This window comes from Pseudophryne corroboree, unplaced genomic scaffold, assembly GCF_028390025.1.
Source record: "Pseudophryne corroboree isolate aPseCor3 unplaced genomic scaffold, aPseCor3.hap2 scaffold_74, whole genome shotgun sequence".
Classification (NCBI taxonomy): Eukaryota; Metazoa; Chordata; class Amphibia; order Anura; family Myobatrachidae; genus Pseudophryne; species Pseudophryne corroboree.
Genome location: NW_026970320.1, coordinates 983,858 through 1,122,369, shown reverse-complemented (window position 1 = coordinate 1,122,369; position 138,512 = coordinate 983,858). Strand labels below are relative to the sequence as shown.

Below are 138,512 nucleotides of genomic sequence, written 5' to 3'. Positions count from 1 at the left end.
TGCACTGTTAGTGTGCCTTGAGGACCGTGGTTGGGAATGCCTGCTCTACAGTCTCGTGCCATGTGTCCCTGTCTATGACAAGAAAAACAAGTTACCACATTTGACTTACCCACAGGGTTTGGTGATTTATACAAAGGCTGCCTTGTGGTCAGGGCCTGTATACTTACGGCCATTAACTTATCACCTTGTGATTCCCTGTGTCTGGTGATATTCCGATCGTGATCCACAGCTGCCTCTCTCAAAGTAGCCACCGACAGACTTCGCCAACATGGTTGCGTGGTCTGTACCCTTGTCTTTAATGTCTCTTTTAAACCATCCATCAGTACAGATACTGCTACTTCTCGATGGTTTATGTTTGTTTTAATGTCCTCTATACCTGTGTATTTTGCCATATCTAGTAATGCCCTGTGAAAATATTCTGCAGCAGTTTCTGACTCTTTCTGTTTAATGGAGAAAATCTTGTTCCATTTAACTACTGCTGAAAAATACTCCTTTAATTGTAAATTTATTCTTTTTACATTATCTTTGTTGTACACATCTGTAAGAGGTACATCCTGATCCAATCCACAGTCAGCTAAAAATTGAGCTGCGTCGACATTGGAGGGTAAACATGCCCTCAGCAATATCTGCCAGTCTTTGTTATTGGGCTCTAAAGTGTTCCCTAGGTCTCTGATGTATTTCTGGCTGGCAACTAAATCTTTCCTAGGGTCAGGGAATTCGGACACTATGGTTCTTAATTCCATTCGGGAAAATGGGCTGTACATGGCAATGTTCCTAACAGGAGTGATTCCTGTTGTGTCAGTTTTCCCATTTGGCACTGCTATTACCCTAACAGGATTAAGTCTACTAACATCATTCTGTGTAGATTCTACAGCCTGTGGTGAAATGGTTTCAGCATAGTGTATGGTGCCGTACTTACCCGTAGATACGACCTCACCTGTCCCTCCGCTAGGGGCCTTTGTTACTAATCTTAAGGGTTGGGCCGTGCCTACTGTTGTTTCTGATATGGTGGCTGCTAGAGAGAGCGCTGATATTGTTGCCGATTCGTCCTCTTGATCACACTCCTGGGGAAAGTTCAAAACAGGGTACAACTTGCACGGGTTAGTACTTGCATTGGTTAACTTATTAACATTTACGCAGTTGCTAAGTGTTTGTTTGTTACACCCTAATGCGTCATTCTCCGCAACCAATTTCTCTCCCGATATGTATGGTGGCGGCGGGGCCGTGGCTATCAATTTCTTGACAGGATTAGATCCCGCCGCCAGAGCCAATCCTCTCTGTATTTCACCCTCCTGTTGCCATAACTGCAAATAATCATAATGTTGGATTCGTCTCTTTGTTGATTTAATGAGACATATCCTCCTCCTTAAATTTTGTAACACTTCTGGGCTAAAGCTACCTACTCTTGGGAATTTCTCCCCGTCATGCACAGTCATTCTCTCCCATTCATCACATAAAACCTCTGTGTGTGAACCATATTTTTCACACATTACGTACCTTGCCGACCCGACTGGTCGGTTTACTGAATCAACCCGAACCGAGGTTGATCGCCCCCTTCCTGAACAATTGGCCCCCATAACTTGCAGGCGTTGCTTTCACCACCTCTGACCTTCAATCAGGGTCTTCAGCGAACCCTTACAATAACCAAAATGTTCACGATAGGCTGACGGTGGCGGTTTACCGAGTACCCCACTCACTCGCCCACGCCGACCAATACGACCTACACACTGCCCTAGTGCTGGCGTACTCGACCCAGGGCCCCTATGAACCTTCGTTTACTGGAACATGTGAGTGTGTTCCGCAGAGCATTGACCCTTTCCAGTAACTGTTGGTTGTTGGACAATTCCTGAGTGACCAGCGAACTTCCCTTCAGAAAATAAAAAATTACACAAATCACGTCAGAATGTACAAATAGTTTTATAACCGGTTGCGTACACAAATGGTACTGGTCAGATTAACTAATGCACACAATTACGTGCGGTACAATCGTTCAGCACATAAGCAACTAATCTTATGTACTGAGCGACCAGTGGAATCGAAAATTTCGGCTGCGAATTCCTTCAGCCAGAGCTTTATTGGCCTATATGGGTTTTGCACCAACCCCCTGGGTTGTGCCCTTTTCTCTTATTTATAGCGGACTTCTTTGTCTGCTGTACCTGGACCTCCTGGTCTGTTCTGGACCTCCTGGTCTGTGCTACAGTATGACCTCCTGGTCTGCTATACTCTACTGCTCAAATTTTATATTTAACAAGGGATGCCTCCCTCGCCACCATGTACGACACTTACATGCATGTACCTCTGCGAGAACTCGACTTCTTGTGGTTCAACCTTGAAAATTGTATAAACTTATATATACAAAAACACTCACTCACCACATATATACTTTTGTTTCTATTTCTATTTCTGCGCAGACATTTTCTTTAAACCAGATGTGTTGTGAATTTGGAGAAGGATCTGTTAGTCTAAATTTCGGACACTAAAATAAACTTGCGCCATTTATCGCGTTCCCACCTTTTCGCCTGTTAAAATAACACTACCGTGTCATTTGAGTTACGTGAGCGTGCCCGGATGCTCCGTTTGCGTAATATACGCTGCGTGCGTCGGCCTTTGAGTTGCGTACGCGAGTCTCACCCTTTGTTAGAGACACGTGTACGCAAAGCAAATCTCCACCGTAACACAACTAACACGTTTATCAATGTAGATGATCCTCGATCGTCTACCACGCACCACACCAATCTCTCCTTGTACCTTTAGGTAGAGTTGCGTGTGTGCTTTTACACTTTATCCCTTAATATATTACTTTTACACTTTAACTATGAAATAGCGACAAATCTCTCTTAGCACGTTTTATCAATTATAAAATGGCAAACAGGAGAGTGATATGAAAATACACGAATGAAAAAGAAATGCAGATATGTGCGTGCGTACGCAAGACAGAAATAAACAGTTTTAAAAGACACTAGCTTTTGTTCTTACCTCCGGTTCCGGATTCCTTCAGCACCCTTTACTAAGCGAAGCAGACGCTTAGCCAAACAGCACTACGGGGAATATGATCTCCCGCCCTTTGCTGATGGATAATGTCTGCTGAAATTACCTAGCAGAGATATGTGAAGGACGGACGAGCCGCCAATTGATAAAGCTAAATATTTATCTTATTTAAAACCCTTTAAGAGGTCTAAGAACACTGTACGCTATTGACGTATGGAGTACCGTAAGGGTACGCACGTTGCATAACAATCGCTTAGCCGTAGTCGAGACGCTCAAGCGTCACGTTCGCTTACGGCCAAGAGATCACAGGCAGGCACGCTATTGGCTGCCGACTAACGTAATGATTCGCTATAGCGATGCGAACGCTCAGGACCACGAGGAGATCACCAGCGGCGCAAACGCTCACAATGTTAAACCCTTATAACTATACCATAAAACAGTGTATTATGCAGTAAACCTTGGTGTAGAGATAGAGTGTGGATGCAACACAGTGTAACCTTATTAACTAAAAAGCGTTCTGAGAATACTTAACACTATAAGAAATACACAGATACCGTGCTTAGGGTCTAACGCCTTATATGAATGTTATACTTGAAAAAAGAATAATACAATACAAGTCATACACTACAATATAACATAGACTAACTAACCAGATAACTACACAGTAAAATACAATACAATACAATTACGTTTTAAGGGAAAATGAGAGAAAAAGGAGAAGAGAGAGAGAGAGAGAGATATGGCCCATAATAACGAGAAAGACAATATGATTGCGGAGAAAACTTACGCACAAAGGGAACGATCGCATGCGCCTCTGGACATCCAGCTCCCGATTATCAGCAATGAGAACCGTTGAAGAGTGAGAGCTGGATGTGGTCGGCTTGTCTATTTATGCCTCACACACAATACAATTCAATGGTCCCTACAATCTCATTGTTCATTGGACACAGGAATTCAGGCTGATGGGCAGCCCAGGCTTGCTTCAGTCTGGGCTTGGCAGGTCTGGAAGCATGAGCTTGCATTGGGTATGCCTGACCTTGGGTACGCTTTACCTGGAGGATGAAAGGGCCAAGGGAAAGTACTTTTAGCCTTCTGCGTGGTAGGAGTCATACTAGGAAGGCAAGCTGTTTTAGCAGTAGCCAGATCAGCTACAATCTTATTGAGGTCTTCTCCAAAGAGAGTGTCTCCCTTGAAAGGAAGCACCTCCAGGGTTTTCTTGGAATCCATATCCACCGACCAGGATCTCAACCAGCTGTATAAAGTATTACCTTGGAACTGGCTCTCCACTCCCCATTATCTGGTTATCATGGCTTCCTCCGCCAGTGTCCAGACTCACTTGCTGAAGCTCGGCCACTTCTTCCTAGCAGCAGGCTCCTGGATCACTGGGCAGCAGAGGTGCTTGGGAGCCGGAAGGGGGCGGAGCAATCAGGCAGGCAGTTGCAGTGCTGCCCAGCTATCTGTGGTGTGAGAAGAAGCAGGGGCACCCCACCGCTGGCAGTGCTGCAGCGGCGAGGCTGCTGGGCTGGGTCTTGAAAAAGGTGGAAAGAAGGGTGTTACGGCATGGAATGTACAAACTGCGAGACCCTGCTGGTAGCGCCTTTGTCTATTTAGTAGGAAGGGCACGTAACAGCCGGGGGGCAATGGGGGAAGCCCCTTTAGGGCTGGAGCCCGGCGGCAACTGACTCCGTTGTCTCTGGCAGTTCCACCCCTGCACTAGAGGAATGGTCAAGAACATGGCAACATTTAATGCCAAAAAATGCAAAATCATACACGTCTCAAAAATGCAAAGGCTAACTATAAGATTAAGGGCATTATAATGGCAAGAGGAAAGCTATCTAAGTATTACTATTTCAGGTGAGCAATGTATCAAAGCAATAGGAAAGGCAAGTCAGATGCTTGTTTGCATAGGTTAAAGAACCAGTAGCAGAAAAAAGTAATACAGGTTGAGTATCCCATATCCAAATATTCCGAAATACGGAATATTCCGAAATACGGACTTTTTTGAGTGAGACTTTGTTTTTTGATGGCTCAGTGTACACAAACTTTGTTTAATACTCAAAGTTATTAAAAATATTGTATTAAATGAACTTCAGACTGTGTGTATAAGGTGTATATGAAACATAAATGAATTCTGTGAATGTACACACACTTTGTTTAATGCACAAAGTTATAAAAAATATTGGCTAAAATGACCTTCAGGCTGTGTGTATAAGGTGTATATGAAACATAAATGCATTCTGTGCTTAGATTTAGGTCCCATCACCATAATATCTCGTTATGGTATGCAATTATTCCAAAATACAGAAAAATACGATATCCAAAATTCCTCTGGTCCCAAGCATTTTGGATAAGGGATACTCAACCTGTAATGCCACTGTATAGGTCCTTGGTACAGCCACATTTAGAATCCTGTGTTCAGTTCCAGAAGCCATATCTCCAGAAGGCTGTAATTACATTAGGGCAACTAAAATGGTGCATGGCCTACATCACAAAACTTACCTGGAAATACTAAAAGATATTGATGTGTATAGTTTGGAGAAGGGAAGAGGGAACATACAGTAATAGAAACATTTAAATATATAGGGAGGAATGTAATAGGGTGTGAGAATCAGAAAGTGAGAGATTTTGTGTTTTTTTCCTGTTGTTTTTTTGTTTTTGTTTGATTGTTTGTTTTTTAAAGTGGCAATCCTTTACATGGCAAAACCAGGTTGATTTTTGCCATGTAAAGGATTGCCACCATGGGCATGTGTAGAAGGGGCACTGCTACTGTTGGCATTATGTGTGTAAGCTGCACTGATATGGTGGTTATGTGTATAAAGGGCACTGCGACTGTGGGTATTATTATTATTATTATTATTACATGCGGTGTAATGACAATAAGATAGTGCTACTGTGTGGCGTATATTGATTTGGGGTGCTATTGTGTGGCCATGCCCCTTCCTTGTGATACCACACCTTCTTTTTTTAAGGCGCCTTTATTAAGTATTGGAGAGAGGGCTTAAATTAATAGTTTGCAGGGAGGCGCCAAACACCCTAGCACCGGCCCTTTGGTAGGGGACAGGATTTGCTTCTGCTTGTGCACATATGTTATGATTGCCAGCCAACAGCACTGGTTTTGCCTATAACACTAACTATAAATATTTTGAATTGGTCCTGGACCACCAATCCAAGGCACCCCTGCAAGTGCCCTGAGGCACCCCAGGGTGCAGTTTGAGAACAACTGGTCTAGTGAGTACCCAGGATAATTATTGTAGCTGGTCTGCGGGTAACAGCTCTCAGATCCACTTCTAGAAAAAATGCAACAATGTAATTTGAGTGACAAACTGCAGAGATGAACCCTTTCTGTGACTGCTGCACAGGGATCACACAAACTCTATTCATAGGGCTGACTTCACTTAGGGGAGATGTTCTCGCCCGTATATACCGCACTTACGGTACCATTGGATTTACAGATATTTTCTTGCAATACACTATGGGGGTCATTCTGAGTTGATTGTTTGCTAGCAGTTTTTAGCAGCCTTAAAACGGTGGAGTTAACATATCTCACGTGGAAGGTGGTCATGTTATTAGCCTTGGCTTCGGCTAGGCGAGTGTCGGAATTAGCGGCTTTGTCACATAAAAGCCCATATTTGGTGTTCCATGTGGATAGAGCGGAATTGCGGACCCGTCCTCAATTCCTACCAAAAGTGGTCTCATCTTTTCATATGAACCAACCTATTGTGGTGCCTTTGGCTATGTGTGACTTGGAGGATTCCGAGTTACTTGATGTGGTCAGGGCTTTGAAAATTTACGTGGCCAGGACGGCTAGAGTCAGGAAAACTGAAGCGCTGTTTGTCCTGTATGCAACCAACAAGATTGGTGCCCCTGCTTCAAAGCAGGCTATTGCTCGCTGGATTTGTAACACGATTCAGCAAGCGCATTCTATGGCTGGATTGCAGTTACAGAAATCGGTCTAGGCCCATTCCACGAGGAAAGTGGGCTCTTCTTGGGCGGCTGCCCGAGGGGTCTCGGCACTACAGCTGTGTCGAGCTGCTACTTGGCCAGGTTCAAACACCTTTTCAAAATACTATAAGTTTGATACCCTGGCTGAGGAGGAACTCATGTTTGCTCAATCGGTGCTGCAGAGTCATCCGCACTCTCCCGCCCGTTTTGGAGCTTTGGTATAATCCCCATGGTCCTTACGGAGTCCCCAGCATCCTCTAGGACATTAGAGAAAATAAGATTTTAAACCTACCGGTAAATCTTTTTCTCGTAGTCCGTAGAGGATGCTGGGCGCCCGTCCCAAGTGCGGACTACTTCTGCAATACTTGTATATAGTTATTGCTTCAATAAGGGTTATGTTATAGTTGCATCGGTCCTGCACTGATGCTACAGTATGTTGTTTTTTCGTACTCATAACTGGGTAGTTTATCACAAGTTATACGGTGTGATTGGTGTGGCTGGTATGAATCTTGCCCTGGATTAACAAAATCCTTTCCTCATACTGTCAGTCTCCTCTGGGCACAGTTACTCTAACTGTGGCATAGAGGGGCATAGAGGGAGGAGCCAGTGCACACCCAGAACTAAAGTCTTTCTTAAAGTGCCCATGTCTCCTGCGGAGCCCGTCTATCCCCATGGTCCTTACGGAGTCCCCAGCATCCTCTACGGACTACGAGAAAAAGATTTACCGGTAGGTTTAAAATCTTATTTTCTACTTTATTCTTTTCTATCCTAGTTTATTACGACCAACTCTCATCCAAGGAGTTTGATATTCTACTACCTGCATGCAATTTAAATTGCTTAAATTGTTTATATGGTTGATTTGTCCTTCACAATCCATAATCTGCAACTTGGATGTACTTGTGTCATTGAAAATCTTATAATAAAAATGTTTATATATTGAAAAAAAAAGTTATAAGACATATGCATTCAATATTTGAAGAAACAAAATAAAATAAAGCTATGTATTGGGTTTCACTAACAAGCACATTGGAAGACTTGACTACTGTTAAAAGACATGCATTACATGGTATAGAGCCACAAACCACAATGTAGTAAAATAAAAACAAACTTACATGTGTATCAAACCTATGTGAGGCTTACATTGATAGTGCAAGATCAACACTCTATCAACTGTGCAAACTAGACTGCACATAAATGCCATAAAATTTATCTGAGATTTTAGTAAATAAGGCCCGTTGCTGTCCGGGTCACACAGCCATCACGGCCCGCCCCCATACGGTCCGGTCATGTCTGCGTTGTCCTGACTGTGCCCCCAAAATGGCGGCACAACGCCGCTGGCCCGACTCCTCCTGCCCAGTGACCGCCTCTGCCTGTCAATCAGACAGAGGCGCTCACTGGGCAGAGATGCTGATCGCATCTCTGGCATGTGCCGGTGCACTGTGGCACCAGCACACACGCACTTCAGACCTGATCTCCTGTTGTGTGAATATGCACAGCAGGGATCAGGTCTTAATTAGGCCCTATATACAGCTGTCAGTAAAGCAGGGATGTGCTGCTGCCAGTGAGGCAGGGATGTTCTGCTGTCAGTGAAGCAGTGATGTGCTGCTGTCAGTGAAGCAGTGATGTGCTGCTGTCAGTGAAGCAGTGATGTGCTGCTGTCAGCGAGGCAGTGATGTGCTGCTGTCAGCGAAGCAGGGATGTGCTGCTATAAGTGAGGCAGGGATGTGCTGCCGTCAATGAGGCAGGGATGTGCTGCCGTCAATGTTGCAGGGATGTGTTGCTGTCAACGTTGCAGGGATGTGCTGCTGTCAGTGAAGCAGGAATGTGCTGCTGCAGTGAGGCAGAGATATGCTGCCCACTATCTCCCTATCACCCCTGCCTGAGTCACACACTTTCCCTGTCACCCCTGCCTCAGTTACCCACTATCTCCCAGTCACCGCTGCCTCAGTCAACCACTATACCTGCGACCCCTGCCTCAGTCACCCACTATCCCTGTCACCCCTGCCTCAGTCACCCACTGTCACCCTATCACCCCTGCTTCAGTCACCCACTATCCCTGTCAACCCTGCCTCAGTCTCTTACTGTCCCTGTCACCCCTGCCACAGTCATCCACTATCTCCCTATCATCCCTGCCTTATTCATTTATTATCCCTGTCACCCACTTTCTTCCCATACTTACCCAACCCCTTCCTATCACCCCTCCCTCAGTAACCCACTATCTCCCTGTCACCCCTGCCTCAGTCACCCACTATCACTGTCACCCCTGCATCAGTCACCCACTATCTCCCAGTCACCCCGGCTTCAGTCACCTACTATCTCCCACTCATACATGCTTCAGTCACCCACTATCTCCCAGTCATCCCTGCCTCAGTCACCTACTGACACCAGTGCAGATATTTCTGCTGCAGCCTCTCCACTCTCCAGCGTGAACGTCCTGACGACTGAGGAAATCCGCTTTCCAGTTGAGGACTCCGGGAATGAACACTGCCGATATTGCTGGCAGATGACGTTCTACCCAACTGAGGATTTTTTTATACTTCCAGCTTTGCCATGCAGTTTCGAGTGCCGACTTGATGATTTGTGTACACTACCGTGGTGGCGTTGTCCGATTGTACTTGAACAGGCCTGTTCTGTACTAGAGGCAGGGCCAGTATCAATGAATTGAACACTGCCCGCAATTCCAGAATGTTTATCGGGAGGAGAGATTCCTCCCTGGTCCACCGATGGTGAAGGGTCGTCATCACGGCCATAACCTTGGTGAATTTCCGAGGTGCCGTGGCCAAACCAGAAGGCAGGACCTGAAATCCAAAAACTAACCAGGCACAACACTGCTTAGCTTCCAACATCAGATGAGATTGGACATATCCAGTGTGATGCGGCTGTAGATGATTTTTGCTGTTTCTAACTTCTACATCAATGAATAAGTTTCAAAATAGAATGCATCAAGAGAACGGTGTTGGTAGTATAAAACTACCTACAGCACCTGGTATTCCCAGGTGGTCTCACATCCAAGAACAAACCAGGCCTAAGATCAGGTGATATTGGGCATATACAGTGTGGTGTGGCTGTAGATGAACTTAGTGGTTTCTGTTAGAGTTCTTCTACTTCTAACTACTAGTACATAAATGAATAAGCGGCCGATTTATTAAACCTGGTGGAATGATAAAGTACCAGCCAATCAGCTCCTAATTGCCATGTCACAGGCTGGGTTTGAAAAATGACAGTTAGGAGCTGACTGGCTGGTACTTTATCACCTTGCACTTTATCAGTTCACCAGGCTTAATAGATCTGCCCCAATGTTTCAAAATGGAATGCATCAAGAGAACGGTGTTGGTATTGTAAAAATACACACAGCTCCTGGTATTTCCTGGTGGTCTCCCATCCAAGTACTAAAACCAAGACCAACACTGCTCAGCTTCCTTGATCAGGAGAGATTGGGCAAATCCAGTGTGCTGTGGCTGTAGATGAGCTGGTGGTTTCTGCTAGAGCTTTTCTACTTCTAACTTCTGGTACATAAAAGAATACGTGTAAAAATTAAATGTACCAAGAAAAGGGTGTTGGTAGTTTAAAAACACCTAAAGAATCTGATAATACATGGATGGGAGACTGCTTGGTAGTAACAAAGTCCAATACTGCTTTGCTTCAAAGATCAAATGAGATTGGGCATATCCAGTGTGGTGTGGCTTTAGATAAGCTTTGTGGTTTCTGTTAGAGCTCTTCTACTTCTAACTACTGGTACATTAATGAATATGTATAAGGTTGTAGTTTATCCAATATGCCTTTACTACCTTACCTTCCCCCCCCCCTCCCCTCCCCTCCTTATAGCTTCCTTTGTTCTCTCCTCCTCGTGTGTGCGTTATTTGTTTTCTCATACGTCCTAGAGGATGCAGGGATCACATTAAGAACCATGGGGTATAGACGGGATCCGCAGGAGACATGGGCACTTTAAGACTTTCAAAGGGTGTGAACTGTCTCCTCCCTCTATGCCCACTCCTCCAGACTCCAGTTTTAGAATTGTGCCCAGTGAGACTGGATGCACTACAGGGGAGCTCTACTGAGTTTCTCTGAAAAGACTTATGTTAGTTTTTCTTATTTTCAGGGAGGCTGCTGGCAACAGTCTCCCTGCTTCGTGGGACTTAGGGGAGAGAAGTATGACCAACTTCTAGTGAGTTCAATGGCTCTACTTCTGGCTGACAGGATACCATTAGCTCCTGAGGGTGCTGATCGCTGGGTACGCCTAGATGCCCACTCCCGTAGCCTGCCGTCACCCCCTTACAGAGCCAGAAGTCAGAAGACAGGCGAGTAGCAGAAGAACAGATGGCATTCTGAGGTACCACGCAGCGAGCGGAATGCTGTGCGCCATGCTCCCACACAAACACAGGCACTGCAGGGTGCAGGGCGTGGGGGGAGGGCACCCTGGGCAGCATAAATTCCTCACAAAAGGCTGGCAAAAGTGGACATTAGTGCCTGGGCACTGTCCTTACCCCACCAGCGTAATTAATTATTTGTTTCTGAGCGGGACAGAAGCGTGCCATTACAGCGGCGGGGCTTCTTCCTCACCTCACCAGCACATCTAAAGAGCGTTACAAGTCTATCACTATAGAGTTTATTATTTCCCAGACTGTGTACTTTTGACGCTGGGTTGTGAGCTGAAAAATCCCATCTGTCCCTCTGACATATTTACTGTAGGTCTATCCCCCATAAGCCGATGTGTCTGTGGGTACTTGGTACATGTGTGTCAACATGTCGGTGGCTGAATGTTTTTCCCAAGAGGAAACTATATTAGGAATGCAGACATATGATGGTGGCCCTGTTGGCACCACCAATAACTGACTGGGTGAAAGTTTCAGTAATATCAGAGTGAGGTTGGATAAATCTGTGTCCCAGACACAGACGTAGAGAAAAGATGTGATGTTCATGGCTATGCTTCTTTTCCCTCAGGCCCCGCAAAAATGTTATTTTGCCCAGTTACTACACACTGATACTGACTCGGATACTGATTCCTATGTCGACCATAATATTTCCTGATTAGATCCAATATTGGCAAGGAGCATTCAGTACATGATTGTGGATATTAAGGACATATTAACATCACTGAGGACCCTGCTGTTCCTGACAAAGGGGTCTATTTGTATGTATATATAGATATATAATGAAAGCTGATGTAACGTTCCTTCATCTCTGTTTGAGAAAGTCTGGGCCAGCTCGACAAGATGGTTTCAAATCCCCAAAAGGTTTCCGGTTGTTTATTTATTTCCTGCCGCGGACAGAATAAAGTGGGAGTCACCCCCTGTTCTGCACGGGGCCCTGTCACAAATCCAGCGGATCATATGCAGGAAGCTACATTATTTCTAGTTATGTAACCACGGGTACATTACTTAGACCTGCCATTACATGCGCATGGGTGAGTAGTAGTATTCAAGAATTGGTCGAATACCTTGTCATCCGATATAGATATCCTGGAGACATGGGATGCTCCTTACGTTGGATCATATCAAGGACACTGCAGCATACTTACGACTGCAAGGGATATAGGACTCTTGAGTTCACGGGCCAATTTCATGGCAGTCTCGGATAGGAGGGCATTGTGGATTCACCAAGGGAATGCTGATGCTGACTCCAAGAAGAAAGGGAGTCTCTTCCCTATGAAGGTGAAGCCTTGTTTGGCGACGGCCTAGTTATTTTGATCTCGGCAGCTCCCGCAGGTAAGTCAACCTTCTTGCCCTATGTTCCCTCTCAACGGATGAAGACGCATCATTATCTAACGCAGTCATTTTGGCCCAATAGATATGCAAGAAGTTAAGATTCCCATTTCTTTGCAGGTAGAGGAAGGAGAAGAGGGAAGAGGTCTATAGCCTCTTCAAGATCGCAGGAGCAGAGATCGTCCTCTGCTTCTGCCAAATCCACTGCATGACGCTGGGGCTCTCTTGCAGGAGCCCACACCAGTGGGGGCACGTCTAAAACACTTCAGTCAGTACTGGATTAATTTGGACCTGGACTCGTGGGTTTTACAAATAGTGTCCCAAGGGTACAAACTGGGGTTTCAAGACGTTCCCCCTCACCGATTGTTCAAATCGGCATTAGTCAGCAGGGAGAAGGCTTTTATTCAAGCCTCTTCGTGGTCCCGAAGCCGGACGGCTCAGTCAGACCAATCTTAAATCTGAAATCCCTCAATTTCTACCTAAAGAAATTCAATTTCAAGATGGAATCTCTCAGGGTAGGGATCTCCGGTCCGGAGGAAGGAGATTTCATGGTTTTGGTAGACATAAGGATGCCTACTTACATGTTCCCGTTTAGCCACTGCATCAAGCTACCTGAGGTTTGCAATTCAGGATTGTCATTACCAATTTCAGACATTGCCGTTTGGTCTGTCCACGGCTCCGAGGATTTTCACCAGGGTGATGGCGGAAATGATGGTTCTCCTTCGCAAGCAAGGAGTCACAATTATCCCGTACTTGGATGATCTCTTGATAAAGGCGAGATCCAGGGACCAGTTGTTGCAAAACATTGCACTCTCCCTGACAGTTCTTCAACAACATGGTTGGCTCCTAAACTTGCCAAAATCGCAGTTGGTCCCAATGACACGGTTGTTGTTTTTGGGAGTGATACTGGACACAGAAGAGGTTTTCTTCCAGTGGAAAGGCTATGGAGATCCAGAGTCTAGTCAAACAAATTCTGAAACCAGCAAGAGTGTTAATCCATCAATGCATTCGGTTGCTGGGCAAGATGGTTGCGGCCTACGAGGCCATTCAGTTTGGCAGGTTCCATGCTAGAGTGTTCCAGTGGGACCTGTTGGACAAGTGGTCCGGATCCCACCTACACATGCACCGGAGGATAATCCTGTCTTCCAAGACCAGAATATCACTCCATTGGCGGCTGCACAGTTCTCACCTCCTAGAGGGGCGATGGTTCGGGATCCAGGACTGGATCCTAGGGACCACGGATGCAACCCTCCGAGGCTGGGAAGCAGTCACACAGGGTGAAAACATCCAAGGAAGATGGTCAAGTCGGGAAAGTTGTCTCCACATAAATGTTCTGGAGTTAAGGGCCATTTAATAACTGCAGACACAGTACGCACTGGGACGGGTGCCCAGCATCCTCTACGGACTAAGAGAAAAGGATTTACCGGTAGGTATTAAAATCCGATTTTCTCTAACGTCCTAGAGGATGCTGGGGACTCCGTAAGGACCATGGGGATAGACGGGCTCCACAGGAGACATGGGCACTTTAAGAAAGACTTTAGTTCTGGGTGTGCAGTGGCTCCTCCCTCTATGCCCCTCCTCCATACCTCAGTTTGATACTGTGCCCAGTGGAAACTGGGTGCTTTTCAGGAGCTCTCCTGAGCTTTCTGACAGAAAGTATTTTGTTAGGTTTTTAATTTTCAGGGAGCACTGCTGGCAACAGACTCCCTGCATCGAGGGACTGAGGGGAGAGAAGCAGCCCTACTCTCTGAGTTGCAAGGCCCTGCTTCTTAGGCTACTGGACACCATTAGCTCCAGAAGGGCATGGCGGCCTTTTGCGGCGCTTGGATGACCCCTAGTTCGCATTAAACACCCCCACCCTCCTTCGGTGTGGGGCTCATGTTGGCCATGCCCCAGCCCCTGAAGCATTCAAGCTGATTTCTTGCAGCAGCTGGGCACTGTAACAGCTCCAGAGCTGCTCTGTAAGGCAACTAAAAGGGTGTGGGCCCTGCAGCACTACCTGTAGTTCGCATTGTGCGTTGGAAGGCACAAAGTACGCAGACGGGAGAAGTCAGGATAGTGCGCAAGGGCATAGAAGGGAGCGGCTCAAGAAAAGAGAAGTGGAAACAGACAGCAAACTAGGCTGGAGAGAGACCTGAGACAAAGAGATCTGAATTCTACGAGAGCCGACCAGGGGAAACACAAATTATGCAGTCAACTTTCCCACATTTGGGGAAATCGCAGGAGCAGCACACCCAGAGTGCAATGGATGAGCCTTGCCCTGGGAGAAGCACCTTCATGATCATCCAAGCGCCGCAAAAGGCCGCCATGCCCTGCATACCCCTTTTCTATTTTCATATGCAGATGAGGGTTCCAGCCAACTTTGGCCCACTGCTTGGCTGACATCACCGTATGCAAATCCATCTTCTGCAGACCTTCCCTGAGGAATGCTTGCACTAGTTGATGCATTTGGTTTGTTGTTTGGGGGTGCTTCAGTATTAGGCAGCATTCTGCCCTCCCATGTTCATCTGAAAATATGTGTTCTCCCTGCAGTTGTTGTCCCCAGATGAGAGTTCCCTTGTGCTGCCTCAGTTGAATCTCCTTTACTTGACAAGGGAGGCATTTTGGATTTTTTCTTTGGGTACCCTTACACCTGATGGTCTGAATGAGAGCATCGAACTTAACAACATTGGCAGTCTCTGAAGATTTTATCTATTGATTTACCTAATATATTATTTATTGAATATCCATTTATTGTATGTTTAATAAATAAACAAAATTATTAGAAGTAGCTATTTTGGGAACAGCTTTCCTCTTAGGATGAAACTGTATAATCCTGTTGTGTGTGTTCCTTTAAAGTTCTTTAGTAAAATCCACTAGTAATGATGAACATCAGATTTCTTCCTCCATCCTCTTTTTACACTTTCTCTTGGTTCTATATATATATATTTTTATTTTTATTTTTTTCCCCTCCTTCTCCCAAAAGGCCCCCCTCCCTTCCCCCCCCCTCCCTGTTTTAAATTTTAAAATCTTTAAATCTTTAAATCTTCGAATCCTTAAATTGTCTGTTTAATATTTATTTTTTATTCAATTCTTTTTGTTGTTTAAGCAGCAATGTAATTATTCCAGGGGTTAAAATAATGAAATATAGAAATAATATTAACAAAAATTAAAGGTAAAAATGAATTGATAGAATGATCCCATTAAAAGTAAATAAATAATATGGATGTTAAGCTGAGCCGGTTGGATTCTAACATGGGACTCGCTGCATAGAGTGCAGGTGATGTTTCCCCTGCGCCACAAGAGCAGCTTTAGTAGTGGCCTGGATTTATGTTACCCTAAAAGGTTTTATATAAGTAAATGGGGATCCTTAGTGCTGAGTCTCTGAATTATGTATATGTGATTATAGATATGAGGTATTGATTGAAAGATTAGAGGTTAATCTGTATATAGATTATATATTTTCTGTTATTTTTTAAACCACCTTGTTGCTTATTTTATTATTATTTTTAATCACCATGTTGCTTATTTTTATATTATGAAATGCCTTTATATGTGCAATTGCTATTAGAAAGTTGTTCCATATATGAGTCATTACATGTATGCATCCAATTAGTATATGTATGTATCCAATCAACTAATTAGTAATGCTATTGGTCCGGTGCATTTTAAAAAGAGCCTGCTAGGCTGCTGATGTATCCTCTGACGAAACCGCTCTTGGATAACAGCGGAGAAACGCGTAAGAAAGGTGACTACCGGACACTCTGATTGCTGAGATATAAGCCCGTTCATGAACGAGGTACATCACGGCGGACGTCTGATGCAAAGACAGCGGTGAAGGGGAAAAAGCAATTTGAGAGCGAGCAAAAGGAGGTCTCTACCCCACGGCAGGGAGGAATATCCCGACCGCAAGTGCCAATAAGATCCAGCCACGGTTAACGGGGGTCGTAGCATACCGCTGTGTTTCACCAACCATCACAGCGCTCTCCCCCTGTTTTCTTTCATTACTCACGTGAATTACATATGAACTTTAACTGCAGTAAATAAGAGGCGTTGGTTACAACTGTTGCTGTTCATCCACAAGAAGGAATTTAATGTATCAATTACAATTGGAAAGTAACGATTAAATTACAACAGCTGTATCCAGGAGGATTTTTTGGACACTTTAATAGACATTCCGTTGTCATCAAGGGCAATATGAAATAGATACTGATTACATTTAGATATGGATAGTGGTGCCTATATATGTTGACTCCATTGTATTTTATTGAATGTAGGTTTCTTCTGTCTATATATATTTTTTAAAAATAAAGAGCTTGTATATTTTATTTTTTGCGCTCCCTTGATAACAAGTGTGATTATCTTTAAAATTTGGTTTATTATTGGTAGAACAGTACTACCTATGGGAGCAGCATTTTATAATATATGGTGAAAATTAATAGATGTATAAAGATGAAATAAGCAACAAATTGGTGAAATAGATACGTTTTGATAGGAGCGCTGGGTTCTATATATATATATTGACATTTGGTTATATATATGTATAGACTTTATAAATTCTTGACAGAGATGTGCCTGAGCAGCGGCCCTCCCCAGCCCTATCCCAAATCATACTTATTTTGCATAGGAGATACCATGGTCATGAAGATTGTTCTCCCAGGGTGAGGCTCATTCATTGCATTCTGGGTATGCTGATCCCTGTGATTTCCCCAAATGTGGGAAACTGGACTGCATTATTTGTGGTAGTGAGGGACTGTGTTTGTGCTTTCCTCTGGTCAGCTCTGGTAAAAGTCAGATTTCTTTGTCTCAGATCTTCCTCTAGCCTTGTTCTTCTTTCGAGAGTTCCCTTGTGCTGCCTCTGTTGGATCTCCTTCACTTGACAGGGGGGTGCCCGAGCAGCGACCCTCCCCAGCTCTAACCCAACTCCTACTTACCTGCCAGGTGAGATACTATGATCATGAAGGTGCTTCTCCCAGGGTAAGGCTCACCCATTGCACTCTGGGTGTGCTGCTCCTGCGGTTTTCCCAAATGTTGGACACTTGACTGCATAATTTGTGTTTCCCCTGGTCGGCTCTCGTATAATTCAGATCTCTTTGTCTCAGGTCTCTCTCCAGCCTAGTTTGCTGTCTGTTTCCACTTCTCTTTTCTTGAGCCGCTCCCTTCTATGCCCTTGCGCACTATCCTGACTTCTCCCGTCTGCTTACTTTGTGCCTTCCAATGCACAATGCAAACTACAGGTAGTGTTGCAGGGCCCATGCCCTTTTACTTGCCTTACAGAGCAGCTCTGGAGCTGTTACAGTGCCCAGCTGCTGCAAGAAATCAGCTTGAATGCTTCAGGGGTTGGGGCATAGCCAACATGAGCCCCACACCGAAGGAGGGTGGAGGTGTTTAATGCGAACTAGGGGTCATCCAAGCGCCGCAAAAGGCCGCCATGCCCTGCACGCCCCTTTTCTCTTTTCATATGCAGACGAGGGTTGAAGCCAACTTTGACCCACTGCTTGGATGACATCACCATATGCAAATCCATCTGCTGCATGCCTTCCCCCGGGAATGCTTGCACTAGTTGTTGCATTTGGTTTGTTGTTTGGGGGTGCTTCAGTATTAGGCAGCCTTCTGCCCTACCATGTTCATCTGAAAATATGTGTTCTCCCTGCAGTTGTTGTCCCCAGATGAGAGTTCCCTTGTGCTGCCTCAGTTGAATCTCCTTTACTTGACAGAGATGTGCCTGAGCAGCGGCCCTCCCCAGCCCTATCCCAAATCATACTTATTTTGCATAGGAGATACCATTTTCATGAAGATTGTTCTCCCAGGGTGAGGTTCATTCATTGCATTCTGGGTATGCTGACCCCTGTGATTTCCCCAAATGTGGGAAACTCGACTGCATTATTTGTGGTAGTGGGGGACTGTGTTTGTGCTTTCCTCTGGTCAGCTCTGGTAAAAGTCAGATTTATTTGTCTCAGATCTTCCTCTAGCCTTGTTCTTCTTTCGAGAGTTTCCTTGTGCTGCCTCAGTTGGATCTCCTTCACTTGACAGGGGGGGCCCGAGCAGCGACCCTCCCCAGCTCTATCCCAAATCCTACTTACCTGCCAGGTGAGATACTATGATCATGAAGGTGCGTCTCCCAGGGCAAGGCTCACCCATTGCACTCTGGGTGTGCTGCTCCTGCGATTTCCCCAAATGTGGGAAACTTGACTGCATAATTTGTGTTTCCCCTGGTCGGCTTTCGTATAATTCAGATCTCTTTGTCTCAGGTCTCTCTCCAGCCTAGTTTGCTGTCTATTTCCACTTCTCTTTTCTTGAGCCGCTCCCTTCTATGCCCTTGCGCACTATCCTGACTTCTCCCGTCTGCTTACTTTGTGCCTTCCAACGCACAAAGGCTTGAATGGCCTTTTGCTGCTCCTCCATCCTCTGAAGCATATAGAGGGTTGAATTCCACCTCGTTACCACCTCTTGCTTCAGAGGATGGCAGGGCAGGTTCAGGAATGTTTGGTGGTGCTCCAGTCTTCGGCACGCGGTGGCTGAATGCAGAAAGTGGCCCGCAATTCTTCGGGCCACCGACAGCATCTCTTGCACGCCCCTGTCGTTTTTTTAAATAATTCTGCACCACCAAATTCAATGTATGTGCAAAACATGGGACGTGCTGGAATTTGCCCAGATGTAATGCACGCACCATATTGGTGGCATTGTCCGATGTCACAAATCCCCAGGAAAGTCCAATTGGGGTAAGCCATTCTGCGATGATGTTCCTCAGTTTCCGTAAGAGGTTGTCAGCTGTGTGCCTCTTATGGAAAGCGGTGATACAAAGCGTAGTCTGCCTAGGAACGAGTTGACATTTGCGAGATGCTGCTACTGGGGCCGCCGCTGCTGTTCTTGCTGCGGGAGGCAATACATCTACCCAGTGGGCTGTCACAGTCATATAGTCCTGAGTCTGCCCTGCTCCACTTAACCACGGACATGTGGACTAGTGGACCTTGGGTACAACTGCATTTTTTAGGACACTGGTGACTCTTTTTCTGAGGTCTGTGTACATTTTCGGTATCGCCTGCCTAGAGAAATGGAACCTAGATGGCATTTGGTACCGGGGACACAGTACCTCAATCAAGTCTCTAGTTGCCTCTGAATTAACGATGGATACCGGAACCACGTTTCTCACCACCCAGGCTGACAAGACCTGAGTTATCCGCTTTGCAGCAGGATGACTGCTGTGATATTTCATCTTCCTCGCAAAGGACTGTTGGACAGTCAATTGCCTACTGGAAGTAGTACAAGTGGTCTTCCAACTTCCCCTCTGGGATGACGATCGACTCCCAGCAGCAACAACAGCAGCGCCAGCAGCAGTAGGCGTTACACTCAAGGATGCATCGGAGGAATCCCAGGCAGGAGAGGATTCGTCAGACTTGCCAGTGACATGGCCTGCAGGACTATTGGCTTTCCTGTCTAAGGAGGAAATTGACACTAAGGGAGTTGGTGGTGTGGTTTGCAGGAGCTTGGTTACAAGAGGAAGGGATTTAGTGGTCAGTGGACTGCTTCCGCTGTCATCCAAAGTTTTTGAACTTGTCACTGACTTATGATTAATGCGCTGCAGGTGACGTATAAGTGAGGATGTTCTGAGGTGGTTAACGTCCTTACCCCTACTTATTACAGCTTGACAAAGGCAACACACGGCTTGACACCTGTTGTCCGCATTTATGTACAGGATGCATACCTTCATGTCCCCATTTATCCATCTCATCAGGCGTACCTCAGATTTGCGGTACAGGACTGTCATTGCCAATTTCAGACGTTGCTGTTTGGTCTCTCCACGGCCCAGAGAATTTTCACCAAGGTAATGGCGGAAATGATGGTTCTCCTGCGTAAGCAAGGTGTCACAATTATCCCGTACTTGAGCGATCTCATAAAAGCGAGATCAAGAGAGCAGTTGCTGAACAGCGTATCACTTTCACTGAAAGTGTTACAGCAACACGGCTGGATTTTCAATATCCCAAAGTCGCAGTTGGTTTCTACGACTCATCTGTCTTTCTTGGGCATGATTCTGGACACAGACCAGAAGAGAGTTTATCTCCCGATAGGAAAGGCCAAGGAACTCATGACTCTTGTCAGGAACCTATTGAAACCAAAACTTGTGTCAGTGCATCACTGCACTTGAGTCCTGGGAAAGATGGTGGCATCATACGAAGCCATTCCATTCGGCAGGTTCCATGCGAGGACTTTCCAATGGGACCTACTGGACAAGTGGTCTGGGTCACATTTACAGATGCATTGGTTGATCACCCTGTCCCCCAGGGTCAGGGTATCACTCCTGTGGTGGCTGCAGAGTGCTCACCTTCTCGAGTGACGCAGATTCGGCATTCAGGACTGGATCCTGGTGACCACAGAGGCAAGCCTCCAAGGTTGGGGAGCAGTCACACAGGGAAGAAATATCCAAGGTCTTTGGTCAAGTCAAGAGACTTGTCTTCACATCAACATCCTGAAACTAGAGGCCATATACAATGCTCCGTCATGCGGAGACCTTACTTCGGGACCAACCGGTTCTGATCCAGTCAGACAACGTCACCGCAGTGGCTCATGTAAACCGCCAAGGCGGCACAAGGAGCAGAGTGGCGATGGCACAAGCCACAAGAATTCTTCGCTGGGTGGAGAATCACGCAAGCGCACTGTCAGCAGTGTTCATTCTGGGAGTGGACAACTGGGAAGCAGACTTCCTCAGCAGACACGACCTACATCCGGGAGAGTGGGGACTTCATCAGGAAGTCTTTGCACAGATTACAAGTCGGTGGGAACTGCCACAGATAGACATGATGGCGTCCCGGCTCAACAAAAAGCTACAGAGGTATTGCGCAAGGTCAAGAGACCCTCAGGCAGTAGCTGTAGACACCCTAGTGACACCGTGGGTGTTCCGGCCGGTCTATGTATTTCCTCCTCTTCCTCTCATATCCAAGGTGTTAAGGATAATAAGACAAAGAGGAGTGAGAACTATCCTCATTGTTCCAGATTGGCCACGGAGGACCTGGTATCCGGATCTGCAGGAAATGCTCACAGAAGATCCGTGGCCTCTTCCTCTAAGACAGGACCTGTTGCATCAGGGGCCCTGTCTGTTCCAAGACTTACCGCAGCTGCATTTGACGGCATGGCGGTTGAATGCCGGATCCTAGCAGTGAAAGGCACTCCGGTTGAGGTCATCCCTACGCTGATAAAGACTAGGAAGGATGTAACGTCAAAACATTACACCGTATATGGCGAAATTATATTTCTTGGTGTGAGGCCAGGAATGCTCCTACGGAAGAATTCCATCTGGGCCGTTTCCTTCACTTCCTACAAACTGGAGTGAATTTGGGCCTAAAATTAGGCTCTATTAAGGTCCAGATTTCGGCCTTATCCATTTTCTTTCAAAAAGAATTGGTTTCTCTTCCAGAAGTTCAGACTTTTGTAAAAGGAGTGCTGCATATTCAGCCTCCTTTTGTGCCTCCGGTGGCACCTTGGGACCTTAACGTGGTGTTAAGTTTTCTAAAATCACACTGGTTTGAACCACTTAAAACGGTGGAGTTAAAATATCTCACATGGAAGGTGGTCATGTTATTAGCCTTGGCTTCGGCTAGGCGAGTGTCGGAATTAGCGGCTTTGTCACATAAAAGCCCATATTTGGTGTACCATGTGGATAGAGCAGAATTGCGGACCCGTCCTCAATTCCTACCAAAAGTGGTCTCATCTTTTCATATGAACCAACCTATTGTGGTGCCTTTGGCTACGCGTGACTTGGAGGATTCCGAGTTACTTGATGTGGTCAGGGCTTTGAAAATTTACGTGGCCAGGACGGCTAGAGTCAGGAAAACTGAAGCGCTGTTTGTCCTGTATGCAACCAACAAGATTGGTGCCCCTGCTTCAAAGCAGGCTATTGCTCGCCGGATTTGTAACACGATTCATCAAGCGCATTCTATGGCTGGATTGCAGTTACCGAAATCGGTCTAGGCCCATTCCACGAGGAAAGTGGGCTCTTCTTGGGCGGCTGCCCGAGGGGTCTCGGCACTACAGCTGTGTCGAGCTGCTACTTGGTCAGGTTCAAACACCTTTTCAAAATACTATAAGTTTGATACCCTGGCTGAGGAGGAACTCATGTTTGCTCAATCGGTGCTGCAGAGTCATCCGCACTCTCCCGCCCGTTTTGGAGCTTTGGTATAATCCCCATGGTCCTTACGGAGTCCCCAGCATCCTCTAGGACGTTAGAGAAAATAAGATTTTAAACCTACCGGTAAATCTTTTTCTCGTAGTTCGTAGAGGATGCTGGGCGCCCGTCCCAAGTGCGGACTACTTCTGCAATACTTGTATATATATAGTTATTGCTTCAATAAGGGTTATGTTATAGTTGCATCGGTCCTGCACTGATGCTACAGTATGTTGTTTTTTCGTACTCATAACTGGGTAGTTTATCACAAGTTATACGGTGTGATTGGTGTGGCTGGTATGAATCTTGCCCTGGATTAACAAAATCCTTTCCTCATACTGTCAGTCTCCTCTGGGCACAGTTTCTCTAACTGTGGCATAGAGGGGCATAGAGGGAGGAGCCAGTGCACACCCAGAACTAAAGTCTTTCTTAAAGTGCCCATGTCTCCTGCGGAGCCCGTCTATCCCCATGGTCCTTACGGAGTCCCCAGCATCCTCTACGGACTACGAGAAAAAGATTTACCGGTAGGTTTAAAATCTTATTTTCTACTTTATTATTTTCTATCCTAGTTTATTACGACCAACTTTCATCCAAGGAGTTTGATATTCTACTACCTGCGTGCAATTTAAATTGCTTAAATTGTTTATATGGTTGATTTGTCCTTCACAATCCATAATCTGCAACTTGGATGTACTTGTGTCATTGAAAATCTTATAATAAAAATGTTTATATATTGAAAAAAAAAGTTATAAGACATATGCCTACCTACTAAATGGGGTAAAATTAGGGGATTCTGTACTGGAAAAGGACTTAGGTGTCCTCATAGATAGCAAGCTAAGCAGTAGTACCCAAAGTAGGACTGCAGCAAAGAAGGCTAATAAGATATTAGCATGCATAAAACGGGGTATTGATGCTAGGGACGAGAGTATTATACTCCCGTTATATAAATCACTAGTGAGGCCACACCTTGAATACTGTGTACAGTTCTGGGCACCGTACTACAAAAAGGATATCCTGGAGCTTGAAAAGGTACAGAGGAGGGCGACCAAACTAATTAAGTGCATGGAGATGATGGAATACAAGGAAAGGCTTGAAAGACTAGGCATGTTTACATTGGAAAAGCGGAGACTAAGAGGGGATATGATCAACATCTACAAATATGTAAGGGGACAATACACAGAGCTTGCGCTGGACCTGTTTCTGGTTAGATCAACACAGAGGACTCGTGGACACTCGCTCAGTTTTTGTAAGATGTTTCTTCCATCAACCAACGAAGAAACACATTGGTACTTTCCCATGATGAGTGAGTGCTTCAGGATCTCTTGCACTTACATGTGCAGCAGAGTACAGCAATGGAAGCATGCTGGGCCCATAACCCAGAGGTAGGCAGATTGAAACTATCCTTTGCTATATGCATTTTTTTTGTTAATTAAAGTAATCCAAAACTGGGATTGATATTTTGGCTCTTTTATTTTTACTTAAAGTACAATAACTTTTACCATTTTAATTTGTTTTGATAGTATATTGACAGTATTGTTTTCTTTCAAAAATCCACTTAATTTTCTTTACCCTATTATTAAAATGGTAATTGACAAAAACAAACTACATTGTCACCAGAAGAGCAATACAAAATGTACAAGTGATATATTAAAATCATCTTTCCAGCTTGAATTTCAATGATGCATTGGGGCAACGATTTTGTGAGAAACATCTTCCCCCTTAAATAAAGATTTTCTTAATTCCTTACCTGTGTGCTAATTAGATATCACCTTGTTTTCACATTAAACAGACTTCCACATGAGAAAGCAGCAAGGATGCATTGGCGTTAATGTTTCCTGGTGTCAACCTGTATTATTTCAGTAGACATTGAAATGAGGATGCATCTTGCTGCCTTTCCAATGAAGCAAGTTTAATTTAGTAATAGGTGAAAAACCATCCCTACAAAGGTGTTAATCAGAGACTTGGTTTTGTGGACACTTTTCAGAGAACAAATTTGTTAGCATAAAAATAAAGCCAGAAAATGAAGAGCTGTTTAATCACTCAATTGTATTTTTTTGCCAGCATATTTTTTTTATCTGCAACCCACTGCTAAATTGTGCTTCCTAGCTGTTTTTTTATAAAATCACTGAATCAAATCTAACTCTGATTACATCAGAGAAGGCCAGGTACCCTACACAATAAGAGGGGGTTTGAAATTCTGACTTGTCTACTTAAATATCACCAAAATCTGATCACAAGGTCAATTACATTCCTGGGTGGGATTGAACCACCAACCTTTTGGTTAATAGCCTTACACACTAACCAATTGCACCACAGAGACACTTTGCAAAAGTATATACTGACAAAGGCTAATAAGCATTCATCTAGAACGTTTCCTAGAAAAACTTTAAAAAGTCAATAATCTGGAGAGTTTTTGTAAGATGTTTCTTCCATCAACCAACGAAGAAACACATTGGTACTTTCCCATGATGAGTGAGTGCTTCAGGATCTCTTGCACTTACATGTGCAGCAGAGTACTGCAATGGAAGCATGCTGGGCCCATAACCCAGAGGTAGGCAGATTGAAACTATCCTTTGCTATATGCATTTTTTTTGTTAATTAAAGTAATCCAAAACTGGGATTGATATTTTTGCTCTTTTATTTTTACTTAAAGTACAATAACTTTTACCATTTTAATTTGTTTTAATAGTATATTGACAGTATTGTTTTCTTTCAAAAATCCACTTAATTTTCTTTACCCTATTATTAAAATGGTAATTGACAAAAACAAACTACATTGTCACCAGAAGAGCAATACAAAATGTACAAGTGATATATTAAAATCATCTTTCCAGCTTGAATTTCAATGATGCATTGGGGCAACGATTTTGTGAGAAACATCTTCACCCTTAAATAAAGATTTTCTTAATTCCTTACCTGTGTGCTAATTAGATATCACCTTGTTTTCACATTAAACAGACTTCCACATGAGAAAGCAGCAAGGATGCAGTGGCGTTAATGTTTCCTGGTGTCAACCTGTATTATTTCAGTAGACATTGAAATGAGGATGCATCTTGCTGCCTTTCCAATGAAGCAAGTTTAATTTAGTAATAGGTGAAAAACCATCCCTACAAAGGTGTTAATCAGAGACTTGGCTTTGTGGACACTTTTCAGAGAACAAATTTGTTAGCATAAAAATAAAGCCAGAAAATGAAGAGCTGTTTAATCACTCAATTGGATTTTTTTGCCAGCATATTTCTTTTTCTCTGCAACCCACTGCTAAATTGTGCTTCCTAGCTGATTTTACAAAATCACTGAATCAAATCTAACTCTGATTACATCAGAGAAGGCCAGGTACCCTAAACCATAACAGGGGGTTTGAAATTTTGACTTGTCTACTTAAAGATCACCAAAATCTGATCACAAGGTCAATTACGTTCCTGGGTGTGATTGAACCACCAACCTTTTGGTTAGTAGCCGTATACACTAACTGATTGCGCCACAGAGACACTTTGCAGAAGTAGTTACTGACAAAGGCTAATAAGCATTCATCTAAAACGTTTCCTAGAAAAACTTTAAAAAGTCAATAATCTGGAGAGTTTTTGTAAGATGTTTCTTCCATCAACCAACGAAGAAACACATTGGTACTTTCCCATGATGAGTGAGTGCTTCAGGATCTCTTGCACTTACATGTGCAGCAGAGTACAGCAATGGAAGCATGCTGGGCCCATAACCCAGAGGTAGGCAGATTGAAACTATCCTCTGCTATATGCATTTTTTTTTGTTAATTAAAGTAATCCAAAACTGGGATTGATATTTTGGCTCTTTTATTTTTACTTAAAGTACAATAACTTTTACCATTTTTATTTGTTTTAATAGTATATTGACAGTATTGTTTTCTTTCAAAAATCAACTTAATTTTCTTTACCCTATTATTAAAATGGTAATTGACAAAAACAAACTACATTGTCACCAGAAGAGCAATACAAAATGTACAAGTGATATATTAAAATCATCTTTCCAGCTTGAATTTCAATGATGCATTGGGGCAACGATTTTGTGAGAAACATCTTCACCCTTAAATAAAGATTTTCTTAATTCCTTACTTGTGTGCTAATTAGATTTCACCTTGTTTTCACATTAAACAGACTTCCACATGAGAAAGCAGCAAGGATGCAGTGGCGTTAATGTTTCCTGGTGTCAACTTGTATTATTTCAGTAGACATTGAAATGAGGATGCATCTTGCTGCCTTTCCAATGAAGCAAGTTTAATTTAGTAATATGTGAAAAACCATCCCTACAAAGGTGTTAATCAGAGACTTGGCTTTGTGGACACTTTTCAGAGAACAAATTTGTTAGCATAAAAATAAAGCCAGAAATGAAGAGCTGTTTAATCACTCAATTGGATTTTTTTGCCAGCATATTTCTTTTTCTCTGCAACCCACTGCTAAATTGTGCTTCCTAGCTGTTTTTATAAAATCACTGAATCAAATCTAACTCTGATTACATCAGAGAAGGCTAGGTACCCTACACAATAAGAGGGGGTTTGAAATTTTGACTTGTCTACTTAAATATCACCAAAATCTGATCACAAGGTCAATTACGTCCCTGGGTAGGATTTAACCACCAACCTTTTGGTTAATAGCCGTACACACTAACCAATTGCGCCACAGAGACACTTTGCAAAAAGTACATACTGACAAAGGCTAATAAGCATTCATCTAGAACGTTTCCTAGAAAAACTTTAAAAAGTCAATAATCTGGAGAGTTTTTGTAAGATGTTTCTTCCATCAACCAACGAAGAAACACATTGGTACTTTCCCATGATGAGTGAGTGCTTCAGGATCTCTTGCACTTACATGTGCAGCAGAGTACTGCAATGGAAGCATGCTGGGCCCATAACCCAGAGGTAGGCAGATTGAAACTATCCTTTGCTATATGCATTTTTTTTGTTAATTAAAGTAATCCAAAACTGGGATGGATATTTTTGCTCTTTTATTTTTACTTAAAGTACAATAACTTTTACCATTTTAATTTGTTTTAATAGTATATTGACAGTATTGTTTTCTTTCAAAAATCCACTTAATTTTCTTTACCCTATTATTAAAATGGTAATTGACAAAAACAAACTACATTGTCACCAGAAGAGCAATACAAAATGTACAAGTGATATATTAAAATCATCTTTCCAGCTTGAATTTCAATGATGCATTGGGGCAACGATTTTGTGAGAAACATCTTCACCCTTAAATAAAGATTTTCTTAATTCCTTACCTGTGTGCTAATTAGATATCACCTTGTTTTCACATTAAACAGACTTCCACATGAGAAAGCAGCAAGGATGCAGTGGCGTTAATGTTTCCTGGTGTCAACCTGTATTATTTCAGTAGACATTGAAATGAGGATGCATCTTGCTGCCTTTCCAATGAAGCAAGTTTAATTTAGTAATAGGTGAAAAACCATCCTTACAAAGGTGTTAATCAGAGACTTGGCTTTGTGGACACTTTTCAGAGAACAAATTTGTTAGCATAAAAATAAAGCCAGAAAATGAAGAGCTGTTTAATCACTCAATTGGATTTTTCTGCCAGCATATTTTTTTTCTCTGCAACCTACTGCTAAATTGTGCTTCCTAGCTGTTTTTATAAAGTCACTGAATCAAATCTAACTCTGATTACATCAGGGAAGGCCAGGTACCCACACCATTACAGGGCGTTTGAAATTTTGACTTGTCTACTTAAATATCACCAAAATCCAATCACAAGGTCAATTACATCCCTGGGTGGGATTGAACCACCAACCTTTTGGTTAATAGCCGAACACACTAACCGATTGCGCCACAGAGACACTTTGCAAAAAGTACATACTGACAAAGGCTAATAAGCATTCATCTAGAACGTTTCCTAGAAAAACTTTAAAAAGTCAATAATCTGGAGAGTTTTTGCAAGATGTTTCTTCCATCAACCAACGAAGAAACACATTGGTACTTTCCCATGATGAGTGAGTGCTTCAGGATCTCTTGCACTTACATGTGCAGCAGAGTACTGCAATGGAAGCATGCTGGGCCGATAACCCAGAGGTAGGCAGATTGAAACTATCCTCTGCTATATGCATTTTTTTTTAATTAAAGTAATCCAAAATTGGGATTGATATTTTAGCTCTTTTAATTTTACTTAAAGTACAATAACTTTTACCATTTTAATTTGTTTAATAGTATATTGACAGTATTGTTTTCTTTCAAAAATCCACTTAATTTTCTTTACCCTATTATTAAAATGGTAATTGACAAAAACAAACTACATTGTCACCAGAAGAGCAATACAAAATGTACAAGTGATATATTAAAATCATCTTTCCAGCTTGAATTTCAATGATGCATTGGGGCAACGATTTTGTGAGAAACATCTTCACCCTTAAATAAAGATTTTCTTAATTCCTTACCTGTGTGCTAATTAGATATCACCTTGTTTTCACATTAAACAGACTTCCACATGAGAAAGCAGCAAGGATGCAGTGGCGTTAATGTTTCCTGGTGTCAACCTGTATTATTTCAGTAGATATTGAAATGACGATGCATCTTGCTGCCTTTCCAATGAAGCAAGTTTAATTTAGTAATAGGTGAAAAACCATCCCTACAAAGGTGTTAATCAGATACTTGGCTTTGTGGACACTTTTCAGAGAACAAATTTGTTAGCATACTTCATTGGTTGATGGAAGAAACATCTTACAAAAACTCTCCAGATTATTGACTTTTTAAAGTTTTTCTAGGAAACGTTCTTGATGAATGCTTATTAGCCTTTGTCAGTATAGACTTTTTGCAAAGTGTCTCTGTGGTGCAATTGGTTAGTGTGTAAGGCTATTAACCAAAAGGTTGGTGGTTCAATCCCACCCAGGAACGTAATTGACCTTGTGATCAGATTTTGGTGATATTTAAGTAGACAAGTCAAAATTTCAAACCCCCTCTTATTGTGTAGGGTACCTGGCCTTCTCTGATGTAATCAGAGTTAGATTTGATTCAGTGATTTTATAAAAAAAAGCTAGGAAGCACAATTTAGCAGTGGGTTGCAGAGAAAAAAAATATGCTGGCAAAAAAAATCCAATTGAGTGATTAAACAGCTCTTCATTTTCTGGCTTTATTTTTATGCTAACAAATTTGTTCTCTGAAAAGTGTCCACAAAGCCAAGTCTCTGATTAACAGGGAGATAGTGGGCTGCATATCTCTGCCTCACTGCAGCAGCACATTCCTGCTTCAATGACAGCAGCACATCCCTACCTCACTTATAGCAGCACATCCCTGCCTCGCTGACAGCAGCACATCCCTGCCTCGCTGACAGCAGCACATCCCTGCCTCGCTGACAGCAGCACATCCCTGCTTCGCTGACAGCAGCACATCCCTGCTTCGCTGACAGCAGCACATCCCTGCCTCGCTGACAGCAGCACATCCCTGTCTCGCTGACAGCAGCACAGCACTGCTTCGCTGACAGCAGCACATCACTGCTTCACTACCAGCAGCACATCCCTGCCTCACTGGCAGCAGCACATCCCTGCCTTACTGACAGCTGTATATAGGGCCTAATTCAGACCTGATCCTTGCTGTGCATATTCACACAACAGGAGATCAGGTCTGAAGTGCGTGTGTGCTGGTGCCGCAGTGCACCGGCACATGCCAGAGATGCGATCAGCATCTCTGCCCAAGTGAGCGCCTCTGCCTGATTGACAGGCAGAGGCGGTCACTGGGCAGGAGGAGTCGGGCCAGCGGCGTTGTGCCGCCATTTTGGGGGCACAGTCAGGACAACGCAGACATGACCGGACCGTATGGGGGCGGGCCGTGACGGCTGCGTGACCCGGACAGCAACGGGCCTTATTTACTAAAATCTCAGATAAATTTTATGGCATTTATGTGCAGTCTAGTTTGCACAGTTGATAGAGTGTTGATCTTGCACTATCAATGTAAGCCTCACATAGGTTTGATACACATGTAAGTTTGTTTTTATTTTACTACATTGTGGTTTGTGGCTCTATACCATGTAATGCATGTCTTTTAACAGTAGTCAAGTCTTCCAATGTGCTTGTTAGTGAAACCCAATAGATAGCTTTATTTTATTTTGTTTCTTCAAATATTGAATGCATATGTCTTATAACTTTTTTTTTTTTCAATATACAGGTTGAGTATCTGTATATACATTTTTATTATAAGATTTTCAATGACACAAGTACATCCAAGTTGCAGATTATGGATTGTGAAGGACAAATCAACCATATAAACAATTTAAGCAATTTAAATTGCATGCAGGTAGTAGAATATCAAACTCCTTGGATGAGAGTTGGTCGTAATAAACTAGCATAGAAAAGAATAAAGTAGAAAATAAGATTTTAAACCTACCGGTAAATCTTTTTCTCGTAGTCCGTAGAGGATGCTGGGGACTCCGTAAGGACCATGGGGATAGACGGGCTCCACAGGAGACATGGGCACTTTAAGAAAGACTTTAGTTCTGGGTGTGCACTGGCTCCTCCCTCTATGCCACAGTTAGAGAAACTGTGCCCAGAGGAGACGGACAGTATGAGGAAAGGATTTTGTTAATCCAGGGCAAGATTCATACCAGCCACACCAATCACACCGTATAACTTGTGATAAACTACCCAGTTATCAGTATGAAAAAACAACATAGCATCAGTGCAGGACCGATGCAACTATAACATAACCCTTATTGAAGCAATAACTATATACAAGTATTGCAGAAGTAGTCCGCACTTGGGACGGGCGCCCAGCATCCTCTACGGACTACGAGAAAAAGATTTACCAGTAGGTTTAAAATCTTATTTTCTCTAACGTCCTAGAGGATGCTGGGGACTCCGTAAGGACCATGGGGATTATACCAATGCTCCAAAACGGGCGGGAGAGTGCGGATGACTCTGCAGCACCGATTGAGCAAACATGAGTTCCTTCTCAGCCAGGGTATCAAACTTATAGTATTTTGCAAAGGTGTGTGAACCCGACCAAGTAGCAGCTTGACACAGCTGTAGTGCCGAGACCCCTCGGGCAGCCGCCCAAGAAGAGCCCACTTTCCTCGTGGAATGGGCCTTGACCGATTTCAGTAACTGCAATCCAGCCATAGAATGCGCTTGCTGAATCGTGTTACAAATCCGGCGAGCAATAGCCTGCTTTGAAGCAGGGGCACCAATCTTGTTGGTTGCATACAGTTTTTCCTGACTCTAGCCGTCCTGGCCACGTAAATTTTCAAAGCCCTAACCACATCAAGTAACTCGGAATCCTCCAAGTCACGCGTAGCCACAGGCACCACAATAGGTTGGTTCATATGAAAAGATGAGACCACTTTTGGTAGGAATTGAGGACGGGTCTGCAATTCCGCTCTATCCACATGGAATACCAAATATGGGCTTTTATGTGACAAAGCCGCTAATTCCGACACTCGCCTAGCCGAAGCCAAGGCTAATAAAATGACCACCTTCCATGTGAGATATTTTAACTCCACTGTTTTAAGTGGTTCAAACCAGTGTAATTTTAGAAAACTTAACACCACGTTAAGGTCCCAAGGTGCCACCGGAGGCACAAAAGGAGGCTGAATATGCAGCACTCCTTTTACAAAAGTCTGAACTTCTGGAAGAGAAGTCAATTCTTTTTGAAAGAAAATGGATAAGGCCGAAATCTGGACCTTAATAGAGCCTAATTTTAGGCCCAAATTCACTCCAGTTTGTAGGAAGTGAAGGAAACGGCCCAGATGGAATTCTTCCGTAGGAGCATTCCTGGCCTCACACCAAGAAACATAATTTCGCCATATACGGTGTAATGTTTTAACGTTACATCCTTCCTAGCCTTTATCAGCGTAGGGATGACCTCAACCGGAATGCTAGGATCCGGCATTCAACCGCCATGCCGTCAAACGCAGCCGCGGTAAGTCTTGGAACAGACAGGGCCCCTGATGCAACAGGTCCTGTCTTAGAGGGAGAGGCCACAGATCTTCTGTGAGCATTTCCTGCAGATCCGGATACCAGGTCCTCCGTGGCCAATCTGGAACAATGAGGATTGTTCTCACTCCTCTTTGTCTTATTATCCTCAACACCTTGGGTATGAGAGGAAGAGGAGGAAATACATAGACCGACCGGAACACCCACGGTGTCACTAGGGCGTCTACAGCTACTGCCTGAGGGTCTCTTGACCTTGCGCAATACCTCTGTAGCTTTTTGTTGAGCCGGGACGCCATCATGTCTATCTGTGGCAGTTCCCACCGACTTGTAATCTGTGCAAAGACTTCCTGATGAAGTCCCCACTCTCCCGGATGTAGGTCGTGTCTGCTGAGGATGTCTGCTTCCCAGTTGTCAACTCCCGGAATGAACACTGCTGACAGTGCGCTTGCGTGATTCTCCACCCAGCGAAGAATTCTGGTGGCTTGTGCCATCGCCACTCTGCTTCTTGTGCCGCCTTGGCGGTTTACATGAGCCACTGCGGTGACGTTGTCTGACTGGATCAGAACCGGTTGGTCGCAAAGTAAGGTCTCCGCTTGACGTAGGGCATTGTATATGGCCCTTAGTTCCAGGATGTTGATGTGAAGACAAGTCTCTTGACTTGACCAAAGACCTTGGAAATTTCTTCCCTGTGTGACTGCTCCCCAACCTTGGAGGCTTGCGTCTGTGGTCACCAGGATCCAGCCCTGAATGCTGAATCTGCGTCCCTCGAGAAGGTGAGCACTCTGCAGCCACAAGAGTGATACCCTGACCCTGGGGGACAGGGTGATCAACCAATGCATCTGTAAATGTGACCCGGACCACTTGTCCAGTAGGTCCCATTGGAAAGTCCTTGCATGGAACCTGCCGAATGGAATGGCCTCGTATGATGCCACCATCTTTCCCAGGACTCGAGTGCAGTGATGCACTGACACCTGTTTTGGTTTCAATAGGTTCCTGACAAGAGACATGAGTTCCTGGGCCTTTTCTATCAGGAGATAAACCCTCTTCTGGTCTGTGTCCAGAATCATGCCCAAGAAAGACAGACGAGTAGTAGGAATCAACTGCGACTTCGGGATATTGAGAATCCAGCCGTGTTGCTGTAACACTTTCAGTGAAAGTGATACGCTGTTCAGCAACTGCTCTCTTGATCTCGCTTTTATGAGATCGCCCAAGTACGGGATAATTGTGACACCTTGCTTGCACAGGAGCACCATCATTTCCGCCATTACCTTGGTGAAAATTCTCAGGGCCATGGAGAGACCAAACAGCAACGTCTGAAATTGGCAATGACAGTCCTGTACCGCAAATCTGAGTTACGCCTGATGAGGTGGATAAATGGGGACATGAAGGTATGCATCCTGTACACAAATGCGGACAACAGGTGTCAAGCCGTGTGTTGCCTTTGTCAAGCTGTAATAAGTAGGGATAAGGACGTTAACCACCTCGGAACATCCTCCCTTATACGTCACCTGCAGCGCATTCATCATAAGTCAGTGACAAGTTCAAAAACTTTGGATGACAGCAGAAGCAGTCCACTAACCACTAAATCCCTTCCTCTTGTAACCAAGCTCCTGCAAACCACACCACCAACTCCCTCAGTGTCAATTTCCTCCTTAGACAGGAGAGCCAATAGTCCTGCAGGCCATGTCACTGGCAAGTCTGACGAGTCCTCTCCTGCCTGGGATTCCTCCGATGCATCCTTGAGTGTAACGCCTACTGCTGCTGGCGCTGCTGTTGTTGCTGCTGGGAGTCGATCGTCATCCCAGAGGGGAAGTCGGAAGACCACTTGTACTTCTTCCAGTAAGCAATTGACTGTCCAACAGTCCTTTGCGAGGAAGATGAAATATCACAGCAGTCATCCTGCTGCAAAGCGGATAACTCAGGTCTGGGTGGTGAGAAACGTGGTTCCGGTATCCATCGTTAATTTAGAGGCAACTAGAGACTTGATTGAGGTACTGTGTCCCCGGTACCAAATACCCTCTAGGTTCCATTTCTCTAGGCAGGCGATACCGAAAATGTACACAGACCTCAGAAAAAGAGTCACCAGTGTCCTAAAAAATGCAGTTGTACCCAATGTCCACTTGTCTGTGGTTAAGTGGAGCAGGGCAGACTCAGGACTATATGACTGTGACAGCCCACTGGGTAGATGTATTGCCTCCCGCAGCAAGAACAGCAGCGGCGGCACCAGTAGCAGCATCTCGCAATTGCCAACTCGTTCCTAGGCAGGCTACGCTTTGTATCACCGCTTTCCATAAGAGGCACACAGCTGACAACCTCTTACGGAAACTGAGGAACATCATCGCAGAATGGCTTACCCCAATTGAACTCTCCTGGGGATTTGTGACACCGGACAACGCCACCAATATTGTGCGTGCATTACATCTTGGCAAATTCCAGCACGTCCCATGTTTTGCACATACATTGAACTTGGTGGTGCAGAATTATTTAAAAAACGACAGGGGCGTGCAAGAGATGCTGTCGGTGGCCCGAAGAATTGCGGGCCACTTTCTGCCTTCAGCCACCGCATGCCGAAGACTGGAGCACCACCAAACATTCCTGAACCTGCCCTGCCATCATCTGAAGCAAGAGGTGGTAACGAGGTGGAATTCAACCCTCTATATGCTTCAGAGGATGGAGGAGCAGCAAAAGGCCATTCAAGCCTATACATCTGCCCACGATATAGGCAAAGGAGGGGGAATGCACCTGACTCAAGCGCAGTGGAGAATGATTTCAACGTTGTGCAAGGTTCTGCAACCCTTTGAACTTTCCACACGTGAAGTCAGTTCAGACACTGCCAGCCTGAGTCAGGTCATTCCCCTCATCAGGCTTTTGCAGAAGAAGCTGGAGACATTGAAGGAGGAGCTAAAACAGAGCGATTCAACTAGGCATGTGGGACTTGTGGATGGAGCCCTTAATTCGCTTAACCAGGATTCAATCTGTTGAAATCAGAGCACTACATTTTGGCCGCCGTGCTCGATCCTAGATTTAAAACCTACATTGTATCTCTCTTTCCGGCAGACACAAGTCTGCAGAGGTTCAAAGACCTGCTGGTGAGAAAATTGTCAAGTCAAGCGGAACGTGACCCGTCAACAGCTCCTCCTTCACATTCTCCCGCAACTGGGGGTGCGAGGAAAAGGCTAAGAATTCCGAGCCCACCCGCTGGCGGTGATGCAGGGCAGTCTGGAGTGAGTGCTGACATCTGGTCCAGACTGAAGGACCTGGCAACGATTACTGACATGTCGTCTACTGTCACTGCATATGATTCTGTCACCTTTGAAAGAATGGTGGAGAAAAAGAGGCAATTTGGAGGCCCTTGCACAAACTGGCTTTATTCTACCTAAGTTGCCCTCCCTCCAGTGTGTACTCCGAAAGAGTGTTTAGTGCTGCCGCTCACCTTGTCAGCAATCGGTGTACAAGGTTACTTCCAGAAAATGTGGAGAAGATGATGATCATCAAAATTAATTATAATCAATTCCTCCGTGGAGACATTCACCAGCAATTGCCTCCAGAAAGTACACAGGGATCTGAGATGGTGGATTCCAGTGGGGACGAATTAATAATCTGTGAGGAGGGGGATGTACACAGTGAAAGGGGTGAGGAATCGGAGGATGAGGAGGTGGACATCTTGCCTCTGTAGAGCCAGTTTGTGCAAGGAGAGATTGATTGATTGATTCTTTTTTGGTGGGGGCCCAAACCAACCAGTCATTTCAGTCAGTCGTGTGGCAGACCCTGTCGCTGAAATGATGGGTTCGTCAATGTTTTTCTTTTCAATCTAAGCCCCTGCAGTTTTCTGTAAGCATCTGCTTCGCTATGATGATCAACAAGTCACAAGGGAAAACACTCAGGGCTGGAGGCGTAGATCTTAGGACCAGCTGCTACAAGCATGGCAGAGGTGTCACTATCACTGGTGACACCCAGAGAGGCGGCGAGGGAGATTGTAATGCAGTGCACGCAGATAAGCAGCGCAATGGTAAAAAGGAGGCATGGTCTCATAGGTAGGGGCGTGGCCTGAATCACCATTTTGTTGCTCCGGGTATCCCGGGGGTTGGGGGCTGTACCCGGGGACTAGTGTGTGAGTGGTGCTGGCTCCTGCACAGTGACAGAAACTGGGTGTTGCACGTAATGTCACAGTGAAACACCCATATTCTGTCACTGAAGAAGAGCCGGCACTTTGGTGTCACCCCACTTGGCGGGTGACACTCGGGTGTGTGCCGCAACCCCGTTGTGATGCCACTGACCCATGGGAAGCTTTACGTGGCTTACCCATGTGTTAGTAGCCCCAAGCATCTTTTGTGTTAGTCCCTGAAGAAAAACTTCAAATATTGTTTACAATTTTGTAATCAATGGCCTAATTCAGTAAGGATTGCAAATTCTGCTAAGTAACAGAATTTGCAATCCTTTGGTTCGCATGCTGGGGCCACCCATCACAGGGCATGGCCACCCAGCATGCCGCCTCCCTTCTTGACCACGCTGAAATTGCAGTCTCAGTGCAGTTCAGCGTGATCATAAAAAATGGGTTAGCCTCCTGTTGGTGCAGACTGTACGTGTGCGCAGGAAGCCGCCACCATTTTTGTGATCGCAACGGCTGCATGTGATGTCATGCAGCCGCTCTGACCACGCCTCCTGTTTCTCCGTTGAAGCCCTGCCCCCGCACCGCTCCATCTTCGACTTTGAAATGGAGTGTTGCTGACCACCCCCCCCCCCCGCACCGATTGACAGTCACAGAAAATGCAGGCGCATGCGTATGCTCTTAGCAATTTTTGCAGTTGGATTGCTTATTGTGATTGCAATCCAACCTGAATCAGGCTCTATTACCTATCACAATGCACTGCAGGTAGTACAAAATGGGGTTAATATAGGAGAAAAAACCCCAGAGCTGTGCTCCTTAACTGTCCCTGGTGGCTAGTGGAGCGGCTGCCCAGTAATCAGTGTCCACGCCAGTGCGCACACGGCCCGCCCCCTACAGCCACGCTGGATCACGGTATAGTGTGGGCACAGAAGCCCCTTACCTCCCTTTCATCAGCGGCCTCGTGATCCCGGAGGGCGGTGTGTGTGTGACTGACCTTAGGAAGAAACCGGAGCCTCCGCTGCAGTGACCCAGCAACCAGGGCGCGGGAGTATACTGCGCCGCTGGGAGTGATGGAGCTGCAGTAAAGATGTCTATTAGACCTAGCCTGCTGCAGCCCTTGTACATTCTTATAAAAAAAGTTCTTCTTTTCTTGTCAAAATTAATAGCTAAGTATAGGCTGCCTGAGGCAGCCCCCTGTTAAGTGTCCTGCTACTGAAGGCACCAACTACAAACTGAGCTCCATGTTCATGGAAGCGAGGTTATAGAGCAGGGGGCGCTGAGCATCTTGGGAACAGTCAAAAGCTTTGAGCCTGTTGGTGCCTCAGATCAAGATCCTACTCTACACCCCAATGTGAATCCTTGTGGAGTCCAGTGTACCCCACAGAAGAAATGAATGTGTCACACCCATTGGCAGCAACATTAGAATAGCTGCTGATGGGCACAATTGAGAAAGGAAGGGGGGAAAACATTTGAATCCAGCACATATATGTAATTTGAATATGTAATTTGTACCTTCCTACTTTAAAATGTAATGGATGAACCTCACCCTGTGAGAACTATCTTCATGATCAAGAGATCTCATATGCAAGATAAGTATGTGTTGGCAGAGGCGCTCACTGGGCAGAGATGCTGATCGCATCTCTGGCATGTGCCGGTGCACTGCGGCACCAGCACACACACACACACTTCAGACCTGATCTCCTGTTGTGTGAATATGCACAGCAGAGATCAGGTCTGAATTAGGCCCTATATACAGCTGTCAGTAAGGCAGGGATCTGCTGCTGCCAGTGAGGCAGGGATGTGCTGCTGTCAGTGAAGCAGTGATCTGCTGCTGCCAGTGAGGCAGGGATCTGCTGCTGCCAGTGAGGCAGGGATGTGCTGCTATAAGTGAGGCAGGTATGTGCTGCTGTCAATGAGGCAGGGATGTACTGCTGTCAGTGAAGCAGGGATGTGCTGCTGTCAGCGAGGCAGTGATCTGCTGCCCACTATCTCCCTATCACCCCTGCCTGAGTCACACACTTTCCCTGTTACCCCTGCCCCAGTTACCCACTATCTCCCAGTCACCGCTGCCTCAGTTAACCACTATACCTGCGACCCCTGCCTCAGTCACCCACTGTACCAGTCACCCCTGCTTTAGTCACCCACTATCTCTGTCACCCCTGCCTCAGTCAACCACTATCTCCATATCACCCCTACCTCAGTCACCCACTATCCCTGTCACCTCTGCCTCAGTCACCCACTGTCACCCTATCACCCCTGCCTCAGTCACCCACTATCCCTGTCACCCCTGCCTCAGTCTCCTACTGTCCCTGTCACCCCTGCCACAGTCATCCACTATATCCCTATCACCCCTGCCTTAGTCACTGACTATCTCCCAGTCACCCCGGCCTCAGTCACCCACTATCTCCCAGTCATACATGCTTCAGTCACCCACTATCTCCCAGTCATCCCTGCCTCAGTCACCTACTGACACCAGTGCAGACATTTCTGCTGCGGCCTCTCCACTCTCCAGCGTGAACGTACTGACGACTGAGGAAATCCGCTTCCCAGTTGAGGACTCCGGGAATGAACACTGCCGATATTGCTGGCAGATGACGTTCTACCCAACTGAGGATTTTTGATACTTCCAGCTTTGCCATGCAATTTCGAGTGCCGCCTTGATGATTTGTGTACACTACCGTGGTGTCGTTGTCCGATTGTACTTGAACAGGCCTGTTCTGTACTAGAGGCAGGGCCAGTGTCAATGAATTGAACACTGCCCGCAATTCCAGAATGTTTATCGGGAGGAGAGATTCCTCCCTGGTCCACCGATGGTGAAGGGTCGTCATCACGGCCATGACCTTGGTGAATTTCCAAGGTGCCGTGGCCAAACCAGAAGGCAGGACCTGAAATCCAAAAACTAACCAGGCACAACACTGCTTAGCTTCCAACATCAGATGAGATTGGACATATCCAGTGTGATGCGGCTGTAGATGATTTTTGCTGTTTCTAACTTCTACTTCTAACTACTGGTACATCAATGAATAAGTTTCAAAATATAATGCATCAAGAGAACGGTGTTGGTAGTATAAAACTACCTACAGCACCTGGTATTCCCAGGTGGTCTCACATCCAAGAACAAACCAGGCCTAAAATCAGGTGATATTGGGCATATACAGTGTGGTGTGGCTGTAGATGAGCTTAGTGGTTTCTGTTAGAGTTCTTCTACTTCTAACTACTCGTACATAAATGAGTAAGCAGCCGATTTATTAAACCTGGTGAAATGATAATTTGCATGGTGATAAAGTACCAGCCAATCAGCTCCTAATTGCCATGTCACAGGCTGGGTTTGAAAAATGACAGTTAGGAGCTGACTAGCTGGTACTTTATCACCTTGCACTTTATCAGTTCACCAGGCTTAATAGATCTGCCCCAATGTTTCAAAATGGAATGCATCAAGAGAACGGTGTTGGTAGTATAAAACTACCTACAGCACCTGGTATTCCCAGGTGGTCTCACATCCAAGAACAAACCAGGCCTAAAATCAGGTGATATTGGGCATATACAGTGTGGTGTGGCTGTAGATGAGCTTAGTGGTTTCTGTTAGAGTTCTTCTACTTCTAACTACTCGTACATAAATGAGTAAGCAGCCGATTTATTAAACCTGGTGAAATGATAATTTGCATGGTGATAAAGTACCAGCCAATCAGCTCCTAATTGCCATGTCACAGGCTGGGTTTGAAAAATGACAGTTAGGAGCTGACTGGCTGGTACTTTATCACCTTGCACTTTATCAGTTCACCAGGCTTAATAGATCTGCCCCAATGTTTCAAAATGGAATGCATCAAGAGAACGGTGTTAGTATTGTAAAAATACACACAGCTCCTGGTATTTCCTTGTGGTCTCCCATCCAAGTACTAAAACCAGGACCAACACTGCTCAGCTTCCATGATCAGGAGAGATTGGGCAAATCCAGTGTGCTGTGGCTGTAGATGAGCTGGTGGTTTCTGTTACAGCTCTTCTACTTCTAACTTCTGGTACATAAAAGAATACATGTAAAAATTAAATGTACCAAGAAAATGGTGTTGGTAGTTTAAAAACACCTGACTTCTCCCGTCTGCTTACTTTGTGCCTTCCAACGCACAATGCAAACTACAGGTAGTGCTGCAGGGCCCACACCCTTTTACTTGCCTTAAAGAGCAGCTCTGGAGCTGTTACAGTGCCCAGCTGCTGCAAGAAATCAGCTTGAATGCTTCAGGGGCTGGGGCATGGCCAACATGAGCCCTACACCGAAGGAGGGTGGGGGTGTTTAATGCGAACTAGGGGTCATCCAAGCGCCGCAAAAGGCCGCCATGCCCTGCATACCCCTTTTCTCTTTTCATATGCAGATGAGGGTTCCAGCCAACTTTGGCCCACTGCTTGGATGACATCACTGTATGCAATCCGTCTTCTGCAGACCTTCCCCCAGGAATGCTTGTACTAGTTGTTGCATTTGGTTTGTTGTTTGGGGGTGCATCAGTATTAGGCAGCCTTCTGCCCTCCCATGTTCATCTGAAAATATGTGTTCTCCCTGCAGTTGTTGTCCCCAGATGAGAGTTCCCTTGTGCTGCCTCAGTTGAATCTCCTTTACTTGACAGAGATGTGCCTGAGCAGCGGCCCTCCCCAGACCTATCCCAAATCATACTTATTTTGCATAGGAGATACCATGGTCATGAAGATTGATCTCCCAGGGTGAGGTTCATTCATTGCATTCTGGGTATGCTGACCCCTATGATTTCCCCAAATGTGGGAAACTCGACTGCATTATTTGTGGTAGTGGGGGACTGTGTTTGTGCTTTCCTTTGGTCAGCTCTGGTAAAAGTCAGATTTCTTTGTCTCAGATCTTCCTCTAGCCTTGTTCTTCTTTCGAGAGTTCCCTTGTGCTGCCTCAGTTGGATCTCCTTCACTTGACAGGGGGGTGCATGTAGGGAGTTATTCGAGGAGATAAGCTGCAGACCTAGGTGAACCCCCTCACAATTCACCTGGTCAAAGCGTTTCCCGACTTGTTCGGACAATTACGAGCAAAATGTCCCTTACCCCCACAGTACAGACAAAGACCAGAATTTTGCCTTCTGGCTCTTTCTTCAGGAGACAGCCGGGAGAGACCCATCTGCATGGTCTCCTCTACGTCTTCAGGAATGGAATATACACACGGACTTGACCTTACAGGTGCTCCTTTTTCAGCCCTCCGCTCTCTGAGACGACGATCAATCTTAATAGAAAGCTCCATGAGTTTATCGAGAGTCTCAGGAGCGGGGTACTGAAGGAGACTGTCTTTTATAGACTCTGATAAGCCGAGGCGAAACTGACTGCGCAGGGCTGGGTCATTCCAGCCACAGTCGTTCGACCAACGGCGAAACTCCATACAATAAACCTCTGCAGGATTTCTACCCTGTCTGAGAGCGCGCAACTGACTTTCAGCGGACGCCTCTCTATCAGGGTCATCATACAAAAGCCCTAAAGACTAAAAAAAAGCGTCAACTGACAACAATGCCGGATCCTCTGCTCTTAAACCAAATGCCCAGGTCTGAGGATCCCCCTGGAGCAAAGAAATAATAAACCCGACCCGCTGAGATTCAGTACCCGAGGAAGTCGGTCTTAAACGAAAATAAAGTTTACAGGATTCTTTAAAATTAAAAAACTCTTTTCTATCACCAGAAAAACGGTCAGGCAAATGCATCTTTGGTTCAGGGACTACCCTTGGGGAAGCTCGCAAAAGATCTTCCTGCGACTTCACCCGAAGAGAAAGATCCTGAACCATCTGAGTAAGTTCTTGAATCTGGCTGACTAAGAGCTGACCAGGATTTGGCCCTAAACCTGTTGGATTCATGAGGCCGATAAACTCTCACAAAACTGAATGAGAAAAAATTAAACCAGAGGTGACCAGAGGAAAGCACAAACACTGGAGAGTTTTTGTAAGATGTTTCTTCCATCAACCAATGAAGAAACACATTGGTACTTTCCCATGATGAGTGAGTGCTTCAGGATCTCTTGCACTTACATGTGCAGCAGAGTACTGCAATGGAAGCAGATTGTAGGCAGATTGAAACTATCCTCTGCTATATGCATTTTTTTTGTTAATTAAAGTAATCCACAACTGGGATTGATATTTTAGCTCTTTTATTTTTACTTAAAGTACAATAACTTTTACCATTTTAATTTGTTTTAATAGTATATTGACAGTATTGTTTTCTTTCAAAAATCCACTTAATAGTATCTCACCTGGCAGGTAAGTAGGAGTTAGGCTAGAGCTGGGGAGGGTCGCTGCTCGGGCACCCCCCTGTCAAGTGAAGGAGATCCAACTGAGGCAGCACAAGGGAACTCTCGAAAGAAGAACAAGGCTAGAGGAAGATCTGAGACAAAGAAATCTGACTTTTACCAGAGCTGACCAGAGGAAAGCACAAACACAGTCCCCCACTACCACAAATAATGCAGTCGAGTTTCCCACATTTGGGGAAATCACAGGGGTCAGCATACCCAGAATGCAATGAATGAACCTCATCCTGGGAGAACAATCTTCATGACCATGGTATCTCCTATGCAAAATAAGTATGATTTGGGATAGGGCTGGGGAGGGCCGCTGCTCAGGCACATCTCTGTCAAGTAAAGGAGATTCAACTGAGGCAGCACAAGGGAACTTTCATCTGGGGACAACAATTGCAGGGAGAACACATATTTTCAGATGAACATGGGAGGGCAGAAGGCTGCCTAATACTGAAGAACCCCCAAACAACAAACCAAATGCAACAACTAGTACAAGCATTCCTGGGGGAAGGTCTGCAGAAGACGGATTTGCATACGGTGATGTCATCCAAGCAGTGGGCCAAAGTTGGCTGGAACCCTCGTCTGCATATGAAAAGAGAAGAGGGGTGTGCAGGGCATGGCGGCCTTTTGCGGCGCTTGGATGACCCCTAGTTCGCATTAAACACCTCCACCCTCCTTCGGTGTGGGGCTCATGTTGGCTATGCCCCAGCCCCTGAAGCATTCAAGCTGATTTCTTGCAGCAGCTGGGCACTGTAACAGCTCCAGAGCTGCTCTGTAAGGCAAATTAAAGGGTGTGGGACCTGCAGCACTACCTGTAGTTCGCATTGTGCGTTGGAAGGCACAAAGTAAGCAGACGGGAGAAGTCAGGATAGTGCGCAAGGGCATAGAAGGGAGCGGCTCAATAAAAGAGAAGTGGAAACAGACAGCAAACTAGGCTGGAGAGAGACCTGAGACAAAGAGATCTGAATTATACTAGAGCCGACCAGAGGAAACACAAATTATGCAGTCAAGTGTCCCACATTTGGGGAAATCAGAGAAGCAGCACACCCAGAGTGCAATGGGTGAGCCTTGCCCTGGGAGAAGCACCTTCCTGATCATAGTATCTCACCTGGCAGGTAAGTAGGAGATGGGCTAGAGCTGGGGAGGGTCGCTGCTCGGGCACCCCCCTGTCAAGTGAAGGAGATCCAACTGAGGCAGCACAAGGGAACTTTCGAGAGTTCCCTTGTGCTGCCTCAGTTGGATCTCCTTCACTTGACAGGGGGGTGCCCGAGCAGCTACCCTCCCCAGCTCTAGCCCATCTCCTACTTACCTGCCAGGTGAGATACTATGATCAGGAAGGTGCTTCTCCCAGGGCAAGGCTCACCCATTGCACTCTGGGTGTGCTGCTTCTCTGATTTCCCCAAATGTGGGACACTTGACTGCATAATTTGTGTTTCCTCTGGTCGGCTCTAGTATAATTCAGATCTCTTTGTCTCAGGTCTCTCTCCAGCCTAGTTTGCTGTCTGTTTCCACTTCTCTTTTATTGAGCCGCTCCCTTCTATGCCCTTGCGCACTATCCTGACTTCTCCCGTCTGCTTACTTTGTGCCTTCCAACGCACAATGCGAACTACAGGTAGTGCTGCAGGTCCCACACCCTTTAATTTGCCTTACAGAGCAGCTCTGGAGCTGTTACAGTGCCCAGCTGCTGCAAGAAATCAGCTTGAATGCTTCAGGGGCTGGGGCATAGCCAACATGAGCCCCACACCGAAGGAGGGTGGAAATGTTTAATGCGAACTAGGGGTCATCCAAGCGCCGCAAAAGGCCGCCATGCCCTGCACACCCCTCTTCTCTTTTCATATGCAGACGAGGGTTCCAGCCAACTTTGGCCCACTGCTTGGATGACATCACCGTATGCAAATCCGTCTTCTGCAGACCTTCCCCCAGGAATGCTTGTACTAGTTGTTGCATTTGGTTTGTTGTTTGGGGGTTCTTCAGTATTAGGCAGCCTTCTGCCCTCCCATGTTCATCTGAAAATATGTGTTCTCCCTGCAGTTGTTGTCCCCAGATGAAAGTTCCCTTGTGCTGCCTCAGTTGAATCTCCTTTACTTGACAGAGATGTGCCTGAGCAGCGGCCCTCCCCAGCCCTATCTCAAATCATACTTATTTTGCATAGGAGATACCATGGTCATGAAGATTGTTCTCCCAGGGTGAGGTTCATTCATTGCATTCTGGGTATGCTGACCCCTGTGATTTCCCCAAATGTGGGAAACTCGACTGCATTATTTGTGGTAGTGGGGGACTGTGTTTGTGCTTTCCTCTGGTCAGCTCTGGTAAAAGTCAGATTTCTTTGTCTCAGATCTTCCTCTAGCCTTGTTCTTCTTTCGAGAGTTCCCTTGTGCTGCCTCAGTTGGATCTCCTTCACTTGACAGGGGGGTGCCCGAGCAGCGACCCTCCCCAGCTCTAGCCTAACTCCTACTTACCTGCCAGGTGAGATACTATTAAGTGGATTTTTGAAAGAAAACAATACTGTCAATATACTATTAAAACAAATTAAAATGGTAAAAGTTATTGTACTTTAAGTAAAAATAAAAGAGCTAAAATATCAATCCCAGTTGTGGATTACTTTAATTAACAAAAAAAATGCATATAGCAGAGGATAGTTTCAATCTGCCTACAATCTGCTTCCATTGCAGTACTCTGCTGCACATGTAAGTGCAAGAGATCCTGAAGCACTCACTCATCATGGGAAAGTACCAATGTGTTTCTTCGTTGGTTGATGGAAGAAACATCTTACAAAAACTCTCCAGTGTTTGTGCTTTCCTCTGGTCACCTCTGGTTTAATTTTTTCTCATTCAGTTTTGTGAGAGTTTATCGGCCTCATGAATCCAACAGGTTTAGGGCCAAATCCTGGTCAGCTCTTAGTCAGCCAGATTCAAGAACTTACTCAGATGGTTCAGGATCTTTCTCTTCGGGTGAAGTCGCAGGAAGATCTTTTGCGAGCTTCCCCAAGGGTAGTCCCTGAACCAAAGATGCATTTGCCTGACCGTTTTTCTGGTGATAGAAAAGAGTTTTTTAATTTTAAAGAATCCTGTAAACTTTATTTTCGTTTAAGACCGACTTCCTCGGGTACTGAATCTCAGCGGGTCGGGTTTATTATTTCTTTGCTCCAGGGGGATCCTCAGACCTGGGCATTTGGTTTAAGAGCAGAGGATCCGGCATTGTTGTCAGTTGACGCTTTTTTTTAGTCTTTAGGGCTTTTGTATGATGACCCTGAAAGAGAGGCGTCCGCTGAAAGTCAGTTGCGCGCTCTCAGACAGGGTAGAAATCCTGCAGAGGTTTATTGTACGGAGTTTCGCCGTTGGTCGAACGACTGTGGCTGGAATGACCCAGCCCTGCGCAGTCAGTTTCGCCTCGGCTTATCAGAGTCTATAAAAGACAGTCTCCTTCAGTACCCCGCTCCTGAGACTCTCGATAAACTCATGGAGCTTTCTATTAAGATTGATCGTCGTCTCAGAGAGCGGAGGGCTGAAAAAGGAGCACCTGTAAGGTCAAGTCCGTGTGTATATTCCATTCCTGAAGACGTAGAGGAGACCATGCAGATGGGTCTCTCCCGGCTGTCTCCTGAAGAAAGAGCCAGAAGGCAAAATTCTGGTCTTTGTCTGTACTGTGGGGGTAAGGGACATTTTGCTCGTAATTGTCCGAACAAGTCGGGAAACGCTTTGACCAGGTGAATTGTGAGGGGGTTCACCTAGGTCTGCAGCTTATCTCCTCGAATAACTCCCTACATGCACCCCCCTGTCAAGTGAAGGAGATCCAACTGAGGCAGCACAAGGGAACTCTCGAAAGAAGAACAAGGCTAGAGGAAGATCTGAGACAAAGAAATCTGACTTTTACCAGAGCTGACCAAAGGAAAGCACAAACACAGTCCCCCACTACCACAAATAATGCAGTCGAGTTTCCCACATTTGGGGAAATCATAGGGGTCAGCATACCCAGAATGCAATGAATGAACCTCACCCTGGGAGATCAATCTTCATGACCATGGTATCTCCTATGCAAAATAAGTATGATTTGGGATAGGGCTGGGGAGGGCCGCTGCTCAGGCACATCTCTGTCAAGTAAAGGAGATTCAACTGAGGCAGCACAAGGGAACTCTCATCTGGGGACAACAACTGCAGGGAGAACACATATTTTCAGATGAACATGGGAGGGCAGAAGGCTGCCTAATACTGATGCACCCCCAAACAACAAACCAAATGCAACAACTAGTACAAGCATTCCTGGGGGAAGGTCTGCAGAAGACGGATTGCATACAGTGATGTCATCCAAGCAGTGGGCCAAAGTTGGCTGGAACCCTCATCTGCATATGAAAAGAGAAAAGGGGTATGCAGGGCATGGCGGCCTTTTGCGGCGCTTGGATGACCCCTAGTTCGCATTAAACACCCCCACCCTCCTTCGGTGTAGGGCTCATGTTGGCCATGCCCCAGCCCCTGAAGCATTCAAGCTGATTTCTTGCAGCAGCTGGGCACTGTAACAGCTCCAGAGCTGCTCTTTAAGGCAAGTAAAAGGGTGTGGGCCCTGCAGCACTACCTGTAGTTTGCATTGTGCGTTGGAAGGCACAAAGTAAGCAGACGGGAGAAGTCAGGTGTTTTTAAACTACCAACACCATTTTCTTGGTACATTTAATTTTTACATGTATTCTTTTATGTACCAGAAGTTAGAAGTAGAAGAGCTGTAACAGAAACCACCAGCTCATCTACAGCCACAGCACACTGGATTTGCCCAATCTCTCCTGATCATGGAAGCTGAGCAGTGTTGGTCCTGGTTTTAGTACTTGGATGGGAGACCACAAGGAAATACCAGGAGCTGTGTGTATTTTTACAATACTAACACCGTTCTCTTGATGCATTCCATTTTGAAACATTGGGGCAGATCTATTAAGCCTGGTGAACTGATAAAGTGCAAGGTGATAAAGTACCAGCCAGTCAGCTCCTAACTGTCATTTTTCAAACCCAGCCTGTGACATGGCAATTAGGAGCTGATTGGCTGGTACTTTATCACCATGCAAATTATCATTTCACCAGGTTTAATAAATCGGCTGCTTACTCATTTATGTACGAGTAGTTAGAAGTAGAAGAACTCTAACAGAAACCACTAAGCTCATCTACAGCCACACCACACTGTATATGCCCAATATCACCTGATTTTAGGCCTGGTTTGTTCTTGGATGTGAGACCACCTGGGAATACCAGGTGCTGTAGGTAGTTTTATACTACCAACACCGTTCTCTTGATGCATTCCATTTTGAAACATTGGGGCAGATCTGTTAAGCCTGGTGAACTGATAAAGTGCAAGGTGATAAAGTACCAGCTAGTCAGCTCCTAACTGTCATTTTTCAAACCCAGCCTGTGACATGGCAATTAGGAGCTGATAGGCTGGTACTTTATCACCATGCAAATTATCATTTCACCAGGTTTAATAAATCGGCTGCTTACTCATTTATGTACGAGTAGTTAGAAGTAGAAGAACTCTAACAGAAACCACTAAGCTCATCTACAGCCACACCACACTGTATATGCCCAATATCACCTGATTTTAGGCCTGGTTTGTTCTTGGATGTGAGACCACCTGGGAATACCAGGTGCTGTAGGTAGTTTTATACTACCAACACCGTTCTCTTGATGCATTATATTTTGAAACTTATTCATTGATGTACCAGTAGTTAGAAGTAGAAGTTAGAAACAGCAAAAATCATCTACAGCCGCATCACACTGGATATGTCCAATCTCATCTGATGTTGGAAGCTAAGCAGTGTTGTGCCTGGTTAGTTTTTGGATTTCAGGTCCTGCCTTCTGGTTTGGCCACGGCACCTCGGAAATTCACCAAGGTCATGGCCGTGATGACGACCCTTCACCATCGGTGGACCAGGGAGGAATCTCTCCTCCCGAAAAACATTCTGGAATTGCGGGCAGTGTTCAATTCATTGACACTGGCCCTGCCTCTAGTACAGAACAGGCCTGTTCAAGTACAATCGGACAACGACACCACGGTAGTGTACACAAATCATCAAGGCGGCACTCGAAATTGCATGGCAAAGCTGGAAGTATCAAAAATCCTCAGTTGGGTAGAACGTCATCTGCCAGCAATATCGGCAGTGTTCATTCCCGGAGTCCTCAACTGGGAAGCGGATTTCCTCAGTCGTCAGTACGTTCACGCTGGAGAGTGGAGAGGCCGCAGCAGAAATGTCTGCACTGGTGTCAGTAGGTGACTGAGGCAGGGATGACTGGGAGATAGTGGGTGACTGAAGCATGTATGACTGGGAGATAGTGGGTGACTGAGGCCGGGGTGACTGGGAGATAGTCAGTGACTAAGGCAGGGGTGATAGGGATATAGTGGATGACTGTGGCAGGGGTGACAGGGACAGTAGGAGACTGAGGCAGGGGTGACAGGGATAGTGGGTGACTGAGGCAGGGGTGATAGGGTGACAGTGGGTGACTGAGGCAGAGGTGACAGGGATAGTGGGTGACTGAGGTAGGGGTGATATGGAGATAGTGGTTGACTGAGGCAGGGGTGACAGAGATAGTGGGTGACTAAAGCAGGGGTGACTGGTATAGTGGGTGACTGAGGCAGGGGTCGCAGGTATAGTGGTTAACTGAGGCAGCGGTGACTGGGAGATAGTGGGTAACTGGGGCAGGGGTAACAGGGAAAGTGTGTGACTCAGGCAGGGGTGATAGGGAGATAGTGGGCAGCAGATCACTGCCTCGCTGACAGCAGCACATCCCTGCTTCACTGACAGCAGCACATCCCTGCCTCATTGACAGCAGCACATACCTGCCTCACTTATAGCAGCACATCCCTGCCTCACTGGCAGCAGCAGATCCCTGCCTCACTGGCAGCAGCAGATCACTGCTTCACTGACAGCAGCACATCCCTGCCTCACTGGCAGCAGCAGATCCCTGCCTTACTGACAGCTGTATATAGGGCCTAATTCAGACCTGATCTCTGCTGTGCATATTCACACAACAGGAGATCAGGTCTGAAGTGTGTGTGTGTGTGTGTGTGCTGGTGCCGCAGTGCACCGGCACATGCCAGAGATGCGATCAGCATCTCTGCCCAGTGAGCGCCTCTGCCAACACATACTTATCTTGCATATGAGATCTCTTGATCATGAAGATAGTTCTCACAGGGTGAGGTTCATCCATTACATTTTAAAGTAGGAAGGTACAAATTACATATTCAAATTACATATATGTGCTGGATTCAAATGTTTTCCCCCCTTCCTTTCTCAATTGTGCCCATCAGCAGCTATTCTAATGTTGCTGCCAATGGGTGTGACACATTCATTTCTTCTGTGGGGTACACTGGACTCCACAAGGATTCACATTGGGGTGTAGAGTAGGATCTTGATCTGAGGCACCAACAGGCTCAAAGCTTTTGACTGTTCCCAAGATGCTCAGCGCCCCCTGCTCTATAACCTCGCTTCCATGAACATGGAGCTCAGTTTGTAGTTGGTGCCTTCAGTAGCAGGACACTTAACAGGGGGCTGCCTCAGGCAGCCTATACTTAGCTATTAATTTTGACAAGAAAAGAAGAACTTTTTTTTTATAAGAATGTACAAGGGCTGCAGCAGGCTAGGTCTAATAGACATCTTTACTGCAGCTCCATCACTCCCAGCGGCGCAGTATACTCCCGCGCCCTGGTTGCTGGGTCACTGCAGCGGAGGCTCCGGTTTCTTCCTAAGGTCAGTCACACACACACCGCCCTCCGGGATCACGAGGCCGCTGATGAAAGGGAGGTAAGGGGCTTCTGTGCCCACACTATACCGTGATCCAGCGTGGCTGTAGGGGGCGAGCCGTGTGCGCACTGGCGTGGACACTGATTACTGGGCAGCCGCTCCACTAGCCACCAGGGACAGTTAAGGAGCACAGCTCTGGGGTTTTTTCTCCTATATTAACCCCATTTTGTACTACCTGCAGTGCATTGTGATAGGTAATAGAGCCTGATTCAGGTTGGATTGCAATCACAATAAGCAATCCAACTGCAAAAATTGCTAAGAGCATACGCATGCGCCTGCATTTTCTGTGACTGTCAATCGGTGCGGGGGGGGGGGGGTCAGCAACACTCCATTTCAAAGTCGGAGATGGAGCGGTGCGGGGGCAGGGCTTCAACGGAGAAACAGGAGGCGTGGTCAGAGCGGCTGCATGACATCACATGCAGCCGTTGCGATTACAAAAATGGTGGCGGCTTCCTGCGCACACGTACAGTCTGCACCAACAGGAGGCTAACCCATTTTTTATGATCACGCTGAACTGCACTGAGACTGCAATTTCAGCGTGGTCAAGAAGGGAGGCGGCATGCTGGGCGGCCATGCCCTGTGATGGGTGGCCCCAGCATGCGAACCAAAGGATTGCAAATTCTGTTACTTAGCAGAATTTGCAATCCTTACTGAATTAGGCCATTGATTACAAAATTGTAAACAATATTTGAAGTTTTTCTTCAGGGACTAACACAAAAGATGCTTGGGGCTACTAACACATGGGTAAGCCACGTAAAGCTTCCCATGGGTCAGTGGCATCACAACGGGGTTGCGGCACACACCCGAGTGTCACCCGCCAAGTGGGGTGACACCAAAGTGCCGGCTCTTCTTCAGTGACAGAATATGGGTGTTTCACTGTGACATTACGTGCAACACCCAGTTTCTGTCACTGTGCAGGAGCCAGCACCACTCACACACTAGTCCCCGGGTACAGCCCCCAACCCCCGGGATACCCGGAGCAACAAAATGGTGATTCAGGCCACGCCCCTACCTATGAGACCATGCCTCCTTTTTACCATTGCGCTGCTTATCTGCGCGCACTGCATTACAATCTCCCTCGCCGCCTCTCTGGGTGTCACCAGTGATAGTGACACCTCTGCCATGCTTGTAGCAGCTGGTCCTAAGATCTACGCCTCCAGCCCTGAGTGTTTTCCCTTGTGACTTGTTGATCATCATAGCGAAGCAGATGCTTACAGAAAACTGCAGGGGCTTAGATTGAAAAGAAAAACATTGACGAACCCATCATTTCAGCGACAGGGTCTGCCACACGACTGACTGAAATGACTGGTTGGTTTGGGCCCCCACCAAAAAAGAATCAATCAATCAATCTCTCCTTGCACAAACTGGCTCTACAGAGGCAAGATGTCCACCTCCTCATCCTCCTATTCCTCACCCCTTTCACTGTGTACATCCCCCTCCTCACAGATTATTAATTCGTCCCCACTGGAATCCACCATCTCAGATCCCTGTGTACTTTCTGGAGGCAATTGCTGGTGAATGTCTCCACGGAGGAATTGATTATAATTAATTTTGATGATCATCATCTTCTCCACATTTTCTGGAAGTAACCTTGTACACCGATTGCTGACAAGGTGAGCGGCAGCACTAAACACTCTTTCGGAGTACACACTGGAGGGAGGGCAACTTAGGTAGAATAAAGCCAGTTTGTGCAAGGGCCTCCAAATTGCCTCTTTTTCTCCACCATTCTTTCAAAGGTGACAGAATCATATGCAGTGACAGTAGACGACATGTCAGTAATCGTTGCCAGGTCCTTCAGTCTGGACCAGATGTCAGCACTCACTCCAGACTGCCCTGCATCACCGCCAGCGGGTGGGCTCGGAATTCTTAGCCTTTTCCTCGCACCCCCAGTTGCGGGAGAATGTGAAGGAGGAGCTGTTGACGGGTCACGTTCCGCTTGACTTGACAATTTTCTCACCAGCAGGTCTTTGAACCTCTGCAGACTTGTGTCTGCCGGAAAGAGAGATACAATGTAGGTTTTAAATCTAGGATCGAGCACGGCGGCCAAAATGTAGTGCTCTGATTTCAACAGATTGAATCCTGGTTAAGCGAATTAAGGGCTCCATCCACAAGTCCCACATGCCTAGTTGAATCGCTCTGTTTTAGCTCCTCCTTCAATGTCTCCAGCTTCTTCTGCAAAAGCCTGATGAGGGGAATGACCTGACTCAGGCTGGCAGTGTCTGAACTGACTTCACGTGTGGAAAGTTCAAAGGGTTGCAGAACCTTGCACAACGTTGAAATCATTCTCCACTGCGCTTGAGTCAGGTGCATTCCCCCTCCTTTGCCTATATCGTGGGCAGATGTATAGGCTTGAATGGCCTTTTGCTGCTCCTCCATCCTCTGAAGCATATAGAGGGTTGAATTCCACCTCGTTACCACCTCTTGCTTCAGATGATGGCAGGGCAGGTTCAGGAATGTTTGGTGGTGCTCCAGTCTTCGGCATGCGGTGGCTGAAGGCAGAAAGTGGCCCGCAATTCTTCGGGCCACCGACAGCATCTCTTGCACGCCCCTGTCGTTTTTTAAATAATTCTGCACCACCAAGTTCAATGTATGTGCAAAACATGGGACGTGCTGGAATTTGCCAAGATGTAATGCACGCACAATATTGGTGGCGTTGTCCGGTGTCACAAATCCCCAGGAGAGTTCAATTGGGGTAAGCCATTCTGCGATGATGTTCCTCAGTTTCCGTAAGAGGTTGTCAGCTGTGTGCCTCTTATGGAAAGCGGTGATACAAAGCGTAGCCTGCCTAGGAACGAGTTGGCAATTGCGAGATGCTGCTACTGGTGCCGCCGCTGCTGTTCTTGCTGCGGGAGGCAATACATCTACCCAGTGGGCTGTCACAGTCATATAGTCCTGAGTCTGCCCTGCTCCACTTAACCACAGACAAGTGGACATTGGGTACAACTGCATTTTTTAGGACACTGGTGACTCTTTTTCTGAGGTCTGTGTACATTTTCGGTATCGCCTGCCTAGAGAAATGGAACCTAGAGGGTATTTGGTACCGGGGACACAGTACCTCAATCAAGTCTCTAGTTGCCTCTAAATTAACGATGGATACCGGAACCACGTTTCTCACCACCCAGACCTGAGTTATCCGCTTTGCAGCAGGATGACTGCTGTGATATTTCATCTTCCTCGCAAAGGACTGTTGGACAGTCAATTGCTTACTGGAAGAAGTACAAGTGGTCTTCCGACTTCCCCTCTGGGATGACGATCGACTCCCAGCAGCAACAACAGCAGCGCCAGCAGCAGTAGGCGTTACACTCAAGGATGCATCGGAGGAATCCCAGGCAGGAGAGGACTCGTCAGACTTGCCAGTGACATGGCCTGCAGGACTATTGGCTCTCCTGTCTAAGGAGGAAATTGACACTGAGGGAGTTGGTGGTGTGGTTTGCAGGAGCTTGGTTACAAGAGGAAGGGATTTAGTGGTTAGTGGACTGCTTCTGCTGTCATCCAAAGTTTTTGAACTTGTCACTGACTTATGATGAATGCGCTGCAGGTGACGTATAAGGGAGGATGTTCCGAGGTGGTTAACGTCCTTATCCCTACTTATTACAGCTTGACAAAGGCAACACACGGCTTGACACCTGTTGTCCGCATTTGTGTACAGGATGCATACCTTCATGTCCCCATTTATCCACCTCATCAGGCGTAACTCAGATTTGCGGTACAGGACTGTCATTGCCAATTTCAGACGTTGCTGTTTGGTCTCTCCATGGCCCTGAGAATTTTCACCAAGGTAATGGCGGAAATGATGGTGCTCCTGTGCAAGCAAGGTGTCACAATTATCCCGTACTTGGGCGATCTCATAAAAGCGAGATCAAGAGAGCAGTTGCTGAACAGCGTATCACTTTCACTGAAAGTGTTACAGCAACACGGCTGGATTCTCAATATCCCGAAGTCGCAGTTGATTCCTACTACTCGTCTGTCTTTCTTGGGCATGATTCTGGACACAGACCAGAAGAGGGTTTATCTCCTGATAGAAAAGGCCCAGGAACTCATGTCTCTTGTCAGGAACCTATTGAAACCAAAACAGGTGTCAGTGCATCACTGCACTCGAGTCCTGGGAAAGATGGTGGCATCATACGAGGCCATTCCATTCGGCAGGTTCCATGCAAGGACTTTCCAATGGGACCTACTGGACAAGTGGTCCGGGTCACATTTACAGATGCATTGGTTGATCACCCTGTCCCCCAGGGTCAGGGTATCACTCTTGTGGCTGCAGAGTGCTCACCTTCTCGAGGGACGCAGATTCAGCATTCAGGGCTGGATCCTGGTGACCACAGACGCAAGCCTCCAAGGTTGGGGAGCAGTCACACAGGGAAGAAATTTCCAAGGTCTTTGGTCAAGTCAAGAGACTTGTCTTCACATCAACATCCTGGAACTAAGGGCCATATACAATGCCCTACGTCAAGCGGAGACCTTACTTTGCGACCAACCGGTTCTGATCCAGTCAGACAACGTCACCGCAGTGGCTCATGTAAACCGCCAAGGCGGCACAAGAAGCAGAGTGGCGATGGCACAAGCCACCAGAATTCTTCGCTGGGTGGAGAATCACGCAAGCGCACTGTCAGCAGTGTTCATTCCGGGAGTGGACAACTGGGAAGCAGACATCCTCAGCAGACACGACCTACATCCGGGAGAGTGGGGACTTCATCAGGAAGTCTTTGCACAGATTACAAGTCGGTGGGAACTGCCACAGATAGACATGATGGCGTCCCGGCTCAACAAAAAGCTACAGAGGTATTGCGCAAGGTCAAGAGACCCTCAGGCAGTAGCTGTAGACGCCCTAGTGACACCGTGGGTGTTCCGGTCGGTCTATGTATTTCCTCCTCTTCCTCTCATACCCAAGGTGTTGAGGATAATAAGACAAAGAGGAGTGAGAACAATCCTCATTGTTCCAGATTGGCCACGGAGGACCTGGTATCCGGATCTGCAGGAAATGCTCACAGAAGATCTGTGGCCTCTCCCTCTAAGACAGGACCTGTTGCATCAGGGGCCCTGTCTGTTCCAAGACTTACCGCGGCTGCGTTTGACGGCATGGCGGTTGAATGCCGGATCCTAGCATTCCGGTTGAGGTCATCCCTACGCTGATAAAGGCTAGGAAGGATGTAACGTTAAAACATTACACCGTATATGGCGAAATTATGTTTCTTGGTGTGAGGCCAGGAATGCTCCTACGGAAGAATTCCATCTGGGCCGTTTCCTTCACTTCCTACAAACTGGAGTGAATTTGGGCCTAAAATTAGGCTCTATTAAGGTCCAGATTTCGGCCTTATCCATTTTCTTTCAAAAAGAATTGGCTTCTCTTCCAGAAGTTCAGACTTTTGTAAAAGGAGTGCTGCATATTCAGCCTCCTTTTGTGCCTCCGGTGGCACCTTGGGACCTTAACGTGGTGTTAAGTTTTCTAAAATTACACTGGTTTGAACCACTTAAAACAGTGGAGTTAAAATATCTCACATGGAAGGTGGTCATGTTATTAGCCTTGGCTTCGGCTAGGCGAGTGTCGGAATTAGCGGCTTTGTCACATAAAAGCCCATATTTGGTATTCCATGTGGATAGAGCGGAATTGCAGACCCGTCCTCAATTCCTACCAAAAGTGGTCTCATCTTTTCATATGAACCAACCTATTGTGGTGCCTGTGGCTACGCGTGACTTGGAGGATTCCGAGTTACTTGATGTGGTTAGGGCTTTGAAAATTTACGTGGCCAGGACGGCTAGAGTCAGGAAAACTGAAGCGCTGTTTGTCCTGTATGCAACCAACAAGATTGGTGCCCCTGCTTCAAAGCAGGCTATTGCTCGCCGGATTTGTAACACGATTCAGCAAGCGCATTCTATGGCTGGATTGCAGTTACTGAAATCGGCCAAGGCCCATTCCACGAGGAAAGTGGGCTCTTCTTGGGCGGCTGCCCGAGGGGTCTCGGCACTACAGCTGTGTCAAGCTGCTACTTGGTCGGGTTCACACACCTTTGCAAAATACTATAAGTTTGATACCCTGGCTGAGAAGGAACTCATGTTTGCTCAATCGGTGCTGCAGAGTCATCCGCACTCTCCCGCCCGTTTTGGAGCATTGGTATAATCCCCATGGTCCTTACGGAGTCCCCAGCATCCTCTAGGACGTTAGAGAAAATAAGATTTTAAACCTACTGGTAAATCTTTTTCTCGTAGTCCGTAGAGGATGCTGGGCGCCCGTCCCAAGTGCGGACTACTTCTGCAATACTTGTATATAGTTATTGCTTCAATAAGGGTTATGTTATAGTTGCATCGGTCCTGCACTGATGCTATGTTGTTTTTTCATACTGATAACTGGGTAGTTTATCACAAGTTATACGGTGTGATTGGTGTGGCTGGTATGAATCTTGCCCTGGATTAACAAAATCCTTTCCTCATACTGTCCGTCTCCTCTGGGCACAGTTTCTCTAACTGTGGCATAGAGGGAGGAGCCAGTGCACACCCAGAACTAAAGTCTTTCTTAAAGTGCCCATGTCTCCTGTGGAGCCCGTCTATCCCCATGGTCCTTACGGAGTCCCCAGCATCCTCTACGGACTACGAGAAAAAGATTTACCGGTAGGTTTAAAATCTTATTTTCTACTTTATTCTTTTCTATGCTAGTTTATTACGACCAACTCTCATCCAAGGAGTTTGATATTCTACTACCTGCATGCAATTTAAATTGCTTAAATTGTTTATATGGTTGATTTGTCCTTCACAATCCATAATCTGCAACTTGGATGTACTTGTGTCATTGAAAATCTTATAATAAAAATGTATATACAGATACTCAACCTGTATATTGAAAAAAAAAAAAGTTATAAGACATATGCATTCAATATTTGAAGAAACAAAATAAAATAAAGCTATCTATTGGGTTTCACTAACAAGCACATTGGAAGACTTGACTACTGTTAAAAGACATGCATTACATGGTATAGAGCCACAAACCACAATGTAGTAAAATAAAAACAAACTTACATGTGTATCAAACCTATGTGAGGCTTACATTGATAGTGCAAGATCAACACTCTATCAACTGTGCAAACTAGACTGCACATAAATGCCATAAAATTTATCTGAGATTTTAGTAAATAAGGCCCGTTGCTGTCCGGGTCACGCAGCCGTCACGGCCCGCCCCCATACGGTCCGGTCATGTCTGCGTTGTCCTGACTGTGCCCCCAAAATGGCGGCACAACGCCGCTGGCCCGACTCCTCCTGCCCAGTGACCGCCTCTGCCTGTCAATCAGGCAGAGGCGCTCACTTGGGCAGAGATGCTGATCGCATCTCTGGCATGTGCCGGTGCACTGCGGCACCAGCACACACGCACTTCAGACCTGATCTCCTGTTGTGTGAATATGCACAGCAGGGATCAGGTCTGAATTAGGCCCTATATACAGCTGTCAGTAAGGCAGGGATGTGCTGCTGCCAGTGAGGCAGGGATGTGCTGCTGGTAGTGAAGCAGTGATGTGCTGCTGTCAGCGAAGCAGTGCTGTGCTGCTGTCAGCGAGACAGGGATGTGCTGCTGTCAGCGAGGCAGGGATGTGCTGCTGTCAGCGAAGCAGGGATGTGCTGCTGTCAGCGAAGCAGGGATGTGCTGCTGTCAGCGAAGCAGGGATGTGCTGCTGTCAGCGAGGCAGGGATGTGCTGCTGTCAGCGAGGCAGGGATGTGCTGCTGTCAGCGAGGCAGGGATGTGCTGCTATAAGTGAGGTAGGGATGTGCTGCTGTCATTGAAGCAGGAATGTGCTGCTGCAGTGAGGCAGAGATATGCAGCCCACTATCTCCCTGTTAATCAGAGACTTGGCTTTGTGGACACTTTTCAGAGAACAAATTTGTTAGCATAAAAATAAAGCCAGAAAATGAAGAGCTGTTTAATCACTCAATTGGATTTTTTTTGCCAGCATATTTTTTTTCTCTGCAACCCACTGCTAAATTGTGCTTCCTAGCTTTTTTTTATAAAATCACTGAATCAAATCTAACTCTGATTACATCAGAGAAGGCCAGGTACCCTACACAATAAGAGGGGGTTTGAAATTTTGACTTGTCTACTTAAATATCACCAAAATCTGATCACAAGGTCAATTACGTTCCTGGGTGGGATTGAACCACCAACCTTTTGGTTAATAGCCTTACACACTAACCAATTGCACCACAGAGACACTTTGCAAAAAGTACATACTGACAAAGGCTAATAAGCATTCATCAAGAACGTTTCCTAGAAAAACTTTAAAAAGTCAATAATCTGGAGAGTTTTTGTAAGATGTTTCTTCCATCAACCAATGAAGTATGCTAACAAATTTGTTCTCTGAAAAGTGTCCACAAAGCCAAGTATCTGATTAACACCTTTGTAGGGATGGTTTTTCACCTATTACTAAATTAAACTTGCTTCATTGGAAAGGCAGCAAGATGCATCGTCATTTCAATATCTACTGAAATAATACAGGTTGACACCAGGAAACATTAACGCCACTGCATCCTTGCTGCTTTCTCATGTGGAAGTCTGTTTAATGTGAAAACAAGGTGATATCTAATTAGCACACAGGTAAGGAATTAAGAAAATCTTTATTTAAGGGTGAAGATGTTTCTCACAAAATCGTTGCCCCAATGCATCATTGAAATTCAACCTGGAAAGATGATTTTAATATATCACTTGTACATTTTGTATTGCTCTTCTGGTGACAATGTAGTTTGTTTTTGTCAATTACCATTTTAATAATAGGGTAAAGAAAATTAAGTGGATTTTTGAAAGAAAACAATACTGTCAATATACTATTAAACAAATTAAAATGGTAAAAGTTATTGTACTTTAAGTAAAATTAAAAGAGCTAAAATATCAATCCCAATTTTGGATTACTTTAATTAAAAAAAAATGCATATAGCAGAGGATAGTTTCAATCTGCCTACCTCTGGGTTATCGGCCCAGCATGCTTCCATTACAGTACTCTGCTGCACATGTAAGTGCAAGAGATCCTGAAGCACTCACTCATCATGGGAAAGTACCAATGTGTTTCTTCGTTGGTTGATGGAAGAAACATCTTACAAAAACTCTCCAGATTATTGACTTTTTAAAGTTTTTCTAGGAAACGTTCTAGATGAATGCTTATTAGCCTTTGTCAGTATGTACTTTTTGCAAAGTGTCTCTGTGGCGCAATCGGTTAGTGTGTTCGGCTATTAACCAAAAGGTTGGTGGTTCAATCCCACCCAGGGATGTAATTGACCTTGTGATCGGATTTTGGTGATATTTAAGTAGACAAGTCAAAATTTCAAACGCCCTGTTATGGTGTGGGTACCTTGCCTTCCCTGATGTAATCAGAGTTAGATTTGATTCAGTGATTTTATAAAAACAGCTAGGAAGCACAATTTAGCAGTGGGTTGCAGAGAAAAAAAATATGCTGGCAGAAAAATCCAATTGAGTGATTAAACAGCTCTTCATTTTCTGGCTTTATTTTTATGCTAACAAATTTGTTCTCTGAAAAGTGTCCACAAAGCCAAGTCTCTGATTAACACCTTTGTAAGGATGGTTTTTCACCTATTACTAAATTAAACTTGCTTCATTGGAAAGGCAGCAAGATGCATCCTCATTTCAATGTCTACTGAAATAATACAGGTTGACACCAGGAAACATTAACGCCACTGCATCCTTGCTGCTTTCTCATGTGGAAGTCTGTTTAATGTGAAAACAAGGTGATATCTAATTAGCACACAGGTAAGGAATTAAGAAAATCTTTATTTAAGGGTGAAGATGTTTCTCACAAAATCGTTGCCCCAATGCATCATTGAAATTCAACCTGGAAAGATGATTTTAATATATCACTTGTACATTTTGTATTGCTCTTCTGGTGACAATGTAGTTTGTTTTTGTCAATTACCATTTTAATAATAGGGTAAAGAAAATTAAGTGGATTTTTGAAAGAAAACAATACTGTCAATATACTATTAAACAAATTAAAATGGTAAAAGTTATTGTACTTTAAGTAAAATTAAAAGAGCTAAAATATCAATCCCAATTTTGGATTACTTTAATTAAAAAAAAATGCATATAGCAGAGGATAGTTTCAATCTGCCTACCTCTGGGTTATCGGCCCAGCATGCTTCCATTGCAGTACTCTGCTGCACATGTAAGTGCAAGAGATCCTGAAGCACTCACTCATCATGGGAAAGTACCAATGTGTTTCTTCGTTGGTTGATGGAAGAAACATCTTACAAAAACTCTCCAGATTATTGACTTTTTAAAGTTTTTCTAGGAAACGTTCTAGATGAATGCTTATTAGCCTTTGTCAGTATGTACTTTTTGCAAAGTGTCTCTGTGGCGCAATCGGTTAGTGTGTTCGGCTATTAACCAAAAGGTTGGTGGTTCAATCCCACCCAGGGATGTAATTGACCTTGTGATCGGATTTTGGTGATATTTAAGTAGACAAGTCAAAATTTCAAACGCCCTGTTATGGTGTGGGTACCTGGCCTTCCCTGATGTAATCAGAGTTAGATTTGATTCAGTGATTTTATAAAAACAGCTAGGAAGCACAATTTAGCAGTAGGTTGCAGAGAAAAAAAATATGCTGGCAGAAAAATCCAATTGAGTGATTAAACAGCTCTTCATTTTCTGGCTTTATTTTTATGCTAACAAATTTGTTCTCTGAAAAGTGTCCACAAAGCCAAGTCTCTGATTAACACCTTTGTAAGGATATTTTTTCACCTATTACTAAATTAAACTTGCTTCATTGGAAAGGCAGCAAGATGCATCCTCATTTCAATGTCTACTGAAATAATACAGGTTGACACCAGGAAACATTAACGCCACTGCATCCTTGCTGCTTTCTCATGTGGAAGTCTGTTTAATGTGAAAACAAGGTGATATCTAATTAGCACACAGGTAAGGAATTAAGAAAATCTTTATTTAAGGGTGAAGATGTTTCTCACAAAATCGTTGCCCCAATGCATCATTGAAATTCAACCTGGAAAGATGATTTTAATATATCACTTGTACATTTTGTATTGCTCTTCTGGTGACAATGTAGTTTGTTTTTGTCAATTACCATTTTAATAATAGGGTAAAGAAAATTAAGTGGATTTTTGAAAGAAAACAATACTGTCAATATACTATTAAAACAAATTAAAATGGTAAAAGTTATTGTACTTTAAGTAAAAATAAAAGAGCAAAAATATCCATCCCAGTTTTGGATTACTTTAATTAACAAAAAAAATGCATATAGCAAAGGATAGTTTCAATCTGCCTACCTCTGGGTTATGGGCCCAGCATGCTTCCATTGCTGTACTCTGCTGCACATGTAAGTGCAAGAGTTCCTGAAGCACTCACTCATCATGGGAAAGTACCAATGTGTTTCTTCGTTGGTTGATGGAAGAAACATCTTACAAAAACTCTCCAGATTATTGACTTTTTAAAGTTTTTCTAGGAAACGTTCTAGATGAATGCTTATTAGCCTTTGTCAGTATGTACTTTTTGCAAAGTGTCTCTGTGGCGCAATTGGTTAGTGTGTACGGCTATTAACCAAAAGGTTGGTGGTTAAATCCTACCTAGGGACGTAATTGACCTTGTGATCAGATTTTGGTGATATTTAAGTAGACAAGTCAAAATTTCAAACCCCCTCTTATTGTGTAGGGTACCTAGCCTTCTCTGATGTAATCAGAGTTAGATTTGATTCAGTGATTTTATAAAAACAGCTAGGAAGCACAATTTAGCAGTGGGTTGCAGAGAAAAAGAAATATGCTGGCAAAAAAATCCAATTGAGTGATTAAACAGCTCTTCATTTCTGGCTTTATTTTTATGCTAACAAATTTGTTCTCTGAAAAGTGTCCACAAAGCCAAGTCTCTGATTAACACCTTTGTAGGGATGGTTTTTCACATATTACTAAATTAAACTTGCTTCATTGGAAAGGCAGCAAGATGCATCCTCATTTCAATGTCTACTGAAATAATACAAGTTGACACCAGGAAACATTAACGCCACTGCATCCTTGCTGCTTTCTCATGTGGAAGTCTGTTTAATGTGAAAACAAGGTGAAATCTAATTAGCACACAAGTAAGGAATTAAGAAAATCTTTATTTAAGGGTGAAGATGTTTCTCACAAAATCGTTGCCCCAATGCATCATTGAAATTCAAGCTGGAAAGATGATTTTAATATATCACTTGTACATTTTGTATTGCTCTTCTGGTGACAATGTAGTTTGTTTTTGTCAATTACCATTTTAATAATAGGGTAAAGAAAATTAAGTGGATTTTTGAAAGAAAACAATACTGTCAATATACTATTAAAACAAATTAAAATGGTAAAAGTTATTGTACTTTAAGTAAAAATAAAAGAGCCAAATTATCAATCCCAGTTTTGGATTACTTTAATTAACAAAAAAAAATGCATATAGCAAAGGATAGTTTCAATCTGCCTACCTCTGGGTTATGGGCCCAGCATGCTTCCATTGCTGTACTCTGCTGCACATGTAAGTGCAAGAGATCCTGAAGCACTCACTCATCATGGGAAAGTACCAATGTGTTTCTTCGTTGGTTGATGGAAGAAACATCTTACAAAAACTCTCCAGATTATTGACTTTTTAAAGTTTTTCTAGGAAACGTTTTAGATGAATGCTTATTAGCCTTTGTCAGTAATTACTTCTGCAAAGTGTCTCTGTGGCGCAATCAGTTAGTGTGTACGGCTACTAACCAAAAGGTTGGTGGTTCAATCACACCCAGGAACGTAATTGACCTTGTGATCAGATTTTGGTGATCTTTAAGTAGACAAGTCAAAATTTCAAACCCCCTGTTATGGTTTAGGGTACCTGGCCTTCTCTGATGTAATCAGAGTTAGATTTGATTCAGTGATTTTATAAAAACAGCTAGGAAGCACAATTTAGCAGTGGGTTGCAGAGAAAAAGAAATATGCTGGCAAAAAAATCCAATTGAGTGATTAAACAGCTCTTCATTTTCTGGCTTTATTTTTATGCTAACAAATTTGTTCTCTGAAAAGTGTCCACAAAGCCAAGTCTCTGATTAACACCTTTGTAGGGATGGTTTTTCACCTATTACTAAATTAAACTTGCTTCATTGGAAAGGCAGCAAGATGCATCCTCATTTCAATGTCTACTGAAATAATACAGGTTGACACCAGGAAACATTAACGCCACTGCATCCTTGCTGCTTTCTCATGTGGAAGTCTGTTTAATGTGAAAACAAGGTGATATCTAATTAGCACACAGGTAAGGAATTAAGAAAATCTTTATTTAAGGGTGAAGATGTTTCTCACAAAATCGTTGCCCCAATGCATCATTGAAATTCAAGCTGGAAAGATGATTTTAATATATCACTTGTACATTTTGTATTGCTCTTCTGGTGACAATGTAGTTTGTTTTTGTCAATTACCATTTTAATAATAGGGTAAAGAAAATTAAGTGGATTTTTGAAAGAAAACAATACTGTCAATATACTATTAAAACAAATTAAAATGGTAAAAGTTATTGTACTTTAAGTAAAAATAAAAGAGCAAAAATATCAATCCCAGTTTTGGATTACTTTAATTAACAAAAAAAATGCATATAGCAAAGGATAGTTTCAATCTGCCTACCTCTGGGTTATGGGCCCAGCATGCTTCCATTGCAGTACTCTGCTGCACATGTAAGTGCAAGAGATCCTGAAGCACTCACTCATCATGGGAAAGTACCAATGTGTTTCTTCGTTGGTTGATGGAAGAAACATCTTACAAAAACTCTCCAGATTATTGACTTTTTAAAGTTTTTCTAGGAAACGTTCTAGATGAATGCTTATTAGCCTTTGTCAGTATGTACTTTTGCAAAGTGTCTCTGTGGCGCAATTGGTTAGTGTGTAAGGCTATTAACCAAAAGGTTGGTGGTTCAATCCCACCCAGGAATGTAATTGACCTTGTGATCAGATTTTGGTGATATTTAAGTAGACAAGTCAAAATTTCAAACCCCCTCTTATTGTGTAGGGTACCTGGCCTTCTCTGATGTAATCAGAGTTAGATTTGATTCAGTGATTTTATAAAAAAACAGCTAGGAAGCACAATTTAGCAGTGGGTTGCAGATAAAAAAAATATGCTGGCAAAAAAATACAATTGAGTGATTAAACAGCTCTTCATTTTCTGGCTTTATTTTTATGCTAACAAATTTGTTCTCTGAAAAGTGTCCACAAAACCAAGTCTCTGATTAACACCTTTGTAGGGATGGTTTTTCACCTATTACTAAATTAAACTTGCTTCATTGGAAAGGCAGCAAGATGCATCCTCATTTCAATGTCTACTGAAATAATACAGGTTGACACCAGGAAACATTAACGCCACTGCATCCTTGCTGCTTTCTCATGTGGAAGTCTGTTTAATGTGAAAACAAGGTGATATCTAATTAGCACACAGGTAAGGAATTAAGAAAATCTTTATTTAAGGGTGAAGATGTTTCTCACAAAATCGTTGCCCCAATGCATCATTGAAATTCAACCTGGAAAGATGATTTTAATATATCACTTGTACATTTTGTATTGCTCTTCTGGTGACAATGTAGTTTGTTTTTGTCAATTACCATTTTAATAATAGGGTAAAGAAAATTAAGTGGATTTTTGAAAGAAAACAATACTGTCAATATACTATTAAACAAATTAAAATGGTAAAAGTTATTGTACTTTAAGTAAAATTAAAAGAGCTAAAATATCAATCCCAATTTTGGATTACTTTAATTAAAAAAAAATGCATATAGCAGAGGATAGTTTCAATCTGCCTACCTCTGGGTTATCGGCCCAGCATGCTTCCATTGAAGTACTCTGCTGCACATGTAAGTGCAAGAGATCCTGAAGCACTCACTCATCATGGGAAAGTACCAATGTGTTTCTTCGTTGGTTGATGGAAGAAACATCTTACAAAAACTCTCCAGATTATTGACTTTTTAAAGTTTTCTAGGAAACGTTCTAGATGAATGCTTATTAGCCTTTGTCAGTATGTACTTTTTGCAAAGTGTCTCTGTGGCGCAATCGGTTAGTGTGTTCGGCTATTAACCAAAAGGTTGGTGGTTCAATCCCACCCAGGGATGTAATTGACCTTGTGATCGGATTTTGGTGATATTTAAGTAGACAAGTCAAAATTTCAAACGCCCTGTTATGGTGTGGGTACCTGGCCTTCCCTGATGTAATCAGAGTTAGATTTGATTCAGTGATTTTATAAAAACAGCTAGGAAGCACAATTTAGCAGTAGGTTGCAGAGAAAAAAAATATGCTGGCAGAAAAATCCAATTGAGTGATTAAACAGCTCTTCATTTTCTGGCTTTATTTTTATGCTAACAAATTTGTTCTCTGAAAAGTGTCCACAAAGCCAAGTCTCTGATTAACACCTTTGTAAGGATATTTTTTCACCTATTACTAAATTAAACTTGCTTCATTGGAAAGGCAGCAAGATGCATCCTCATTTCAATGTCTACTGAAATAATACAGGTTGACACCAGGAAACATTAACGCCACTGCATCCTTGCTGCTTTCTCATGTGGAAGTCTGTTTAATGTGAAAACAAGGTGATATCTAATTAGCACACAGGTAAGGAATTAAGAAAATCTTTATTTAAGGGTGAAGATGTTTCTCACAAAATCGTTGCCCCAATGCATCATTGAAATTCAACCTGGAAAGATGATTTTAATATATCACTTGTACATTTTGTATTGCTCTTCTGGTGACAATGTAGTTTGTTTTTGTCAATTACCATTTTAATAATAGGGTAAAGAAAATTAAGTGGATTTTTGAAAGAAAACAATACTGTCAATATACTATTAAAACAAATTAAAATGGTAAAAGTTATTGTACTTTAAGTAAAAATAAAAGAGCAAAAATATCCATCCCAGTTTTGGATTACTTTAATTAACAAAAAAAATGCATATAGCAAAGGATAGTTTCAATCTGCCTACCTCTGGGTTATGGGCCCAGCATGCTTCCATTGCAGTACTCTGCTGCACATGTAAGTGCAAGAGTTCCTGAAGCACTCACTCATCATGGGAAAGTACCAATGTGTTTCTTCGTTGGTTGATGGAAGAAACATCTTACAAAAACTCTCCAGATTATTGACTTTTTAAAGTTTTTCTAGGAAACGTTCTAGATGAATGCTTATTAGCCTTTGTCAGTATGTACTTTTTGCAAAGTGTCTCTGTGGCGCAATTGGTTAGTGTGTACGGCTATTAACCAAAAGGTTGGTGGTTAAATCCTACCTAGGGACGTAATTGACCTTGTGATCAGATTTTGGTGATATTTAAGTAGACAAGTCAAAATTTCAAACCCCCTCTTATTGTGTAGGGTACCTAGCCTTCTCTGATGTAATCAGAGTTAGATTTGATTCAGTGATTTTATAAAAACAGCTAGAAAGCACAATTTAGCAGTGGGTTGCAGAGAAAAAGAAATATGCTGGCAAAAAAATCCAATTGAGTGATTAAACAGCTCTTCATTTCTGGCTTTATTTTTATGCTAACAAATTTGTTCTCTGAAAAGTGTCCACAAAGCCAAGTCTCTGATTAACACCTTTGTAGGGATGGTTTTTCACATATTACTAAATTAAACTTGCTTCATTGGAAAGGCAGCAAGATGCATCCTCATTTCAATGTCTACTGAAATAATACAAGTTGACACCAGGAAACATTAACGCCACTGCATCCTTGCTGCTTTCTCATGTGGAAGTCTGTTTAATGTGAAAACAAGGTGAAATCTAATTAGCACACAAGTAAGGAATTAAGAAAATCTTTATTTAAGGGTGAAGATGTTTCTCACAAAATCGTTGCCCCAATGCATCATTGAAATTCAAGCTGGAAAGATGATTTTAATATATCACTTGTACATTTTGTATTGCTCTTCTGGTGACAATGTAGTTTGTTTTTGTCAATTACCATTTTAATAATAGGGTAAAGAAAATTAAGTGGATTTTTGAAAGAAAACAATACTGTCAATATACTATTAAAACAAATTAAAATGGTAAAAGTTATTGTACTTTAAGTAAAAATAAAAGAGCCAAAATATCAATCCCAGTTTTGGATTACTTTAATTAACAAAAAAAAATGCATATAGCAAAGGATAGTTTCAATCTGCCTACCTCTGGGTTATGGGCCCAGCATGCTTCCATTGCTGTACTCTGCTGCACATGTAAGTGCAAGAGATCCTGAAGCACTCACTCATCATGGGAAAGTACCAATGTGTTTCTTCGTTGGTTGATGGAAGAAACATCTTACAAAAACTCTCCAGATTATTGACTTTTTAAAGTTTTTCTAGGAAACGTTTTAGATGAATGCTTATTAGCCTTTGTCAGTAACTACTTCTGCAAAGTGTCTCTGTGGCGCAATCAGTTAGTGTGTACGGCTACTAACCAAAAGGTTGGTGGTTCAATCACACCCAGGAACGTAATTGACCTTGTGATCAGATTTTGGTGATCTTTAAGTAGACAAGTCAAAATTTCAAACCCCCTGTTATGGTTTAGGGTACCTGGCCTTCTCTGATGTAATCAGAGTTAGATTTGATTCAGTGATTTTATAAAAACAGCTAGGAAGCACAATTTAGCAGTGGGTTGCAGAGAAAAAGAAATATGCTGGCAAAAAAATCCAATTGAGTGATTAAACAGCTCTTCATTTTCTGGCTTTATTTTTATGCTAACAAATTTGTTCTCTGAAAAGTGTCCACAAAGCCAAGTCTCTGATTAACACCTTTGTAGGGATGGTTTTTCACCTATTACTAAATTAAACTTGCTTCATTGGAAAGGCAGCAAGATGCATCCTTATTTCAATGTCTACTGAAATAATACAGGTTGACACCAGGAAACATTAACGCCACTGCATCCTTGCTGCTTTCTCATGTGGAAGTCTGTTTAATGTGAAAACAAGGTGATATCTAATTAGCACACAGGTAAGGAATTAAGAAAATCTTTATTTAAGGGTGAAGATGTTTCTCACAAAATCGTTGCCCCAATGCATCATTGAAATTCAAGCTGGAAAGATGATTTTAATATATCACTTGTACATTTTGTATTGCTCTTCTGGTGACAATGTAGTTTGTTTTTGTCAATTACCATTTTAATAATAGGGTAAAGAAAATTAAGTGGATTTTTGAAAGAAAACAATACTGTCAATATACTATTAAAACAAATTAAAATGGTAAAAGTTATTGTACTTTAAGTAAAAATAAAAGAGCAAAAATATCAATCCCAGTTTTGGATTACTTTAATTAACAAAAAAAATGCATATAGCAAAGGATAGTTTCAATCTGCCTACCTCTCGGTTATGGGCCCAGCATGCTTCCATTGCAGTACTCTGCTGCACATGTAAGTGCAAGAGATCCTGAAGTACTCACTCATCATGGGAAAGTACCAATGTGTTTCTTCGTTGGTTGATGGAAGAAACATCTTACAAAAACTCTCCAGATTATTGACTTTTTAAAGTTTTTCTAGGAAACGTTCTAGATGAATGCTTATTAGCCTTTGTCAGTATGTACTTTTGCAAAGTGTCTCTGTGGCGCAATTGGTTAGTGTGTAAGGCTATTAACCAAAAGGTTGGTGGTTCAATCCGACCCAGGAATGTAATTGACCTTGTGATCAGATTTTGGTGATATTTAAGTAGACAAGTCAAAATTTCAAACCCCCTCTTATTGTGTAGGGTACCTGGCCTTCTCTGATGTAATCAGAGATAGATTTGATTCAGTGATTTTATAAAAAAACAGCTAGGAAGCACAATTTAGCAGTGGGTTGCAGATAAAAAAAATATGCTGGCAAAAAAATACAATTGAGTGATTAAACAGCTCTTCATTTTCTGGCTTTATTTTTATGCTAACAAATTTGTTCTCTGAAAAGTGTCCACAAAACCAAGTCTCTGATTAACACCTTTGTAGGGATGGTTTTTCACCTATTACTAAATTAAACTTGCTTCATTGGAAAGGCAGCAAGATGCATCCTCATTTCAATGTCTACTGAAATAATACAGGTTGACACCAGGAAACATTAACGCCACTGCATCCTTGCTGCTTTCTCATGTGGAAGTCTGTTTAATGTGAAAACAAGGTGATATCTAATTAGCACACAGGTAAGGAATTAAGAAAATCTTTATTTAAGGGTGAAGATGTTTCTCACAAAATCGTTGCCCCAATGCATCATTGAAATTCAAGCTGGAAAGATGATTTTAATATATCACTTGTACATTTTGTATTGCTCTTCTGGTGACAATGTAGTTTGTTTTTGTCAATTACCATTTTAATAATAGGGTAAAGAAAATTAAGTGGATTTTTGAAAGAAAACAATACTGTCAATATACTATCAAAACAAATTAAAATGGTAAAAGTTATTGTACTTTAAGTAAAAATAAAAGAGCCAAAATATCAATCCCAGTTTTGGATTACTTTAATTAACAAAAAAAATGCATATAGCAAAGGATAGTTTCAATCTGCCTACCTCTGGGTTATGGGCCCAGCATGCTTCCATTGCAGTACTCTGCTGCACATGTAAGTGCAAGAGATCCTGAAGCACTCACTCATCATGGGAAAGTACCAATGTGTTTCTTCGTTGGTTGATGGAAGAAACATCTTACAAAAACTCTCCAGATTATTGACTTTTTAAAGTTTTTCTAGGAAACGTTCTAGATGAATGCTTATTAGCCTTTGTCAGTATGTACTTTTGCAAAGTGTCTCTGTGGCGCAATTGGTTAGTGTGTAAGGCTATTAACCAAAAGGTTGGTGGTTCAATCCGACCCAGGAATGTAATTGACCTTGTGATCAGATTTTGGTGATATTTAAGTAGACAAGTCAAAATTTCAAACCCCCTCTTATTGTGTAGGGTACCTGGCCTTCTCTGATGTAATCAGAGTTAGATTTGATTCAGTGATTTTATAAAAAAACAGCTAGGAAGCACAATTTAGCAGTGGGTTGCAGATAAAAAAAATATGCTGGCAAAAAAATACAATTGAGTGATTAAACAGCTCTTCATTTTCTGGCTTTATTTTTATGCTAACAAATTTGTTCTCTGAAAAGTGTCCACAAAACCAAGTCTCTGATTAATACCTTTGTAGGGATGGTTTTTCACCTATTACTAAATTAAACTTGCTTCATTGGAAAGGCAGCAAGATGCATCCTCATTTCAATGTCTACTGAAATAATACAGGTTGACACCAGGAAACATTAACGCCACTGCATCCTTGCTGCTTTCTCATGTGGAAGTCTGTTTAATGTGAAAACAAGGTGATATCTAATTAGCACACAGGTAAGGAATTAAGAAAATCTTTATTTAAGGGTGAAGATGTTTCTCACAAAATCGTTGCCCCAATGCATCATTGAAATTCAAGCTGGAAAGATGATTTTAATATATCACTTGTACATTTTGTATTGCTCTTCTGGTGACAATGTAGTTTGTTTTTGTCAATTACCATTTTAATAATAGGGTAAAGAAAATTAAGTGGATTTTTGAAAGAAAACAATACTGTCAATATACTATCAAAACAAATTAAAATGGTAAAAGTTATTGTACTTTAAGTAAAAATAAAAGAGCCAAAATATCAATCCCAGTTTTGGATTACTTTAATTAACAAAAAAAATGCATATAGCAAAGGATAGTTTCAATCTGCCTACCTCTGGGTTATGGGCCCAGCATGCTTCCATTGCTGTACTCTGCTGCACATGTAAGTGCAAGAGATCCTGAAGCACTCACTCATCATGGGAAAGTACCAATGTGTTTCTTCGTTGGTTGATGGAAGAAACATCTTACAAAAACTGAGCGAGTGTCCACGAGTCCTCTGTGTTGATCTAACCAGAAACAGGTCCAGCGCAAGCTCTGTGTATTGTCCCCTTACATATTTGTAGATGTTGATCATATCCCCTCTTAGTCTCCGCTTTTCCAATGTAAACATGCCTAGTCTTTCAAGCCTTTCCTTGTATTCCATCATCTCCATGCCCTTAATTAGTTTGGTCACCCTCCTCTGTACCTTTTCAAGCTCCAGGATATCCTTTTTGTAGTACGGTGCCCAGAACTGTACACAGTATTCAAGGTGTGGCCTCACTAGTGATTTATATAACGGGAGTATAATACTCTCGTCCCTAGCATCAATACCCCGTTTTATGCATGCTAATATCTTATTAGCCTTCTTTGCTGCAGTCCTACTTTGGGTACTACTGCTTAGCTTGCTATCTATGAGGACACCTAAGTCCTTTTCCAGTACAGAATCCCCTAATTTTACCCCATTTAGTAGGTAGGCATATGTCTTATAACTTTTTTTTTCAATATATAAACATTTTTATTATAAGATTTTCAATGACACAAGTACATCCAAGTTGCAGATTATGGATTGTGAAGGACAAATCAACCATATAAACAATTTAAGCAATTTAAATTGCACGCAGGTAGTAGAATATCAAACTCCTTGGATGAAAGTTGGTCGTAATAAACTAGGATAGAAAATAATAAAGTAGAAAATAAGATTTTAAACCTACCGGTAAATCTTTTTCTCGTAGTCCGTAGAGGATGCTGGGGACTCCGTAAGGACCATGGGGATAGACGGGCTCCGCAGGAGACATGGGCACTTTAAGAAAGACTTTAGTTCTGGGTGTGCACTGGCTCCTCCCTCTATGCCCCTCTATGCCACAGTTAGAGAAACTGTGCCCAGAGGAGACTGACAGTATGAGGAAAGGATTTTGTTAATCCAGGGCAAGATTCATACCAGCCACACCAATCACACCGTATAACTTGTGATAAACTACCCAGTTATGAGTACGAAAAAACAACATACTGTAGCATCAGTGCAGGACCGATGCAACTATAACATAACCCTTATTGAAGCAATAACTATATACAAGTATTGCAGAAGTAGTCCGCACTTGGGACGGGCGCCCAGCATCCTCTACGAACTACGAGAAAAAGATTTACCGGTAGGTTTAAAATCTTATTTTCTCTAACGTCCTAGAGGATGCTGGGGACTCCGTAAGGACCATGGGGATTTTACCAAAGCTCCAAAACGGGCGGGAGAGTGCGGATGACTCTGCAGCACCGATTGAGCAAACATGAGTTCCTCCTCAGCCAGGGTATCAAACTTATAGTATTTTGAAAAGGTGTTTGAACCTGACAAAGTAGCAGCTCGACACAGCTGTAGTGCCGAGACCCCTCGGGCAGCCGCCCAAGAAGAGCCCACTTTCCTCGTGGAATGGGCCTTGACCGATTTCAGTAACTGCAATCCAGCCATAGAATGCGCTTGCTGAATCGTGTTACAAATCCGGCGAGCAATAGCCTGCTTTGAAGCAGGGGCACCAATCTTGTTGGTTGCATACAGGACAAACAGCGCTTCAGTTTTCCTGACTCTAGCCGTCCTGGCTACGTAAATTTTCAAAGCCCTAACCACATCAAGTAACTCGGAATCCTCCAAGTCACGCGTAGCCAAAGGCACCACAATAGGTTGGTTCATATGAAAAGATGAGACCACTTTTGGTAGGAATTGAGGACGGGTCCGCAATTCCGCTCTATCCACATGGTACACCAAATATGGGCTTTTATGTGACAAAGCCGCTAATTCCGACACTCGCCTAGCCGAAGCCAAGGCTAATAACATGACCACCTTCCATGTGAGATATTTTAACTCCACCGTTTTAAGTTGTTCAAACCAGTGTGAGTTTAGAAAACTTAACACCACGTTAAGGTCCCAAGGTGCCACCGGAGGCACAAAAGGAGGCTGAATATGCAGCACTCCTTTTACAAAAGTCTGAACTTCTGGAAGAGAAACCAATTCTTTTTGAAAGAAAATGGATGAGGCCGAAATCTGGACCTTAATAGAGCCTAATTCTAGGCCCAAATTCACTCCAGTTTGTAGGAAGTGAAGGAAACGGCCCAGATGGAATTCTTCCGTAGGAGCATTCCTGGCCTCACACCAAGAAATATAATTTCGCCATATTCGGTGTAATGTTTTGACGTTACATCCTTCCTAGTCTTTATCAGCGTAGGGATGACCTCAACCGGAGTGCCTTTCACTGCTAGGATCCGGCATTCAACCGCCATGCCGTCAAACGCAGCTGCGGTAAGTCTTGGAACAGACAGGGCCCCTGATGCAACAGGTCCTGTCTTAGAGGAAGAGGCCACGGATCTTCTGTGAGCATTTCCTGCAGATCCGGATACCAGGTCCTCCGTGGCCAATCTGGAACAATGAGGATAGTTCTCACTCCTCTTTGTCTTATTATCCTTAACACCTTGGATATGAGAGGAAGAGGAGGAAATACATAGACCGGCCGGAACACCCACGGTGTCACTAGGGTGTCTACAGCTACTGCCTGAGGGTCTCTTGACCTTGCGCAATACCTCTGTAGCTTTTTGTTGAGCCGGGATGCCATCATGTCTATCTGTGGCAGTTCCCACCGACTTGTAATCTGTGCAAAGACTTCCTGATGAAGTCCCCACTCTCCCGGATGTAGGTCGTGTCTGCTGAGGAAGTCTGCTTCCCAGTTGTCCACTCCCAGAATGAACACTGCTGACAGTGCGCTTGCGTGATTCTCCACCCAGCGAAGAATTCTTGTGGCTTGTGCCATCGCCACTCTGCTCCTTGTGCCGCCTTGGCGGTTTACATGAGCCACTGCGGTGACGTTGTCTGACTGGATCAGAACCGGTTGGTCCCGAAGTAAGGTCTCCGCATGACGGAGCATTGTATATGGCCTCTAGTTTCAGGATGTTGATGTGAAGACAAGTCTCTTGACTTGACCAAAGACCTTGGATATTTCTTCCCTGTGTGACTGCTCCCCAACCTTGGAGGCTTGCCTCTGTGGTCACCAGGATCCAGTCCTGAATGCCGAATCTGCGTCACTCGAGAAGGTGAGCACTCTGCAGCCACCACAGGATCGATACCCTGACCCTGGGGGACAGGGTGATCAACCAATGCATCTGTAAATGTGACCCAGACCACTTGTCCAGTAGGTCCCATTGGAAAGTCCTCGCATGGAACCTGCCGAATGGAATGGCTTCGTATGATGCCACCATCTTTCCCAGGACTCAAGTGCAGTGATGCACTGACACAAGTTTTGGTTTCAATAGGTTCCTGACAAGAGTCATGAGTTCCTTGGCCTTTCCTATCGGGAGATAAACTCTCTTCTGGTCTGTGTCCAGAATCATGCCCAAGAAAGACAGACGAGTCGTAGAAACCAACTGCGACTTTGGGATATTGAAAATCCAGCCGTGTTGCTGTAACACTTTCAGTGAAAGTGATACGCTGTTCAGCAACTGCTCTCTTGATCTCGCTTTTATGAGATCGCTCAAGTACGGGATAATTGTGACACCTTGCTTACGCAGGAGAACCATCATTTCCGCCATTACCTTGGTGAAAATTCTCTGGGCCGTGGAGAGACCAAACAGCAACGTCTGAAATTGGCAATGACAGTCCTGTACCGCAAATCTGAGGTACGCCTGATGAGATGGATAAATGGGGACATGAAGGTATGCATCCTGTACATAAATGCGGACAACAGGTGTCAAGCCGTGTGTTGCCTTTGTCAAGCTGTAATAAGTAGGGGTAAGGACGTTAACCACCTCAGAACATCCTCACTTATACGTCACCTGCAGCGCATTAATCATAAGTCAGTGACAAGTTCAAAAACTTTGGATGACAGCGGAAGCAGTCCACTGACCACTAAATCCCTTCCTCTTGTAACCAAGCTCCTGCAAACCACACCACCAACTCCCTTAGTGTCAATTTCCTCCTTAGACAGGAAAGCCAATAGTCCTGCAGGCCATGTCACTGGCAAGTCTGACGAATCCTCTCCTGCCTGGGATTCCTCCGATGCATCCTTGAGTGTAACGCCTACTGCTGCTGGCGCTGCTGTTGTTGCTGCTGGGAGTCGATCGTCATCCCAGAGGGGAAGTTGGAAGACCACTTGTACTACTTCCAGTAGGCAATTGACTGTCCAACAGTCCTTTGCGAGGAAGATGAAATATCACAGCAGTCATCCTGCTGCAAAGCGGATAACTCAGGTCTTGTCAGCCTGGGTGGTGAGAAACGTGGTTCCGGTATCCATCGTTAATTCAGAGGCAACTAGAGACTTGATTGAGGTACTGTGTCCCCGGTACCAAATGCCATCTAGGTTCCATTTCTCTAGGCAGGCGATACCGAAAATGTACACAGACCTCAGAAAAAGAGTCACCAGTGTCCTAAAAAATGCAGTTGTACCCAAGGTCCACTAGTCCACATGTCCGTGGTTAAGTGGAGCAGGGCAGACTCAGGACTATATGACTGTGACAGCCCACTGGGTAGATGTATTGCCTCCCGCAGCAAGAACAGCAGCGGCGGCCCCAGTAGCAGCATCTCGCAAATGTCAACTCGTTCCTAGGCAGACTACGCTTTGTATCACCGCTTTCCATAAGAGGCACACAGCTGACAACCTCTTACGGAAACTGAGGAACATCATCGCAGAATGGCTTACCCCAATTGGACTCTCCTGGGGATTTGTGACATCGGACAATGCCACCAATATGGTGCGTGCATTACATCTGGGCAAATTCCAGCACGTCCCATGTTTTGCACATACATTGAATTTGGTGGTGCAGAATTATTTAAAAAAACGACAGGGGCGTGCAAGAGATGCTGTCGGTGGCCCGAAGAATTGCGGGCCACTTTCTGCATTCAGCCACCGCGTGCCAAAGACTGGAGCACCACCAAACATTCCTGAACCTGCCCTGCCATCCTCTGAAGCAAGAGGTGGTAACGAGGTGGAATTCAACCCTCTATATGCTTCAGAGGATGGAGGAGCAGCAAAAGGCCATTCAAGCCTTTGTGCGTTGGAAGGCACAAAGTAAGCAGACGGGAGAAGTCAGGATAGTGCGCAAGGGCATAGAAGGGAGCGGCTCAAGAAAAGAGAAGTGGAAACAGACAGCAAACTAGGCTGGAGAGAGACCTGAGACAAAGAGATCTGAATTATACGAAAGCCGACCAGGGGAAACACAAATTATGCAGTCAAGTTTCCCACATTTGGGGAAATCGCAGGAGCAGCACACCCAGAGTGCAATGGGAGAGCCTTGCCCTGGGAGACGCACCTTCATGATCATAGTATCTCACCTGGCAGGTAAGTAGGATTTGGGATAGAGCTGGGGAGGGTCGCTGCTCGGGCACCCCCCTGTCAAGTGAAGGAGATCCAACTGAGGCAGCACAAGGAAACTCTCGAAAGAAGAACAAGGCTAGAGGAAGATCTGAGACAAATAAATCTGACTTTTACCAGAGCTGACCAGAGGAAAGCACAAACACAGTCCCCCACTACCACAAATAATGCAGTCGAGTTTCCCACATTTGGGGAAATCACAGGGGTCAGCATACCCAGAATGCAATGAATGAACCTCACCCTGGGAGAACAATCTTCATGAAAATGGTATCTCCTATGCAAAATAAGTATGATTTGGGATAGGGCTGGGGAGGGCCGCTGCTCAGGCACATCTCTGTCAAGTAAAGGAGATTCAACTGAGGCAGCACAAGGGAACTCTCATCTGGGGACAACAACTGCAGGTAGAACACATATTTTCAGATGAACATGGTAGGGCAGAAGGTTGCCAAATACTGAAGCACCCCCAAACAACAAACCAAATGCAACAACTAGTGCAAGCATTCCCGGGGGAAGGCATGCAGCAGATGGATTTGCATATGGTGATGTCATCCAAGCAGTGGGTCAAAGTTGGCTTCAACCCTCGTCTGCATATGAAAAGAGAAAAGGGGCGTGCAGGGCATGGCGGCCTTTTGCGGCGCTTGGATGACCCCTAGTTCGCATTAAACACCTCCACCCTCCTTCGGTGTGGGGCTCATGTTGGCTATGCCCCAACCCCTGAAGCATTCAAGCTGATTTCTTGCAGCAGCTGGGCACTGTAACAGCTCCAGAGCTGCTCTGTAAGGCAAGTAAAAGGGCATGGGCCCTGCAACACTACCTGTAGTTTGCATTGTGCATTGGAAGGCACAAAGTAAGCAGACGGGAGAAGTCAGGATAGTGCGCAAGGGCATAGAAGGGAGCGGCTCAAGAAAAGAGCAGTGGAAACAGACAGCAAACTAGGCTGGAGAGAGACCTGAGACAAAGAGATCTGAATTATACGAGAGCCGACCAGGGGAAACACAAATTATGCAGTCAAGTGTCCAACATTTGGGAAAACCGCAGGAGCAGCACACCCAGAGTGCAATGGGTGAGCCTTACCCTGGGAGAAGCACCTTCATGATCATAGTATCTCACCTGGCAGGTAAGTAGGAGTTGGGCTAGAGCTGGGGAGGGTCGCTGCTCGGGCACCCCCCTGTCAAGTGAAGGAGATCCAACAGAGGCAGCACAAGGGAACTCTCGAAAGAAGAACAAGGCTAGAGGAAGATCTGAGACAAAGAAATCTGACTTTTACCAGAGCTGACCAGAGGAAAGCACAAACACAGTCCCTCACTACCACAAATAATGCAGTCCAGTTTCCCACATTTGGGGAAATCACAGGGATCAGCATACACAGAATGCAATGAATGAGCCTCACCCTGGGAGAACAATCTTCATGACCATGGTATCTCCTATGCAAAATAAGTATGATTTGGGATAGGGCTGGGGAGGGCCGCTGCTCAGGCACATCTCTGTCAAGAATTTATAAAGTCTATACATATATATAACCAAATGTCAATATATATATATAGAACCCAGCGCTCCTATCAAAACTTATCTATTTCACCAATTTGTTGCTTATTTCATCTTTATACATCTATTAATTTTCACCATATATTATAAAATGCTGCTCCCATAGGTAGTACTGTTCTACCAATAATAAACCAAATTTTAAAGATAATCACACTTGTTATCAAGGGAGCGCAAAAAATAAAATATACAAGCTCTTTATTTTTAAAAAATATATATAGACAGAAGAAACCTACATTCAATAAAATACAATGGAGTCAACATATATAGGCACCACTATCCATATCTAAATGTAATCAGTATCTATTTCATATTGCCCTTGATGACAACGGAATGTCTATTAAAGTGTCCAAAAAATCCTCCTGGATACAGCTGTTGTAATTTAATCGTTACTTTCCAATTGTAATTGATACATTAAATTCCTTCTTGTGGATGAACAGCAACAGTTGTAACCAACGCCTCTTATTTACTGCAGTTAAAGTTCATATGTAATTCACGTGAGTAATGAAAGAAAACAGGGGGAGAGCGCTGTGATGGTTGGTGAAACACAGCGGTATGCTACGACCCCCGTTAACCGTGGCTGGATCTTATTGGCACTTGCGGTCGGGATATTCCTCCCTGCCGTGGGGTAGAGACCTCCTTTTGCTCGCTCTCAAATTGCTTTTTCCCCTTCACCGCTGTCTTTGCATCAGACGTCCGCCGTGATGTACCTCGTTCATGAACGGGCTTATATCTCAGCAATCAGAGTGTCCGGTAGTCACCTTCCTTACGCGTTTCTCCGCTGTTATCCAAGAGCGGTTTCGTCAGAGGATACATCAGCAGCCTAGCAGGCTCTTTTTAAAATGCACCGGACCAATAGCATTACTAATTAGTTGATTGGATACATACATATACTAATTGGATGCATACATGTAATGACTCATATATGGAACAACTTTCTAATAGCAATTGCACATATAAAGGCATTTCATAATATAAAAATAAGCAACATGGTGATTAAAAATAATAATAAAATAAGCAACAAGGTGGTTTAAAAAATAACAGAAAATATATAATCTATATACAGATTAACCTCTAATCTTTCAATCAATACCTCATATCTATAATCACATATACATAATTCAGAGACTCAGCACTAAGGATCCCCATTTACTTATATAAAACCTTTTAGGGTAACATAAATCCAGGCCACTACTAAAGCTGCTCTTGTGGCGCAGGGGAAACATCACCTGCACTCTATGCAGCGAGTCCCATGTTAGAATCCAACCGGCTCAGCTTAACATCCATATTATTTATTTACTTTTAATGGGATCATTCTATCAATTCATTTTTACCTTTAATTTTTGTTAATATTATTTCTATATTTCATTATTTTAACCCCTGGAATAATTACATTGCTGCTTAAACAACAAAAAGAATTGAATAAAAAATAAATATTAAACAGACAATTTAAGGATTCGAAGATTTAAAGATTTAAAGATTTTAAAATTTAAAACAGGGAGGGGGGGGGAAGGGAGGGGGGCCTTTTGGGAGAAGGAGGGGAAAAAAATAAAAATAAAAATATATATATATAGAACCAAGAGAAAGTGTAAAAAGAGGATGGAGGAAGAAATCTGATGTTCATCATTACTAGTGGATTTTACTAAAGAACTTTAAAGGAACACACACAACAGGATTATACAGTTTCATCCTAAGAGGAAAGCTGTTCCCAAAATAGCTACTTCTAATAATTTTGTTTATTTATTAAACATACAATAAATGGATATTCAATAAATAATATATTAGGTAAATCAATAGATAAAATCTTCAGAGACTGCCAATGTTGTTAAGTTCGATGCTCTCATTCAGACCATCAGGTGTAAGGGTACCCAAAGAAAAAATCCAAAATGCCTCCCTTGTCAAGTAAAGGAGATTCAACTGAGGCAGCACAAGGGAACTCTCATCTGGGGACAACAACTGCAGGGAGAACACATATTTTCAGATGAACATGGGAGGGCAGAATGCTGCCTAATACTGAAGCACCCCCAAAACAACAAACCAAATGCATCAACTAGTGCAAGCATTCCTCGGGGAAGGTCTGCAGAAGATGGATTTGCATACGGTGATGTCAGCCAAGCAGTGGGCCAAAGTTGGCTGGAACCCTCATCTGCATATGAAAAGAGAAAAGGGGTATGCAGGGCATGGCGGCCTTTTGCGGCGCTTGGATGATCATGAAGGTGCTTCTCCCAGGGCAAGGCTCATCCATTGCACTCTGGGTGTGCTGCTCCTGCGATTTCCCCAAATGTGGGAAAGTTGACTGCATAATTTGTGTTTCCCCTGGTCGGCTCTCGTAGAATTCAGATCTCTTTGTCTCAGGTCTCTCTCCAGCCTAGTTTGCTGTCTGTTTCCACTTCTCTTTTCTTGAGCTGCTCCCTTCTATGCCCTTGCGCACTATCCTGACTTCTCCCGTCTGCGTACTTTGTGCCTTCCAACGCACAATGCGAACTACAGGTAGTGCTGCAGGGCCCACACCCTTTTAGTTGCCTTACAGAGCAGCTCTGGAGCTGTTACAGTGCCCAGCTGCTGCAAGAAATCAGCTTGAATGCTTCAGGGGCTGGGGCATGGCCAACATGAGCCCCACACCGAAGGAGGGTGGGGGTGTTTAATGCGAACTAGGGGTCATCCAAGCGCCGCAAAAGGCCGCCATGCCCAGCATACCCCTTTTCTCTTTTCATATGCAGATGAGGGTTCCAGCCAACTTTGGCCCACTGCTTGGCTGACATCACCATATGCAAATCCATCTGCTGCAGGCCTTCCCCCAGGAATGCTTGTACTAGTTGTTGCATTTGGTTTGTTGTTTGGGGGTGCTTCAGTATTAGGCAGCCTTCTGCCCTCCCATGTTCATCTGAAAATATGTGTTCTACCTGCAGTTATTGTCCCCAGATGAGAGTTCCCTTGTGCTGCCTCAGTTGAATCTCCTTTACTTGACAGAGATGTGCCTGAGCAGCGGCCCTCCCCAGCCCTATCCCAAATCATACTTATTTTGCATAGGAGATACCATGGTCATGAAGATTGTTCTCCCAGGGTGAGGTTCATACATTGCATTCTGGGTATGCTGACCCCTGTGATTTCCCCAAATGTGGGAAACTCGACTGCATTATTTGTGGTAGTGGGGGACTGTGTTTGTGCTTTCCTCTGGTCAGCTCTGGTAAAAGCCAGATTTCTTTGTCTCAGATCTTCCTCTAGCTTTGTTCTTCTTTCGAGAGTTCTCTTGTGCTGCCTCAGTTGGATCTCCTTCACTTGACAGGGGGGTGCCCGAGCAGCGACCCTCCTCAGCTCTTGCCCAACTCCTGCTTACCTGCCACGTGAGATACTATGATCATGAAGGTGCTTCTCCCAGGGCAAGGCTCACCCATTGCACTCTGGGTGTGCTGCTCCTGTGATTTCTCCAAATGTGGGAAACTTGACTGCATAATTTGTGTTTCCCCTGGTCGGCTCTCGTATAATTCAGATCTCTTTGTCTCAGGTCTCTCTCCAGCCTAGTTTGCTGTCTGTTTCCACTTCTCTTTTCTTGAGCCGCTCCCTTCTATGCCCTTGCGCACTATCCTGACTTCTCCCGTCTGCTTACTTTGTGCCTTCCAACGCACAATGCGAACTACAGGTAGAGCTGCAGGGCCCACACCCTTTTACTTGCCTAAGGGCTGTAACACACTACCCGGTTTTGGCCGGACGGCAATAAGCCGGACAAAAGCTGTCCGGTTTTTTGCCGGCCGGCTGAGCCTTTCACATGCAACAGCTTTTAGCCGGTTTTAATGCTGTGGTTCTAAATTGGGATGAAGTAGGCATGTGCAGCAGCAGCAGCAGCAGCATTTCACAGTGTGTGTGTGACTGAGCAGCATTATCACATGGATCGCAAACGTATTATTGCGTTGTGGTTGTTATATCGTCGCCGACGAGCACAGAGGCATAAGCCTCTTTATTGGGTTTGTCAAAGTCAGAAAAATATCACGATGCACACTGCCATATTTGCACCTCATATGTGTCCCTGCTGCGCATGCGTGCGCTCTCCCGTGCGTGCGCATACTCGCTGTTGCGGGCACCCGCAGGCGCACGGTATGCGCATTTACGGTAGAGTTTGTGTGCGTCTAGCGGGCGACTCGTTCATAACATATTTTAACTATATAATGTATTTTGTAGATAATGGTCCCTTTGATAGAATCTGAAAGTTTGGTTAATGTAGCATGTTCATGGACAGAGAGATCCCTCTTTGTTTGATACGAAGGGTCAGACAGGAGTAATACAGTGGTGTTTAGTATCCATCGGAAGAGTATTTAATTAGCAATATTCCGGTGTTGGTTTGAAACAGATTAATCGCTCGTGCGAATAGTTATGGACATAAGAAGTTTATGTCCATTTACTATTATTTGCACTTACTTATCCATGCGGCGGGAAACCTAGTTTCCCACCCACCTGAGCAGTTGGAAATTGTCACAGCCCACCTGTATGAATCAACCTATGACCTTTTGTTATAATGCGAAGAGGAATTCCTGTGTCCAATGAACAATGAGATTGTAGGGACCATTGAATTGTATTGTGTGTGAGGCATAAATAGACAAGCCGACCACATCCAGCTCTCACTCTTCAACGGTTCTCATTGCTGATAATCGGGAGCTGGATGTCCAGAGGCGCATGCGATCGTTCCCTTTGTGCGTAAGTTTTCTCCGCAATCATATTGTCTTTCTCGTTATTATGGGCCATATCTCTCTCTCTCTCTCTCTTCTCCTTTTTCTCTCATTTTCCCTTAAAACGTAATTGTATTGTATTGTATTTTACTGTGTAGTTATCTGGTTAGTTAGTCTATGTTATATTGTAGTGTATGACTTGTATTGTATTATTCTTTTTTCAAGTATAACATTCATATAAGGCGTTAGACCCTAAGCACGGTATCTGTGTATTTCTTATAGTGTTAAGTATTCTCAGAGCGCTTTTTAGTTAATAAGGTTACACTGTGTTGCATCCACACTCTATCTCTACACCAAGGTTTACTGCATAATACACTGTTTTATGGTATAGTTATAAGGGTTTAACATTGTGAGCGTTTGCGCCGCTGGTGATCTCCTCGTGGTCCTGAGCGTTCGCATCGCTATAGCGAATCATTACGTTAGTCGGCAGCCAATAGCGTGCCTGCCTGTGATCTCTTGGCCGTAAGCGAACGTGACGCTTGAGCGTCTCGACTACGGCTAAGCGATTGTTACGCAACGTGCGTACCCTTACGGTACTCCATACGTCAATAGCGTACAGTGTTCTTAGACCTCTTAAAGGGTTTTAAATAAGATAAATATTTAGCTTTATCAATTGGCGGCTCGTCCGTCCTTCACATATCTCTGCTAGGTAATTTCAGCAGACATTATCCATCAGCAAAGGGCGGGAGATCATATTCCCCGTAGTGCTGTCTGGCTAAGCGTCTGCTTCGCTTAGTAAAGGGTGCTGAAGGAATCCGGAACCGGAGGTAAGAACAAAAGCTAGTGTCTTTTAAAACTGTTTATTTCTGTCTTGCGTACGCACGCACATATCTGCATTTCTTTTTCATTCGTGTATTTTCATATCACTCTCCTGTTTGCCATTTTATAATTGATAAAACGTGCTAAGAGAGATTTGTCGCTATTTCATAGTTAAAGTGTAAAAGTAATATATTAAGGGATAAAGTGTAAAAGCACACACGCAACTCTACCTAAAGGTACAAGGAGAGATTGGTGTGGTGCGTGGTAGACGATCGAGGATCATCTACATTGATAAACGTGTTAGTTGTGTTACGGTGGAGATTTGCTTTGCGTACACGTGTCTCTAACAAAGGGTGAGACTCGCGTACGCAACTCAAAGGCCGACGCACGCAGCGTATATTACGCAAACGGAGCATCCGGGCACGCTCACGTAACTCAAATCACACGGTAGTGTTATTTTAACAGGCGAAAAGGTGGGAACGCGATAAATGGCGCAAGTTTATTTTAGTGTCCGAAATTTAGACTAACAGATCCTTCTCCAAATTCACAACACATCTGGTTTAAAGAAAATTTCTGCGCAGAAATAGAAATAGAAACAAAAGTATATATGTGGTGAGTGAGTGTTTTTGTATATATAAGTTTATACAATTTTCAAGGTTGAACCACAAGAAGTCGAGTTCTCGCAGAGGTACATGCATGTAAGTGTCGTACATGGTGGCGAGGGAGGCATCCCTTGTTAAATATAAAATTTGAGCAGTAGAGTATAGCAGACCAGGAGGTCATACTGTAGCACAGACCAGGAGGTCCAGAACAGACCAGGAGGTCCAGGTACAGCAGACAAAGAAGTCCGCTATAAATAAGAGAAAAGGGCACAACCCAGGGGGTTGGTGCAAAACCCATATAGGCCAATAAAGCTCTGGCTGAAGGAATTCGCAGCCGAAATTTTCGATTCCACTGGTCGCTCAGTACATAAGATTAGTTGCTTATGTGCTGAACGATTGTACCGCACGTAATTGTGTGCATTAGTTAATCTGACCAGTACCATTTGTGTACGCAACCGGTTATAAAACTATTTGTACATTCTGACGTGATTTGTGTAATTTTTTATTTTCTGAAGGGAAGTTCGCTGGTCACTCAGGAATTGTCCAACAACCAACAGTTACTGGAAAGGGTCAATGCTCTGCGGAACACACTCACATGTTCCAGTAAACGAAGGTTCATAGGGGCCCTGGGTCGAGTACGCCAGCACTAGGGCAGTGTGTAGGTCGTATTGGTCGGCGTGGGCGAGTGAGTGGGGTACTCGGTAAACCGCCACCGTCAGCCTATCGTGAACATTTTGGTTATTGTAAGGGTTCGCTGAAGACCCTGATTGAAGGTCAGAGGTGGTGAAAGCAACGCCTGCAAGTTATGGGGGCCAATTGTTCAGGAAGGGGGCGATCAACCTCGGTTCGGGTTGATTCAGTAAACCGACCAGTCGGGTCGGCAAGGTACGTAATGTGTGAAAAATATGGTTCACACACAGAGGTTTTATGTGATGAATGGGAGAGAATGACTGTGCATGACGGGGAGAAATTCCCAAGAGTAGGTAGCTTTAGCCCAGAAGTGTTACAAAATTTAAGGAGGAGGATATGTCTCATTAAATCAACAAAGAGACGAATCCAACATTATGATTATTTGCAGTTATGGCAACAGGAGGGTGAAATACAGAGAGGATTGGCTCTGGCGGCGGGATCTAATCCTGTCAAGAAATTGATAGCCACGGCCCCGCCGCCACCATACATATCGGGAGAGAAATTGGTTGCGGAGAATGACGCATTAGGGTGTAACAAACAAACACTTAGCAACTGCGTAAATGTTAATAAGTTAACCAATGCAAGTACTAACCCGTGCAAGTTGTACCCTGTTTTGAACTTTCCCCAGGAGTGTGATCAAGAGGACGAATCGGCAACAATATCAGCGCTCTCTCTAGCAGCCACCATATCAGAAACAACAGTAGGCACGGCCCAACCCTTAAGATTAGTAACAAAGGCCCCTAGCGGAGGGACAGGTGAGGTCGTATCTACGGGTAAGTACGGCACCATACACTATGCTGAAACCATTTCACCACAGGCTGTAGAATCTACACAGAATGATGTTAGTAGACTTAATCCTGTTAGGGTAATAGCAGTGCCAAATGGGAAAACTGACACAACAGGAATCACTCCTGTTAGGAACATTGCCATGTACAGCCCATTTTCCCGAATGGAATTAAGAACCATAGTGTCCGAATTCCCTGACCCTAGGAAAGATTTAGTTGCCTGCCAGAAATACATCAGAGACCTAGGGAACACTTTAGAGCCCAATAACAAAGACTGGCAGATATTGCTGAGGGCATGTTTACCCTCCAATGTCGACGCAGCTCAATTTTTAGCTGACTGTGGATTGGATCAGGATGTACCTCTTACAGATGTGTACAACAAAGATAATGTAAAAAGAATAAATTTACAATTAAAGGAGTATTTTTCAGCAGTAGTTAAATGGAACAAGATTTTCTCCATTAAACAGAAAGAGTCAGAAACTGCTGCAGAATATTTTCACAGGGCATTACTAGATATGGCAAAATACACAGGTATAGAGGACATTAAAACAAACATAAACCATCGAGAAGTAGCAGTATCTGTACTGATGGATGGTTTAAAAGAGACATTAAAGACAAGGGTACAGACCACGCAACCATGTTGGCGAGGTCTGTCGGTGGCTACTTTGAGAGAGGCAGCTGTGGATCACGATCGGAATATCACCAGACACAGGGAATCACAAGGTGATAAGTTAATGGCCGTAAGTATACAGGCCCTGACCACAAGGCAGCCTTTGTATAAATCACCAAACCCTGTGGGTAAGTCAAATGTGGTAACTTGTTTTTCTTGTCATAGACAGGGACACATGGCACGAGACTGTAGAGCAGGCATTCCCAACCACGGTCCTCAAGGCACACTAACAGTGCATGTTTTAGTGATATCCAGGCCTCAGCACAGGTGACTTAATTAGTAGCTCAGTTATTTTGATTTAACCATCTGTGCTGCAGCCTGGATATCACTAAAACCTGCACTGTTGGTGTGCCTTGAGGAGCGTGGTTGGGAATGCCTGCTGTAGAGTGAAACATTCACAAAACTCATATCAACCCCCTAGACAACGACACGACACACGACATTGGGAGCAGGGTCCGCAGAAACGGAGTTATGAGCCACATGCAGGGGAAACAAAAAGATACCCCCCGAACAGAGACTGGCAAGCCTCTGGTAGTTCCCATTTAACCCCTTCACAAGTAGTTGCTGCCAGCGGGATTCAGGGAGGTCACCATACCCAATAGGGGTGTGGCCATACCTGTAATCTGCAGCCAGTAAAATTGATTGCAAGTCTTGGGAGTGAACCCGAAATTGCAATTAATGTAGCTGGTAAAACATTAAACTTCCTTGTAGATACGGGGGCGGCCAAATCAGTGATAAATTCGACAGTGGGCATGAGAACCACTGGTAAGACAATTCCAGCCATGGGAGTAACGGGAGTAGTCCAGCACTACCCTGTTAGCAAACCAGCCGAGATCACAGTAGGGCCTTTACATACCAAGCATTCCTTTTTGCTGGCTGCATCGGCACCGACTAATCTCCTGGGAAGAGACTTATTGTGTAAAATGGGGTGCGTCATTTATTGTACTCCTGAAGGTGTATTCTTGGACATACCTGAGAATCACGCTCAGGAAGTGCGAGACATGTTAGACTCCCCATCAAAATTAATGTCACATACCATTATGACAAATAGGACTCCATCCCAAGTAGAAGAAATGACATCCCAGATACCAGAGTCACTGTGGACTAAAGACGGACAAGACACTGGATTGATGGCAAACGTAGCTCCAGTAGTTGTGCAAGTAAAAGATGGTAGGATAGCTCCAAAAATCCCACAGTACCCTCTGAAGCCAGAGGTGGAGTTAGGAGTTTACCCAGTAATAGAGCGCTTGCTACAACAGGGCATCCTGGTAAGAACGTCCAGCACTGCCAACAGTCCCATCTTCCCTGTTAAAAAGAGTGGGGGGAGGGGTTACAGGCTAGTGCAGGATCTAAGGGGGATTAACAAAATAGTTGAGAGTCAGTTCCCCGTAGTGCCAAATCCAGCTGTCATCCTTATGCAAATCCCTCCCACTGCGAAATTTTTCATTGTTATTGACCTCTGCTCCGCTTTCTTTTCGGTACCTCTGCACCCTGACAGCCAGTATTTGTTTGCATTTACATACAGAGGAGTCCAATACACATGGACCCGATTACCACAAGGTTTCATAGACAGTCCAAGTATATTTTCCCAGGCTTTGCATGATTGTTTACAGTCTTTCCAACCAGAGAGTGGATCAGTATTAATACAGTACGTGGATGATCTACTACTGTGTTCTGATTCATTGGAAGCATCCCTGAAGGATACGAAACAGCTCCTGTTTCATCTTTCAGACACTGGACACAAGGTTTCCAAAGACAAGTTGCAATTATGCCAAACTAAGGTAAAGTATTTGGGACACTGTCTAACACAAGGACTGAGACACCTGACCGCTGATAGAATTCAAGCAATTAGAGACATGACTCTGCCACAAACCCAGCAACAGATCAGAACGTTTTTAGGAATGTGTGGGTATTGCCGTAACTGGATCCCAGGATTTTCCATTCTAGCATTACCTTTGCAGGAGATGGTTTCCTCAAACAAGCCTGATCGGATTTCGCATACAGACGAGTCTGAGATGGCATTTGAGAGACTTAAACAGTGCCTAACGCAGGCACCAGCATTAGGTATGCCAGACTATGGGAAACCCTTTGAGCTGTACGGAACAGAAAGCGCTGGTTGCGCAGCAGGCGTCCTAACCCAAAAGCACGGTGATGCCAGCAGACCAGTAGCATACTACAGCGCTCAGCTAGACACGGTAGCGCGATCCCTCCCCACATGCTTGCGAAGCGTTGCTGCGATAGCATTGCTAGTAACGAAAAGCGAAGATGTAGTGCTATGTCACAACCTCACAATTCATACACCACATGCAGTGTCAGCCTTGCTAAATTCTGCCCAAACCAGGCACGTCTCATCAGCGCGGTTTACAAGATGGGAATTGGCACTAATGGCCCCCGTAAACATCACCATAAGGAGATGCAGTGCATTAAATCCTGCAACATATCTCCCAGGTGTGCCTGGACAGGCACAAAGGGTGGAGGATGAGAGTGGTGGGGAAGGAGAATTTAATACAAAGGAGGACACACATGATTGTATGGAATATTTGACCCAAAATTTTACCGCAAGGCCTGACATCAGTGACAACCCACTGGAAGATGTAGATCTAACTTTCTACACGGACGGTAGTTGTCACAGACAGTCAGACTCGGGAGACTTGTGTACTGGATACGCAGTCGTAGATGACCAAGGCACCATAGAAGCGGAACCGCTAGGCCCACCTCACTCAGCCCAGGTTGCTGAACTGGTCGCCCTAACCAGAGCATGTGAATTGGCTAAGGGCAAATCAGCCAATATCTACACCGACTCTAGATACGCATTCGGGGTAGTCCATGATTTCGGAGCCCTATGGCGCCTCAGAAACTTCATGACGGCAGCTGGTACACCGGTAGCGCATGCAGCTCACATCAAAAGGCTTCTAACAGCGATACAGGAACCCGACAGAGTGGCTGTTATCAAGTGTAAAGCACACACATATAGCCAAGACCCAGTATCACTTGGTAACAGCCGAGCAGACGAAGCTGCTAAATTAGCAGCTGGTACCCCCAGACAGACAGACACCACACAACTGATGGTATTTAATACCATCAACACACAGAAGTTGTGTGAGATGCAAAATTTGTGTTCCACACAGGAAAAGGCAGTCTGGAAGGCAAAGGGATATGGCCAGGAGTCCTCAGGACTCTGGACAGATGGACAAGGTAAACCGGTGGCCCCCAGAGCATATCTTCCATGTTTAGCTGAGGCAGCTCACGGGCTGACTCATCTGGGCAAGGAAGGAATGTGCAAGTTGGTAAGAGCATATTGGTGCGCCCCAGGATTTTCATCTCATGCAAGTAAGAGAGCAATGTCATGCCTTACCTGTCTGAGAAAGAATATCGGAAAGGCAATACCAACAGAACCATCTCATATCCCACCTACAGGCGGTCCTTTTCAGGTAATACAGATTGACTTTATTCAATTACCCCCTTGTCGAAATTCGAAATATGTACTTGTTTGTATAGATGTATTCTCAAATTGGGTCGAAGCATTTCCTGCGGCCACAAATACCGCTATGTTTACTGCTAAGAAAATTGTGCAGGAATTTGTATGTAGATATGGTATCCCTAGAATAATCGAAAGTGATAGGGGTACCCATTTTACAGGTGATGTCTTTCAAGGAATGTGTAAGTTGATGGGAATTGATAGCAAGCTGCACACTCCATACCGTCCACAGGCGAGTGCGAAGGTGGAAAGAGTGAACAGCACTATTAAAAATAAACTGAGCAAAGTTATGGCAGAGACAGGATTGACATGGCCAGAAGCTTTACCCATTGTACTGTACAGCATCAGAACCACTCCCAGGTCCCCTCTTAATCTGTCTCCCTTTGAAATCTTGTTTGGTCGACAACCGCATGTTATGATTAACCCTCAGGATGATTTGAAGTGTAACAATGAAGTGACTGTAAAGTACCTGGTTAACATGAGTAAACAGCTAAGGAATCAAAATGATAATTTGAAGTTAGTGATTCCTGATTTGCCAGATAGTAATTGTCATGACATTGAACCTGGGGATTATGTAATGATACGAAATTTTCTACGCTCAGGTTGCCTTATTGACAGATGGGAAGGACCATACCAGGTCTTATTGACTAGCACTACAGCATTGAAAGTTGCCGAGAGAGAGACTTGGGTTCATTTGTCCCATTGTAAGAAGGTTGCTGATCCAGAGAGGTCCCGTGATAAGGAACAGACGGTAGAGGAAGTTGTATCACTGGAGTGTCTGTTCCAGGAGGACTGAGGCGGCACCTGAGCATCGAGAATCACAAGATCAAAAGCAGTTGTCGATTCCCTGTTCCCTTTTATTGTTTTTCTCCACTTCCCATCCCCTCTCCCTCAAATTATTTTTCCCCCTTCTCATTCTTCTTCGTTTCCTCCTAAGATGGACTTGCCTCAAGAGACTGTGATCCGGATTTTCCTGTTGACCATGATGTTGACCAGAGCAGTCTGTTCCGGCGAGAGTACCATGGAGGTCGAGAGAGGTTCTGGAATGGGTTCTGATGACAGAGATGGAGGCGTAGTTTTCCAAGAACAACTTAACCAACAAGTAAAGGCGAGTATCAGAAAACGATCCGATAGCATTGACAATAGAAGAAATTGTGAAGGATTGTTAGCTGAAGAAAACTGTATCTGTAGGCTCTGTGACAATGTAGTTGAGGATGGGTGCATCAAGAAATGCCAATCCAGTTTTAATATCCACATGGACCGGCATCCCTTGAGTGACTATCACTCCTTAGTGGGTAGTGTGTTAAATCAAACAGATTGTTGGGTATGCTCTCAAGTACCTCAAGGTCATAGCAAATCAGGACTAGTACCATTTCCTTTAACGGTAGGGGAGGTACTTGAGCTAAAGGGTGGGAGACCGGTGGATAGGAGGTTTAATATCTCCAGTCCTCCTAGTTTGAAGCTCCACCAATATCATGTGGATAGATCCCTAATATGTTTTAACATTACCAATCCCCGAAAGCCGGGAAATTGGGAAGTGTCATGGAGTAACCAAACCATGACCCTTTCATATAGGGCAGATAGAATGCCTACAGATACAGAGCTTATACGCCACATAGCCAGTAGAGAAAAGTCTTTCCGATATAGGTATACCCTAGGAAATAGGATTACGAGAGTTGGAGAGGTATCACCAGGATACTGTGCACATATCGTACAAACTGGTACGTGTACTAGACAGATGGGAGAATTAGGGTTAGGAGATTTCACATGGAAGATGTGTAATATGGTTATGTCCTACTCCGTCCCATATGTTCTCCCCGATGATGCATATTTCATATGCGGGAGGAAGGCGTATAAGTGGCTTGCCCCAAACTCTGAAGGATTGTGTTATATTGGAAAAGTACTGCCTGAAGTAATGACTGTATCACATGCCAAAATGAAAGATATTCACCGTGGTGCCCAAACTCCTTATACTCATACTCATTATGAGCACGTAGTTAAACGGCACCTGATAGAAAGAACAGAGCATCCGGCCTCTGACATGATCCATGAATCCACCGGGATTCAGTTTCTAATCGCGTTAGATATCACTCGCACCGCTAGAGGAGTGCTGAACTATAGATACATCTCTGCGCTTGCAAATTTGTTAGATAATATCACAGAAATGTATGATGACACGTTTAGGTATACTGGAAGAGAACTTCAAGCTTATAAAACAGAACTAGTTCAGCATAGAATGGTTCTCAATTATCTCACAGCAGTAACAGGTGGATATTGTGTCACACTGGCAACGCAGTACGGCGTGAAATGTTGCACATATATTACAAATAGTACCGAGGACCCGGTCGAGGTCATAGACCAAAAGATGGACGACATTCTCCAATTAAAATGGGAATTCCGCAGGAGACACAATCTCACCCTTGCTGCTGTGAGTAATGAGCTGACTAGTTGGGTGTCATGGTTGAACCCGCAAAATTGGTTCTCTGGTTTAGGAGAATGGGCTCAAGGAGTCATAATGGATGTAGGGAAGTTTCTCCTATGTATCTTAGGTGTTGTCATAACGATTGGTTTGATATTTAGATGCGGTCAGGCTTTAATGAAGTGCAAACGTAGTACCAGGGTAATGAGTCTAAGGAGTGAGGAAATTGTAATTCCAATGGATTTGATTTATGACCCAACTGTAGAAACAATGATGTGATGAAAATGCGATTATACGGTCCGTTTCTTTCACCTGTTTTTCCGGTTTCTCCAAGGTAAAAAGACCTACGTTTGACGAGGAATTTGATGATCCTGTATACAGACAACTGGTGGATTAAAGAAGAAGTTTTGACAACCTTATACACAGAGATTTGATGAACTATGCCATAGACCCCCAGTTTCCCTAGAAATTTTAAAATTACGCTAGCCCAACACTTTTTGTAAGTCTATGGACATTGACAAAGCTTTTTGCCCACGCCTTTTGGCAAAAGCACAAAGAAGACTGCATTCAACAGACACCGAACAAGACTTCAACCGACAAATGTTCATTAACCTGACATAGAATACCACTGCATTTACCATAATTATGTCTTATCTTCATCTCTACAACCTTCAGGTAATGACACACATAGTCGATAGGGAATACAGGCACAGATACCAGCAATCACATATCCCCCCCATTCATGTATCATCAACTAAAATGTGCTCCCCATTTTGTTGCAACCAAAAGCCGAAGAGAGCTCGGTAAAGTTTGACAGCCCATCCACAGACCCGTACCACGGGATAAGAAGGAATTCAAATGTATACTTCGCAATACCTCGTAGCTTGATTTAAAACACGTACGGCACGATGATACATGACCCCCCAAAACACGGATTCATACACACATGCTTCTGCTATCTCACTAGGTCATACCCTTTTCTCACCTCCTCCTCTCCTCCCCTACCCAACCATAGAAATATTTACACATGACATATATTTTTCTCTTTTTGAAATGTTTTAGGAAGTGGCAGTTATTGCTGACTGCCAAAGGGTGGACTGTCAAAGTCAGAAAAATATCACGATGCACACTGCCATATTTGCACCTCATATGTGTCCCTGCTGCGCATGCGTGCGCTCTCCCGTGCGTGCGCATACTCGCTGTTGCGGGCACCCGCAGGCGCACGGTATGCGCATTTACGGTAGAGTTCGTGTGCGTCTAGCAGGCGACTCGTTCATAACATATTTTAACTATATAATGTATTTTGTAGATAATGGTCCCTTTGATAGAATCTGAAAGTTTGGTTAATGTAGCATGTTCATGGACAGAGAGATCCCTCTTTGTTTGATACGAAGGGTCAGACAGGAGTAATACAGTGGTGTTTAGTATCCATCGGAAGAGTATTTAATTAGCAATATTCCGGTGTTGGTTTGAAACAGATTAATCGCTCGTGCGAATAGTTATGGACATAAGAAGTTTATGTCCATTTACTATTATTTGCACTTACTTATCCATGCGGCGGGAAACCTAGTTTCCCACCCACCTGAGCAGTTGGAAATTGTCACAGCCCACCTGTATGAATCAACCTATGACCTTTTGTTATAATGCGAAGAGGAATTCCTGTGTCCAATGAACAATGAGATTGTAGGGACCATTGAATTGTATTGTGTGTGAGGCATAAATAGACAAGCCGACCACATCCAGCTCTCACTCTTCAACGGTTCTCATTGCTGATAATCGGGAGCTGGATGTCCAGAGGCGCATGCGATCGTTCCCTTTGTGCGTAAGTTTTCTCCGCAATCATATTGTCTTTCTCGTTATTATGGGCCATATCTCTCTCTCTCTCTCTTCTCCTTTTTCTCTCATTTTCCCTTAAAACGTAATTGTATTGTATTGTATTTTACTGTGTAGTTATCTGGTTAGTTAGTCTATGTTATATTGTAGTGTATGACTTGTATTGTATTATTCTTTTTTCAAGTATAACATTCATATAAGGCGTTAGACCCTAAGCACGGTATCTGTGTATTTCTTATAGTGTTAAGTATTCTCAGAGCGCTTTTTAGTTAATAAGGTTACACTGTGTTGCATCCACACTCTATCTCTACACCAAGGTTTACTGCATAATACACTGTTTTATGGTATAGTTATAAGGGTTTAACATTGTGAGCGTTTGCGCCGCTGGTGATCTCCTCGTGGTCCCGAGCGTTCGCATCGCTATAGCGAATCATTACGTTAGTCGGCAGCCAATAGCGTGCCTGCCTGTGATCTCTTGGCCGTAAGCGAACGTGACGCTTGAGCGTCTCGACTACGGCTAAGCGATTGTTACGCAACGTGCGTACCCTTACGGTACTCCATACGTCAATAGCGTACAGTGTTCTTAGACCTCTTAAAGGGTTTTAAATAAGATAAATATTTAGCTTTATCAGGTTCACCCAATAAACTTAAGAAGAGATGAACTGAATACATTCAACTCACTATTTGAAGACCTAAGAGCAGATGAGAATAAATTCTTCAATTATTTCCGCATGTCCTTGTCATCTTTTGACGAATTACATATGCGGCTGAGAGCCCATATTCAACATGAGAACACTACAATGCAAAATTGTATTCCACCTGTTCAAATGTTAGCAGTTACACTGAGGTAAGTAAATCAAAGACATTTGAAAGTACAATGTTTTTATTTCACACTGAAAATGGACATATTTAAAGTATGAGCAATATTTGCAATTAACTTATATCCAAAACATTAGGTAACAAATGTAACAAACAGCCAACGGTGGAAATTAAATTGCATGTGTTATGCACCATGTGTGTGATTTGTAACAAATTTGGTTGAATCTGGGCTAGATTGGTATTTATAATGGGTGCAGTGATGAAAAGTCCACGGAACTGTATGAACCAGAAGACGGTGCAGGGGATGGAGTTTGAGAGGGACAACTTTGAGGGCTATTTATTGGAGGCATGTTTCCAAAATGTGGGTACAATTGAGATGTTAGCGGAGGTTGGGCTTGTTGCATAGGATTTTGGCCATAAGGTTGTTGTAGAGGCATTGCTTGCAATAGTGTTTGGTGCATTGGCATAGACTGATAAGGCAGGGGCGAAGGCTGCAAGGATCTCCGCTTCTGCTGATTTATATTAGAAATCAGTTGAAGAACCCCCATTTGGAACTGTAATATTTCATCTTCGTCTAATTTCTCTAAAGCAGGCATGATCCCCTGAAAGAAAGATATATGACGATTTGGCTTTTCAGGTTCCAGAGCCTTTAGCAGTTTTAATTCTACTTCATCTGGCTTACGGCGGCGTGTTTGTGGTCGAAAAACCACCATGTGTGGCACTGGCTGCTGGTGTTAGTAGAGTCTCTGTTGTATTTTTGGGCTCATTTTCAGGAACTGAGTTTTCCCTCACAGCATCTTCAACTGGGTTATCTGGTATGACATCCTCCAGAGTGAATTTTCTTCAGTATCCCGACACACATACAATTTTTTTAAGAATTGCATCTGGTCATGAAACACATATTTCCTATGCTTCACTGCCCCAGCTCCAGATCTCTTGCTTTCTTCGATTTTTTTGAAAGACTTTGCAAAGGAGTCTCGAATATTGCTCCATCTTCTCATGACTTCTTTACCTAGAACAATATCATTCAATAACAATATAAATGTTTTACATTTTGTAATGTTTACCAAAGACCTACTGACCAATTACTCATAGTTTGCATTTGTTCTTTTCAGATATCTGGCAAGTGGGTGCACTTTTACTGATCTACACTATAGTTATCGAATTGGAATTTCAACTGTAAATCAGATAATTAAAGAAGTTTGCCGAGCCATTTGGTCAGTCATGCAATCAGAATGCCTACCTACACCTACAAAAGAACACTGGCAATCGATAGCAGCTGATTTTGAGAAAAACGCAAACTTCCCACATTGCATAGGGGCATTAGATGGCAAACATATCCGACTAATTTGTCCATCCAGCAGCGGCTCAATGTACTTCAATTACAAAGATTACTATTCTGTAGTGTTAATGGCCATTGCAGACTCCAAATACCGCTTTGTCTACGTGAATATAGGAAGTTTTGGTAAAGACTGCGACTCTGCTATCTGGAAAAGATCTAGTCTGTGGAGGTCAATTATAACAAACACACACCAACTTCCAGACGAGAAATGTCTACCAGGAACAGAAAGTCCTAAAGTGCCATATGTGTTTGTGGGTGACGAAGCATTTGCACTTCATAAGCATCTACTCCGACCTTATGGTGGGCCAAACCTGACGCAAGACAAAAGAATTTTTAACTACCGCCTGAGTCGAGCCCGTAGATATGTGGAATGCTCATTTGGCATTCTAACTAATAAGTGGAGAATTTTCCATAGACCAATTAATGTCAATCCCGATTTTGCCGTTGACATTGTCAAGACTTGTATAATTCTCCATAATTTTGTTAGGGCTAGAGATGGGTTTCAGATTGAGGACACTACATCAATAACAGGCTTGGAAGATTGGCAACGTGAACCCACAGCACGAGGAGGCATGACCGCAAACAACGTCAGACAAATATTTGCCAAATACTTTGTAACAGACATTGGAGCTGTGTCCTGGCAAATGTCAAAAATCTGACTGTAGTCATTTTCATTAAACTGTGCTAAAAATGTAAACACAACAGGAGATTTACGGTCAGCTGGGCCCCAGTCGTGTTTCGCACAGTCCTCCCGCACCTTGTTTGATGACGTTCACCTGTCACATCAATGACCCGTGGTGCTCCCCAGTTTTGGTTTTGGTTATGCACAATGTCAGCAACAAGTGATATGTGTGCAAACTGAGTATTGCATATATACCTTATATACCCGCAAAGTAGAGATGAGCGGGTTCGGTTTCTTTGAATCCGAACCCGCACGAACTTCACTTTTTTTTCCACGGGTCCGAGCGACTCGGATCTTCCCGCCTTGCTCGGTTAACCCGAGCGCGCCCGAACGTCATCATGACGCTGTCGGATTCTCGCGAGACTCGGATTCTATATAAGGAGCCGCGCGTCGCCGCCATTTTCACTCGTGCATTGAGATTGATAGGGAGAGGACGTGTCTGGCGTCCTCTCCATTAGAATAGAGATAGATAGATTAGATAGAGAGAGATTGTGCAGAGTCGCAGACAGAGTTAGTTTACCACAGTCAGTGACCAGTGCAGTTGCTAGTTAACTTTTATTTAATATAATATATCCGTTCACTTCTCTCTGCTATATCCGTTCTCTGCCTGAAAAAAAAAACGATACACAGCACAGTCAGTCACACAGTGTGACTCAGTCTGTGTGCACTCAGCTCAGCCCAGTGTGCTGCACAGTCATCAATGTATAAATTAAAAGCTTATAATTAATTGTGGGGGAGACTGGGGAGCACTGCAGGTTGTTAGCAGGAGCCAGGAGTACAATTATATTAATTAACAGTGCACACTTTTGCTGCAGGAGTGGTGACCAGTGCCTGACCACCAGTATAGTATTGTTGTATACTACTAATATCTCTTTAAATATCAACCAGTCTATATTAGCAGCAGACACAGTACAGTGCGGTAGTTCACGGCTGTGGCTACCTCTGTGTCGGCACACGGCAGGCAGTCCGTCCGACCAGAATTGTATTATTTATTATTATATACCTACCACCTAACCGTGGTTTTTTTTTCATTCTTTATACCGTCATAGTGTCATCCTAATTGTTACGAGTATACTACTATCTCTTTATCAACCAGTGTACAGTGCGGTAGTTCACGGCTGTGGCTACCTCTGTGTCGGCACACGGCAGGCAGTCCGTCCGACCAGAATTGTATTATTTATTATTATATACCTACCACCTAACCGTGGTTTTTTTTTCATTCTTTATACCGTCATAGTGTCATCCTAATTGTTACGAGTATACTACTATCTCTTTATCAACCAGTGTACAGTGCGGTAGTTCACGGCTGTGGCTACCTCTGTGTCGGCACACGGCAGGCAGTCCGTCCGACCAGAATTGTATTATTTATTATTATATACCTACCACCTAACCGTGGTTTTTTTTTCATTCTTTATACCGTCATAGTGTCATCCTAATTGTTACGAGTATACTACTATCTCTTTATCAACCAGTGTACAGTGCGGTAGTTCACGGCTGTGGCTACCTCTGTGTCGGCACACGGCAGGCAGTCCGTCCGACCAGAATTGTATTATTTATTATTATATACCTACCACCTAACCGTGGTTTTTTTTTCATTCTTTATACCGTCATAGTGTCATCCTAATTGTTACGAGTATACTACTATCTCTTTATCAACCAGTGTACAGTGCGGTAGTTCACGGCTGTGGCTACCTCTGTGTCGGCACACGGCAGGCAGTCCGTCCGACCAGAATTGTATTATTTATTATTATATACCTACCACCTAACCGTGGTTTTTTTTTCATTCTTTATACCGTCATAGTGTCATCCTAATTGTTACGAGTATACTACTATCTCTTTATCAACCAGTGTACAGTGCGGTAGTTCACGGCTGTGGCTACCTCTGTGTCGGCAGTCGGCAGGCAGTCCGTCCATCCATAATTGTATTATTATTATAATATATACCACCTAACTGTGGTTTTTTTTGCATTCTTTATACCGTCGTCATAGTGTCATACTAGTTGTTACGAGTATACTACTATCTCTTTATCAACCAGTGTACAGTGCGGTAGTTCACGGCTGTGGCTACCTCTGTGTCGGCAGTCGGCAGGCAGTCCGTCCATCCATAATTGTATTATTATTATAATATATACCACCTAACCGTGGTTTTTTTTTCATTCTTTATACCGTCGTCATAGTGTCATACTAGTTGTTACGAGTATACTACTATCTCTTTATCAACCAGTGTACAGTGCGGTAGTTCACGGCTGTGGCTACCTCTGTGTCGGCAGTCGGCAGGCAGTCCGTCCATCCATAATTGTATTATTATTATAATATATACCACCTAACCGTGGTTTTTTTATACCACCTAACCGTGGCAGTCCGTCCATAATTGTATACTAGTATCCAATCCATCCATCTCCATTGTTTACCTGAGGTGCCTTTTAGTTCTGCCTATAAAATATGGAGAACAAAAAAGTTGAGGTTCCAAAATTAGGGAAAGATCAAGATCCACTTCCACCTCGTGCTGAAGCTGCTGCCACTAGTCATGGCCGAGACGATGAAATGCCAGCAACGTCGTCTGCCAAGGCCGATGCCCAATGTCATAGTACAGAGCATGTCAAATCCAAAACACCAAATATCAGTAAAAAGCCTCTTTTTTTCTTTGCGTCATGTGCTGTTTGGGGAGGGTTTTTTGGAAGGGACATCCTGCGTGACACTGCAGTGCCACTCCTAGATGGGCCCGGTGTTTGTGTCGGCCACTAGGGTCGCTTATCTTACTCACACAGCGACCTCGGTGCAAATTTTAGGACTAAAAATAATATTGTGAGGTGTGATGTGTTCAGAATAGGCTGAAAATGAGTGTAAATTATGTTTTTTGAGGTTAATAATACTTTGGGATCAAAATTACCCCCAAATTCTATGATTTAAGCTGTTTTTTAGGGTTTTTTGAAAAAAACACCCGAATCCAAAACACACCCGAATCCGACAAAAAAAATTCGGTGAGGTTTTGCCAAAACGCGGTCGAACCCAAAACACGGCCGCGGAACCGAACCCAAAACCAAAACACAAAACCCGAAAAATTTCCGGCGCTCATCTCTACCGCAAAGTCACTGTTCTACATGTGCGTTTTTTTATGCACAATTTGTGCGCACCTTAAAATTGTTTAAGTTGCCATACTAATGTCGCTCATCTGTGTTGTGCTTTTGTTTAATAAATCACGAAGATGTTGCGTTGTGCACCTAAACGTAGATGTGCTGCCTCATGTTACTTTGTGAATAAATTCCTTTGTGTTCCCAAAAGCCTCTGAGTGCCATCACTTCTACAATTGATCACTTTTCAAGCCTAGTACATGCTGGACCAGGCCAGGATATCAGGGTAACTTGCGTGCATCTGAGTACCGAACTACCTGTAAGTGTGTGTATGTATGTATATATATATATATATATATATATATATATACACACACACACAACGAAGTCTGGTGCCACTAAAGGGTCTGCACAGTTAGTCCGACAGACAGTAGATCTTGTAGATCAACGTTTCCATTTCATGTCTAAATCGGCCTCAGTTTCACATCCTGATGACGATTTAGTCATTAAATCAAAACGTTGATTTACAAGATCCACTGTCTGTTGTACTAACTGCAGAGACCCTTGAGTGGCACCCGAGTTCGTAGTGTATTTGTGAGGTATCTTACCTGGGTGAGCACCTGGCCGGTACGGACTTTAGTGGGAGTAACGGTGGATGTACATTGTGTGTGTGTGTGTGTATGTGTGTGTCAGTGCCGTAACTAGGCATTTTAGCGCTGTGTGCAAGAAACGATAGTGGCGCCCCCCCCAATGTAAGATAGGGGCAGTGCACGCCTAACGTGCGCAAAAAATTTATAGGGGCGTGGCTTAAAGGGGAAGGGTGCGTGGCCACAAAATAATAGCAATTCATACTACGGTGCACAGTAATCTACATTATTCAAATTTCGCTGCACAGTAGCGCCCCTTTTATACATTACAATAGACAGCGTCCCCCTTTTTACACATTACAGCAGCCAGTCCCCCTTTTTACACATTGCGGCAGCCAGTCCCCCTTTTTACACATTGCGGCAGCCAGGCCCCCTTTTTACACATTGCGGCATCCAGGCCCCCTTTTTACACATTGCGGCAGCCAGTCCCCATTTTTACACATTGCGGCAGACGGGACCCCTTTTTACACATTGCGGCAGACGGTGACCAAGAGAGAGAGAGAGAGAGAGAGAGAATATACTTACTTTCTCCCCGCTGACAGGCTCCTCGTGCAGCTTCCTCTCGGTGCAGGCTGTGTGAGATGAGAAGGAGGAGGAAAGAGGGGGAGCAGGGAGCCGCAGCAGCGCTATTTGATTGGTAGTAAGCGCCGCTGCAGCATCCCCCTCTCCTCCTGTATTGGTTGCCTGGCGCTGCTGTGGATGCTGGGAAACCGCATCCCAGCATCCTTAGCAGCGCCGGGCAGCCAATACAGGAGGAGAGGGGGATGCTGCAGCGGCGCTTACTACCAATCAAATAGCGCTGCTGCGGCTCACTGCTCCCCCTCCTTCCTCCTCCTTCTCTCCGCTGCCCGGCGCTGGTCCTCTTCTCCCTACACAGCGGGGCGCACGGCGCAGACTTCGGCGGCATGTAATGAGTCAATTTGACTCATTACATGCCGCTGGCCGTTGCGCCCTCAGGGCAACTGCGCTGTGTGCCAAGCCCCCTTGGCACACACGTAGTTACGGCCCTGGTGTGTGTGTATATATATATATATATATATATATATATATATGTAGGATGCGGTCAAGATACCGCCGACGGAATCCCAACTGCCACAATCCCAACATATTCTCCCTCCGTGGGTGTCCAGGACACCCATAGAGGGAGAATATAATAGTGTGCCGAGCGTAGCGAGGCACCGTGCCCGCAGTGTGGCGAGCGAAGCTAGCCCGCAAGGGGCTGCGTTCCGCTCGCCACCCCTGTCGGCATTGTGTTGTTGGGATTCCGGCGTCGGTAAGTCATCAGCGGCATTGTAATGAGTCACTACAAGCCGCCTGTGTGCGTGTGCTGCCGCCGGAGAGGAGCAGCTCCGGGGGCAGGGGAGGAGTAGGGGGACTCTGGAGCTGCAGCAGCGCAGTGTAATTGTTGGTGGCGCTGCTGCAGTTGTCCCTCTCCTTCTGCATTGTCTGGACGCCGCCGCTGTGAATGCTGGGATGCGCCTCCCTCATCCCAGCATTCACAGCGGCGGCGGCCAGCCAATGCGGAAGGAGAGGGACAGCTGCATGTGACGCTGCCACCAATTACATAGCGCTGCTATTTGTCTGTCTATCTATCTATCTTTCTATCTATCTATCTATCTATCTATCTATCTATCTATCTATCTATCTATCTATCTATCTATCTCTCTCTCCTGTTTACCTAATGTATGAAAGGTGGACTGGCTGCCGTAATGTGGAAAAAGGGAAATCCTGTGTGCCAGAATGTGTGAAAAGGGGGACTGGCTGCCGTAATGTGCTTAAACAGGGATTGTCTTCCGTAATGTGTAAAAGGGGGGACTCTAGGGGTCATTACAAGTTGTTCGATCGCTAGGAAATTTTTGCAGCGCTGTGATCATGTTAAAACTTGGCCAAACTGTGCATGCATATGCACTGCAATGCGCAGGCGCGTCCTACGGGTACAAAGAGGATCGGTGCTGGCCGATAGATTTTACGAAGAATCCATTCGCACAGTCGATCGCAAGGTGATTGCCAGGAAGAGGGTGTTTATGGTTGGCAACTGTCCGTTTTCTGGGAGTGTTTGCAAAAACGCAGGCGTGTCCAAGCGTTTGCAAGGCGGGTGTCTGACGTCAATTCCACGACCAAAAAGACTAAAGTGATCGCAGTGGCTGAGTAAGTCCAGAGCTACTCAGAAACTGCAAAAACTGTTTTGGGGCCACTCAGCTGCAAAGGCGTTCCCACACTTGCCAAGTGAAAATACACTCCCCCATAGGCGGCGACTCTATGATCGCAGCGCACCCAAAAGTTGCTAGTGAGCGATCAAATCCGAATGACCCCCCTCTGTCTGCCGTAATGTGTAAAAAGGGGAATCTATCAGCCGTACTGTGTAAAAGGGGCTCTACCTGGTGTAGTGGCGCTACTGTGCGGTGTAATTTAAATAATAGAGACTACTGTGCACCGTAGTATGAATTGGGATTCTTTTGTGGCCACACACCTTCCCCATGAAGCCATGACCCTATATTTTTTGGAACGGCTGCGGCGCACACTGCCCTTATATTACATAAGTGTGGGGGCCGCTGATGCTGTTTTTTGCACACAGCGCTAAAATGTCTAGTTACGGCACTGGTGCACAGTTGCTTGACACAGAAAACTACAACAAAAAAGTATTCCCAGTTTGGCCCAATAGAAAGTTGATTAGAAAAATGTACTGAGTCCGAAAAGAACACAAACACACACATATACATAGACATATATATATATAAATGACACAACTGTATTATAAATCGAAACAATAAATCAAATACTAACCAAACAGTTCTTTATCATTCTCAGCAAGCTCATTGAAATCAGCTTTCAAATCACAGCAAAGCTCGTGCCAAGCCTTTCTGGTGGCATTTCTGTCTTTATAAACTTCAAGAGTTTTATCCCACAAAACTGGTCTGATTTCTACCAAGGAAATCAGTCTCTCAGTGTCAATATCTAGCTCTGCCATTTTCTCCAAACTACGCCTGCAGTGAGTGCACTGATGTGGGCGGGTTGTAGTGTTTTTATCAATAAACCATGTGATGTATGGGTGAGGAAACACATCGTTCCCGGCGAATAGCTGTTGTGTGTGTAAGCACTCATTGACAGTGCTTATACACTGAATCAGACAGACGGCAGGAGCACGGGCCGGCAGCCGGACTATTCAGTGGTGAGTCCCGGCTGTTACCCGGCAGCTGGGCCGGCACCGTGCCGTGTGTAAGGACACATTGCGCTGCATGTGTCTTTACATCACGGCAGCAGTTAAAAGCCGGCCGTGTGTTTGCCGGGCGGCGACAGCCGCCTCGTGTGTTTTAGCACTTACAGAGCAGCTCTGGAGCTGTTACAGTGCCCAGCTGCTGCAAGAAATAAGCTTGAATGCTTAAGGGGCTGGGGCATAGCCAACATGAGCCCTACACCGAAGGAGGGTGGAGGTGTTTAATGCGAACTAGGGGTCATCCAAGCGCCGCAAAAGGCCGCCATGCCCTGCACGCCCCTTTTCTCTTTTCATATGCAGACGAGGGTTGAAGCCAACTTTGACCCACTGCTTGGATGACATCACCATATGCAAATCCATCTGCTGCAGGCCTTCCCCCAGGAATGCTTGCACTAGTTGTTGCATTTGGTTTGTTGTTTGGGGGTGCTTCAGTATTAGGCAGCCTTCTGCCCTCCCATGTTCATCTGAAAATATGTGTTCTCCCTGCAGTTGTTGTCCCCAGATGAGAGTTCCCTTGTGCTGCCTCAGTTGAATCTCCTTTACTTGACAGAGATGTGCCTGAGCAGCGGCCCTCCCCAGCCCTATCCCTAATCATACTTATTTTGCATAGGAGATACCATGGTCATGAAGGTTGTTCTCCCAGGGTGAGGTTCATTCATTGCATTCTGGGTATGCTGACCCCTGTGATTTCCCCAAATGTGGGAAACTCGACTGCATTATTTGTGGTAGTGGGGGACTGTGTTTGTGCTTTCCTCTAGTCAGCTCTGGTAAAAGTCAGATTTCTTTGTCTCAGATCTTCCTCTAGCCTTGTTCTTCTTTCGAGAGTTCCCTTGTGCTGCCTCAGTTGGATCTCCTTCACTTGACAGGGGGGTGCCCGAGCAGCGACCCTCCCCAGCTCTAGCCCAACTCCTACTTACCTGCCAGGTGAGATACTATGATCATGAAGGTGCTTCTCCCAGGGCAAGGCTCACCCATTGCACTCTGGGTGTGTTGCTCCTGCGATTTCCCCAAATGTGGGAAACTTGACTGCATAATTTGTGTTTCCCCTGGTCGGCTCTCGTATAATTCAGATCTCTTTGTCTCAGGTCTCTCTCCAGCCTAGATTGCTGTCTGTTTCCACTTCTCTTTTCTTGAGCCGCTCCCTTCTATGCCCTTGCGCACTATCCTGACTTCTCCCGTCTGCTTACTTTGTGCCTTCCAACGCACAATGCGAACTACAGGTAGTGCTGCAGGGCCCACACCCTTTTACTTGCCTTACAGAGCAGCTCTGGAGCTGTTACAGTGCCCAGTTGCTGCAAGAAATCAGCTTGAATGCTTAAGGGGCTGGGGCATAGCCAACATGAGCCCCACACCGAAGGAGGGTGGAGGTGTTTAATGCGAACTAGTGGTCATCCAAGCGCCGCAAAAGGCCGCCATGCCCTGCACGCCCCTTTTCTCTTTTCATATGCAGACGAGGGTTGAAGCCAACTTTTACCCACTGCTTGGATGACATCACCATATGCAAATCCATCTGCTGCAGGCCTTCCCCCAGGAATGCTTGCACTAGTTGTTGCTTTTGGTTTGTTGTTTGGGGGTGCTTGAGTATTAGGCAGCCTTCTGCCCTCCCATGTTCATCTGAAAATATGTGTTCTCCCTGCAGTTGTTGTCCCCAGATGAGAGTTCCCTTGTGCTGCCTCAGTTGAATCTCCTTTACTTGACAGAGATGTGCCTGAGCAGCGGCCCTCCCCAGCCCTATCCCAAATCATACTTATTTTGCATAGGAGATACCATGGTCATGAAGATTGTTCTCCCAGGGTGAGGTTCATTCATTGCATTCTGGGTATGCTGACCCCTGTGATTTCCCCAAATGTGGGAAACTCGACTGCATTATTTGTGGTAGTGGGGGACTGTGTTTGTGTTTTCCTCTGGTCAGCTCTGATAAAAGTCAGATTTCTTTGTCTCATTTCTTCCTCTAGCCTTATTCTTCTTTCGAGAGTTCCCTTGTGCTGCCTCAGTTGGATCTCCTTCACTTGACAGGGGAGTGCTTGAGCAGCGACCCTCCCCAGCTCTAGCCCAACTCCTACTTACCTTCCAGGTGAGATACTATGATCATGAAGGTGCTTCTCCCAGGGCAAGGCTCACCCATTGCACTCTGGGTGTGCTGCCCCTGTGATTTCCCCAAATGTGGGAAACTTGACTGCATAATTTGTATTTCCACTGGTCGGCTTTCATATAATTCAGATCTCTTTGTCTCAGGTCTCTCTCCAGCCTAGTTTGCTGTCTGTTTCCACTTCTTTTTTTTTGAGCCACTCCCTTCTATACCCTTGTGCACTATCCTGACTTCTCCTCCTGTCTGCTTACTTTGTGCCTTCCAATGCACAATGTAAACTACAGGCAGTGCTGCAGGGCCCACACCCTTTTACTTGCCTTACAGAGCAGCTCTGGAGCTGTTACAGTGCCAAGCTGCTGCAAGAAATCAGCTTGAATGCTTCAGGGGCTGGGGCATTGCCAACATGAGCCCCACACCGAAGGAGGGTGGGGGTGTTTAATGCGAACTAAGGGTCATCCAAGCGCCGCAAAAGACCGCCATGCCCTGCATACCCCTATTCTCTTTTCATATGCAGATGAGGGTTCCCGCCAACTTTGGCCCACTGCTTGGATGACATCACTGTATGCAAATCCGTCTTCTGCAGACCTTCCCCCTGGAATGCTTGTACTAGTTGTTGCATTTGGTTTGTTGTTTGGGGGTGCTTCAGTATTAGGCAGCCTTCTGCCCTCCCATGTTCATTTGAAAATATGTGTTCTCCCTGCAGTTGTTGTCCCCAGATGAGAGTTCCCTTGTGCTGCCTCAGTTGAATCTCCTTTACTTGACAGAGATATGCCTGAGCAGCGGCCCTCCCCAGCCCTATCCCAAATCATACTTATTTTGCATAGGATATACCATGGTCATGAAGATTGTTCTCCCAGGGTGAGGTTCATTCATTGCATTCTGGGTATGCTGACCCCTGTGATTTCCCCAAATGTGGGAAACTCGACTGCATTATTTGTGGTAGTGGGGGACTGTTTGTGCTTTCCTCTGGTCAGCTCTGGTAACAGTCAGATTTCTTTGTCTCAGATCCTCCTCTAGCCTTGTTCTTCTTTCGAGAGTTCCCTTGTGCTGCCTCAGTTGGATCTCCTTCACTTGACAGGGGGGTGCCCGAGCAGCGACCCTCCCCAGCTCTAGCGCAACTCCTACTTACCTGCCAGGTGAGATACTATGATCAGGAAGGTGCTTCTCCCAGGGCAAGGCTCACCCATTGCACTCTGGGTGTGCTGCTCCTGTGATTTCCCCAAATGTGGGACACTTGACTGCATAATTTGTGTTTCCCCTGGTCGGCTTTCATTTAATTCAGATCTCTTTGTCTCAGGTCTCTCTCCAGCCTAGTTTGCTGTCTGTTTCCACTTCTTTTTTTTTGAGCCCCTCCCTTCTATACCCTTGTGCACTATCCTGACTTCTCCTCATGTCTGTTTACTTTGTGCCTTCCAACGGACAATGCGAACTACAGGTAGTGCTGCAGGGCCCACACCCTTTTACTTGCCTTACAGAGCAGCTCTGGAGCTGTTACAGTGCCAAGCTGCTGCAAGAAATCAGCTTGAATGCTTCAAGGGCTGGGGCATTGCCAACATGAGCCCCACACCGAAGGAGGGTGGAGGTGTTTAATGCGAACTAGGGGTCATCCAAGCCGCAAAAGGCCGCCATGCCCTGCATACCCCTTTTCTCTTTTCAGATGCAGACGAGGGTTGAAGCCAACTTTGACCCACTGCTTGGATGACATCACCATATGCAAATCCATCTGCTGCAGGCCTTCCCCCAGGAATGCTTGCACTAGTTGTTGCATTTGGTTTGTTGTTTGGGGGTGCTTCAGTATTAGGCAGCCTTCTGCCCTCCCATGTTCATCTGAAAATATGTGTTCTCCCTGCAGTTGTTGTCCCCAGATGAGAGTTCCCTTGTGCTGCCTCAGTTGAATCTCCTTTACTTGACAAAGATGTGCCTGAGCAGCGGCCCTCCCCAGCCCTATCCCAAATCATACTTATTTTGCATAGGAGATACCATGGTCATGAAGATTGTTCTCCCAGGGTGAGGTTCATTCATTGCATTCTGGGTATGCTGACCCCTGTGATTTCCCCAAATGTGGGAAACTCGACTGCATTATTTGTGGTAGTGGGGGACTGTGTTTGTGCTTTCCTCTGGTCACCTCTGGTAAAAGTCAGATTTCTTTGTCTCAGATCTTCCTCTAGCCTTGTTCCTCTTTTGAGAGTTCCCTTGTGCTGCCTCAGTTGGATCTCCTTCACTTGACAGGGGGGTGCTTGAGCAGCGACCATCCCCAGCTCTAGCCCAACTCCTACTTACCTGCCAGGTAAGATACTATGATCATGAAGGTGCTTCTCCCAGGGCAAGGCTCACCCATTGCACTCTGGGTGTGCTACTCCTGTGATTTCCCCAAATGTGGGACACTTGACTGCATAATTTGTGTTTCCCCTGGTCGGCTTTCATTTAATTCAGATCTCTTTGTCTCAGGTCTCTCTCCAGCCTAGTTTGCTGTCTGTTTCCACTTCTTTTTTTTTGAGCCCCTCCCTTCTATACCCTTGTGCACTATCCTGACTTCTCCTCCTGTCTGCTTACTTTGTGCCTTCCAACGGACAATGCGAACTACAGGTAGTGCTGCCGGGCCCACACCCTTTTACTTGCCTTACAGAGCAGCTCTGGAGCTGTTACAGTGCCAAGCTGCTGCAAGAAATCAGCTTGAATGCTTCAAGGGCTGGGGCATTGCCAACATGAGCCCCACACCGAAGGAGGGTGGAGGTGTTTAATGCGAACTAGGGGTCATCCAAGCGCCGCAAAAGGCTGCTATGCCCTGCACGCCCCTTTTCTCTTTTCATATGCAGACGAGGGTTGAAGCCAACTTTGACCCACTGCTTGGATGACATCACCATATGCAAATCCATCTGCTGCAGGCCTTCCCCCAGGAATGCTTGCACTAGTTCTTGCATTTGGTTTGTTGTTTGGGGGTGCTTCAGTATTAGGCAGCCTTCTGCCCTCCCATGTTCATCTGAAAATATGTGTTCTCCCTGCAGTTGTTGTCCCCAGATGAGAGTTCCCTTGTGCTGCCTCAGTTGAATCTCCTTTACTTGACAGAGATGTGCCTGAGCAGCGGCCCTCCCCAGCCCTATCCCAAATCATACTTATTTTGCATAGGAGATACCATGGTCATGAAGATTGTTCTCCCAGGGTGAGGTTCATTCATTGCATTCTGGGTATGCTGACCCCTGTCATTTCCCCAAATGTGGGAAACTCTACTGCATTATTTGTGGTAGTGGGGGACTGTGTTTGTGCTTTCCTCTGGTCACCTCTGGTAAAAGTCAGATTTCTTTGTCTCAGATCTTCCTCTAGCCTTGTTCCTCTTTCGAGAGTTCCCTTGTGCTGCCTCAGTTGGATCTCCTTCACTTGACAGGGGGGTGCTTGAGCAGCGACCCTCCCCAGCTCTAGCCCAACTCCTACTTACCTGCCAGGTAAGATACTATGATCATGAAGGTGCTTCTCCCAGGGCAAGGCTCACCCATTGCACTCTGGGTGTGCTGCCCCTGTGATTTCCCCAAATGTGGGAAACTTGACTGCATAATTTGTGTTTCCACTGGTCGGCTTTCATATAATTCAGATCTCTTTGTCTCAGGTCTTTCTCCAGCCTAGTTTGCTGTCTGTTTCCACTTCTTTTTTTTATGAGCCCCTCCCTTCTATACCCTTGTGCACTATCCTGACTTCTCCTCCTGTCTGCTTACTTTGTGCCTTCCTATGCACAATGCAAACTACAGGTAGTGCTGCAGGGCCCACACCCTTTTACTTGCCTAACAGAGCAGCTCTGGAGCTGTTACAGTGCCAAGCTGCTGCAAGAAATCAGCTTGAATGCTTCAGGGGCTGGGGCATTGCCAACATGAGCCCCACACCGAAGGAGGGTGGGGGTGTTTAATGCGAACGAAGGGTCATCCAAGCGCCGCAAAAGGCCGCCATGCCCTGCATATCCCTAATCTCTTTTCATATGCAGATGAGGGTTCCAGCCAACTTTGGCCCACTGCTTGGATGACATCACTGTATGCAAATCCGTCTTCTGCAGACCTTCCCCCAGAAATGCTTGTACTAGTTGTTGCATTTGGTTTGTTGTTTGGGGGTGCTTCAGTATTAGGCAGCCTTCTGCCCTCCCATGTTCATTTGAAAATATGTGTTCTCCCTGCAGTTGTTGTCCCCAGATGAGAGTTCCCTTGTGCTGCCTTAGTTGAATCTCCTTTACTTGACAGAGATATGCCTGAGCAGCGGCCCTCCCCAGCCCTATCCCAAATCATACTTATTTTGCATAGGAGATACCATGGTCATGAAGATTGTTCTCCCAGGGTGAGGTTCATTCATTGCATTCTGGGTATGCTGACCCCTGTGATTTCCCCAAATGTGGGAAACTCGACTGCATTATTTGTGGTAGTGGGGGACTGTTTGTGCTTTCCTTTGGTCAGCTCTGGTAACAGTCAGATTTCTTTGTCTCAGATCCTCCTCTAGCCTTGTTCTTCTTTCGAGAGTTCCCTTGTGCTTCCTCAGTTGGATCTCCTTCACTTGACAGGGGGGTGCCCGAGCAGCGACCCTCCCCAGCTCTAGCGCAACTCCTACTTACCTGCCAGGTGAGATACTATGATCAGGAAGGTGCTTCTCCCAGGGCAAGGCTCACCCATTGCACTCTGGGTGTGCTGCTCCTGTGATTTCCCCAAATGTGGGACACTTGACTGCATAATTTGTGTTTCCCCTGGTCGGCTTTCATTTAATTCAGATCTCTTTGTCTCAGGTCTCTCTCCAGCCTAGTTTGCTGTCTGTTTCCACTTCTTTTTTTTTGAGCCCCTCCCTTCTATACCCTTGTGCACTATCCTGACTTCTCCTCCTGTCTACTTACTTTGTGCCTTCCAACGGACAATGCGAACTACAGGTAGTGCTGCAGGGCCCACACCCTTTTACTTGCCTTACAGAGCAGCTCTGGAGCTGTTACAGTGCCAAGCTGCTGCAAGAAATCAGCTTGAATGCTTCAAGGGCTGGGGCATTGCCAACATGAGCCCCACACCGAAGGAGGGTGGAGGTGTTTAATGCGAACTAGGGGTCATCCAAGCGCCGCAAAAGGCCGCTATGCCCTGCACGCCCCTTTTCTCTTTTCATATGCAGACGAGGGTTGAAGCCAACTTTGACCCACTGCTTGGATGACATCACCATATGCAAATCCATCTGCTGCAGGCCTTCCCCCAGGAATGCTTGCACTAGTTGTTGCATTTGGTTTGTTGTTTGGGGGTGCTTCAGTATTAGGCAGCCTTCTGCCCTCCCATGTTCATCTGAAAATATGTGTTCTCCCTGCAGTTGTTGTCCCCAGATGAGAGTTCCCTTGTGCTGCCTCAGTTGAATCTCCTTTACTTGACAGAGATGTGCCTGAGCAGCGGCCCTCCCCAGCCCTATCCCAAATCATACTTATTTTGCATAGGAGATACCATGGTCATGAAGATTGTTCTCCCAGGGTGAGGTTCATTCATTGCATTCTGGGTATACTGACCCCTGTGATTTCCCCAAATGTGGGAAACTCGACTGCATTATTTGTGGTAGTGGGGGACTGTTTGTGCTTTCCTTTGGTCAGCTCTGGTAACAGTCAGATTTCTTTGTCTCAGATCCTCCTCTAGCCTTGTTCTTCTTTCGAGAGTTCCCTTGTGCTTCCTCAGTTGGATCTCCTTCACTTGACAGGGGGGTGCCCGAGCAGCGACCCTCCCCAGCTCTAGCGCAACTCCTACTTACCTGTCAGGTGAGATACTATGATCAGGAAGGTGCTTCTCCCAGGGCAAGGCTCACCCATTGCACTCTGGGTGTGCTGCTCCTGTGATTTCCCCAAATGTGGGACACTTGACTGCATAATTTGTGTTTCCCCTGGTCGGCTTTCATTTAATTCAGATCTCTTTGTCTCAGGTCTCTCTCCAGCCTAGTTTGCTGTCTGTTTCCACTTCTTTTTTTTTGAGCCCCTCCCTTCTATACCCTTGTGCACTATCCTGACTTCTCCTCCTGTCTGCTTACTTTGTGCCTTCCAACGGACAATGCGAACTACAGGTAGTGTTGCAGGGCCCACACCCTTTTACTTGCCTTACAGAGCAGCTCTGGAGCTGTTACAGTGCCAAGCTGCTGCAAGAAATCAGCTTGAATGCTTCAAGGGCTGGGGCATTGCCAACATGAGCCCCACACCGAAGGAGGGTGGGGGTGTTTAATGCGAACTAGGGGTCATCCAAGCGCCGCAAAAGGCCGCTATGCCCTGCACGCCCCTTTTCTCTTTTCATATGCAGACGAGGGTTGAAGCCAACTTTGACCCACTGCTTGGATGACATCACCATATGCAAATCCATCTGCTGCAGGCCTTCCCCCAGGAATGCTTGCACTAGTTGTTGCATTTGGTTTGTTGTTTGGGGGTGCTTCAGTATTAGGCAGCCTTCTGCCCTCCCATGTTAATCTGAAATTATGTGTTCTCCCTGCAGTTGTTGTCCCCAGATGAGAGTTCCCTTGTGCTGCCTCAGTTGAATCTCCTTTACTTGACAGAGATGTGCCTGAGCAGCGTTCCTCCCCAGCCCTATCCCAAATCATACTTATTTTGCATAGGAGATACCATGGTCATGAAGATTGTTCTCCCAGGGTGAGGTTCATTCATTGCATTCTGGGTATGCTGACCCCTGTGTTTTCCAAATTAATTAGGTCGTCGCCAAACAAGGCTTCACCTTCATAGGGAAGAGACTCCCTTTCTTCTTGGAGTCAGCATCAGCATTCCCTTGGTGAATCCACAATGCCCTCCTATCCGAGACTGCCATGAAATTGGCCCGTGAGCACTTGTGCCCGGTGTAGGATTTTTAAATATGTGTAGTTTACTGTATGCACGGGTTTAAAACCTTTTAGGAACTGAGATCTAAGGTGTATTACATGTAGTTTAAAAAAAACAAAAAAGGTTTATTTTATGGCAGTAGTTTCCAAACTGGGGTTCTTGCACTGGTAGCATAGTTTGGTGGTCCAGGACCAATTAAAATTATTTATACTTTATTAAATTGGCAAAACCATTCCCTCACAACATAACTGAACCTGAGGATGACATGCTATAAACACAATTTACTTAATTTTATATTTTTTTCTGAATTTCTCAATAAAAAAAACTTTGGCCTAGGGGTGCCGTGAAACAAATTTTGATACTCTAGGGCAGGGGTGTCAATCCCATGGGCCGCATGCCGCCCCCAATGCATCCTTTTGTGGCCCACAGGCCGGGGTCCGACAGGGGTCCTTTTGTGGCCCGATCACCTTGCTTAGAGCGAGGGCAGGAGAGTGCAGCCAGAGTCTTTGCTTTCTATGTGCGGCACCATCTTCCCGAAGAGATCACAGGGAAGATAGTGCCCCTTCCACTGGCTACAGCACAGGTATACTGGGGTGGGGTAGCAAACTGGGGGCCCCAATGGGCCCCTCCAGCAGTCCCTCTACCAAAACACGTCTTTTGGTGGTTTTGCGGTGTTGTTATAACTACATGGTGACGATACTGTAGCACAGAGATTTTCAACCATTTACAACTCACGTCACACAGAACAAGATTTAAATATTGACAAGGCACACTGAAATATAATGGTGATGCATGGTGCAGTATCGTGTCCTAGGATGTCATGTCGCAGCTTCTCCATAGGTAACGCCTGAACAGGCCCGGTGACAGGGGGGACAAAGGGGACACTTGTTCAGGGCTCCAAGTATTAAGAACAGAAATAATGGGGCCACAGTGCCAATATTGCTTTTTAAAGTGTATCCACCAACTGCTCAATTTAAGCAGGAAAACAATTAACAGGCCAACTAAACCCTCCCCCCTCCTTTTACCCCATCACTTTGTCCAGTCCCTGTGGTCCATACTGTATTGCCATTATTATGCATGTTGCTGTGCTGGCCCTTTTCTGAATGTCCCTGCCACCGCCACCGAAGAGCTGGATAGCCCAATATGAAAACCACCTGCCGGCCTCACTGACGGTCCGAGTCAAAGGCTCCATTTTTTTTAAAGATCCCTCTGCCAAGTTAAGGGGGGGTTGAGGGGGCCCCAGAGATATCAGTGCACTGGGCCCCGAGATTTCTGTTGCTGGCCCTGACCCTCAGGGGCGTATCTACCCCTTGGCCAGGATGGCACTTGCCAGGGGCACCATCCAGCTGTGCCAACCGTGGCTAAGGGATAGAGTTCTGCAGTCTCGAAAGGGCGCTATGGCAATCAGCGTGGGACTGACCAATTAGACGGTGAGGGAAGGATACTGAAATTGTCCCAACCCTGTTACAGTTTGAAACGCCCCTCAACTGCTGTCCACTGCTTCACTCCTAGCTCTGCCCCTTTGAAATTATTAATCCCTACCCCCCGGTAGGCGGAGTTCTCCAGGCCCATACTCAGGAGTCACCACTGCTGTACATTATGTGCCGGTTGTAGAGGCAGAGCGGGGAACATCAGAGAACGCCACAAATTACACAGTGGGCAAGGAGATGGCTGGAGACAGCTGCACAGCCATGCCTTGCAAGTTCGAGAGAGCTGTTGAATTTCAGCACTTCAAGTCAGAGCCTGCCCCCTGCTGCCCAAGCAGTCCGTGACAGTTAGTGTCGAGGAGGGGGGGATTTGTGCATGTGTGCCATCAGTGTGTGTGTGGGGGGGTGGAGGATGTGTGTGACTGTGAGGGAGCTGTCAGTGTCAGTGGGGAGAGGAGCAGGAGGGAGTTGTCAGTGTGTGGAAGTGATGAGAGTCAGTACTGGGGAAATGTGTGTGTGTGTGTGTGTGTGTGTGTGTGTGTGTGTGTGTGTGTACTAGATTTAGGAGTGTGTGTTTGTGAGAGGTTTCAGTTGGGGAATTAGAGTTCATACAGTAATTAAATGTTTTCATATTGAGAACTACATCTCCCAGCATATACAGTGTGCTGGGGATGCTAACAAGCTTTATTTAAAAGTTTAAAAAACATTGCTTTTATGACTGCAATGGTTAAAAAGGGAGAGCTATAAATCAATTTATCAGTGAATGATCGCAGTTTGAGCTGTTACATTTTACTGAACCACCTATCCCTCCACACTCACTACCTGTCCTCAGGATACATTTACCATCCCGGCAGACGGTATACCGGCGGTCATTTGACCGATGTTGGAATCCTGACACCACTTGGGAGACTGGTGCCGGCACACAGACAGCCAACATCCCGAAGGCGAGTATTGGAGGGAGGGTTAGGATCGGGGGAGCGGGTGTTAGGGAAGGCACTAGGAGGGGGGGGGGGTTAGTCCTAGCTGCCACCCCCTGAGGGTTAGCCCTATCCGCCACCCCCCCAGAGGGTTAGGATTAGGTATCATGTGACTGCTGGAATCCAGAGCGCCGGATGCCATACCCAACCCCCTTTACTTTTTCAGGCATTTCTATCTCTCCTCTCTCTATGGTGTTCCGATTGCCCACTTTCCCTTGTGCTTTTCTCTCTCTCTCTCTCTCCTTTGTTTAGAGCATCAGTTTCTGTAGTCCACTTTATCCTTATTTTTTCCAGTGTTTCACTATCTCTCTGATGTAATGAGGATGTATGGTCTAGAGGGATCAGTAATGCATTGTACTGTATAGAGGCGTCAGGGATGTAGCGTAGGGTATAGAGGCGTCAGGGATGTAGCGTAGGTTATAGAGGCATCAGGAATGTAGCGTAGGGAATAGAGGCATCAGGGATGTAGCGTAGGGTATAGAGGCGTCAGGGATGTAGCATAGGGAATAGAGGCGTCAGGGATGTAGCGTAGGGAATAGAGGCGTCAGGGATTTAGCTTAGGGAATATAGGCATCAGGGATGTACTAGCAGGTATATAGAGGTCAGTGTACTGTATAGAGGGGTCAGTAATGCAGTGATGGTTATAGAAAGGTCAGTGATGTAGTCAGGGCCGGTGCAAGGTTTCTCGGCACCCTAGGCAAAACTTCAGCCTCCCTCCCTCCGCCCCCCTCCCCAAACCCCAACCCCCCCCCACCACCCCCATTGGGCACCACAGGAAAAAATAAAACACATTGGCATCCACAGGAAAATGTATAACAAATACATTGGCCCCTTTCAGGAAAAAAACACTTTGGCCTCCACACAATAAAAAAACATACACATTTGCTCCCCAGTACATAATTTGCATTTACCCCTTTATTATTGACAGAACAGCAAATTAATGTCCTCCTGCTAAGTACAAAGGGAAAATGTGATGGCTTCTCCAACATGTGTGCAAGGCCCTATCTTAAAGTATCAAAACTATTGTTATTGTTTACTTAGATAGTGCCACTAATTTGCACAGCGCTGTACACATAACAACATCAGAATTCGTATCACTCCCTGTCCCACTGGAATGAGAGTGATATTCCCTAAAATAAAAACACACACAGACAAATCCACATAACCTTCCCATATGTTTTTGGAGTGTGGGAGGAAACAGGAATACCCAGAGGAAACCCACACAAAAAGAAAATGCAAACTCCGCACATTCAGGCCATGACCAGGAATTGAACTAATGACCTGAGTGCTGAGGCGGTAATGCTTACCCTATGCCACTGTCCCGCGGATTGGATTATAACGTATAAAAAATGTTGCAGGCTGCATAGAGAATACACCCTACAGCAGGTTGGGAAAGGGATCCTGCCGCTTAGAATCCCAACACCTCGTTGGAAAGTATGCTAATCCTCTCCCCTTCCCTCCCCTTCCTGCAGCCTAACCCTAACTTCCCCCCTGCAACCTAACTACCCTCCCCAGCACACTTACATTCAGTATGCTGACTCTTGTGATTCCGGCATCGGGATTCTGAGCGTTGTCGGGCAGCACCTTTTTTTAGTGTGTGCAGTTAGATTTCAGTACTAATATACTGTATGGCAAAAAAATAGAACACGACAAATTGACAAATGCGTTTTCTAAGCAACAGGTACGGATGTCTTGTTCAGCCATACACTATATATCTGGTGATATACTATGTTGGTGCATTAACAAACAGTTTTTATTTGCAAATATAGGGAAATGTGCCCCCCCAGCCAATGTGGAAATACGAGTCCCAGCATATCCTGCTAAAAAGAAGCAGGTCATACTGGGAAATGTAGTTTCACATTAGCTACAGATGACACATGGAAAAAAAACTCCACTACCTACTTGTAAGGAGGAGAAACCATCAGATGGAGAAGCAATCAGTCAGCATCCATCACAGCCTATGGACCTACAGGTGTTCCGTAGCTCTGTAGGACAAAGTAAAAAAAAGTCTGTAGTAGGATCACAGGCTGGTGCTGGTCCCACAGTGACAGTGGGATTAGGCGGCAGACACATAAACCACTGGACCACTAGGGCACTTTCTGTAAAGGAGGCGACAAAGGACATACTGAGAGACACACACACACACACACACACACACTCATACTGAGACACACACACACTGACACTCATACTAAGGCAGAGGCACACGCACACACACTCATACTGAGACTGAGACACACTCACACTGACACTCATACGGAGTCAGAGGCACACACATTCATACTGGAGCACACACACACTGACACTTATACTGAGGCAGAGGCACACATACACTCATGCAGAGGCACACACACTCATACTGAGACTGAGACACACTCACACTGAGGCAGAGGCACACACACACACTCATACTGATACACACACACACACACACACACACATACTGACACTCATACTGAGGCAGAGGCACACACACACACTGAAACTGAGACACGCTCATACTGAGGCAGAGGCACACACACTCATACTGAGACACACACACAGTGATACTGAGACATACACACTGACACTCATACTGAGGCAGAGACACACATACATTCATACTGAGACACACACAGTGAAACGGAGACACACACACTCATACTGATACACACACACAGTGATACTGAGACACACACACAGTGACAGAGAGACACACACACACACTCATACTGAGACACACACAGTGACAGAGAGACACACACACACACACTCATACTGAGACACACACAGTGATACTGAGACACACAGTGACAGAGACACACACTCATACTGAGACACACAGTGATACTGAGTCAGAGGCACATGTACACTCACATTGAGGCACACAAACACACACTCACACTGAGGAACACACACACTCATTCTGAGGCACACACTGATATTGAGAGACACACACGCACTGACACATATACTAAGGCAGAGGCACACACACTCATACTGAGACACCCACAGTGACAGACACACACACACACACACACACTGATACTGAGACACACACTGATACTCATACTGAGGCAGAGGCACACATACACTCATACTGAGGCAGAGGCACACACACACTCATTCTGAGGCACACACACTCATACTGAGGCACACACTGATATTGAGAGACACACACGCACTGACACATATACTGAGGCAGAGGCACACACACTCATACTGAGACACCCACAGTGATAGAGAGACACACACACACACACACACACTCATACTGAGACACACACTGATACTCATACTGAGGCAGAGGCACACATACACTCATACTGAGACTGAGACACACTCATACTGAGGCAGAGGCATACACACACTCAAACTGAGACTGAGACACACTCACACTGACACTCATACTGAGGCAGAGGCACACACATACACACACACTCATACTGAGACACACACACAGTGACAGAGAGACACACACACACACACACACACACACACACACACTCATACTGAGACACACAGTGATACTGAGACACACACTGACACACAAAGTGACAGAGAGAGACACACACTCATACTGAGACCCACAGTGATACTGAGTCAGAGGCACATGTACACTCACATTGAGGCACACAAACACACACTCACACTGAGGAACACACACACTCATTCTGAGGCACACACTGATATTGAGAGACACACACGCACTGACACACATACTGAGGCAGAGGCACACACGCTCATACTGAGACTGAGACACACTCACACTGAGGCAGAGGCACACACACACTCATACTGATACACACACACACACATACTGACACTCATACTGAGGCAGAGGCACACACACACACTGAAACTGAGACACGCTCATACTGAGGCAGAGGCACACACACTCATACTGAGACACACACACAGTGATACTGAGACATACACACTGACACTCATACTGAGGCAGAGACACACATACATTCATACTGAGACACACACACAGTGAAACGGAGACACACACACTCATACTGATACACACACACAGTGATACTGAGATACACACAGTGACAGAGACACACACACACACACACACACACTCATACTGAGACACACACAGTGATACTGAGACACACAGTGACAGAGAGACACACACACACACACTCATACTGAGACACACACAGTGATACTGAGACACACAGTGACAGAGAGACACACACACACACTCATACTGAGACACACACAGTGATACTGAGACACACACAGTGACAGAGACACACACAGTGACAGAGACACACACAGTGACAGAGACACACACTCATACTGAGACACACAGTGATACTGAGTCAGAGGCACATGTACACTCACATTGAGGCACACAAACACACACTCACACTGAGGAACACACACACTCATTCTGAGGCACACACCGATATTGAGAGACACACACGCACTGACACATATACTAAGGCAGAGGCACACACACTCATACTGAGACACCCACAGTGACAGACACACACACACACACACACACACACACACACACACTGATACTGAGACACACACTGATACTCATACTGAGGCAGAGGCACACATACACTCATACTGAGACTGAGACACACACTGACACTCATACTGAGGCAGAGGCACACACACACTCATTCTGAGGCACACACACTCATACTGAGGCACACACGCACTGACACATATACTGAGGCAGAGGCACACACACTCATACTGAGACACCCACAGTGATAGAGAGACACACACACACTCATACTGAGACACACACAGTGATACTGAGACACACACTGATACTCATACTGAGGCAGAGGCACACATACACTCATACTGAGACTGAGACACACTCATACTGAGGCAGAGGCATACACACACTCATACTGAGACACACACACAGTGATACTGAGACACGCTGACACTCATACTGAGGCAGAGGCACACACACACTCAAACTGAGACTGAGACACACTCACACTGACACTCATACTGAGGCAGAGGCACACACATACACACACACTCATACTGAGACACACACAGTGACAGAGACACACACACACACACACACACACACACTCATACTGAGACACACAGTGATACTGAGACACACACTGACACACAAAGTGACAGAGAGAGACACACACTCATACTGAGACCCACAGTGATACTGAGTCAGAGGCACATGTACACTCACATTGAGGCACACAAACACACACTCACACTGAGGCACACTCATACTGAGGCACACACTGATATTGAGAGACACACGCACTGACACACATACTGAGGCAGAGGCACACACGCTCATACTGAGACACACAGTGACAGAGAGACACACACACTCATACTGAGACACACACAGTGATACTGATACACACACTGATACTCATACTGAGGCAGAGGCACACATACACTCATACTGAGACTGAGACACACTGACACTCATACTGAGGCAGAGGCATACACACACTCATACTGAGACACACACACACACACACAGTGATACTGAGACACGCACAGTGATACTGAGACACACTGACACTCATACTGAGGCAGAGGCACACACACACTCAAACTGAGACTGAGACACACTCACACTGACACTCATACTGAGGAAGAGTCACACACACTCATACTGAGACACACACACACAGTGATACTGAGACACACACACTGACACTCATACTTAGTCAGAGGCACACGTACACTCACATTGAGGCACACAAATACACACTCACACTGGGGCACACACACTCATACTGAGGCACACACTGATATTGAGAGACACACACGCACTGACACATATACTAAGGCAGAGGCACACACACTCATACTGAGACAAACACAGTGACAGACACACACACACACACACACACACACACACACACACACTGATACTGAGACACACACTGATACTCATACTGAGGCAGAGGCACACATACACTCATACTGAGACTGAGACACACACTGACACTCATACTGAGGCAGAGGCACACACACACTCATTCTGAGGCACACACACTCATACTGAGGCACACACGCACTGACACATATACTGAGGCAGAGGCACACACACTCATACTGAGACACCCACAGTGATAGAGAGACACACACACACACACACACACACTCATACTGAGACACACACTGATACTCATACTGAGGCAGAGGCACACATACACTCATACTGAGACTGAGACACACTCATACTGAGGCAGAGGCATACACACACTCAAACTGAGACTGAGACACACTCACACTGACACTCATACTGAGGCAGAGGCACACACATACACACACACTCATACTGAGACACACACACAGTGACAGAGAGACACACACACACACACACACACTCATACTGAGACACACAGTGATACTGAGACACACACTGACACACAAAGTGACAGAGAGAGACACACACTCATACTGAGACCCACAGTGATACTGAGTCAGAGGCACATGTACACTCACATTGAGGCACACAAACACACACTCACACTGAGGAACACACACACTCATTCTGAGGCACACACTGATATTGAGAGACACACACGCACTGACACACATACTGAGGCAGAGGCACACACGCTCATACTGAGACTGAGACACACTCACACTGAGGCAGAGGCACACACACACTCATACTGATACACACACACACACACTGACACTCATACTGAGGCAGAGGCACACACACACACTGAAACTGAGACACGCTCATACTGAGGCAGAGGCACACACACTCATACTGAGACACACACACAGTGATACTGAGACATACACACCGACACTCATACTGAGGCAGAGACACACATACATTCATACTGAGACACACACACAGTGAAACGGAGACACACACACTCATACTGATACACACACACAGTGATACTGAGATACACACAGTGACAGAGAGACACACACACACACACACACACACACACACACACTCACACAGTGATACTGAGACACACACAGTGACAGAGAGACACACACACACACACACACACACACACACACACTCATACTGAGACACACACAGTGATACTGAGACACATACAGTGACAGAGACACACACAGTGACAGAGACACACACAGTGACAGAGACACACACTCATACTGAGGTACACAGTGATACTGAGTCAGAGGCACATGTACACTCACATTGAGGCACACAAACACACACTCACACTGAGGAACACACACACTCATTCTGAGGCACACACTGATATTGAGAGACACACACGCACTGACACATATACTAAGGCAGAGGCACACACACTCATACTGAGACACCCACAGTGACAGACACACACACACACACACACACACACACACACACACACACTGATACTGAGACACACACTGATACTCATACTGAGGCAGAGGCACACATACACTCATACTGAGACTGAGACACACACTGACACTCATACTGAGGCAGAGGCACACACACACACTCATTCTGAGGCACACACACTCATACTGAGGCACACACGCACTGACACATATACTGAGGCAGAGGCACACACACTCATACTGAGACACCCACAGTGATAGAGAGACACACACACACACACACACACACACACACACACACTCATACTGAGACACACACAGTGATACTGAGACACACACTGATACTCATACTGAGGCAGAGGCACACATACACTCATACTGAGACTGAGACACACTCATACTGAGGCAGAGGCATACACACACTCATACTGAGACACACACAGTGATACTGAGACACGCTGACACTCATACTGAGGCAGAGGCACACACACACTCAAACTGAGACTGAGACACACTCACACTGACACTCATACTGAGGCAGAGGCACACACATACACACACACTCATACTGAGACACACACACACACACACACACACACACACACACACACACACTCATACTGAGACACACAGTGATACTGAGACACACACTGACACACAAAGTGACAGAGAGAGACACACACTCATACTGAGACCCACAGTGATACTGAGTCAGAGGCACATGTACACTCACATTGAGGCACACAAACACACACTCACACTGAGGCACACTCATACTGAGGCACACACTGATATTGAGAGACACACGCACTGACACACATACTGAGGCAGAGGCACACACGCTCATACTGAGACACACAGTGACAGAGAGACACACACACTCATACTGAGACACACACAGTGATACTGATACACACACTGATACTCATACTGAGGCAGAGGCACACATACACTCATACTGAGACTGAGACACACTGACACTCATACTGAGGCAGAGGCATACACACACTCATACTGAGACACACACACACACACAGTGATACTGAGACACGCACAGTGATACTGAGACACACTGACACTCATACTGAGGCAGAGGCACACACACACTCAAACTGAGACTGAGACACACTCACACTGACACTCATACTGAGGAAGAGTCACACACACTCATACTGAGACACACACACACAGTGATACTGAGACACACACACTGACACTCATACTTAGTCAGAGGCACACGTACACTCACATTGAGGCACACAAATACACACTCACACTGGGGCACACACTCATACTGAGGCACACACTGATATTGAGAGACACACACGCACTGACACACATACTGAGGCAGAGGCACCCACAGACTCATACTGAGACACACATAATTACACACACTTATACCGAGAGACACACACACAGTAGCACAGTAGTAACCTTCAGGCAGCTCAGATCACAGGAGCCAGTCTCCGAAAGAGTAGGCATGCCAGGCAGCAGAGCCACAGAGACAGACTATGGAGAACCTAGCATACTCAGGGGCGTGGCCTAATCATGGAGGTGTGGCCACGCCCCTTTTTTAAAAAACCCATCAAGCAGCAGGCTATAGAGCTACCCGGTAGAGAGGAAACACCGGACTGGCCGAGGGGGAAACCACCTCTCTGCTCACACTACATAGTGGAGCGGTGGTGAATGAAAGAAAATCACTGGTGGATCCCAGGACACAGGGTAGTGTATAGTGCATCAGCTGCCTGTCAGTCCACTTAGCAGAATTGCAGGACTACCCGCAGCGTTGCTATGTGTGTCTATGACGCCGGGTGCCCTGCTGCTGCTATTGCGTGGGGGCTATATGGCGGGGGAGGGGGGGCAGCCTCAGCGTACCGCCCACTCAGGTCCAGGCGCCCATAGGCAGCTGCCTAAAGCTGCCTAATGGAAGCGCCGGCCCTGGATGTAGTGTAGGGTATAGAGGGGTCAGTTATGTAATGTGGGGTAAAGAGGGGTCAGTAAAGATACTAAGCTGAAGTACTTAGAACACTTCTTGAATTAAGACACAACCTGCAAGAAAAAGTATGCAATATGGGTGAAAAGGCAAATGTCAGAGGTCTGATACAAGTAACCAGCTCCACACCTTGCACCACATAGCGTTATGTTAAACTGGGATATGTTCTTTTTTGGTGTGTGTGTGTGTGTGTGTGTGTGTATGTGTGTGGGGGGGGGGGGTGCCAAAGGAAATTTTTGCCATTGGCTCCTTTGGTCTAGAACCAGCCCTGATCACAAAATATTTTTGTCTAAGCAGACTGGACACTGATCAGCGTTGGCTCATTCTCAGCCCCCCGCCCAGCCTCTGCTGCCAACAGACTGCTATTAGCTAGTTAACCTTCTGCCTTCCCTATCTATGACACAGACTGCTGCTAATGCTACCAGACTGTTCCCAGTGGCTTCACACCAACAGTGAATCCCAGCCGATGATGTAGGGCAGCGTGTGGGGGAGGGGGTCAGTTGCTGTGGCTCCAACATGGTAACCGCCAATGGACTGCAATGCTTTATCGAAAGGGGGGGCGCCAGTCCCTTACTTTGCCAGGGGCGCTTGGACCCCTAGCTACACCTCTGTTGACCCTAACCGATACCCCTAAACTAACCATAATTCCTGCAGTAAAAATCCATGTTTCTATGTATATAGGGGGTCATTCCGAGTTGATCGCATGCTGCCGTTGTTCGCTGCGTAGCAATCAGTTGAAAAAAAATGGCTAATCTGTGCATGCGCATGCTCCGTAATGTGCATGCGCATCATACGGGTACAAAGTCCATTGTGGTTTTGCACTAGTTCTAGCGATTATTCCAATCACAGAACAGGCCACAAGGAGATTGACAGAAAGAGGGCGTTTCTGGGTGGCAACTGACCGTTTTCAGGGAGTGCTTGGAAAAATGCAGGCGTGGCAGAAGAAATGCAGACGTGGCTGGGCATTCGCTGGATGGGTGTGTGACATCAAAAGCCGTCCCTCGGTTGTTAGAATCAACGCACACGAAGTGTAACTACAGTGCTGGTCTTATTTTGAAACGATTTTGCAGGCGCTCTGCTGCTCAAGTGTTCGCACTTCTCCAAAGTGAATATACACTCTCCAGTGGGCAGCGACAATGCGTTTGCATGGCTGCTAAAAACTGCTAGCGAGCAATCAACTCAGAATGACCCCCATAGTGTATTGCAAGAAAATATCTGTAAATCCAATGGTACCGTAAGTGCGGTATATACTCGCACTTCTTTGCGGGGTGAGAACATCTCCCCTAAGTGAAGTCAGCCCTATGAATAGAGTTTGTGTGATCCCTGTGCAGCAGTCACAGAAAGGGTTCATCTCTGCAGTTTGTCACTCAAATTACATTGCTGCATTTTTTCTAGAAGTGGATCTGAGAGCTGTTACCCGCAGACCAGCTACAATAATTATCCTGGGTACTCACTAGACCAGTGGTTCTCAAACTGCACCCTGGGGTGCCTCAGGACACTTGCAGGGGTGCCTTGGATTGGTGGTCCAGGACCAATTCAAAATATTTATAGTTAGTGTTATAGGCAAAACCAGTGCTGTTGGCTGGCAATCATAACATATGTGCACAAGCAGAAGCAAATCCTGTCCCCTACCAAAGGGCCAGTGCTAGGGTGTTTGGCGCCTCCCTGCAAACTATTAATTTGGGCCCTCTCTCCAATACTTAATAAAGGGACAGTGCGCTCCTTAAAAAAAGAAGGTGTGGTATCACAAGGAAGGGGCATGGCCACACAATAGCACCCCAAATCAAAATACGCCACACAGTAGCACTATCTTATTGTCATTACACCGCATATAATAATAATAATAATAATAATAATAATAATACCCACAGTCGCAGTGCCCTTTATACACATAACCACCATATCAGTGCAGCTTACACACATAATGCCAACAGTAGCAGTGCCCCTTCTACACATGCCCACGGTGGCAATCCTTTACATGGCAAATATCAACCTGGTTTTGCCATGTAAAGGATTGCCACTTTAAAAACAAACAATCAAACAAAAAAAAAAAAAAAACAACAGGAAAAAACACAAAATCTCTCACTTTCTGATTCTCACACCCTATTACATTCCTCCCTATATATTTAAATGTTTCTATTACTGTATGTTCCCTCTTCCCTTCTCCAAACTATACACATCAACATTTTTTAGTATTTCCAGGTAAGTTTTGTGATGTAGGCCATGCACAATTTTAGTTGCCCTAATGTATTTACAGCCTTCTGGAGATATGGCTTCTGGAACTGAACACAGGATTCTAAATGTGGCTATACCAAGGACCTATACAGTGGCATTACAGGTTGAGTATCCCTTATCCAAAATGCTTGGGACCAGAGGAATTTTGGATATCGGATTTTTCTGTATTTTGGAATAATTGCATACCATAACGAGATATTATGGTGATGGGACCTAAATCTAAGCACAGAAGGCATTTATGTTTCATATACACCTTATACACACAGCCTGAAGGTCATTTTAGGCAATATTTTTTATAACTTTGTGCATTAAACAAAGTGTGTGTACATTCACAGAATTCATTTATGTTTCATATACACCTTATACACACAGTCTGAAGTTCATTTAATACAATATTTTTAATAACTTTGAGTATTAAACAAAGTTTGTGTACACTGAGCCATCAAAACACAAAGGTTTCACTATCTCAGTCTCACTCAAAAAAGTCTGTATTTCGGAATATTCCGTATTTCGGAATATTTTGATATGGGATACTCAACCTGTATTACTTTTTTCTGCTACTGGTTCTTTAACCTATGCAAACAAGCATCTGACTTGCCTTTCCTATTGCTTTGTTACATTGCTTACCTGAAATAGTAATACTTAGATAGCTTTCCTCTTGCCATTATAATGCCCTTAATATTATAGTTAGCCTTTGCATTTTTGAGACGTGTATGATTTTGCATTTTTTGGCATTAAATGTTGCCATGTTCTTGACCATTCCTCTAGTCCAGGGGCGGAACTGCCAGAGACAACGGAGTCAGTTGCCGCCGGGCTCCAGCCCTAAAGGGGCTTCCTCCATTGCCCCCCGGCTGTTACGTGCCCTTCCTACTAAATAGACAAAGGCGCTACCAGCAGGGTCTCGCAGTTTGTACATTCCATGCCGTAACACCCTTCTTTCCACCTTCACAATGAAGCTATTGGTACTTTGCAAAAAAAAAAAATTATTAGCATTGCAACTCAGCAGATCAATGCAGTGTGCAGCCACACACTCCATATATCTGCTCAGCCACAAAGCTGATTATTTCTTCACAAAGTACAAGGTGAGCTCCAAATAGAATTCTCTAGCTTAGATTATACCTTTCTATGCAAGGGTAAATAGCTCAATTGTTTGACTGCAATGCCACAGGAAATGGTTTGGATCCAAGACAGTGTGACTGAATAATAAAGAAACCTTAAGATGAGTTCATGAATGTTGTATAAGTATTAGTGAGAGAAGGGGTCAGGAGCATGCTAGGCTGCAAAAAATAAGGTAGGCTGCAAGTGAAAGTAATGATCTCCTATATATTTTCCCAGATCTGTCACTCTGTGTGGCTAACTCTGGGGGAAGTCACAGCAATGGGCGGAGACGGCAACTGCAGGACGATACACCAGTGCCAGCAGCAGACCGTAACAAAGTGACAGATCAGGGAGAATATATAGGAGGTAGGGAGGTGGCCATGGTACATGGCTGGCCAAGGGACACTAGCTCATGTACCCCTTTACCACTGAGGCTGGCCACCAAGGATGGACCTGTCACCAGTGCACATGCAATAACCTCTTCTGCTGCCCTCTTTGCAACTCAGATTGCCCAGTGCTCCCCTTCGCTAACAGTCCACAAAGTTTCCCCATCTCACGATCTGCCTCCTCACCCCCACTTTCATCTCTACAGCACACGCGCATATCATACAAGATCCCATCATGCGTACGTAGGTCTGAAATGCAAGAGGGAGGTTGGGGGGAGATTGGCATGCGCCAGCAACACCACACAGCTCACTGTGACCACAGTGGAGAGGCGCTGCAACAGGACAATACACCAACCTCGGAGCAAGGAACTGCGTCGGTCAGGAGGAGAACTATTTCAATAGCATAAAAAGGTTAATGCGTCCCACCCTATGGACACCAGACTCATCAAGTCACTGTTGCCAGAGTCTCATACAATGACTCTGAACCTCTAAGCACACTATTTGACTGTCCACACCCTGCTGTGCCTATTACCCATCTCCTCCACCACCCTCAACACTGACCCACACATCATTCACCCACAAAGATACAATAAAGGTAGTTTGGATAAATTAGCTAAATGAAATGGATTTAACCAATTTATCTAAATGACCATTTTTGGATGTTTTCCAGTGTTTGTGAGCAAATGGTCAATTGTAATTTGCTGCCACATATTAGCATAATTTTGTTTCAACTAGAAAAAAAAATTGGACAGATAATCTAAGTGTGGATCCAGTTTAAAGGTCCGTATTCACGGCCCGATTTTGGGGAGAGATGTGTGCTGAGCGAACTGCTCAGCACACATCTCTCCCCCCGCTCAGCACAGCGTGATGTGTGCTGAGCGTACGGGGGGTGGGGGGGGCGCTCATTTCACCCCCTGTGTAGGGCATTCTGTGTGTATCCAGCTTAACAGGTGTGAGCATCATACAACTACTGACTTGCGAGTAACTATACAGCAGCTCCATACCTTGTGACTTGAAGAAACACCAGTTAACCCCGGGAATGCTGCAGTCAAAGCAACAATTCCTCTTCTTACATTCCGCTGCACTTATTGTGGGGTAGCCGCAATCCCTTCTGCTGTACGGTTCCACATTACATTGTTTCTTGTCACTTCCTGTTGATGCAGTAAGGAAACATCCAGGAATTACAGCAGCTTAGTTTTTTTTTTTTTTAACTGGGGCAATTTAGCTAGATCACAGGGCAATTTAGCTCCTTTGGTCCTTTTTTAGGACCAGTTAATCAGACAGTTGAGCAAACTGAAAAACAGCTAACAGGAAATTTCCACTTAAATGGTATTTTCTAATCTTATCTGACCATGACTAAGAATAAAGGATACACAAGATAAACTCTTAGAGCCATGGACCTTATCCATGTTTAAGCTCCATCAAATCTGTAATCAATAGCACTACATGCTCCCACTTTACCACTGTACTATATACTCTACCTGTGTTTTTAAGGTAAAAACACCATTTAACCCCAGTGACACTTGAATTAAAGCAGCAGCCTCTGGAATAGCATTCCTTAGCATTAATCCCAGGAAATCTGCAATCTTCACGCTCTTTGATAGCCATGCTACATTGCTGTTTACTTGGATGGAGCAGAGAGCACAACATCAGGACATAGGAAATATTACAATGCATGATAAGAAAGGTGTGAGCTCTACAGCAAGGCCTCTAACCCTTTGCCAGTGCCAAATACATAGGGCTTAACTCAGATCTGATCACAGCAGCAAATTTATTAGCTAAAACCATGTACACTGCAGGGGGGGGGGGTGTATAATATGTGCAGAGAGAGTTAGATTTTGGTGCGGTGTGTTCAAACTGAAATCTAAATTGCAGTGTAAAAACAAAACAGCCAGTATTTACCCTGCACACAAACAATATAACCCACCTAAATCTCTCTGCAAATGTTATATCTGCCCCCCCCCCATCCCTGCAGTGCACATGGTTTTGCCCACTAGCTAACAAATTTGCTGCATCTGGGAATTACAGCAGCTTAATATTTCTTTTTACAGAAGGTTCAGCAAATTAAATTATTTAGTGAAATACTGTAATCACAACAGTTACAGGGATATTGTAGGTAGATTTATTGTCAGTGGATAAATGTAAAAATTAAACCCTTAGGCATAGTTCCAAAATGCTGTCATTGCAATCCAGATTTTAAGGATATCATGCTTGAGCACAGGTGACTTAATTAGAACTTCGGTCAATGTGAATTAACCATTGGACTCAACCATGGTTATCCTTAAAACCCAGGGGTCTATTTAAGATCGATCTTAATCGATGTTGGGCTTCCAGGTTGAAAAAAACACACACATTTACTAACATTTTAAAATTTATATAAAAAAATCATCTGTTCGTAAATGCAGTGCACATGGGCCCTCATTCCGAGTTGGTCGGTCGCAAGGCGAATTTAGCAGAGTTGCTCACGCTAAGCCGCCGCCTACTGGGAGTGAATCTTAGCTTCTTAAAATTGCGACCGATGTATTCGCAATATTGCTATTACAAACTACTTCGCAGTTTCAGAGTAGCTCCAGACTTACTCTGCCTGTGCGATCAGTTCAGTGCTTGTCGTTCCTGGTTGACGTCACAAACACACCCAGCGTACGCCCAGGCACTCCCACCGTTTCTCCAGCCACTCCTGCGTTTTTTCCGGAAACGGTAGCGTTTTCAGCCACACGCCCCTAAAACGCCGTGTTTCCGCCCAGTAACACCCATTTCCTGTCAATCACATTACGTTCGCCGGAGCGAAGAAAAAGCCGTGAGTAAAAATACTTTCTTCATAGTAAAGTTACTTGGCGCAGTCGCAGTGCGAACTTTGCGCATGCGTACTAAGCGGATTTTCACTGCGATGCGATGAAAAAGAACGAGCGAACAACTCGGAATGAGGGCCATGGTTTTGCCCAACTGCTAACAAAAATCCTGCTGCGATCAACTCAGAATTACCCCCCATGGCCCTCATTCCGAGTTGTTCGCTCGCAAGCTGCTTTTAGCAGCATTGCACACGCTAAGCTGCCGCCTACTGGGAGTGAATCTTAGCATCTTAAAATTGCGAACGAAAGATTTGCAATATTGCGATAAGACATCTCTGTGCAGTTTCTGAGTAGCTCGAGACTTACTCTGCCAGTGCGATCAGTTCAGTGCTTGTCGTTCCTGGTTTGACGTCACAAACACACCCAGCGTTCGCCCAGACACTCCTCCGTTTCTCCAGCCACTCCCGCGTTTTTCCCAGAAACGGTAGCATTTTTCCCACACGCCCCTAAAGCGGCCTGTTTCCGCCCAGAAACACCCACTTCCTGTCAATCACATTACGATCACCAGAACGATGAAAAAACCGTGAGTAATATTCCTAACTGCATAGCAAATTTACTTGGCGCAGTCGCAGTGTGAACATTGCGCATGCGCATTAAGCGGAAAATCGCTGCGATGCGAAGAAAATTACCGAGCGAACAACTCGGAATGACCACCTATGTGCACTGCAGGGAAGGCAGATTTAACATGTGCAGAGAGAGTTAGATTTGGGTGTGGTGTGTTCAATCTGCAATCTAATTTGCAGTGTAAAAATAAAGCAGTCAGTATTTACCCTGCACAGAAACAAAATAACTCACCCAAATCTAACTCTTTCTGCACATGTTATATCTGCCTCCCCTGCAGTACACATGGTTTTGCCCAACTGCTAACAAAATTCCTGCTGCGATCATCTTGGAATTACCCCCATCGATTGATGTTTTCACACTGCTCGTGTATATAAGACATATAGGGCCTAATTCAGTTTGGATCGTAATACGCGTTCCAACCGCAAAAACTATGAAGAGGATGGGGGCATATACGCAGGGTCCATCCTGTGCGTGTGCCTACATTTTCTCCGGGTGCCCCGCAGAAAATGCGAATGCCTCTGCCTGTCAATCAGTAGAGGGCGTACCTTCGCAGGTATATCGCGATCATGAGCCATGTCTCCCATTTTTGTCATTATAGGTGCTCTGTGAGCTGCTGGCCATGCCCCAGCCCCTCTGTCTCCCGTGAATAGACATTGAGGCTTATTCAGACCAGATCGCTTCAATTTATTTTCACCCAGCGGGCAATCTGGTCTGCACTGCACATGCGTATGCGCCACAATGCGTAAGTGCGACGGTCCGGAGATCACAAGAAGATTGACAAGAAGAGGGTGTTTGTGTGGGTGGCAACTGAATGTTTCTAGGGAGTGTCCGGAAAAACACTGGAGGGACCCGGCGTTTTGTGGGAGGATTTGTGACGTCACCTCAATGGCTGAGTAAGTGCTGAGCTGTGCAGCTCTTGTGCACATGTGATCACACACCTGCACAGCAAATTTTCCCTTCCGCTGTAGGCGGCAACTACCTGATTACAGGGATGCAAAAAACACACCCTAGCGATCAGGTCTGAATTACCCACAATTAGAGATGAGCGGGTTCGGTTTCTCTGAATCCGAACCCGCACGAACTTCATGTTTTTTTTCACGGGTCCGAGCAACTCGGATCTTCCCGCCTTGCTCGGTTAACCCGAGCGCGCCCGAACGTCATCATGACGCTGTCGGATTCTCGCGAGACTCGGATTCTATATAAGGAGCCGCGCGTCGCCGCCATTTTCACACGTGCATTGAGATTGATAGGGAGAGGACGTGGCTGGCGTCCTCTCCATTTAGATTAGGAGAGAGAGAGAGAGAGAATGACCTGAGGCTGATACTGTAGAAGAGAGTGCAGAGTTTAGTGACTGACCACAGTGACCACCAGCAGTGCAGTTGTTTTATTTAATATATCCGTTCTCTGCCTGAAAAAAAGGTACACACAGTGACTCAGTCACATACCATATCTGTGTGCACTGCTCAGCCCAGTGTGCTGCATGCCTGCATCATCTATGTATATATTATATATCTGACTGTGCTCAGCTCACACAGCTTATAATTGTGGGGGAGACTGGGGAGCACTGCAGTGCCAGTTATAGGTTATAGCAGGAGCCAGGAGTACAAGACAGTCACATACCATATCTGTGTGCACTGCTCAGCCCAGTGTGCTGCATCATCTATGTATATATTATATATCTGACTGTGCTCAGCTCACACAGCTTATAATTGTGGGGGAGACTGGGGAGCACTGCAGTGCCAGTTATAGGTTATAGCAGGAGCCAGGAGTACATATTATATTAAAATTAAACAGTGCACACTTTTGCTGCAGGAGTGCCACTGCCAGTGTGACTGACCAGTGACCTGACCACACTGACCACCAGTATAGTTAGTAGTATACTATATTGTGATTGCCTGAAAAAGTTAAACACTCGTCGTGTGACTTCACTTGTGTGGTGTTTTTTTTTTATTCTATAAAAAACTCATTCTGCTGACAGACAGTGTCCAGCAGGTCCGTCATTATATAATATATATACCTGTCCGGCTGCAGTAGTGATATATATATATTTTTTATATCATTATTTATCATCCAGTCGCAGCAGACACAGTACGGTAGTTCACGGCTGTAGCTACCTCTGTGTCGGCACTCGGCAGTCCATCCATAATTGTATACCACCTACCCGTGGTTTTTTTTTCTTTCTTCTTTATACATACATACTACTACATCTCTTTATCAACCAGTCTATATTAGCAGCAGACACAGTACAGTACGGTAGTTCACGGCTGTGGCTACCTCTGTGTCGGCACTCGGCAGTCCGTCCATAATTGTATACCACCTAACCGTGGTTTTTTTTTCTTTCTTCTTTATACATACATACTACGACATCTCTTTATCAACCAGTCTATATTAGCAGCAGACACAGTACAGTACGGTAGTTCACGGCTGTGGCTACCTCTGTGTCGGCACTCGGCAGTCCGTCCATAATTGTATACCACCTAACCGTGGTTTTTTTTTCTTTCTTCTTCATACATACATACTACGACATCTCTTTATCAACCAGTCTATATTAGCAGCAGACACAGTACAGTACGGTAGTTCATGGCTGTGGCTACCTCTGTGTCGGCACTCGGCAGTCCGTCCATAATTGTATACCACCTACCCGTGGTTTTTTTTTCTTTCTTCTTTATACATACATACTACTACATCTCTTTATCAACCAGTCTATATTAGCAGCAGACACAGTACAGTACGGTAGTTCACGGCTGTGGCTACCTCTGTGTCGGCACTCGGCAGTCCGTCCATAATTGTATACCACCTAACCGTGTTTTTTTTTTCTTTCTTCTTTATACATACATACTACGACATCTCTTTATCAACCAGTCTATATTAGCAGCAGACACAGTACAGTACGGTAGTTCACGGCTGTGGCTACCTCTGTGTCGGCACTCGGCAGTCCGTCCATAATTGTATACCACCTAACCGTGGTTTTTTTTTCTTTCTTCTTCATACATACATACTACGACATCTCTTTATCAACCAGTCTATATTAGCAGCAGACACAGTACAGTACGGTAGTTCACGGCTGTGGCTACCTCTGTGTCGGCACTCGGCAGTCCGTCCATAATTGTATACCACCTACCCGTGGTTTTTTTTTCTTTCTTCTTTATACATACATACTACTACATCTCTTTATCAACCAGTCTATATTAGCAGCAGACACAGTACAGTACGGTAGTTCACGGCTGTGGCTACCTCTGTGTCGGCACTCGGCAGTCCGTCCATAATTGTATACCACCTACCCGTGGTTTTTTTTTCTTTCTTCTTCATACATACATACTACGACATCTCTTTATCAACCAGTCTATATTAGCAGCAGACACAGTACAGTACGGTAGTTCACGGCTGTGGCTACCTCTGTGTCGGCACTCGGCAGTCCGTCCATAATTGTATACCACCTAACCGTGGTTTTTTTTCTTTCTTCTTCATACATACATACTACGACATCTCTTTATCAACCAGTCTATATTAGCAGCAGACACAGTACAGTACGGTAGTTCACGGCTGTGGCTACCTCTGTGTCGGCACTCGGCAGTCCGTCCATAATTGTATACTAGTATCCATCCATCTCCATTGTTTACCTGAGGTGCCTTTTAGTTGTGCCTATTAAAATATGGAGAACAAAAATGTTGAGGTTCCAAAATTAGGGAAAGATCAAGATCCACTTCCACCTCGTGCTGAAGCTGCTGCCACTAGTCATGGCCGAGACGATGAAATGCCAGCAACGTCGTCTGCCAAGGCCGATGCCCAATGTCATAGTACAGAGCATGTCAAATCCAAAACACCAAATATCAGTAAAAAAAGGACTCCAAAACCTAAAATAAAATTGTCGGAGGAGAAGCGTAAACTTGCCAATATGCCATTTACCACACGGAGTGGCAAGGAACGGCTGAGGCCCTGGCCTATGTTCATGGCTAGTGGTTCAGCTTCACATGAGGATGGAGGCACTCAGCCTCTCGCTAGAAAAATGAAAAGACTCAAGCTGGCAAAAGCAGTAGCACCGCAAAGAACTGTGCGTTCTTCGAAATCCCAAATCCACAAGGAGAGTCCAATTGTGTCGGTTGCGATGCCTGACCTTCCCAACACTGGACGTGAAGAGCATGCGCCTTCCACCATTTACACGCCCCCTGCAAGTGCTGGAAGGAGCACCCGCAGTCCAGTTTCTGATAGTCAGATTGAAGATGTCAGTGTTGAAGTACACCAGGATGAGGAGGATATGGGTGTTGCTGGCGCTGGGGAGGAAATTGACCAGGAGGATTCTGATGGTGAGGTGGTTTGTTTAAGTCAGGCACCCGGGGAGACACCTGTTGTCCGTGGGAGGAATATGGCCGTTGACATGCCTGGTGAAAATACCAAAAAAATCAGCTCTTCAGTGTGGAGGTATTTCAACAGAAAAGCGGACAACAGGTGTCAAGCCATGTGTTGCCTTTGTCAAGCTGTAATAAGTAGGGGTAAGGATGTTAACCACCTCGGAACATCCTCCCTTATACGTCACCTGCAGCGCATTCATAATAAGTCAGTGACAAGTTCAAAAACTTTGGGTGACAGCGGAAGCAGTCCACTGACCAGTAAATCCCTTCCTCTTGTAACCAAGCTCACGCAAACCACCCCACCAACTCCCTCAGTGTCAATTTCCTCCTTCCCCAGGAATGCCAATAGTCCTGCAGGCAATGTCACTGGCAATTCTGACGAGTCCTCTCCTGCCTGGGATTCCTCCGATGCATCCTTGCGTGTAACGCCTACTGCTGCTGGCGCTGCTGTTGTTGCTGCTGGGAGTCGATGGTCATCCCAGAGGGGAAGTCGTAAGCCCACTTGTACTACTTCCAGTAAGCAATTGACTGTTCAACAGTCCTTTGCGAGGAAGATGAAATATCACAGCAGTCATCCTGCTGCAAAGCGGATAACTGAGGCCTTGACAACTATGTTGGTGTTAGACGTGCGTCCGGTATCCGCCGTTAGTTCACAGGGAACTAGACAATTTATTGAGGCAGTGTGCCCCCGTTACCAAATACCATCTAGGTTCCACTTCTCTAGGCAGGCGATACCGAGAATGTACACGGACGTCAGAAAAAGACTCACCAGTGTCCTAAAAAATGCAGTTGTACCCAATGTCCACTTAACCACGGACATGTGGACAAGTGGAGCAGGGCAGGGTCAGGACTATATGACTGTGACAGCCCACTGGGTAGATGTATGGACTCCCGCCGCAAGAACAGCAGCGGCGGCACCAGTAGCAGCATCTCGCAAACGCCAACTCTTTCCTAGGCAGGCTACGCTTTGTATCACGGGTTTCCAGAATACGCACACAGCTGAAAACCTCTTACGGCAACTGAGGAAGATCATCGCGGAATGGCTTACCCCAATTGGACTCTCCTGTGGATTTGTGGCATCGGACAACGCCAGCAATATTGTGTGTGCATTAAATATGGGCAAATTCCAGCACGTTCCATGTTTTGCACATACCTTGAATTTGGTGGTGCAGAATTATTTAAAAAACGACAGGGGCGTGCAAGAGATGCTGTCGGTGGCCAGAAAAATTGCGGGACACTTTCGGCGTACAGGCACCACGTACAGAAGACTGGAGCACCACCAAAAACTACTGAACCTGCCCTGCCATCATCTGAAGCAAGAAGTGGTAACGAGGTGGAATTCAACCCTCTATATGCTTCAGAGGTTGGAGGAGCAGCAAAAGGCCATTCAAGCCTATACAATTGAGCACGATATAGGAGGTGGAATGCACCTGTCTCAAGCGCAGTGGAGAATGATTTCAACGTTGTGCAAGGTTCTGATGCCCTTTGAACTTGCCACACGTGAAGTCAGTTCAGACACTGCCAGCCTGAGTCAGGTCATTCCCCTCATCAGGCTTTTGCAGAAGAAGCTGGAGACATTGAAGGAGGAGCTAACACGGAGCGATTCCGCTAGGCATGTGGGACTTGTGGATGGAGCCCTTAATTCGCTTAACAAGGATTCACGGGTGGTCAATCTGTTGAAATCAGAGCACTACATTTTGGCCACCGTGCTCGATCCTAGATTTAAAGCCTACCTTGGATCTCTCTTTCCGGCAGACACAAGTCTGCTGGGGTTGAAAGACCTGCTGGTGAGAAAATTGTCAAGTCAAGCGGAACGCGACCTGTCAACATCTCCTCCTTCACATTCTCCCGCAACTGGGGGTGCGAGGAAAAGGCTCAGAATTCCGAGCCCACCCGCTGGCGGTGATGCAGGGCAGTCTGGAGCGACTGCTGATGCTGACATCTGGTCCGGACTGAAGGACCTGACAACGATTACGGACATGTCGTCTACTGTCACTGCATATGATTCTCTCACCATTGAAAGAATGGTGGAGGATTATATGAGTGACCGCATCCAAGTAGGCACGTCACACAGTCCATACTTATACTGGCAGGAAAAAGAGGCAATTTGGAGGCCATTGCACAAACTGGCTTTATTCTACCTAAGTTGCCCTCCCACAAGTGTGTACTCCGAAAGAGTGTTTAGTGCCGCCGCTCACCTTGTCAGCAATCGGCGTACGAGGTTACATCCAGAAAATGTGGAGAAGATGAT

At 45.1% G+C, this 138,512-nt stretch overlaps 30 non-coding genes across 30 annotated transcripts; 23 read left to right on the top strand and 7 right to left on the bottom strand.

The window, feature by feature from the left end:
- Positions 1-17,221: 17,221 nt before the first annotated feature.
- Positions 17,222-17,385, top strand: LOC135040453 (U1 spliceosomal RNA). The gene has a single exon (XR_010234354.1). It is a non-coding gene; the product is annotated as a U1 spliceosomal RNA (small nuclear RNA).
- A 152-nt stretch (positions 17,386-17,537) lies between these two features.
- Positions 17,538-17,700, top strand: LOC135040497 (U1 spliceosomal RNA). Its single transcript, XR_010234397.1, has one exon. It is a non-coding gene; the product is annotated as a U1 spliceosomal RNA (small nuclear RNA).
- A 671-nt stretch (positions 17,701-18,371) lies between these two features.
- LOC135040444 (U1 spliceosomal RNA) lies at positions 18,372-18,535 on the top strand. The gene has a single exon (XR_010234345.1). It is a non-coding gene; the product is annotated as a U1 spliceosomal RNA (small nuclear RNA).
- A 151-nt stretch (positions 18,536-18,686) lies between these two features.
- Positions 18,687-18,849, top strand: LOC135040463 (U1 spliceosomal RNA). Its single transcript, XR_010234364.1, has one exon. It is a non-coding gene; the product is annotated as a U1 spliceosomal RNA (small nuclear RNA).
- A 22,591-nt stretch (positions 18,850-41,440) lies between these two features.
- Positions 41,441-41,604, top strand: LOC135040448 (U1 spliceosomal RNA). Its single transcript, XR_010234349.1, has one exon. It is a non-coding gene; the product is annotated as a U1 spliceosomal RNA (small nuclear RNA).
- A 1,584-nt stretch (positions 41,605-43,188) lies between these two features.
- LOC135040445 (U1 spliceosomal RNA) lies at positions 43,189-43,352 on the bottom strand. Its single transcript, XR_010234346.1, has one exon. It is a non-coding gene; the product is annotated as a U1 spliceosomal RNA (small nuclear RNA).
- Positions 43,353-44,023: 671 nt separating this feature from the next.
- LOC135040490 (U1 spliceosomal RNA) lies at positions 44,024-44,186 on the bottom strand. Its single transcript, XR_010234390.1, has one exon. It is a non-coding gene; the product is annotated as a U1 spliceosomal RNA (small nuclear RNA).
- A 178-nt stretch (positions 44,187-44,364) lies between these two features.
- Positions 44,365-44,527, top strand: LOC135040489 (U1 spliceosomal RNA). Its single transcript, XR_010234389.1, has one exon. It is a non-coding gene; the product is annotated as a U1 spliceosomal RNA (small nuclear RNA).
- A 671-nt stretch (positions 44,528-45,198) lies between these two features.
- LOC135040422 (U1 spliceosomal RNA) lies at positions 45,199-45,362 on the top strand. Its single transcript, XR_010234324.1, has one exon. It is a non-coding gene; the product is annotated as a U1 spliceosomal RNA (small nuclear RNA).
- A 1,584-nt stretch (positions 45,363-46,946) lies between these two features.
- Positions 46,947-47,110, bottom strand: LOC135040447 (U1 spliceosomal RNA). The gene has a single exon (XR_010234348.1). It is a non-coding gene; the product is annotated as a U1 spliceosomal RNA (small nuclear RNA).
- A 29,636-nt stretch (positions 47,111-76,746) lies between these two features.
- LOC135040468 (U1 spliceosomal RNA) lies at positions 76,747-76,909 on the bottom strand. The gene has a single exon (XR_010234368.1). It is a non-coding gene; the product is annotated as a U1 spliceosomal RNA (small nuclear RNA).
- A 152-nt stretch (positions 76,910-77,061) lies between these two features.
- On the bottom strand, positions 77,062-77,225 carry LOC135040443 (U1 spliceosomal RNA). The gene has a single exon (XR_010234344.1). It is a non-coding gene; the product is annotated as a U1 spliceosomal RNA (small nuclear RNA).
- A 671-nt stretch (positions 77,226-77,896) lies between these two features.
- On the bottom strand, positions 77,897-78,059 carry LOC135040496 (U1 spliceosomal RNA). Its single transcript, XR_010234396.1, has one exon. It is a non-coding gene; the product is annotated as a U1 spliceosomal RNA (small nuclear RNA).
- Positions 78,060-78,211: 152 nt separating this feature from the next.
- On the bottom strand, positions 78,212-78,375 carry LOC135040457 (U1 spliceosomal RNA). Its single transcript, XR_010234358.1, has one exon. It is a non-coding gene; the product is annotated as a U1 spliceosomal RNA (small nuclear RNA).
- A 3,114-nt stretch (positions 78,376-81,489) lies between these two features.
- On the top strand, positions 81,490-81,653 carry LOC135040435 (U1 spliceosomal RNA). Its single transcript, XR_010234336.1, has one exon. It is a non-coding gene; the product is annotated as a U1 spliceosomal RNA (small nuclear RNA).
- Positions 81,654-81,805: 152 nt separating this feature from the next.
- On the top strand, positions 81,806-81,968 carry LOC135040504 (U1 spliceosomal RNA). Its single transcript, XR_010234403.1, has one exon. It is a non-coding gene; the product is annotated as a U1 spliceosomal RNA (small nuclear RNA).
- Positions 81,969-104,801: 22,833 nt separating this feature from the next.
- Positions 104,802-104,965, top strand: LOC135040420 (U1 spliceosomal RNA). The gene has a single exon (XR_010234322.1). It is a non-coding gene; the product is annotated as a U1 spliceosomal RNA (small nuclear RNA).
- A 152-nt stretch (positions 104,966-105,117) lies between these two features.
- LOC135040464 (U1 spliceosomal RNA) lies at positions 105,118-105,280 on the top strand. The gene has a single exon (XR_010234365.1). It is a non-coding gene; the product is annotated as a U1 spliceosomal RNA (small nuclear RNA).
- A 671-nt stretch (positions 105,281-105,951) lies between these two features.
- Positions 105,952-106,115, top strand: LOC135040439 (U1 spliceosomal RNA). Its single transcript, XR_010234340.1, has one exon. It is a non-coding gene; the product is annotated as a U1 spliceosomal RNA (small nuclear RNA).
- A 152-nt stretch (positions 106,116-106,267) lies between these two features.
- LOC135040493 (U1 spliceosomal RNA) lies at positions 106,268-106,430 on the top strand. The gene has a single exon (XR_010234393.1). It is a non-coding gene; the product is annotated as a U1 spliceosomal RNA (small nuclear RNA).
- Positions 106,431-107,104: 674 nt separating this feature from the next.
- On the top strand, positions 107,105-107,266 carry LOC135040462 (U1 spliceosomal RNA). Its single transcript, XR_010234363.1, has one exon. It is a non-coding gene; the product is annotated as a U1 spliceosomal RNA (small nuclear RNA).
- Positions 107,267-107,418: 152 nt separating this feature from the next.
- LOC135040473 (U1 spliceosomal RNA) lies at positions 107,419-107,581 on the top strand. The gene has a single exon (XR_010234373.1). It is a non-coding gene; the product is annotated as a U1 spliceosomal RNA (small nuclear RNA).
- A 672-nt stretch (positions 107,582-108,253) lies between these two features.
- LOC135040421 (U1 spliceosomal RNA) lies at positions 108,254-108,417 on the top strand. The gene has a single exon (XR_010234323.1). It is a non-coding gene; the product is annotated as a U1 spliceosomal RNA (small nuclear RNA).
- A 152-nt stretch (positions 108,418-108,569) lies between these two features.
- Positions 108,570-108,732, top strand: LOC135040498 (U1 spliceosomal RNA). The gene has a single exon (XR_010234398.1). It is a non-coding gene; the product is annotated as a U1 spliceosomal RNA (small nuclear RNA).
- A 674-nt stretch (positions 108,733-109,406) lies between these two features.
- On the top strand, positions 109,407-109,570 carry LOC135040451 (U1 spliceosomal RNA). Its single transcript, XR_010234352.1, has one exon. It is a non-coding gene; the product is annotated as a U1 spliceosomal RNA (small nuclear RNA).
- Positions 109,571-109,722: 152 nt separating this feature from the next.
- Positions 109,723-109,885, top strand: LOC135040484 (U1 spliceosomal RNA). The gene has a single exon (XR_010234384.1). It is a non-coding gene; the product is annotated as a U1 spliceosomal RNA (small nuclear RNA).
- A 675-nt stretch (positions 109,886-110,560) lies between these two features.
- On the top strand, positions 110,561-110,722 carry LOC135040454 (U1 spliceosomal RNA). The gene has a single exon (XR_010234355.1). It is a non-coding gene; the product is annotated as a U1 spliceosomal RNA (small nuclear RNA).
- Positions 110,723-110,874: 152 nt separating this feature from the next.
- On the top strand, positions 110,875-111,037 carry LOC135040472 (U1 spliceosomal RNA). Its single transcript, XR_010234372.1, has one exon. It is a non-coding gene; the product is annotated as a U1 spliceosomal RNA (small nuclear RNA).
- Positions 111,038-111,711: 674 nt separating this feature from the next.
- On the top strand, positions 111,712-111,873 carry LOC135040452 (U1 spliceosomal RNA). Its single transcript, XR_010234353.1, has one exon. It is a non-coding gene; the product is annotated as a U1 spliceosomal RNA (small nuclear RNA).
- Positions 111,874-112,025: 152 nt separating this feature from the next.
- On the top strand, positions 112,026-112,188 carry LOC135040469 (U1 spliceosomal RNA). The gene has a single exon (XR_010234369.1). It is a non-coding gene; the product is annotated as a U1 spliceosomal RNA (small nuclear RNA).
- Positions 112,189-138,512: the final 26,324 nt, after the last annotated feature.